General features: G+C 39.9%; 1 protein-coding gene across 3 annotated transcripts; it reads left to right on the forward strand.

Moving 5' to 3' along the window:
• Positions 1-30,748: 30,748 nt before the first annotated feature.
• ERMARD (ER membrane associated RNA degradation) lies at positions 30,749-121,682 on the forward strand. Of its 3 annotated transcripts, XM_075203464.1 has the most exons (18): positions 30,749-30,793; positions 32,777-32,945; positions 38,207-38,346; positions 43,429-43,530; positions 45,001-45,090; positions 49,908-50,005; positions 50,990-51,126; positions 55,098-55,212; positions 64,395-64,497; positions 64,903-64,932; positions 71,540-71,608; positions 81,343-81,510; positions 81,993-82,076; positions 90,432-90,505; positions 118,057-118,185; positions 119,595-119,813; positions 120,709-120,822; positions 121,508-121,682. In XM_075203464.1, the coding sequence occupies exons 2-18, from the start codon at positions 32,777-32,779 to the stop codon at positions 121,650-121,652; spliced, it is 1,986 nt and encodes a 661-aa protein (XP_075059565.1). In that variant the 5' UTR covers positions 30,749-30,793; the 3' UTR covers positions 121,653-121,682. The 3 variants fall into 3 exon arrangements, with proteins under 3 accessions (XP_075059565.1, XP_075059566.1, XP_075059567.1); XM_075203465.1 differs by lacking the exon at positions 121,508-121,682 and having other exon boundaries at positions 119,595-119,809; positions 120,709-120,797; XM_075203466.1 differs by lacking the exons at positions 30,749-30,793; positions 32,777-32,945 and adding an exon at positions 40,579-41,248 and having other exon boundaries at positions 38,315-38,346.
• The last annotated feature ends 214 nt before the right edge of the window (positions 121,683-121,896 follow it).

The following is a 121,896-nucleotide window of genomic DNA, read 5'->3' on the forward strand; positions in this document are numbered from 1 at the left end:
AAAACTACTGTTACGGGTCAAAGCCGAGCTGCAAGATAACAGTAAGGCATTAGAGGATAATGTTTGCTCTGAATCACAAATGACACCAATCCCTGTGGAGAGTCCATCCAACAGTGGGATGTCTAATCGTGAGCATTCTGTTAGTGTACCCATAAAGAGGGACCCTTTCAGCAGTTCTGCTGATGTGTGCCTGAACAGCCTGAGTGTAGCCGGTGATACACAAATTGAGGATGCCACTTTGGAAATAGAAGAGGATGAGGGGGAGATTTGTGGAGGTGACGAAGGCGCTAATGAGGGTGTTGATGAGGTTGTTTGTGTCAAACAGCAGTTCTGGCACGTGACAAGAAAAAGGCCATTGTCATGCCAGGCCATAAAACAAAAAAATCCACTACTTATGTGTGGAATTATTTCTACCCCGAACCAGACAACAACTGTATAGCCATTTGTAGTGTATGTCAAGCCACAGTCAGTCGAGGGAGGGACCTTAATCATCTTGGAACCTCGTCTATGTTACGCCATTTGACGAGAGTTCATGGCAAAGTGTTGGGAAAAGCTGAAAGTTCTTCCAAAAAAATTACAAGCACTCCATTATCAGCTAGGACCCTCCGCACCGACATCCCAACGGCTACAAAATACACCCACCACACCATCCTCATCAATATCCTCAGTAGCGCTCGGAGTTAGCCCTGCATCCCAATTATTAAGGCTGGATGACTCCTGCACTATTATTGATTTCTCTGAAGAAAGCGTTAGTCCCACTGCTGTTGCTGCTGCTGGGGGTAAATAGTCAGCCCAGACACAGGAAGGCCAAGAAAAAGAGCAGTCCTACATTTCAACAATTAACTGTGAAACAATCATTTGCTAGGGGAAGCAAATATGACAGCAGTCACCCAGTCGCCAAGCGAATCACAGACGCCATGGCTGCCATGTTAGTGTTAAATCTGCGTCCAATCTCCACAATAAACGCAGCTGGTTTTTCACAGTTAATTGAGGTTTTGTATCCGCGTTACAGAATTCTATCGCGACACCATTTTTCCTGTAAAGCTATTCCACAACTATACCAAAAAGTGTGTACAAATGTAGAGATTGCGCTGAAAAATGCCATTCTGCCCACTGTCCACTTAACCACAGATAAGTGGAAGTGGTCAAACCAAAGACTATATGACTGTGACAGCCCACTGGGTTGGTCATTCACCTTCACCAGCAGGAACAGCAGCAGCATGTACACCACTACGTAACATTTGTCACAGGCAGGCCACTCTTTGTATCATCGGCTTCACTAACAGGCATACAGCTGACAATTTGTTACGCAAACTGAGAGATGTGATTGATACATGGCTTATACTACTTGGACTCTCCCCAGGATATGTCATTTCTGATAACGCCAACAATATAGCGAGCATTACAGCTGGGTGATTTCCAGCACATTCCCTGTTTTGCTCACACTATCAACTTGGTGGTGCAGAGCTTCCTACGAAGTAACCGTGAGGTGCAGGAGATGCTTTCGGTGGCCCGTAAGATTTCAGCCCATTTCAGGCATTCGGCCACAGCATGTAGGAGATTGCAGCAGCTCCAAGAGCAGTTTAACTTGCCCTGCCACCAACTTAAGCAGGAGGTGGTAACTAGGTGGAATTCCACCCTGTACATGCTGCAGAGGATGGAGGAACAACGCAAAGCCATCTAAGCGTATTGCACAAGCCATGACATTGGGAAAGGAGGGGGCATGTATTTCAGTCTTGCACAGTGGGGCATCCTTTCAGTGCTGTGCAAGGTGCTGAAACCATTTGAAGTTTTGACGTGTGAAGTGAGTGCAGATTCTGCTAGTTTGAGTCAAGTTATTCCTTTAATTAGACTATTGGAAAAGCAGCTTGAGAAACTGAGGGAGGAGATGAAAGCAAGCAATTCCGCAAAGTATGTTGGCCTTGTCGATTAAGTACTTAATTCGCTTCACAATGATCCTTGAGTTATTAAGATCTTGAGCTCGGATCACTACGTTTTGGCCACTGTGCTTGATGCAAGGTTCAAGACCTACATTGAGTCTTTGCTTCAAAATGAACGAGATGTGAACTTTTGCAAGGAGCTATTGCTTAGCAAGCTGTCCACTGAACTGGGCCTTGGCTTGCCGACATGTCCTCCTTCAGTTTCTCAAGTAGCTGCTGCTCGTAAAAAATTGAATTTTCCCCCAAAAAAAGCAGGGAGGACGCAGAGGGCAGACCAGAACAGTTTAACATCTGGGCTGGTTTGAAGGATTTTTCTAAAAAATGTGTGACCTTGCCCATAACTCCATCCAATATGAGTATTAACATGCAAAGGATGGTGGAGGATTACTTTCAAGAGGTAGTTGATATGGAAATGTCAGACAGTCCTTACTGGGAAGAAAAGCAGGCCATTTGGAAACCCATGTACAAACTTGCTTTGCAATACTTAAGCTGCCCTGCCTCCAGTGTGTACTCTGAACGAGTGTTCAGCACAGCAGGGATCTTGGTCAGTGATCGCCTTAGAAGGTTACTTCCCAAAAATGTGGAGAAAATGATGTTTATAAAAATGAACTACATCTTCCACGAGGAAGGCCTTCACCATCCAAGACATCCAAGCACTGACTGTTCTCTAATGGCGGATTCAAGCGGCGATGAATTGATAGTCTGTGATGATGACGTACACACTGATGAGGGTGAGGATGAAGCTGAAGATGATGACGATAACATCTTTTAAAAACTTTCTATGTAAGTGTAGGGTGCAATCTACCCCCAAAGAGGAAAGGGGCTTGTGGCATTTCCATATCGCGTACCGTCTTGAAAGGCTGCTGTTTGGGCAATTTTTCCTTAAGGGTAGGGTGTCATAGACTGTGACCACAAACTGGCTTTGTCCATTTCTCTTAATATTGTACAGTCTATAATGGCTGAATTTTTTTGTATTTTATACACGTGGAGGGGGGCCTAGAGTGCGAAACCAAACTGCCTTTGTCCATTTCTATACATATTTAATTATAAGTTTAGGGTGTAATATACATCCAAAGACGATGGCTGCATTGCCAATATTCATAGATGGAGAGGAAGACAATCTGGTTTGTGTGTAGAATTAATGAAGGCCTACCAGGAATTAAACTGTTTTTTGGATAATTTATTAGTTTACAATTACATTACTTATCCTAGAAACAAATGGAGCACTAAATTTGGTTATTTTAGGGCCAAAAATATTGATTTTTAATGAAAATAGCAAAACAAAACCAAAACCAGAACACGCAAGGGTGGTTTTGCAAAACCAAAACACAAAGGTAATCCAGATCCAAAAATAAAACCAAAACACGGGGGTCAGTGAGCATCTCTAATATAAACCGTAATAAAGAATAGATACAAAACAGATACTATTTAGTGAACTTTCCTTTCTGTTATTAAAGCAAAGTTTGTAGAAGCAACAATTCCACCCAACATTCTTATTGCCAATAAAACAGTTAAGAATACATAAATGCACTGGGATGACTGTGTTTTTCGGGGAGACCTCTAAATCAGTTTTGCGGGGTCAAATCATTGCATATTAACTAAGCAGAAAAGAGATTATCAAGCTAAATATGATCTTCATAGAGCTGTAAAGGTTGCATTTGAGGCGTATACTTATCCATTGGTTTCCTCTTTTAATTTTTGTATGAAAGCGAGACAGCTCCTTGAAGATTTATTGGCCTCTACTGTTAAGTCTAGGTTAGATTATTCTAAAATTAGATACTATAGGTGGGGGAATAAGGCTGGTAAAGTTCTAGTGAATATAATTAAGGAAAAACTGAATAAGAACTAAAAGATATCCAACATGTAAAAATTAGGTGTAGTTCATCTTTACCAATTAACTATAGCTGCTGCTCCCAATAGGCAATCTACTGGAATTGCCCCTTATAAAAATAGAAAATAATATAGAGTTGTAAGCGCTGGTGTTAAGGCAATTCTTGTCCTTGAAACCAACTACCTTCAGATATCATATGTGTTCTTTACTGATCGATCAGGAGTCCAGGAATCATGACATACACGATTGAGGTCAAAGTAAACTGAGCTGCTGCCTCTTTAATCACAGAGCTTTTTATAGTCAAACTCAAAGCAAGAAAATTCTGTTGATTATTGCATAAAGCACTTATAATATAACATGTCCATATATTGAATTGTTTATCACTTCTGTAAGGAAACATCTGCCAGTTGTGGTTGGAACAGTAGAACATCTTATGGGTGTAACAGTTTGTGATATGTCTGATCTCGCATCTTGACTGCAGGTGTAGATGTTATCACCTTACAGGCTGGTTCCTGTCACAAAGATCTTACCACCTTCTTGTCACAAAAAATCTCACTTGCACAAAACTGTATTTTTCCATTTAATATATCTGTGCATACTTATAAGAAATCATATATCTGAATACATATATTTCAACACACATTATTTTATAAGGAATCATATTACACATTATTCCTTTACATTTGCCCTCCTGTTTGAAATATGTTCTTCCTATTCTACAGTTACAGTATTGTATAAAACTAGGTAGTGGTCAAGCTTAATGATTTCAAAAAATGTCATCAAGTTCCTTATTAATTGTTGAATCAGGATCCTTGAGGCTGGCATAACTTCTTCATTCTGCAAAGTTTCGCATTAGCACATGCTCAGGTAAACATTATGTGTATAGAAGCTTCCAAAGCACTATATTTGATAATATCTTAATGCTTAATTTCTGATTATATCTTAAGGCCCTAAGTAATTGGATAACCTTAGTAATATTTTCCTTACTTCAGATGACCCTAGACCCCACAGTCCCAATTCTTAATCGTATGAATTAGGGCTAAAACTCCCTTCCTAACAGGAATCAAGCGAAAAGACTAGGGCAACGTTGTTGGTGACTACTTTTCACAGTGACACAAGGCTTGTCCTCTGGTCAGAGCAAAGGTAATAACCATTCAGCATTCCGGTTACCATACCCTAATCAGGACCTTCTATAACTCTATTATCAAGGAGGGTCTCTCCATATGTTTCGTAACCGTGGTCATCCTCTATTCTCCTTCCATCTCGGAATAGTCCCCATTTCTCGTAAATGTTATCCACTATCTTCCTCATCCTCGCTGGAGTGACCTTCCCTTACCTGCCGTTTACTTCTATCAATTCTCGAGGTCTCTTCTTCCTTATTATCTGATATTTTAGTTCCCTGGCATATGTTTCTGGCTAGATTCTGTAAGACCCATATTATTATTCTTATCAGCAAGTAGCCAATAGCACTATTACTTTCCATATCAACGTTAATAATCCAGATATCCATCCTCCCAACCCACTGAACCAATTGACAGGATTTAACCATGATATCCAGTTCCCTCACTACCAGGGTTCCTCTTTGTGGTTACTAGCGAAATATTCCTTCAATCTTTTTACCTCATTCAGATGGTCCTCTATAGATGTTTCTATATCATAAGTCTGATAAGCATAATTACAGCATGCTTCCTTTGTTATCATACATATCCCTCCTTCTTTTGCAGTGAGGTAGTCTAAGACCAATCTGTGAGCCTGTACTTCTTTGGTAATCATTTGCATCTCTTTCACCATTAGCCTGAACGTCTCATCATATAAATCTGATATGTTATCATGCAAACTAGCAAGATCTATTATATATGAGAAAGCCTTCTTTATGCAACATCTATTTACCCAGGGGAGGTTAATTAGTTTAGTGTTGGATTTTGGGGCCAATGCTGGGTTTCTTATATTGCTATAACCTGTGAGTTGCTGCTCATTGAACCATTTTATGGCACATGCCTGCTTTTGTAGCCTAATAGTACAAATGTTGTTTTTTGTTGTTGTTAATTTTTTCCTTTGGTTAATTGACTAATTAGCACAGATGTAGTGTATTCCTAAATCCGCCTAACTATATCTTAGCATGTACTCTATGGGGAGACATATGTAGGGTCAGACGTGTGTTTTCTGCACTAAGTGAGTTTTCTCACAAAGTATATGAAATGTGCAGTTAAACAACACAGTTGGGCAAACATTGGACAACATCGGAAGACATCCAGGACTGGGCTACATATGCTGCGGCCTAACTCTGCACTACTTTTCTAACTACACTGACCATTGCAAATAGGTATTTATTTAAATTCTCTCAACTTTGTGGCTTTTTACTCCTGATTCACAATGTTTAACAAATTGCTTTTCTTACTCTCCCTTCATGGCATTATCTTTAGGATTATATCTTGTTTCACCCTTCCTCCAACACAAATGTTTGCCCACATTGCCTTCATTACTCTACTCTCCTCTAGTTAAAACCCATGAACTTTTCTCCTATTTATTATCTATAACTGGTACAGCCTTCTCCTGTCGCCAAAAAAAAAGGCCACACATTTTACAATCCTCTTACCTATCTTTCTCTCTGCTTCTATAAGCTGGTGATATATCACCTAATCCAGGTTCCACACACTCCTCACACACATATATATCACAACACTACCACAATACAGCAAACCTTTCATAGGTTTAAAAGAGAACAGCAACACTTTCAGTGAAAGCTGAGCAGCTTCAAAGGCCCCTGTGGTGAGCCAGCTAATGACATAGCAGAGTATTTTGACACCAAGAGAAACACTAAGGAGCTGTTCACAGCTTGTGGCCTTACACAAGAATGATGGCATGCTGAATCTTATATAGACAAATATAATTTGGTTTCCAAAATGCAATTTATAATCAATAACAGTAGGGATCAACCACTTATTCCTCAATAGCATGATGAAGGGCAACCCATTCTGTCACACAGAGGAGTTGAGGAAATGAGTATAAGCTCAACAAATACGCTGGACATAGGCCTGTTTGGTATCAATAAGTTGCCAAATTCATAGTGGATCTATTAATAATAACATTGGGTCTGTGTGACACTCCACAGGAAAGTTGGATCACATAGTAAAATTGGGTAGTAAATCGGGCAACATGCAAATGGTGATTGTAAACAGTGTTACAGACCACAACCCCTGGAGTTATGGTAAGGTGTAAAGGTGTCTTTAAAAAGCTGAGACAAGTTACAAGAAATTGTCAGTCTTTTGGGAAATCAATTATCATTGATAAGCTGCACGTCTTCAAGCCAGTTTCCCTTGGCACAAAATATACCACTTATCTGTAAATTATACTCTTAATTTAATCTCTTTTTGTAAAACTGTTTTGCATGTGCATGTATGTCAATTGTTTATTAATAGTTTTTATAACCTGTAAGCATTGTATTTTTGTATATTAAATCAAAAAATGTAATAGTGATTTCCTTATTGCTCTAAACAAATTCACTGCATGTTTAGAAGAGAGAGATTGCTTGGCCGGGTTAACTGTTTAGAAATCTGTGTGTGAAGTGTTAACTGTTTAGCTACCAGAGCACATAGTTTGCGCAATTGGATAATTATGTCATAGCTTTGCTACAGGTCTTATACGTAGCTGGTGGAAGTTGCGGAGAGGTGTGAAGCTTATGTCTGTATTGGGAAAGGGTCCAGCTAAATCTGTAGCCTAAGACAGTGGTTCCCAAACTGTGTGCCTAGGCTCCCTGGGGAGCCTCTGCGATCTCACAAGGGTGCCTTGGCCAGGGCCAGTGGTAAGCAATGTGGGGGACTACTTGGAAATTATTTTGGCTTAGGGGTGCCTTGAAAACATTATGGAGGCCCTAAGGGTGCCTTGAACTGAAAAAGTTTGGAATCCACTGGCCTAAGAGATAGGTGAGAGTGAGAATTAGGCTAAAATCGTGTGTTCCCTTACAGTAAGCTTCCAAGTCACGAATGCGGTTTGTGACAGATAGAGGGGGTCAGGAGAGATTTCCTGACAAATTAAAGGTTATATATTGTTTCTAGTACACAGTATTGTTTGAAGGATGGGGCGTGCTTCCCTATGAAGAATGTATGTGAGTTTTGCTGCCAACGGGAGTGGAATGGGGGGGGGAGTGGTCCCAATCCCCAATTAACAGCTAACAAAAAAGTTTCCAGGCGCAAGAAAAGGTGATGTATGTTGTAATTCTGGTAATAATATAACCAACATATATATAATTATATTATATATAACCAATATATATGTAATATAATAATCAACCTAATGATAACAGAATCTAAGTTGTTAATTGTATAACTCCATTGTATTAAACAGTGAAAATGCAAGTACATAAAAATAAATCAGTTCACTAGCAAAGACATAAAGTAGAAAAACATAAAATAAAATGAAGGTAATTCTCTCAGTTCATGTGGTGTACCTTAGTTTTACACCATAGGCAGATAATGCCTTTGATTAATCAGTGTTAGTCCTGCTGCAGATAGATAACAAAAACAGGTCCTGTGTATATCGAGCGTTCTCTTAAGATAAGTGTCACTCACCGGACAGTTAGTGCCTCTGGTCTGGTACGTGGCTCTCTCTCATTCCTGCCGGCGCCTGTCCTAAGCCGCGGCCGTCCGCCATCTTGACTGGATTGCGCATGTGCAGGACTCTTGAAGTTAAAACCTTGCTTTTAATCCTATTGGTGAATCAATCACCACTCACTATTTAAGGCACCTGTGTCCTTAATATCGTTGCCTGTTCTTGGTTCTCATTCCCTTTAGACTCCTAGGTGTTTCCTGTGTTCTGCTCGTGTGATCGGTTTTGCTGTGGACAAGTCCTCTCTGCTCATCCATGGTAAACTTGCCGTCTACAGACTACCTCTACTCCGCTGCATGCCTACACCTGTACAAACCTTATTTGCTCTTCTGTGGTAAACGTACCCACTATAGACTGCTTGCCATTCCGCTGCATACCTCCACCTGGACAAGCCTGCTCTGCTCATCAGTGGTAACGTACCCGCCACAGACTATTTGCTATTCAGCTGCTTGCCTGCATTTGGACAAGTCTCCCTTGCTCATCAGTGGTATACTTGCCGCTACAGACTACCCGCTATTCCGCCACCTACCTGCACCTGGACAAGTCTTCCCATCACCGCAGTGGTACAACTTGCTATCCGCAGACCACTGACGCTCCCGCTACCAACCTGCACCTGGACAAGTCTTCCCATCACCGCAGTGGTACAACTTGCTATCCGCAGACCACTGACGCTCCCGCTACCTACCTGTACCTGGACAAGTCTTCCCATCACCGCAGTGGTACAACTTTCTATCCGCAGACCACTTACGCTCCCACCTGCACCTGGACAACTCTTACCATCACAGCAGTGGTACAACTTGCTATCCGCAGACCACTGACTCTCCCCGCTACCCACCTGCACTGGCACGAGTCTTCACTGCACATCAGTTGTTATACCTACCTCCGCATTATAGTTGCAAGTCGCTGACTCTCCTGCTGCATAGCTGCAAGTCGCTGACTCTCCTGCTGCATAGCTGCAAGTTGCTGACTCTCCATTGACATTCCTTATCCTAAGTTGTTGTACTGTTCCAACCATTCACCATACTGCCCAGAGGATCGCTGTGATAAACTCCGCCCCTCTAGTAAGCATAATCACACCTGGTGAATCCTGGGTAGAAACTCCTAGTGCCCGTGACAATAAGTAATGTACTTGTCGACAGTGCAGTAACTAGACATTTTAGTGCCCTGGGCGAGACAGGGCACCGGCGCTCCCCATCTAAGTGGGAGTGGCAATCATCGAGTGGGCGTGGTCAGACTACTGTTGGGGCATGGCTAGCGCTTTACAAGTTCTAGACCGCACTGAAACCCCCTCCCTCCTCATTTTTCATGTTTTGGCTTTGTAAGAATCCTTATGTAATGAGCTTCCATAGAATCAAAGTATTTTAAATTCAGCTATCACATGCTGGCTATATAAAAAATTAATTGGTTATTGAAATAAAACTCACTGAAACAAATCGAAACAGTTGAATTGGTACCATCTGTATCACACTGCCCCTTCATCACACTGTGCCCTCCATCACAGTTTCCCCTTTATCATATTGTGCCATGGAGCCATCTTTACCACACTGTGCCCCCCTCTCTTATCACCATCACACTAAATAAATATATATATATATATATATATATATATATATATATATATATATATATATATATACACACACACATATACACACACACATACAATATAAAGAGCATCCTAGTGTCCACCAAACCATACAGAGTGCATTCCTATGACCGCCATACAATACAGAGAGCATTCTTGTGACTGCAATACAGATACCATCCTAGTAACCCCATATAATACAAAGAGCATTTTTGTGACTGCTTCACAATACCACCCCCTAATCATGAATGAACCCCTCTTCAAAATTGTTATCTCCAGGATCATCAAGAAACCCCTATCAACATTCACTCCCTCATCCAGTTTAATCATAAATCCCCACATCATAAATTAATTTCATTCATATTCATTAAACCCCATCATTATCTTCTTCAGTCTCATCAAAAGACTATATATGTGTGTGCCCAGAGTGTCTGTCCCTGTATGTGTGTCCAGTGTATAAACAAGAGCATGTATGCCCAGTATCTGTACTTGTGTGTGCGTGCTCAGTATGTGTAACTGTAGTCTCTGAAAAATTACTTACCATAAGATGTCCAGGGACAGCACAGCATGGCCTCAGTGCAGAGGAAGTATCTGGTTCCTGGAATGTTGGGGGCCCTGTTTTTTTTAAAAAAATTGGTGCATGAAATTTATAAAACTAATAATTAGCCCCAGCATTAAAATAATAGTATGCCTATTTAATAAATAAACATATTTCCCTCCCTCCAAACAGCCCCAGCAATAAATTAAATAGCATTTACATTTAATAAATATAACTATTTCCCACAACCATCTCCAGAATTAAATAATTTATATTCACATTTAATAAGTAGCTCTCCTCACCAAACTTAGCCCCACAGTTAATTAATAGCCCCAAACCACCCCAGCGTTAAATTAAAGGTCCCGTCACCTCACCTTAAATTAATAGACCCCACTATTAAATTAAAAAGCCCCAGCAATAAATTAAATTAACCCACTAGCACCCCACAAATAAAATAGTACCCATTAAATAATTAGCCCCCACCTAAACGTCACCATTAAATTAATAGTCTACCTCCCACCCATGTACTAAGACACCCAACCTCCCTACCCTCATATCACACATTATATTAATACATCCCCCCTTCCCTCACACATTATGGCAGCATACCCCCCTTCTCTCATAAAGCATAGCAGCATGCAGCACACTCCCCCCTCCATAATAACAGCACCCCCCCTCCATAATAGCAGCACACATTCCCCCTCCATAATAGCAGCATACATTCCCCCTTTCATAATAGCAGCATACATTCCCCCTTCTCCTCCATAATAGCAGCATACATTCCCACCTCCCCTCCATAATAGCAGCATACACTCCCCCCCTCCATAATAGCAGCATACATTCCCCCCTCCCCTCCATAATAGTAATATAGATTCCCTCATCCCCTCCATAATAGAAGCATACCTTCCCCCCTCCCCTCCATAATAGCAGCATCCATCCCCCTCCCCTCCATAATAGCAGCACACATCCCCCCTACCCTCCATAATAGCAGCACACATCCCCCTCCCTTTTGAATCTTACTTTTTTCTTCTTTCTTTCTGTCCAGCCATCGCTGCCTGGTTATTCTTTGCTTCTCTGCACCTCTGCAGGAGGATTTATAATCAAATGTAATAGATTTAATAGTTTAATATAATAATGGTAAAACCGCTTTTCGATATCTAAGGTTCAGGATATAGGAAACATATCATCATCATCATCACCATTTATTTATATAGCGCCACTAATTCCGCAGCGCTGTACAGAGAACTCACTCACATCAGTCCCTGCCCCATTGGGACTTACAGTCTAAATTCCATAACACACATAGACAGACACACAGACTAGGGTCAATTTGATAGCAGCCAATTAACCTACCAGTATGTTTTTGCAGTGTGGGAGGAAACCGGAGCACCTGGAGGAAACCCACGCAAACACGGGGAGAACATACAAACTCCTCACAGATAAGGCCATGGTTGGGAATTGAATTCATGACCCCAGTGCTGTAAGGCAGGAGTGCTAACCACTTAGCCACCGTGCTGCCCCAACATATCATGTTTAGTGTAATTTTAATCCGCTTTTTACCACCAGACATCCGCTACCATCAGCTAAGCGATCGCATCTTGTGTATGCAAGTTATGGATTATAGAGGAATAATGATCAGAACGATATTTTGTGTGTAATGCAAATAGACCAGTTTAAACTAGCTTTTTGGCGGGAAGAAACGTATGCTGCAGTTGGAGAGTTGACCCCCACCCTTGGAGGGCATTGTTTGAACCGACCTATGACCTGTATTACACTAAATTGTCCTGAATCCTGAACCTATGGAAACACGCCAATACATCACTACTGTTTTTTTTATGTATCACAAACTATATATAAACCACGCTCTGAGTCCACTATACAGTTTACTTGACCACAGACTTCAGGATTGAATGACTGTATGCTGGATCCAGAGCGCTTGCGTATGTATCGGCTGTACTTTATTTATTGAATTGTTAATTGTTGCATCTTGCAATTAAATCACTTTGTGCGTTGGAACCACACCAAATCTCAGCAAAACTCGCAAGATCCGACAATGTCATGATGACATTTTGCCTCTTTTTCAATTCCGAGGGCACACAAAAGTACCGAGCCGTATCGGCGAAGTTCGGGTGTTCTTGGGTAACCGAGCCTGAGCACTTCTACAAAAGACAGAAGCGCCAAACATAGTGTGAGTCAATAAACATATATATATATATATATATATATATATATATATATATATACACGTGTGTGTGTGTGTACTTTTATTACTGTACCCATTATGGCCATTATCAGACATGGAAGCAAATATACATGTATGGCATATATGTATATAACAAGTTAACCTGTGCATGATACTCATGCATTCTAGTCAAATCAAGCTACTTAAGGTGTTAAAAAGGTTCTTGTCATGCATTTGGGGCTAGGCCAGGCCTCCTCAGGGAAAGAGCGTTACTTCCCGACGTAAGCACCCTTTTTTAACGTGTGTTTGTCCACATGTCACCACCTCCTCATTCTTCTCCATCACCTCATCCTTCATCTTCATCGCCACATCCTTAATCTCCATCGTCTTACTGTTCTAAAACCTCTCGATACACAACGTTTCTGCTAAATACCTTATCGCTGTGCTCAATCAGTCTTCCTTGAAGGGCAGTATCCATAACCTGCACTTTCCCATCACTGCTTCTCCATACTCGTGAAAATGCGACATACAATTGTCCATGACCAAAGACAGGCTCTGGTAAATAAATACCCACAATGTCAAGTGTTTGACCCTGTGACTTGTTAATGGTCATAGCAAATGCCGCCTTCAAAGGTAACTGCCGCCGTCTTAGCTTAAACAGCAGTCCTGTTTCGGATGGACATAAGTCAATCGGAGGTATCATCACCTTCTCTCCTTCAGCAGAGCCAGTCAAAACTTCTGCTTGTATCACATTCGTTTTCACTGCTGTCACTACTAATCGAGTGCCATTGCACAGTCCTCTCTTAACATTCAGATTTCTCAATAGCATAATAATGCTTCCAACTTTCAATCTTAATCTGTTCCTTGGCATTCCGGAAGGAGTCAAGGTATTCAAAAACTCAACTGGGAAATTTTCTTTCTCAGTGTCATCGTCTGCTTGTACTGCATCATCACTCAAATAAATCATAAATTCACCTTCCATTATTTCCATCACCTTTTCATTAAGAGTTTGAGCCCTCAACTCGTAAATTTAGCCTTTACTACCCCTCCCACAGGGGGAAGGGGGGATGATGGAAGTTAACTGACTTCACTATTCTAATTTTTTTGTCAAATAATGTCAGTATACCAAATTTCAGGTCAATTGGATGAGCCCTTTCTGAGAAAAGTTTTTCCCACACACACACACACACACACACACACACACTAACACACGCCGCTAGACTTATATATATTAGATACTCTATGTGCATTTCATTTTCTTGTGATAATGAGAGACTAGAAATACATTTAGTACACCTGTGTCCACCCTGTGTCTGTACATGTAAACTGGTTTTGCATCTGTACTAGATGACATAGGATAGAATGGAGACTCTAACCATCTGTACCATATATTCTCAAATTCCTTCAGAGCCTGTCTGCTAGTATAAACAAATCTCTCGTGCCTTATGGTGGTATTGACCAGTGCCTTCCAATTTTTAACCGTGGGACTCATCGGGGCCAACCACAGCCTCGCTATACAGACCTTAGCCAACATCAATAACTGTGAAATCTACATTTTTGTCAGTTTATTAACTTTCCCCTTCAATCGGAGCCCAAAGAGACAAGTGGCCGGTGAACTAAGAGACACTTCAATTCCAGTAACCTGAATACATCTCCTGATCCTTCGCCAGAAGATTTGTATACATGAACACTCCCATAGAAGGTGCCAAAAGTTAGCATTGATCGAATTGCATTTCGGACAGTTAGGGGTAGCATCCGGGCGAAATTTTGCCAATCTAATAGGAGTAAAGTAGGCCCTGTGTAAGATAAACACCTGTATTTGTTGAAATTTTAATGATGAAGTATAACCTTTAGTACTGTCTGTAACCATTTCCCACTCCTTGTCTGATAAAGGGCCAATATCTATTTCCCACTGATTCCTCAAACCATCCAAATCATCTGCAGTGGATTCATACAGAAGACATGAATACATTCGAGAGATCAGACCTCTATAACCCAAGGCCTGTAATTGTTTCCTCAGTGGATCCACCCCAAACACCAAAGTCTCCCCTTTAAATTGTGTGTTTAGGGCATGTCGTAACTGAAGGTAAGAATAAAACATTGTTCTGGGTACAGAGAATTCCCCAACCAACTGTTCGAAGGATTTAAGTACATTTGTATCATAAAGCTGACCTACCGACACCACACCCAACCGAGACCACTCCCTGGCCCTATTCACTGTATTCAACTTCTCAAATTTCTTTGCCCCCCAGATAGGAGTATATGGATCAATGTCAGTTTGTTTCATTATTTTATTACAGATTGTCCAAATCTTAACTGCCTGAATCAGGAGCGGAGGAGCCTGCATACCAAGCCACCTGTCAGCAGTGACTGTAAGGAAGTGTGATTAGAATTAAATTGGTGTACCAACACCCAATGTAGCTCATGGTAATCGGGGTCCAAAACCCATGCCTTAAGGTGTACCAATTGAGAGGCAAAATAATATAATTTCAAGTTAGGAAGTGCAAATCCACCAGAAGATCTGGATCTATACAGCGAGCTGAGCTTGACCTTAGCCCTTCCCCCTCCCCAAACCAATGAAATCAAATAGCTATCAATGCATCGGAAAATGGAGGGTGGAATATATACAGGTGACTGCTGGAGTATATATAAAAACTTTGGCTGCACCATCATCTTAATTAAATTTATCCTACCAGAGACAGAAAGTGGGAGCTTCTTCCATACATGAGTTTTTTCTTTAATGTATTTGATCTGGGGCCGCAAATTAAGTTCTACATATTCAGCGGGGGTATTAGAGATCCATATTCCCAAGTATTTGAATTTCGATGCCCATTTTAACTGTAAGCCTTCTGGCATTGTCACGGGACACTCCCATCCCAGAGGGAACACGCTAGATTTATCCCAATTAATTTTTAGGCCGGAAAAAAACCCAAATCCATCAACCACCCGCAGCAAATGTTTTAGGGAAGTGTTGTGATCTGAAAGGAACAACAGCATATCATCTGCATATAATGCCACCATATCCTCTCTGTGCTCTGATCTAAGTCCCACAATTTCTCTATCATGCCGGATCTTACAGGCCAGCGGCTCTATTGCTAATGCAAACAGGGCCGGAGACAACGGGCATCCCTGTCTAGTACCCCGCTCTAATTGAAATTGTTGAGAAAGATGCCCATTGACACAGACCCGTGCCACTGGATGTGAATACAAAAGTTTAACCCATTTTATAAATTCCGGGCCCACTCCAAATCGGGACAATACCTCCCACAGGTATGGTCACTCCACCGAGTCAAACGCCTTGGCTGCGTCCAAGGACACCACAACTTCGCTCTCAGAAGAGGGTGACCGCACCTGCAGGAGAGTATACAGCCTTCTAAGATTGATAGACGTGGATTTGCCCGGCATAAATCCCGTCTGATCCGGATGAAATAATTCCAGCACCACTCTACTTAACCTCAAAGCCAGTAATTTTGCTAGAATCTTAACATCATTTGACAAAAGTGAAATCGGGCGGTAGGACTCAGGGTACAACAAATCTTTCCCTGACTTAGGCAGCACCACCACTATTGCCACTGCCATTGAAGGGGAAAGAGCGCCAATCTCACCCAGCTCGCTGAATGTATCCAACAACCTAGACACAAAAAAGGGCCGGTGTTTTTTATATAAATGTTATATATGTTATAAATGATATATATGTTGTTTTATATATATATTTCAGTTCATCTTTTAATTTCCCAATTAATAGGTCCGTCTTTTCTACTTTTACTATCGCTTCCTCCATTTTATTTTTCTGTATTGCTGCAAAGAAAACTTCATCACGGATTTTTCTTTCTGTACATAGATGTCAAAGTTTTACTAATCACAATAATCGTTATTGTTATCGTTAATTACTAACATCGTTTACTAACTAGTTTTACGAAGTTTTAATAACCACTTTAAATACTCACTTTTTTAATGTTCATTCAGATTTTCTTCAACTTTCTTTGCTCCTTCAATCACATATGTAATTGCAGGTCTGTTCAAGGAATTTTGGCTGAAATTTTCGTATTAAATGAATGGATACTACAATTTATTTACCTAATTTCATCGATATAATAGAAAGGTAAGTACTTTATAGCATGAGAGTTTGTTTTGATTGTTTTTTGAGTGTATGTAAACATTACAAGACATGTTATATTTTTATTGTAGGAAAAAATGTAAGATTGCATCCGACAAAACTGTAGACCTCATGAAGGACTTCATTGAGGCCTACAGGTCCCATCTTTGCTTGTGGCAAACAAAGTCAAAGGAGTACTCCAAAAAGCAGAAGAGGAGTGTCATGTGCAAGCTAATTTCTAGGCATATAAATCTGCAAATATGTGTTTGCGAATTAATTCCTAGAACTAGTGTGACATGGCTCAAAGAAACTCTTTAAATCAATGTGTTTGATTATGTTAAACTCCCCAGGTACTGTTAGATAAGAGCCCAGATCCATTGTAGCGCCTTGTATCATTTATGGCAGGTCGCAAAAGGGAAAGCCTTTCGAAAATATCTCTATCAGGACAGTAAAATCTAACACACCTCTTGGAAGCCTCAGACATGCCGACTGCAGAAACAGGATTATATGTGAATGACAAATTGAAGCTGAATAGGGTCACAGGAAAATATCATATAATTTTCTCCAATATCATACTTACCAGGGGCATGTGTGGTATGCAGATAAAGGGGAACTTATGACATTTTGTGTGGAGGTAAAATCCTGTTTGAATGCCGTACTGGTAAAAAGTTAGGACAGGGTAACAAAAACCTGACTTTTAAGGTGTTTCTCCAACAGAGTGATAAAACCCTAATTTGCATTAACACAGACCTTTCAGTTCGGACATCACAGGATGAAGGTCCTGTAGCTTGGTTTTAAAACTGCACTGTGACTCTAAGTTTTTGTTCACTTTTGGAAGTCAATCTGATATGGAAGAGTGTCCCATTTTTCTGCTTTTCCCCGCACAAGAAATTTGATTATACGTGAGTTATCATTCACGCAAGTTTGGTGACAACGCTACATAATTGAAAAACGGGGAGAACATTGTGGTCTATGTTAACTCTGATTAAAGTAAATTGTGCTAGATTAGTTCTAAGAGAGAACCTAAGGCTTCCTAAATAAGAGTGTCTGCTCTCCATAAAAATTTTTTTGGTGGTGGCATAATTGGTAAGACAAAGCTAGTGTGTGCCATAGATAGGGAAGGATTTAATCATTTTAAACAGACCAGGTGGCTGTTTTTGATTAACCCTTTGTCACACACACATCACGCAGGCTCAGGTGAGTGCTGTTCGTGACAAGGAGGTTGGCTTTGGATGACATGGTGAGAGTGAGCCTTCCCCATTATCCATAGGCAACTTTAGAGTGGTTCAAATAGAAGATACAAATCATGAGGACTGTCTTTAAAAAGGAACTTAATAGGTTGGAGGCCTCAAAAAGAACAGAGGCAGGGGCTGAAGATGTGTATGTGCCCAAGTTGTGGTACTTTGACCTCCTGCGTTTCACATGTGAACAGGAAATAGCCAGACCATCAACTAGCAATATGTCCCAGACGGAGAGTAGTTCCTCAACTGACGTTCCTGGAAACAGAAGACATACCGGCAAGTGACATATATAAATAAATAAAATTAATAAATATAAATAGTGATGAGGATGATGACAGTAAGTAACCATATTACATCTTTAATGCGTAAAATATTTATTTACATTTACCTGACAATTAGTTTGTCAATATAACATACATCGCAAATGTACATACATTACAAAATGTCATTCTGCCAGGACACAGTGCCTTTACCATTAAAATATTCCAAATAAGCCTCCCTGTTTAACTTTGCCATGTGGCTGGGATTTTTTTTATCTGGGAAGACTTCAGTGGTGTCAACCCTACCACTTCCTCAAGTTATACAGTATTCTCTATAGTACTAGGTGTGTTGCACACACTGTGGCTTTTCAGCCTAATAAATGTGTGTAGGATACAACAAGCCATCACCACCTTGTCTTTTTTGCCTAGGTGCAGATCTATGGCGGAATGGAAAATCCTAAATCTGTTGCTCAACATACCAAAAGTATTTTCTACAACTCACCTTGCTTTTGACAATCGAAAATTAAAAATCCTCCTTTCTGGTGTGAGACTTTTTAGGGAATAAGGTTTTAATATATTATTGTGCAGAGCAAAAGCTTCATCAGCTACAGAAAACAAAACTGAGTCCTAGTTTTGTTTCAGTGCAAATTAAGTGTATTCTGTTTAAGTTTGTTATAGAAGGGAGTCTGCTCCAATGCCCCACCATCTGACACTTTTCCATTTCTACCAATGTTCATAAATAGAAATTCATATTTGTCATTCACTATGACCATCAGGAAAATGCTAAAGAATCCCTTGTAGTTGTAGAAATAGGATCCACTTTTGGAGGGTGGCATAATTCTAACATGTATAATAATAATAATAATAATATAATAATAACCCATCTACAGCCCAAACACAATTTGAGAAATATCACAGTGTTTCAAATTCTTCAGCAATAATTTGTCATTCCTCAACCATTGCTGGGAACTGCAAGGTAAAGATTGTTTTAATGTAATACCAATACATGCATTGATTATCATACTAACTATTTGAAATTCTGTTTTTATTACAGAGCCAGCTGGCTTATCTGAAGCAGGATTCTGTAGTGTGGCAGAGGAAGTTGGGACAACACCGCCTGACACACAGCTGCAAATCAGAGACCTATCCACACAGGACACTGTTAAAGCCATTGAGCAACAAAGGGAACAAATTAGCAGGAAGGGGAAGAAAAGGGCATGTGACAAGGAACAAAGTTATGTGTGTTAGGAACAGCAGGTAACTGTTGTTTTCTTTTTGGCTGCTGCAGTGTTGTATTCAGCTTGGGTGTCAGCACCTGAACTCCTGTCACCTGCAGCTGTATCTGACACCTGCCCCGATTGGCTACTACTGGTTTAAATACCTGTCAGCTTCACTCTGCCTTTGTTGTTATACTGTTCACATGCTTGCTTCTCCGTGCTCCTGGTTCTGTGAATAGTCTGCCTGTTTTTCCTGATTGATTCCCATTGTGATCTCTGCCTGGATACCGACCTTGCTTGTTTGTTCGTGGCCCTGACCTCTGCCTGGATTCCGATTCTGCCTTTTCACCTGAGAGATCTCCTCCCTGCCGCAGGATCGTTGAGTTATCACTATTTGAGAATAAGTCCTGGGGACAACTGAGTACCGGCGAACATATCTGGTTCTATGGGAAAGGGGGTTGCTATAGGTGAAGCTCTCGTCAACAACAGGTTCTGATAACTCAACTCTTAGGGTGATTCGTGACAATGTGCTGACTAGAAAAATGATAGAATCTACAACCCAGTTATTGTCAAAGGAACCAGACAAATGTGAACTGCTGGGAGCAACACTCCTGCAATAAAATGAAAAGGCTGCCAATGGAAATGAGACTGGAGGTAGACCGTTTGGTCAGTGATGTGCTTTATAGGGCGCTGAGGGAGACTCTCAAAAGACACTACATTGTCACAATCTCTCCCCCCACCTACACACACACACACACACACACACAGGAGCAAGTTAATTTCTGGCCGGCACAAACACATACTTCTCATTCACTTCCACCCCACAGACAACATACCATCATGGAAACCCCTCCTGCATATAGGACTTCAATATCAATGAGAAGCACAAGTATGCTTCAATACACAGGAAGTCCTTCCTCATTGGAAAACATTGAACATTTCCAATTTGAACAGTAGTGACAACTTTAATGAGTTTTTTTTATTTGTTACAGTTTAATTTTCAATTTTTATAGGTTTTATGTTTGCCCTCAATTCATGAAAATATTCGTATTGCTTTGCCATCTTCAACCCATCTCACATACCCCTCCTGCCTTTAGGCCCAAAGCTTCCACTGTATGATGCCATACACTGAAAGCACATGTTTGTTTTCAATTCATGTAAATATTAATTTCACTTTGCCATCTTTTCAGCCAAACGTGGGAAAATGTGTCCCATACCCCGCCAGCCTGTAGGGCACCCTGCATCACTTCCATTGTATGCTGGCATACAGTGGAAGTGATTACTGCTTGTAAAATGTATATATTCTGTCTGTGTTGTTTTTAATATGTTCAGTTTCTATTTTAATAAAGAAAAGTTTCTTTAAAATCAGACTATTTCTTTTACCATATTAAAGAGACTGATAAACTTTTGCACAGAGTTACCATTAACTAATTATTTATGAACGAAAACTGCTCAGTAATATTTCTTAGTCTCCTGTAATGGAATTATACATAATTTTTTTATAATTAGAGCAGAGGTGCTGCCACAAGAGAAATAATAGACATATAAGCATCAAAGAAAGAAGTTATGTTATAATAGGGGCACTCATAATCTAATGTCAGTTTATATTAAAATCATAATTCTTTGTTAATCCTTCTTAAAATGGTATATACATTGTTCCCATCCACATATATCTCTATAGTTGGTGAAATATATTAAAATGATAGATAATAGAAGTAGTTGATAATAGACAAAAAGTTACATATTTGTTTAAAATCTTGTAGTTATACAACAGAGGACTTGTTAGCTTTAATGAAATGTATGGTTCTTAATTATTTATCAGTTGTTCCTTCAATATTTAATTTGTTATTCATTTAACACACCATTAAATACAAAAATATCTCTCAGATATGTTAAATTAATTATTTAAATCACATTATACTTATGGCTGTTATATATCTGGTCATTTTCTTATCATATACTCAATCCTCATGTATTGAAATCAGATCTTGTATTCACACAATATGCTTCTATTATCCTTCAGAGACAGGTCTCAACCTGGTACTTGGATTGTGCTTATTCCCCTGGATAACACTTTCTGTATTGGCTGTCAACTACTTACTCAGATGCAGCTTTTCTTGATTGTTAGATTAATACATAGTGATTTGTACTCTTAAATGTATTTTGTAACATACAGCAGTTAATCTCATTTTTCCTCTACAGAGTTGGTAATCCCACTATTTAGTAACCACTAGTCTTTAAATCAATGATATAGGGCCTGATTCATTAAGAAAAGTGAAGCAAAAAAAAGGAGAAACTTTGCACCTTGGCAAAACCATGTTGCATTGTAGGGGGAGGTTCATTTAAAAGTGCTGGCAGATTTATAGTTGGGATAGAGCATATCCTAGATTAATTTTACATTTCAGTGTAAGCATAATGCTATCAAGTATTTGTGTGCTACATGAAAAAACTAGTAGCTAGTGTTTAACTTATGTGCAAAATTATTTGAATCCCTTGCATTGTATCATGGTTTTTCCAGGAGAAAACTTACTCCTTTGTTTGCCTTACTTTCCTTAATGAATCAGACCCATTATCTTTCTATTATAAGATAACTTATTTCTTTATTTGATGTTTATATTTCTTTCACCAACCTTCATATATTGTCTTTGCAGTACATATACGATAACCTCTCCAGTATCAGGTATGATCAAACCTAGACCTTGCAGTGAAATTGCAGTGCTGCACTTGAGATCAGCCAGTGTCCTTCCTGTGGCCAAAAATTGTAGGGTAGCAACCGGTCACTGCTCTGCAGATATGGGTCTCCTTAAGTGAGTGGCCTCCTTCTGGATGAGTGGGGTGACAAGCTGGAGCATCTCCTGGAATGTGGGAACAGTCATCCGTAGGAAATTCCTGAAGTTGTCCCGTACGTAGTATGGGCATATGTGAAAAGGAGTTTCTCCTCTGGAAGCACTCCTTGGTCCAAATACGATTCTTTCTTTTTCTTTCCCTCTGGTTCTGTTTCTAGTGTTCTTGCCATAGTGAGAAGCAAAAAAAACACGAGCTTTTTGTTTATTGTAGCCATTATATTAAAATTAGGGATGTGCACCGGCGACTTTTGAGGTCTCGTGTTTTGTGTTTTGGATCCGGATTTTCGTTATTTTTGAGGTTCGGATTTGTCTCGCAAAACACTTGACGAAAGGTCTCGGTTCGGATTTAAGGTATTGGATTCGGATTTTTTTTGAAAAAAACATAAAAAGTTTAAAAATCAAGTTTTTGGGCTTATTTTCACTCCTAGGCTATTATTAACCTCAATAACATTCAATAACAAGCATTTCCACTAATTTACAGTGTATTCTGAACACCTCACAATATAGTTATTTGTCCAAAACGTTGCAAAAAGGTATCTTTCTGGACTGCGTAGAGGAGTGGGTCACCACAATATCTTAAAAACCCTGAACTTTTATGATTCGCACCAATAATTGTACCTGGACTGCGTAGAGGAGTGGGTCACCACAATATATTAAAAACCCTGAACTTTTATGAATCGCACCAATAAATGTACCTGGACTGCGTAGAGGAGTGGGTCACCACAATATATTAAAAACCCAGAACTTTTATGAATCGCACCAATAAATGTACCTGGACTGCGTAGAGGAGTGGGTCACCACAATATATATAATAAGAAAACCATCAACTTGTTTGATTCGCACCAATAAATGTACCTGGACTGCGTAGAGGAGTGGGTCACCACAATATATTAAAAACCCTGAACTTTTATGAATCGCACCAATAAATGTACCTGGACTGCGTAGAGGAGTGGGTCACCACAATATATATAATAAGAAAACCATCAACTTGTTTGATTCGCACCAATAAATGTACCTGGACTGCGTAGAGGAGTGGGTCACCACAATATATTAAAAACCCTGAACTTTTATGAATCGCACCAATAAATGTACCTGGACTGCGTAGAGGAGTGGGTCACCACAATATATTAAAAACCCTGAACTTTTATGAATCGCACCAATAAATGTACCTGGACTGCGTAGAGGAGTGGGTCACCACAATATCTTAAAAACCCTGAACTTTTATGAATCGCACCAATAAATGTACCTGGACTGCGTAGAGGAGTGGGTCACCACAATATCTTAAAAACCCTGAACTTTTATGAATCGCACCAATAAATGTACCTGGACTGCGTAGAGGAGTGGGTCACCACAATATATATAATAAGAAAACCATCAACTTGTTTGATTCGCACCAATAAATGTACCTGGACTGCGTAGAGGAGTGGGCACTGGGCACCACAATAAAATATATAAAAAACCTTCAACAGGTCTGCATTACACTACACATACGGCTGCTCCTCCATCCTCTCCATCATATACATGTTGGAGTTTTAGCGTGTGACAACCTCTTGTTTTTGATAATGTCAGTGCATTTTGAATATTTTTCAATTTGCCCCACACCACTGAATGTACTTTATCTATGATACGCATCTATCTATCTTGACTGCGTAGTGTGGTGGCCCCGGTACACAATTTGGTACCGAGGCCACAATATAATTAAAAAACCCTCCACGTGTCAGAATTCCACCAAACAAGTATCTGGACTGCGTAGTGGGGTGGCCCCGGTACCCAACTTGATACCGGGGCCACAATAAAATAAATACACCCTCCACGTGTCAGAATTCCACCAAACAAGTATCTGGACTGCGTAGTGGGGTGGCCCCGGTACCCAACTTGATACCGGGGCCACAATAAAATAAATACACCCTCCACGTGTCAGAATTCCACCAAACAAGTATCTGGACTGCGTAGTGGGGTGGTCTCGGTACCCAACTTGATACCGGGGCCACAATACCTCCTCCAAACATGCTACAGACAATTCGTCATTGAGATCCCATTAAGTATGTTAAAGACAGACAGGGTCCAAGTGTTATTAGTTGACTTTGTAAAGAAAAAAACTGTCCCTGTTGCACATAGTCGTGCAATGAAGACTTACTTTTTCATTTAAAGGCACGATCTTTCAAGTGTAGTGTTTGTAAGTCTAAGTCATATTATACTTTTGGTAAAATTGGTTTTTTTTGTTCCTCTTTATGTTAATTAATTAGTAATAGAATTAAAGTAGGAAATAGAATTAAATAGAATTAAAGTAGGAAATAGAGTGGTATAGAGTTGTAGTGTGGTATAGATAGAGTGGTCCACACAATATAATAATAAAACCCTCAACTGGTCTGAATTCCACCAAACAAGTATCTTGACTGCGTAGTGTGGTGGCCCCGGTACACAATTTGGTACCGAGGCCACAATATAATTTAAAAACCCTCCACGTGTCGGAATTCCACCAAACAAGTATCTGGACTGCATAGTGGGGTGGCCCCGGTACCCAATTTGATACCGGGGCCACAATACCTCCTCAAAACATGCTCCAGACAATTCGTCATTGACAGACCCCAGACAGACAGGGTCGTAGTGTTATTGTTTGACTTTGTAAACCCAAAAAAATGTCCCTGTTGCACTTGCACATAGTCGTGCAATGAAGACTGACTTTTTCATTTAAAGGCACGATCTTTCAAGTGTAGTGTTTGTAAGTCTAAGTCATATTATACTTTTGGTAAAATTGGTTTTTTTTGTTCCTCTTTATGGTAATTAATTAGTAATAGAATTAAAGTAGGAAATAGAATTAAATAGAATTAAAGTAGGAAATAGAGTGGTATAGAGTTGTAGTGTGGTATAGATAGAGTGGTCCACACAATATAATAATAAAACCCTCAACTGGTCTGAATTCCACCAAACAAGTATCTTGACTGCGTAGTGTGGTGGCCCCGGTACACAATTTGGTACCGAGGCCACAATATAATTTAAAAACCCTCCACGTGTCGGAATTCCACCAAACAAGTATCTGGACTGCATAGTGGGGTGGCCCCGGTACCCAATTTGATACCGGGGCCACATTACCTCCTCCAATTTCCAAGTGTAGTGTTTATAACATCTTAACACTACACTAATTCTAGCACGTCAAAACCTCTTGTTTTAAATAATGACAGGGCATTTAACTTTTGATTTAATTTATTGAATTTGTTGGCATTTTCTTTTACTTTTTGAACATGGCAAACGACTGTTGAATGGTCACATAATGCCAAAAAAAAAGGTGCAAGATGGAATTGTCCTTGGGCCCTCCCACCCACCCTTATGTTGTTGAAATAGGACATGCACACTTTAACAAACCAATCATTTCAGCGACAGGGCCTACCAAACAACTGTGGCTGAAATGATTGGTTTGTTTGGGCCCCCACACCAATAAAACAATTCATCTCTCCCTGTACAAACTAAACAGGCTCTACTGAGGAAAGATGTCGTCCTTATCCTCAACCTCTGATTCCTCTCCCCCTACAGTGTGTACTTCCTCCTCCTCACACATTATCAATTCGTCCCCGCTGGACTCCACAACCACAGTCCCTCTGTACTGTCTGGAGGGCAGTGCTGTACTTCATTGAGGAATTGATTATTCATTTTTATAAACATCATTTTTTCAACGTTGTGAGGAAGCAACCTCCTTCGCCGCTCACTGACCAGGTTCCCCGCTGCACTAAAAACTCTTTCCGAGTACACACTGGAGGGGGGACAACTCAGTTAAAAAATAGAGCCAGTTTGTACAGGGGCTTCCAAACTGCCTTTTGGAGTTCTACCACGTCACTACCTCTAGTTAATTTAGATTGCAAGGCTTGTAAATATAAATACTTTGAAGATAAAAAAAAGCAGGCTGCACAGACTGTGGAGCTAGAAAGTGAAATTAAATGGACCACGTTACTTTGGTGGCTATCTATGCCCCCCCCCCCGCCCTACACTTGTAGTTGAATATAAATAAAGCAGCCTGCATAGACTGTAGAACTAGCAATTCAAATATACAAAGAAATGGACAAAGGCAGTTTGGTATCTGTCTGCATCAGATCCCCTCTCCACTAGGAGTAAAACAGAAAACTTTTCAGCCGTTATATAATCTAGAATAGAAATAGAAATTGAGAAATGCAATTTGGTATCTGTCTGCATCATAATCATCAACATCCTCCTCAGCGCCAGCTACATCAATATCCTCCTCCCAGTGCACAACATTCACACCTTCATTAGCCAAATCTGTAACTGGACTGTGGGTGATCCTTCCAGCATATGCAGAGGGCGTGCTGCAAATGCTGGATGGAGTCACCTCTTCCCGTACAGTGATGGGAAGGTCAGGGTTCACAACCAACAACACCCTTGGACTCGCCTTGGGGATTTGTGATGTCATCTGTTTAGAAGGCAGAGTTCTTTGCTGTTTTGTTGTTGTTGCTGACAGCATAACTCTCTTAAATTTTTTGTAGGGGGGGGGAGGAGGGCTTTGATCCTTGGGTGAAGTTGGACCACTAGTCATGAACACGGGACAGGGCCTAAGCCGTTCCTTGCCACTACTTGTCGTAATTGGCATATTGCCAACTTTACGTTTCTCCTCAGATGATTTTAAGTTTCTTTTTTTGCTGTTTTTTGAGAACTTGGGCTTTTTGGATTTTACATGCCCTGTACTAGGAGATTGGGCATCGTGCTTGCCAGACGACGTTGATGGCATTTCATCGTCTATGTCATGACTAGTGGCAGCAGCTTCAGCATTAGGAGGAAGTGGGTCTTGATCTTTCCCTACTTTATCCTCCAAATTTTTGCTCTCCATTATATGTAGCACAAGATACTGCAGAATGTGTGAACTTGGTAATATTGCAGTACCAATGGACTTATAATGCTGGATTGGTTTTGCAAATTTGGTTATAATTATTATATATATTTTTTTTTTTTAATTTTTTATTATTTTTTACTTTTTTTTTATTTTTTAAAAACTTGGGAATAATGGGGAAATAACTATGCCCTTAGAAGCACAGAGCACAGGACACAGCACCACTGGACTGAACAGGACACGGCACAGGACCCAGCAGCACTACGGAACTCAGCAGGACAGAGCACAGGACACAGCACCACTGGACTGATACTGCAGAATGTGTAAACTTTGTAATATTGCAGTACCACTGGACTTTTACTGCTGAATGTGTGAACTTGGTAATATTGCAGTACCAATGGGCTTATACTGCAGGATTGGTTGTGAAAATTTTGTGGTAATTAAAAAATATTAAAGTAGTTTTTGGTATTTTTTAAAAAAACTTTTTTTTATTTTTTTAAACACAGGGGAATATTGGGGAAATAACTATGCCCTTAGAAGCACAGAGCACAGGACACAGCACCACTGGACTGAACAGGACACAGCACAGGACCCAGCAGCACCACTGACCTCAGAAGGACAGAGCACAGCACACAGCACCACTGGACTGATACTGCAGAACACAGCACAGCACAGCACAGCACAGCACAGCACAGCACTAAACAGCACTAAACAGCACAGCACAGCACAGCACTAAACAGCACAGAACTAAACAGCACAGAACTAAACAGCACAGAGGACCACCTAACACACCCTCCCTCTACCCTGATCAATGCCCGAGTGAAGATGGCGGCGACTAGCGGGGAATTTATAGGATCCGAGTATCGCGAGATCCGACAACGGGATTATGAGTCAGAGCCTCAGTTTCACTTTTGAATTTGGCGCCAATACCCGGATCTGTCTCGGATCCGACTCGGATCCGCAACGTTCGGGTGGGCTCGGATTTCAGAAATCCGAGCGCGCTCATCCCTAATTAAAATAAATCGTAATAAGTGTACAATTGCAAACAGAATTAACGAACTATACACTATACATAAAGCTGTACAACAGAATGAATGACGATGATGTATTTACTTTTCCTGATTCTTTGCTTTTGGGTGTGATGTGTGCTGAGGTTCAGCCCTTTATTTAAATTCATTTAGCATATTGCTGCTGGGATGACATATATATGTACAGTGTGTACAAAGTCACAATCTTTTGAGATGATGGTTATGACAGACGAAAATAACATTGGTTCAGACAGTAAATCATGTAAAAATCGTGTCAAACGTCTATAGTGTGTACACATGGATCGGCATGCTGATCAGGACCTCAGTCGTTGGTAGAACCACTAACTATATCGCATGGGGAGAAATTTCCTGTAGTGTTTACCCAGCTTAATAAGCGTACATACTCTGCTATTTGTAACCAAAAAATACCTGCTCTTATTTTGAAAGTGTGATAATAGGCACCTTCTACCATTCCCACTTATTGTCTAAATAAAACAACCCTATTTAACAGGTGTTAAAGCCAATGACATGTTAACCTGAAATATGAAATTTAACTAGACCATCAACAAATAAACACTAGGTACTGTATAAGTTAACTTGAGCCTTATTAAGTAAACGGAGCTGGAGATATCAGAAGGTATATACCTACATATAGTCCCAGTTTGCAGAGTCTGACAGGGATGGGGATTTGTGGGCATGGGCTCTGGTAATTGTAGGTTTGGTTGGATGGATCAGAAATGTGGTTAGACATGTTAGAGGGATAGTTGGGTGGATTGGGGATCTTGTAAAAATGTTCCCAAATGTTTTATCTTCATTAAGGTACATTAATGAATTGCAAGACATTTGGACAAGCACTGTTTATTTCCACAAGTGTGCTGAATGCATACTAAGCAGAGCTCACTCAATCCACCCAAACTGCGTACCCCTGATGCAGATGGCAAGATTTTGTGCCTGTATATCTGTGCATATTTCTACAAAACTGGGGACGTCACGTCCCAAGAATACCGCCTGTGCTACCAGTTTACACTTCTGCACAATTGGAAATTATCTTCACTATTGGGAGGTATGGAGGGGAGACCTAGTGCTGTACAGGGGTCTTATAGAGACACAGGTAAACATTTATAAAACCAATGAAGCTTTCAAACCACAAAATGTATCCCATTAAAAGTACAGGAAAATATCAAATCTCGTCCAAACAGGGAACTCTCCCTCCAATATGCCTTCTCTGCTGCTTAATCTCATTAAAAAAATCTCATAGAGCAAAACAAAATATAATTTTTGCTTGTGGCTGCAAATGTATGTAAACTCATGTACATAATCTGTACTCAGCAAGGAAAGCCCTTGATCTGACTAACTCCTCCTATCTATTACAGCATGCAAACTTTTGCACCCTCAAAGTTTTTCCTATTTTGGATTGTAAGTGCTTACTCTTGTAAAGGGTGTATTCGCTCAAAAGAAGCCATGTGATATAACAAAACCGCACTTTCAAAAATGAGCCTTAGTGTATGTAAGTAAACCTTTTGCAGACCTACACCCAGGGCTGTCTTTTCCAATGGGCATGATGGGCGGGGGCCCCACGGGCAAGGGAGCCCCATAAGCAGGGCTCTTAATTAGAATAAATAGTCCTGCAAAAAAAAAATCCTGAAAAAAACCCAAAACTTACCTTTTGCGGTCAGGTGGCGATCCGGCTCCCTCCCTCTGCGCGAGAAGCAACAGAGAAGAAAGCGACAGCGAGGATTCAAAGAAGCAGAAGACAAAGAATAAGAAAAAAGAACAGAAGAAGGGGGTGGAATCGAAGAACAGGGCGATTGAAAGGTTAGTGAAAGGGGGGATTTGATTTTTTAGTTGCTGTACTTCAAAAGTCACTGAGCGAGTACATTTCAAAAAAAGTGATTTTATATATATATATATATATATATATATATATACATATATATATATATATATATATATATGAAGGGTAGGGATGTGCATGTGTTTTAAGACAGCATAAAAAAGGTGCAGGAGAGCATATTTAAAACAACTGTTGACAGTTTAAAATAATAATAGTAAAAACTTCTAAAACTGCACAGCAGCAATTCTTTGCAATAGAATTAAAACAGATGCTTTACTGCAACATTATATTTTGTAACACTGTAAACACCAGTCTTTAAATATACTGGCCACAAAATATTTTTAATTCAGTCTTACAAAAAGAAGATATTCATATGTTCATACCAAGTTTAGTGTATGTTTGAACATACCTATGCCAACTTTGTACCCAGCCTGCTGACACACCTTCCACGTGAAATTTGTTTTCAATATTGTAATAAACAAAATCATACTCATGAATAAACAGATAATTAAAAAACATGCAAATATAAATGTATCTTTATTTCTTTGAACAAATATATTTCCAATGCAGATTACCATCTTTTTTAAGACCGTACAACACCTAAAATGATCGTATTGTGAAACCGTCACAGTGTTATGACGATACACAAATGTACTACTGGCTTGGATTGAGAAGCTTACGTTATGTCTGAGCATGTGCAGGAAATGGGAGGAACTGCAGAAACATACCCAGGAAGTCTACAGAGATGAGCTTGAGGTGTGTTTGGAAATGTCAACATTTACGTTTCTTTCCTACATTTGGCTCTTTTTCACTAGGATCGCGACAAATGTAGTTGAGTTTGAAATACAGTTAGTAAACGATATTTACTAGTAAGGAGATGTCTTTCTGGTTGTAAAGAGCTGCACAGTGAAATTGCCTCTGACATAATACACTCAAGTTTCGAAAAGTTATGCATCTCCCTTCATGTGATATAAATTACTGTACCTTTACAATTTTACTGTAACTAGGAGTCAAGCGAATGACATACCTTTGGGCTCCCATATATTGGAGTATTTATATAATGTAAATGGATGAATTCTGATGTGTTTCAATAGTAATATGTTTATGTTTTTGTCAAGCTGACATAGAGTACTACTGAATATAGTTACATGGTAGATCCTTCTTTCTGTTCTGTTCTCTCTGCTGTACTACTAATCATTTTATTAAAATAGAAGAGGCACTTTGCAGTTGCTGTATTAAGCCACTTTTGTTACAACATATTTTAGACACTTTACCCTTTGCAGGGGCTGGCTGGGCAGGGGGGATATGATCCTCTGGCGGTCCCATAGTGGACTACCTTGGAGAGGGTCACAGGGCTTCATGCATTTATTTTCCTTTAAAATGTTCTTAAAGGCTGCTGAGCTCCTCAGACTAAAGTTTTCCATTCCTCACCAGCTACTTTGTCATATGCAAGTAAGTGTACAGCACATTGTGTAATTAAAAATAATTAATCAAAGGTCAAAACTGCCCTAAACAGAGCCTATTGCCATAAAACAGGCTAAATTTCAACAGAAAATATAAATAACTGGAAACAAAATAATATTGCAGTAAGTGACCATAGTTGATATTTAGGTCTCTTTTGGGGGCACATTTATCATTCATCGGCAGAAATGAGAAATAGTTATCAATCCTTATCGCATGGATAAGGATTGATCTATTTCTCAAATTTATTAAAAATGGAACACAGAAACAGCAGTTCCGAAAAACTGCTGTTTCAGTGATAAAAAAAAATCACACTTACCCCTCTCCTCGGGACGCGCTGTCTCTAGGATCTCCTCCACGTCATCTTCGTTCCTCTTCTTCTTTCTATTGCGCATGTGCAGTTTCACAAAGATCCCGGTCTGTCTGCAATTCTGCGAGCGGTGAGTGACAGGGAGGGATCATGTGATCCCTCCACACATGCACTGTCCAGCTCTGCTCTTCGGAGCAGAGCTGACAGCATTGGGTTTTTTCATTTCTGATAATGTACGCCAGCTTCAGCTGGCGTACATTATCAAGACAAGTTTCCGAAAAAAATGTTTTTTCGGAACTTGTTAGATTGCAGCTGGGAGCAGTCACCATACTGTTGAATGGTGACTGCTCCCAAAAACTAAGAGGAGTGCAAAGCAGCAGATATCCATGATATCTGCTGCGATGCACCCTTAATAAATTTGCGGAGGACACGGAGGCACCTTAATTACCCGGTAAAAGCACTATCGTGCTTTCTTAAATATGCCTCTTGGACAGTTATCTGAATGCAGGTGGATTATTTTAGATCATGAAGCCTGTGGGAAGAAAGTAGGGATACTTCTGTGTCTCGTCGGTTTGTTGAAATGCAGCATTCCATTTCTCAAGATAGATGATTTTAGATAAAACTTACCTAAGGGTGGTGATAGAAAGAGACCAGTACTTTAGTGGTTTACTAAATAAAATGCTGTGAAAATATATGAACTGATCTAATTTCATCAGAAGTGATGAAAGTGTATGCGTCTTCCAATTTATTCTTCAATGTGACTGTTTTAAATGTTTTTTTCCCCTGGCTTCAGTATTGTGCAGTTGCAAAATAGGGTATTGTATAGCTAAAGTGGGATGAGAAAAGAAACTTGGATACCAGCACACTGAAGCCACAAAGCTTTGTTATTCTGTCTTTAATTTCGGCTTTATATTTAATGAGGCGAATTTTCCCTAATATGTGACTAATATTGTTGTTTATTTGATTAGATGTCGGGATCTATTCCTCTTACCACATGTCTATCTCCAACAGTGTATAATATGGTGTGTCAGCTTGGATTTGAGGTCCAAGGCAGTGTTGATATATTAAACATCTTAGACAGAGACAATCAAGTGTGCTGGGGCACAATCTGTGGGAAAGTATCACATCTATCCACAGGTATGTTGGAATAATTGAAAAAAAAAAAAATCTTCATTATAATACTCTTTTAATAAGTATTTAAAGAAAGTAATCATATAACAATGCTACTATTACCAGATTTAGATTATCAAATAATAAATATTATAATAAATATTATATACATTGTATTACTTTATATTAATACATAGCTGTATATTCTTCATACGCTTCATTTATCATTCATGCAATGGTTGGATCATGAAACTATTTGGGCCTAAATCATAAATAATCGTTCTACCTAGGTTGGCTCATAAGACTGGGACAACTAAATATTAATGTCCATACATATGACTCATAGGGATATATTTCTAACTAGAATCAGATTCTAGTTATCATTTATTTAGTACATTCTACAAAATAACAGCTAGAATCTGGTTGCTATAGGCAACATCTCCACTTATTCAAACCCGCAGTTTAGTAAATATATCCCATAGAGTTAAAATGAAAACTACTTACATACACTGATCAGTCACAACATTAAAACCCACTGACATGTGAAGTGAATAACATTGATATCTCGTTACATTGGCACCTTTCAAGTGGTGGGATATATTAGGCAGCAAGTGAACAGTCAGTTGTTGACGTTAATGTGTTGTGAGCAGAAAAATGGGCAAGTGTAAGAATCTCAGCTACTTTGACAAGGGCCAAATTGTGATGGCTTGACAACTGGGTCAGAGTATCTCCAAAACGGCAGGTCTTGTGGGGTATGCAGTGATTAGTATTTTCCAAAAGCAGTCCAACGAAGGATATTTTTTGCAATGTGGCAAGGCGCCTCATTCTGCTGAAAGAGGCCACTGACTGTTAGGAACCCCTCCAGCCGATACAGCACAACCCGGAGTCTGCTCCGCCAGTCAGGTGTTCACTGGAGTCCCTAATGGTGGGGAGAGACTTGGCCGCAGACTGACAGAGGGTCGTGAAGTGTGTACCGGCTGGGGAGAACCCAGGTAAGCGAAGTGAAGTCCAGGCAAGGGTCAAGGGCCGACAGCAGATCCAATAAACAGGCCGAGGTCAAGGGTCACGAGCAAACAGGAAGGTCGGTAAACACGCCAGAGGTCGGGGTCACAAGAAACACAGGCAGGGTCCAAATCCAGGCAAGGGGTCATACACAGGCAATCCAACAGAATATCCAAAGGACAGGAGCAAGGAGCAGAGCAGGTCAGCAGACTGGTAACAGAAGCTATAACCGGCAGTGAGGCTGCAGACCTCACTGCCTTAAATACTGGTAGCCACCAATCAGAGCCTAGTTCTGCAAATTCCCACAGGAGGCACCAATCAAAGGGTCAAGCCCCCTTGGTTAATTAGCCCACAGGCTGTCATTTGCGCGCATGTGCCCGGCTTGCAGCACTGCCGGGACGCAGCGATACACTGGAGGCGTTCGGCCGTTGCCTTGGCAACAGCCGGGCAGGAAGTGGAAATGATGTCCGGGACGCCCGGGGGGGCCAGAAGCGAGCCGCGGCGGCTGTGAGTACCGCCGCGGCTTGTGACACTGACATCAGGGAATTTTATTGCCATGAAGGGGTGTACTTGGTCTGCAACAATGTTTAGGTAGGTGACGCATGTTAAAGCATCACACTGCCTCTGCCAGGTTGCCTTTTTCCTGTAGTGCATTCTGGTGCCATCTCTTCCCCAGGTAAATGATGCCCAGCACCACGCCGTTCACATGATGTAAAAGAAAACGTGATTCAACGGACCTGGCCACTTTCTTCCATTGCTCCGTGGTCCAGTTTTGGTGCTCATGTGCCCATTGTAGGCGATTTTAGCGGTGGACTGGAGCCAGCATGGGCACTCTGACCAGTCTGCGGCTATGCAGCCCCATACCCAGCAAGCTGCGATGCACTGCATCTTCTGACACATTTCGTCATAGCCAGCATTAACTTTGGATTACTTTTGATAGGTGCTAACCACTGCATGCCGAGAACATCCCACAAGACTTGCCGTTTTGGAAATGCTCTGACCCAGTCATCTAGCGATCACAATTTGGCCCTTGTCAAAGTTGCTCAGATCCTTTCCGCTTGCTTACGACTGTTTGCTTGCTGCCTAATATAGGTGCCATTGTAATGAGATAATTAATGTTATTCACTTCACTTGTCAGTGGGTTTTAAATGTTGTGGGTGATCGGTGTATACATACTTACACTCTCAGTGGCCACCAGTTTATTATGTACACCTTTTTAGAACTGGGCAGAACACATTTACCCTAACAACAGCCTGAATTATTTCTGGAATGGATTGAACAAGGTGCTGGAAACATTCCTGGTCCAGGCCGACATGATTGCATCATGCAGTTGCTGCAGATTTGTTGGCTACACATTCATACTTCAAGGTGTTCCACCACATCCCAAATGTGCTTTAGGATTGAGATCTGGTGACTGTGGAGTCCATTGGAGTACACTGAACTCATTGTCATGTTTGTGAAACCACCTTGAGATGACATACGCTTTGTGACATGACACGTTATCCTGCTTGAAGTAGCCATTAGAAGATGGGTAGAGTGTGGCCATAAAGGGATGCACATGGTCAGCAACAATAACCAGGTATGTTCTGGCATTTAAACTATGATGAATTGTTATCAAGGTGCCAAATGTGTGCCAAGAAAACTTTCCCCACACCATTACACCACCACCACCACCAACCTGCACAGTTGACAAAAGGCAGTATGGATTCATATACACAAAGTTCTGACCCTACCATCTGAATGTCGCAGCAGAAATTGAAATTAGACCAGACAATGTTTTTCCAGTTTTCAAGTGTTCAGTTTTGGTGAGCCTGTGTCCATTGTAGCATCTGTTTCCTTTTTATAGCTGACAGAAGTGGGACCTAGTGTTGTTTTCTACTGCTGTAGCCCATCCGTTCCAAGGTTAGACGTGCTGTGTGTTTAGTGAAGCTATTCCACATATCACTATTGTAACGCATGGCTATATTACTGTTCCCTTCCTGTTAGTTTGAACCACTCTGGCCATTATTCTCTGGCCTCTATCAAAAACAAGGTGGTTTTGCCAACAGCACTGCCACTCACTGGATGTTTTCCATTCTTTGGAAACTATAGCGACTATTGTACATGAAAATCCCATAAGCTCAGCAGTTTCTGAAATACTGAAACCACAATATCTGGCATCAACAATCATTTTTCCATCACTATTCAAGCATGCATTGATTACTCCCATTTTAAAAAAATACTAAATTCTGACCCTAACTCTCTCGCAAATTACTGCCCCATCTCCCAGCTCCCATGCCCCTCCAAGCTTCTCGAGAGAATTACCTACACACGCCTCACACACTTTCTTACAGCAAACAACCTTTTGGATGCTCTTCAGTCAGGCTTTCGCTCTCAACACTCCACAGAGACTGCGCTGACAAAGGTTGTCAATGATTTGATCACAGCAAAAAGTAATAACCATTACTCTCTTCTAATTCTCCTGGATCTCTCTGCTGCATTTTACACTGTTGACCATTCTCTCCTCATACAAACGTTACAATCCCTAGGTCTTTAAGGCACTGTCCTATCCTGGTTCTCATCCTACCTATCTAATCGCTCTATCACTGTTAATTTCTCTGGATCCACCTCTGCTCCGCTTCCTTTATCAGTTTGAGTACCACAAGGCTCAGTCCTAGGTCCTCTGCTATTCTCTATCTACACCACTTCTCTTGGAAAACTAATAAGCTAGTTTGGATTTCAGTATCATCTCTATGCGGATGATACACAAATCTATCTATCCTCGTCTGATCTTTCACCATCTGTGTAGTCTCGCGTTAGTGACTGTCTTTCTGCCATTTCATCTGGGATGTCTTCTCGCCAACTCAAACTCAATCTTTCAAAAACTGAATTAATAATATTCCCACCCAAAAACAAAAGCTTCCTGCCTGACATTTCTATTTCTGTTGATAACCTGACCATAAATCCCACCGCGCAAGCTCGTTGCCTAGGTGTAATCCTTGACTCACAACTGTCGTTTATTCCCCCACATCAACTCTATATCTAAATCATGTTATATACACCTAAAGAACATTTCCAGAATACGCACATATCTCACACAAGACACCGCAAAAACATTAAATGCACTCATCATCTCCAGCATTGACTATTGCAATTCCCTCCTTACTTGTCTTCCCAAGGTCAGACTCGAACCCTTACAATCTATTTTGCACGCAGTGCGCTAGATTGATTTTCCTTACAAACAGTTATTCCTCTGCTGAGCCACTCTGTCAGTCTCTACATTGGCTGCCTGTATTTCAACAAATCCAATATAAAATTCTTCTACTAACATACAAGGCCGTCAACAAAATTGCACCGACATACATTTCCTCCCTTGTCTCAAAATATCTTCCAACTCGAAACCTCCGATCTGCACAAGATCTACATCTCTCTTCCACTCTCATCACATTCTCCCATTCCCGGTTGCAGGACTTTTTCCGGGCTGCACCCACTTTGTGGAATTCCCTCCCTCGCACAGTAAGATTTTCCTCTAGTCTTCAAAGCTTCAAGCGTTCTCTGAAAACCCACCTCTTCAGACAAGCTTATGACATTCCTCAACCACCATCTTAATCTCCCTAGATTACCCTATTACCACCCGTTACACAGCTTATACAAGACAACAACCCTCTGACCAACATTGCCACACACACAGCCCAGTCAATACTTTTATCTTTGCATTCTAGCTGGTCCATTGTGCAATATGATGTAGCACATGCCCTTGTGTTTCAAAACTCCCATTGTCCTATAGATTGTAAGCTTGCGAGCAGGGTTCTCTTACCTCTCTATCTGTATGTACTACCCAGTATTATCTTATTAATGTTTGTTCCCAATAGTAAAGCGCTACGGAATTTGCTGGTGCTATATAAATAAATGATGATGAGGATCATTGCACATTCAAAGTCTCTTAGATTACATTTATTCTCCATTCTGGTGTTAGATATTTGCATTAATGAGCTGGTGTATCTAATAGTGTGTGTGTGTGTGTGTGTGTGTATATATATATATATATATATATATATATATATATATATATATATATATAAACATAACACTTGAATAATTAAATATTTGATTCGCCTATGCAAAATATATTTACTTGACCATACTAAACAACTAAAATTGCATTTTAATTAAACAAGTACCCATCCAGTTACACAACTTGTGATTCCCTATATTTGGACCAACCATAATCAAACCTTGCCTCTACTCTATGAACTCTGCTAACCTGTAGTTGTTGATGTATAACACTGGAAATTTGTATGTTCCAGATCAGGGATTGAATTATGCTGAAAGTGTCAGACAGCTAGGACCTCTGTGTGATGCAGTTCATACATATCTTATGTCCTTGCCGAATGAGAAATATATAGAAGCATTTCAAGATCATTTCCAGTGGACTAACAATTGTGAGGTAAGTGGATTTTTTTACACATTCACTTACAGACAGTGCTTGAACTCCTGTGCCTTGCAAGTTTTGTCAAAGGGTGAGGGGGGGGGTGCCTAAGTGTGGCAAATGTGATAATGACCATTTAATAACGTATTCATGCCTATTACTGTCAGCAGACTCCTGGCGGAGGTAGTTTTGTTTCAACCCAAGAAATATTCTTCCTATTCTGCTTTAAATCCACGGAACCTATATTAAATCATAAGTTTATGCTTATTTTCAAGAAAGGCTGCAAAGAAAGAAAGTTTCTTTTAAAATGTTGGTGGTCATGGCAGGCTTTCTCCACTCCCATTATAAAGATAACCTGCTCCACTTGGGAAGGTAAATATGTGGATAGTATTTTAGCTTGCTCCACTTATTCATGTCTGGTCAAAAAGGTAAGAGAAGCTAGTGTTAGAGCCTTATCCTAGGTGGTTAGTCAGAAAAATCAAAGATAACTGTGACCCCCACTGGTGTGCTTATGAAAATTGATATGATTCTGTGAGAATCTACAATAGATGATCAATTTATAAGTATATTTAGAATTTGCTGGATTTAAGCAGTGATGCAGGGTCTAACTGATGGCCACACATTTGCAGCAGCACCGTAACAGTACACTGTTTAATCTGTTTAAAGATTTAGTGCCTGACTAATCTTCAGACACAACTTGCATTTAAAAATTGAGCACTGAACTTGAGCATATTTCCGAATGTATTACAAGCGAATTTCAATCTACGTTTCTATTTAAATCTTTTTATAAGAATGCTCTGCTTAAATGTTACTTGCTGCATGTAGACAGAAGACAGAGTGCAGAATACGCACATGCATATGTGCAATGTAAAGTCCCATCAGAACGCATTAAAAAAATAATTTTTATAAAACAAATGAATAACTCCTAATGATTATTAATAAAAATATTTGGACAGTAAATACATAAATGAGGATCTTCTTACTGCATACATACAATGCATTTTTATAGTCCATTATCCTTGCATACACATGTTCTAGGCTATGTAGAGGCGGCATAGTTTTAGTTTTAAATACAAAGGCTATGTCGTGACAGTAATCATTATAAGTCAGCACTGGAGCTGGTGCATATGATACAGCTTAAAGCACATACTTTAGAGCAACCCAGGACTTGAATCAACCGCATGTGCATTGTCCCTCCCTCTGCACGCCCTTACTGTATGTTGCCTACGTCCATGGGCAGGATATGCTTACACATATAATCACTTAGCTATACTTTCCTATTAAAGGTCTTCCACTCTTTAGTGATAAACTTGATCCTATGATTCTGGAGATCACTGGTGTTAAATTCCACCCTATGCCACAAATTGAAGGGCAAGATCTTTCCCATCATCTTTATATTAGAAGTAGGAGCTATAAGCCTGGAAGGCAATATACTAGGTGAGATAGCTCCGGACTGTGAATCGACAGTAGGACTCTCGACACCAAAATGACTGTCCACAGGGTCCTTATGTCGACGTGTTTAAAATGTTAACATTGTCACTGTCGACTGTAGTAATGTCGACACTCAAAGGGCAATGCCGCTGAACAGCTGGTGGGTCCGGCACAAAATAGTTAGTTTTGAAAGAAAAAAAACATACAAACATGAACCCTAGTATCGCAATAGAGCCGCCAGGCCTGCTGGCCCAATATAGCACATAAGCAAACAAAAAACGACGTGCTACAAGCACCAGCTTACCCATGGCTGCCAGGCATGCTGGCACTTGGGGAAGCACAAATCCATGCCTGTGCTGAGCAGCTTGGGGCAGGGGTACCGCTTGCTGCGTGTTCTCTTGCTATAGTGCCACCAGCCCCGGTGGCTAGTGCTGGTTCTAGTAAAATCAAGGGGACTTCATGCTTTTTGTCCTCCCAGTTTGCACTAGGTTTAGTCTGTTTGGGGGGCCTACACTGTATTGCTGCTGAGTCCACTGGCAGTACTAGGGTTAATGTGTCTAGTGGGAAGGGGGTTTGGGGCTCATTTTTGTGTGGTGTTTTCTTTTTTTCTTCTTTTTTTTCCCCCATTTTTTTTAATAATAAATATTTTGTGCTGGATGTTGGCATTATCCTTTAAATGTTTATATTGTGACTATCAACATTACTACCTTTGTCAGTCACAATGCCACATTTTAAATATGTCTGCAGAGTCAATCTGTCGACAGTCTGACTGTCGACATTTTGATGACAACAGATTTACCATTGCCATATCGCACCCAGATCCATCCACAAGGACCTCTACCAAGTTGTTGGTTACCGCTGCAGCAGAATCGGGGAAGCAACTCTCTGGCAATATCTGGATGACATTCCTGAAATAGGGAGGTCACAACACATTGTTCGAGTCAGAAACTTCCAGATAATATATTTTATTTTATGGAACAGAGTTTGATCATAAATATGGAGAAGAGTCATTTGGTGCCACCTCTGCAGCTAATGTTCCTGTCCACTGCACAGGACAGAGTGCCTTTACCTGAAGAAAGGCTTGCCAAGATCCGGAGTTTAGCATGGTCCAGAAGTTTGTTTCTCATTAATTGGCGACCACCCAGAACACCAAAGTAGCTTGGTTCTTTTCTCACCACAAAGTTCCAGTAGCAGAAGGAACAGACACCCTGTAAATTCTATGGAGCTTTCAACTAGGTTATGTGTTCCCTCATTTCCCTCTTGTTTCTAATACTATAAGGGAGATGAAGAAAGAAAAAGCAGATGTCATAGCAATGCTCCCACCATGGTCATGATGTCCATCGATCGCAGTAGCCTGGGGGGTGCTGCTAGGGAAACATTGGCCTCTCAAAGCTAGATCATCTGTGCCAGCGTTCAGTCTGTCCAATCAGGAGGATCTCTCTTTGATGGCATGGAGATTGAAATGGATCTATGATTAATGATTTTGCAGGTGAGGAAAAATAACTTCTAGAGTCTACTTAAAAATATGTGGATCCTATTAACAGCGGTCCGTTTTTCCATTGTTCTCACCATCAGCCCGATGCTCACTATGCTGAGCCGAGGTAATCCTATTTTATGGGCATTATTGAACGGAGTCTAAATTACCAGCCACGGATTTCTGGACTGCAGTAAAATCTACATATAATATGATTGCATCTAATGCAGTTTTCTTGAAGCTCCCTCTTGTGGACACATTGTAGAACTCAAGTGATCTTTTCTGAGTGTTGCGAAAAGACACAGATTAACAGCCCATGTTTTAATTGTGAGTAACCTATTATATTGGAGTTAGTACAAGACTGTCATCTGGACTCTGTGCAACAAAACCCTAATGGGATATTAAACATTTGGGCTATATTTATTGACTATATAGATATCTATTATCGTATATTATTACAGGCAGTGGATTCAGAAAGAAAGTATTTCTATTGCATTATTTTATGGATGTAATTTTTTGATCAATATTGATGTGATATCAAAGTCACATTATTAATTATTAATAAAATGTTTACTTTTTAGCATCGTGTTGATCTGACTAGTCTATTGCTATTTATTTTAGCAAAGATGTAGGCCTGAACAATATTATTCTGAACAAACCAAGTTAACTCTTTCAAAGATTAAACAAAAGTTGCCATATCTTCTATAATGACTCTAATTCAGAAAAACAACATACAAAGTATGTATAAGATGATATATGTTACTGGTCAAACGAAACAAAATATATCTACATTTTCCCTTTGTTGGTGAGATTGTGAGCAAGGAGAAGATTTTATGATATTTAGTGGACTTTCCCTAACATCTCTATTTTCTGGAGGCAGATTCAGACTGTACTTGATGATATCTTACAAATAAATTTTACATTGTTTCCTTGGCCAGCCCTTTTTGTTAGATAAGCTAGTACTTCATGTTTTACATGCTGCAAAGTGCGTCATCATAACTATATTCTAGATGCAATCTTTTTGCTATCTCCCATCCAAGTAGTTAAAAACAAAATTTAGTTCATAGCTTCTGTGGACAGTATTACTTATCAAATACGTGATAAAGGAGATAAATATGGAAACCTTGGCTCTCATATAATGTAAGCGCTAAGGCTACTCCTCAACTGCTTTTGCAACAACATGGAAGTCTATTCAGAGATTGTGACTCTTCACTCCTTTCCCCTCCCAGTACTTTCCTTGAATTCTCTTTTAAAGGGAACAAAAGATGACAAGATGCAGTCATTTTGTTGTATTGAAATGTAATGTTTTCTCTGGATGATAAAAATATTTACCTATACATTATGTTTTAAACATATTGGGCTTGATTCATTAAGGAAAGTAAATAAAAAAATTAGTAACTTTGAACCTTGGCAAAACCATGTTGCAATTCAAGGGGTGCAAATGAGTTTATTTTGCACATCAAGAAAATACTGGGTGGTTTTTTTTCATGTAGGACGTAAATACTTGATAGTTTTATTTTTACACTGAAATTAAAAGTTGATCTAGAACATGCCGTATAAATCTGTCCCCACATTTTACATATGGTGTCAGTGGTTTGAATTTCAAGAGTCCGGGAAACTATGATCGTTGATGAGTCCAATCTCCACCCCCTTAGCTGACCGTGCTCAATCCTGACTACATTCTTAATTGGGTAGCTCTTCCCCCCCCCCCCCCCCTCTTTTTATCTTTCTTCTTTCCTTTCTTTACTGGCGTAGCCCAAGCGGTCTCGCCGGATTTCCTCCCCTCTTCTTTTTCTGGGTCAACCCCCTGCCATTCCTTATGTTTTGTTTTTTATCTGCTTTGGTTAAAAATTTATCTCTGATATAATTTGTAGAAATATGTATGCATTCAAGTGGTTTGTTATGAAAATGTATCCAACTGTTAACCAAATCATATAACTCAATAGAGAAATATTACACTAAATTCCTTTTTTGCTTTACTTTCCTTAAAGAATCAGGCCCATTATTTTAAAAATAAAAAGTTACAAAAAAGCAACAAGGAGCTATGAAAAAGGAAATGCTGATTTATTTTCCAATATCTTTTTTTTTTTTTGTAATCTATTATTTTTTTGGGGTGTTATAAGAAATCTTCAGATTTGCTTTCTGCTGTTTGTGTTACTTATGCAAATGTTATATAATGTGTACATATTCCTCAGTTGTTTCTTAATGCACTGGCTGTACTGAAGAGTTTGGATGGAACAAAAATATCACTACACTTGATGAAGATGACAGCTTGTTTGGAGTTCTCTTTAGGGGATGTGAGTGTCTTATGTTTTCTAATTAATGAAAGTTTATTTTTAGTGATTTGATAGAATTACGTTTTGTGAACTCATAGGATGTGAATAAATTGATTCATATTAAGCTGATCTAGATTGGTGGGAAAGGGTTACATAAAATGAGTAAGCATTATGCTATTTCTCTGCAATACTATGCAATACTGCTTACTCTTTAGTATTCTTTCCTCGGCTTCATATCCTTCCCATGCACATTTTCATTATATTGAGATGTTAGGTGCAGTTTTTACAGAATCCGATGTAGTTCTTTTCTGAAGAGTTTCTTGGTGCTTTAATGGTGATTTTAATAAGGATCAGTGATCCATATGTCAAGCAAAAGGTGTATATGGATTGTGCTGGTGCTCGACCATAAATTGCCCAAAAAAAAAAAGTAGTAGTATTCCTGGGGGTAAATAGTATTAAGGAGCAAATTTTGCAAATCACCGATATTCCGCGTTTTTGAGAGCTAAATTTAAAACAGCATTGTGTTTAAAAGCAAATCCACCCTAGTCTTTCCCGTGTGATAAGCACATACTGTTTGATAATGGAATCAATAATCCTTATTCCAATCTGCATTTGTTTCCTATTCACCATTCAGAGGACAGAGAATAGCTGTGATAGTGCATGGGCTATAACTACCTTTGTGTATTTAGCCTTACAATATAGCCATAAAACCATGTGGCTCCTGTTACCAAAAGCATACATTATTTGCATATTTTAAGACCTAAGCAGTGTTCTCCTTATGTGTTTGTTTATGATGCGTTGTCATTAGGCTCCATTTTAAATGCAGTGTTATAGTGTATGTGAGCACTATGTAAAGTACAATGGGCATATGCAAATATAAGGCAATACATATTACCCTTCTTTTTTTAAGTGTGATTTGCCAAAGGCAAAACTCACCGACATCTTAAAAAAAAAAAAAAAAAAAAGGTCGATAAGCGCTCCTTAGGGGAATAAGGAGATAGGGTCTGGATGCTGCCACCGTGCCAATTAGGGACAAAGTCTGCAATTCCCTAGAGAAAGATAGAAATACAAATAACCAGTTTGGGACTAGGAGCATAAGGGATGAGAATGGACACATAGGGAATACAGAATCACCTTAGGAAGTAGACACGAACGCCTAAAGTAAAATGGTCACTGTATGAAATGATAATAACAACATAGACAAAGTTCTTCTTTAACATTATCATTTCATACAGTGATCATTTTACTTTAAGAGTTTGTGTCTACTTCCTAAGGTGATTCTGTATTCCCTATGTGTCCATTCTCATCTCTTAGGTGCCTAGTTCCAAACTGGTTATTTGTATCACCGACATATAATCATCTAATTCATGCAACCTATTTTTTATTGTATTGCTTTACTTTAACAGCATAAGAATTTTTGTGCATAATTATCATTCCTGATTTGCTGTAAACTATTCTTATTGCTCATCTTGTATGTGAATTTCATTTTAGGTGTATTTAACAATTGGTAAAAACTGTCCCTTCTTACTGAGAGACCTGCTTGCATCGGAAGAGCTAGAAAAAATCTTTAATAAACCTGTGGTGAGTTATTAATTACATCTAATACAAGCAATGTTCACAGTACATTATGTGTACTGTCCTAAGTACAGAGAGAGGTTACAAGTGAAGAACATTACATTTGTGGACGTATGAATTACCATGATTGTTACATAATAAAGGCAAAAATCTGGTTGATTTGAATTTCGTCAAATTCTGTATGTAATGACGTATGAGAGAGTTTGCATAAATCCATAATGTGAATAGAAAATTCTTTTATAAAATTATTTTTATATATTGCTAAATCTACAACCATAATCCCATGTCTGAGGCATGATTTTTTTCAAATTCAATTCTACGAACAAAAGATGTATTCTCGGTTTTCTTTGTAATCTGTCCAATGCAGGCTCTGTTCCTATGGATATAGGTCATTTTGCCACCACTGTATGCAAGTATGTGCATGAGGCCTATGTGAACTTGCATTAATGTGATTTATTTATTAGTTTTTTTCGTAACTTATCCTTGGGTTTGGTTATCTTTCAGCAGTGGTAGTAAAGCACGGGGGAAGACCCCGTGCATTACTTGTGTCTTGGTACAAGTAAGTATAGGGTGTTTATTGTATAATTAACTCGTTCTGATATTATGATATCAGATGTTTAAATAGATGGGTCTAAATGATAAGGATTCTTTAAGTCACTGGGGAGTTATGTCATACAATAAAACAATATACCAACGCTCACCCCGATGAAGAAAAGCTGCCAGATGGGGAAATGGGGAGGCGATCCTAAATCCTCTCCAAATAATACAAATAAACAAACAAAAATCCCAGACGGTAAATGAAGATAAAAAATAACAATAGCCAATATGTAAATATGTGTATATATTGTAATAAAAACATGCAATATTCAGTTAAAACTAAACACATATATAAAATAAATAGTCTGCAGACACCAACACAAATATTATAAATGCAAAAAAGTCTAGACCAAAAATAGATGGATATGACCATAGAAAAGAGAAAAATAAATATAAAAATTAAATAAAAATGTATGAAATGAAAAAAAATAAATATATATATATATATATATATATATATATATATATATATATATATATATATATATATATATATATATATACATATATATACACACACACACACACACACAAGTTAACCCGTGCATGATACTCGTGCATTCTAGTCAAATCAAGCTACTTAAGGTCTTAAAAGGTTCTTGTCATGCATTTGGGCCTAGCCCAGGCTTCCTCAGGGGAAGAGCGTTACTTCCTGACGCAAGCGCCCTTTTTAATGTGTGTTCATGAGGAAAAATTACCTCACGAAAAAGAGTTTGAGCCCTGAACTCATAAATTTAGCCTTTACTACCCCTCCCACGGGGGGAAGGGGGGATGATGGAAGTTAACTGACTTCACTATTCTAATTTTTTTGTCAAATAATGTCAGTATACCAAATTTCAGATCAATTGGATGAGCCCTTTCTGAGAAAATAGTTTTTTCTTTTATATATTAGATAATGCTAAGAATTTAGTAGGTCAGTGTATAACTCCGCCCAGCAGGTGGCGCTGCAGCTTGTTGTTTTTTTTTCACACACAGACACACGCCACTAGGCTTTTATATTATAGATAGGCCGGTGAAGCAGTGTTGTACACATAAATATGTGCACTAATGTCCTCTAAATAGAGAAAGTGGCATATTCTACCCTCTTTAAGGGTTCCAGATGACTGGAAGAAATAACCTGCCACACAAATTCCGCTATATATGAATAGCGCCCACACAGTCAGTCAAGTGAATAGAAATCCATAGACAACTCCCGCTATATCAAATAGCGCTTGGAGAAATCACCTTCTAAAACATGTTTGTTTAACTGAGGAGTTATGTGACTGTAAATGAATTGGGCCACATATGAATTACTTTTTTACAGGGTATTGTACTCTTAGATGTCCATAAATTACAGTAGTGGATGTATCATTCCTTATAATACACAAGCTTTACTAATGAATACTGAAATGATGACCTCAGAACTCGCCATTTATAGGATGTTGTTTACAGGAATTTATACATTATTATTAGTAAACTTTATAAATATATCACACATAGATACACTATATGGACAAAAGTATTTGGCCACACCTGTTAATTATTTAATTGAGGCGTTTCAATCAGACCCATTTACTGAGGTGTATAAAATCAAGCACCTAGCCATGCAGTCCCCTTTTGCAAACATTTGTGTTACAAAATGGGTCATTCTGAAGAGCTCAGTGACTTCAAGCGTGGTACTGTGATAGGATGCTACCTTTGCAATAAGACAGTTTGTGAAATTTCATCTCTGTTGGATATTTCACGGTCAACTGTAAGTGATATTAGAAAGTGGAAATGTTTAGGAACAACAGCAACTCAGCCCTGAAGGGGAAGACCACATAAAATCAGAGATGGGTCAACGATTGCTAATGCACATACTGCATTAAAGTCACCAACACTGATTCCATAGCTGAAGAGTTACGAACTTTCACTGGCATTAATGTAAGCATAAAAGCTGTGCGGCAGGAGCTTAATGGAATGGGTTTCAATGGACGAGCAGCTGCATGCAAGCCTCACATCACCTAGATAAATGCCAAGCGTCGGATGGAGTAGTGTAAAACACACAGACACTGGACTGTTGTGCAGTGGAAACGTGTTCTGTAGAGTGACGAATCGCGCTTCTCTGTTTGGCAGTTAGATGGGTAAGTCTTGGTTTGGAGGATGCCAGGAGAACGTTACCTGCCTGACTGCATTATGCCAACTGTGAAGTTTGGTGGAGGAGGCATAATGGTATGGGGCTGTTTTTCAGGGTTTGGGCTAGGCCTCTGATCTCCAGTGAAGGGCAATCTTAATACTTCAGCATACCAAGTAATTTTGGACAATGATATCCTTCCAACTTTGTGGCAACAGTTTGGGGAAGGCCCTTCACTATTTCAGCATGACTGTGCCCCAGTGCACAAAGCAAGGACTACAAAGAAATGGTTTGAGGAGTTCGGTGTGGAAGAACTTGACTGGCCCATACAGAGCCCTGACCTCAACCCCATTGAACACCTTTGGGATGAACTGGAATGGAGATTGCGAGCCAGGCCTTCTCGTCCAACATCAGTGCCTGACCTCATAAATGCTCTACAGAATGAATGAGCACAAATTCCCACAGAAACACACCAACATCTTGTGGAAAGCCTTCCAAGAAGAGTGGAAGCTGTTGTCGCTGCAAAAGGGGAACCAATTCTATATTAAAGTATATATATTTGAATACAATGTCATTACAGTCCCTGTTGGGGTAATGGTCAAGCGTCCGAATACTTTTATCCATATAGTTTATCATGAATGTTACCTATTGGGTAATAACACGCTTTGGAACACATTGTATGTGTGAACTTTGCATATTAAAATCTATTAAGTTCTAAAACTGTAAGACGTAGTCTGATTTGATTGAAGGAGATGTCAGACAAGGATAATTTGCCCACAGGAAGCACCCCCAGAGCTAACCGATCTAAGTGGGGTCTTATGGCTAGGACCATTGTGGTTGCCAAATTACTCACCTCCCTGACACCACACACAATTTCAAATGTAATTGGCACTCTGGGTAGGATGTGGATTTCAGCTATATTAAGTGGCTGTCACACTTATCCAATTGACTTCACTTGACAACCAGTGTGGGGCTATCTCTCAAATCCCAAGTAGACTCGTGTGGATTTGCTATTTGGGGGGGAGGGTGGGGGACGGGACATATGAGTAAATGATTCCAGCTGCCTTTTTTTTTTTTTTTTTTTAATTCATGCTATTACTTAAGTTTTTGGACTATTAGCAGTGACTGTGAATGGTATCAGGCAGTGTCTCGGTAAACAACATTATTCATTATTTCTGCAGATTATGTTCAATTATGTCATATTGTAAATATGTTCATGTGATGAAATGTCTGTGTTAAACTAATGAATGATAGAGTTGTAATGTTTAAATTATGACAATTGCAATCCTTTTGTTTCCCTATGGATCTACTATTGTGCAGTCATTGATTGTTTGACCCAAGTTCTACAGGCAGGAACAGTAAATAAGTGAGAACACTCTGAACCTGGTTTCCTAATCACCATTTTAATTATATTGTAAACACATGTAGTGGGGAAAATGATACTACTTAAAGGCCTCATGTGTGGTCCTTCGATTATGAAATGGCCCAAACATTTCCAGAGAAGTCAGCTACTATAACCTTGTACTGTTTTCCATTTTATAATCTCATACATACATACATACATACATACATACATACATACATACTTTCATTGCTTGGTAAACACCGCTCAATGTCCGATGATCATTCACTTTGAGCTCCCTTGCTTACTGTTGGCACTTTCTTCATAGGAACAATGAACTCTTATTTGCAGTGGCCGCTGAGCTACATGCATCAAGTGATGAACACAGCTCATATTGCAAACACCACGGGTACAGACAAATCACCTTTAAATTAGAGCACAAGAACAATGTACTGACATAGCTTAAACATTCTGGTCAATACTTTCTTTTATATACTGTATTGATTTTTTAATTTCTGCATAATACAGACCATTTTAGTGCCAAAACAATACTACTTATTTTGTGATTAATAATAAATATTGTAGACCCTGTAGTGGTACATTCTGGAGATTTGAAGTAAACGACTTAAGACCTGAATGATATCATCTTTAGGTGCTTATTCAACACCCGTGGTCACTTGGTATATATTACTAAATATATTCTTAGCCGGTATTACATGTCCATTGTGGTTTTACAGGATTACACAAATTCATACATTTTCCTTTTTACATTCTCTGCATTTTACTAACTAGATGGATTTGTTGAGGGTCTTCCTTGGATCTCCAGAGAGTCTTAACCTACGTAACATCTTGTGGCATGGATTTGCATCACCTCAAGAAATTCCACCCAAGTAAGTTAAAGTAGCAGAACAACATAAAGTGACTCTCTAATCATTATATACATTTTTTTTTAATACAAATTGTTTTAGAACCTGTGTAGATCTTGCCTTACTCTGCAATCCTGTCCAGGGGAAGGGCTTTGCAGATTTGTCTTGGGGTTCCACTTACCGTCGGTAATCTACTGTGTTTGACCACTCCTATTGGTGCTGTTCAGCCACTGACTAAGTGCCAACTGCGCCCATTTGTAGGAGAACAGTCACTACAACCACCAGGCTCCTGGTTTGTGTGTGTAGCTGCTACTATTGCAACGGTCTTTAAATTATACTATGTCACATATTGCTTTCAGGATGTTAGGGGAGAATGGGACTCGGACAAAGCTCTTTAAAGTCATTAAATCATTTCTGCAGTTGAAGAAGAAAGATGCCCTTGTCCTAAGTAATCCGTAAATAGAAAAATATATCTGATTTTTTTCTCTTAAATGTGAGCTAGAGATCACACAGATTGGTAATCGAAAGTTACTTAACAGGTTTTTTTGGCAAAAATTCTAAAGCTAGAAATGACTGGCGATCAACAATTATAAATATCATACATAACTCTTATGTAGCATTTCATGTAAATGTGTGCTTATCCATCCATCTAACCCTAGACCATTACATACATGTATTTTCATTGGAAAGTTGACAAAATATAGATTTTTCTTCAATTAAATGGTTGTTCAATTTTAAGCCAGGTGAGTTAGCTCTCCATCTTCCTCTCCCTCCGACCTAAGTGTCTGAATAAAAACGGAGCTTGCTAATGATTTATGGATTCTATAGGATTTAAATAATTTTAAAAAATATACAACTGGTTAGTGCTACATACTAATATCACTTTCTCAGTCGGTACCTGCGAGCTGACAAAATAAAATATTTAATAGCGAACTATCTTATATGTGTAAATCATCCATTGTATGCATGTACATATCACAGTGTGTTTATAAAACCTTATTCTTTCAGATATTGTTCCATGCTTGTGCTGTTAACAGTTGGCCTGGGACAGTTGCTGCAAACTAGGCTTAGTAACACTGGATCAACTGTAGTTCATCGACTTCATTTTGTTTTCCGTAATCTACACGAAATGCAAACGTTTCCAGGTAAGTTTTTAGAGGGGCATTGTATATGTATTTTATTAAACAAGGAAATTCCTGATACATGCAGATTTGTTTGTGGATATGAACTTTGTATTACTTTATATTACCTTTGTATTGCTATTACCTATACTCAGTGGGCGTGATAAAGAGTTGTCATGTTGCAAATATCAAAAATACTGTGCCTGGATTTTATTAGAAAGCATGATATAAAAAATTGTTATAAAGGACAAGGTAATGACAACAGACAATGTGGTAATAAAAAAGCAAGGCATTCTAATACAATAATATAGTCAAATATGAGTCGAATGCTGCAGAATGTTGTGATAATATACCCCTAAAGTAATAGTGGCCAGTAATACAAAACTTCTTATTGAACATTTGAGATGTGGTGAAAACTTTATATTTGACAGTTCTTATTACTCGGAGTCCAATTAGTTAATTATAACAGTATACAATAGAGTTAACTAATGTAGTGCTAGGTGTTCCTTTCTTTTATACTTAATGAGGTACCTTTGGACTGAGGAATGTAGTTCAACACCCTAGTCAAGCTGGTTTAGGAAAATTACCTCAAGAAAGATCCCATGTGCAATCCAAACACAAGTTCTCCTCACAGGTCCTATTCCGTTTGATTTTTGTTTTCTTTTATAATCAAATGGTCCGAATTCTCCAATAAGAATAGAGCATGCACTTTTTACTGCAGGAGCTCTGACTGATCTCAGCATGTGGCGTATGTGCTATCCTGTTATATGGCAATCCTGTCGGGTTGCTGATAGAGTAGGCAAGTCTCGTCCAAGTCTTAAACCCTCTGCTCCTCCGCAGTTTTTTCAAGTTTTCTGCCCTAGAGCGTACCATAAGGCATTCTATTTTCCATCTGCTACTTTTATTTTCTGTAAATAAAGAGGTATCCTCAGTGGTCTTTCAAGATGGTGATCACTGCAGTAGGGCAGCCAAAATTGGACAAAACGTGTTATCTGGGGCTCAGGTATCGGGTGTGTTTTCAGGGTACTTAAGCTGGAGGGTGCAGGAAAAGCAAGGTCCTGCACATGAAATAGGAGGCACCAAATTTTAGCTTAGTGCAGGCAGCTTACCATTAAGCAGCAACATGTATCCCCAGCAAATTATTGAACCATCACCTTTTGCCATTTCAACCTGCCTCAGCAGTTTGTCACAGCTTACCACCTGCAACTGGCCATTTGTACTGCTTCAGTATAGGACACAGCAGCACTGGCCACCTGGGATAGACTCCTGCTTTCCACAAACCACCACTGTCTCAGATATGTTTTGTTTTTGTTTTTTTTGGGCTTTTTTTACTTTTAATTTCTGCTCGCTTTGTCCCTGGTAATTTAGAAAAGTGGGTAGCAATTTACGGCACAGATCTATTTTTTCCCTATCTCCCTGTAGAGTGCTGGATGATACTAAAGTTTCCACTTTTTTTTTTACCTGTATCCCTCAGCAAATATGTACTACAGGTCAACAGTTAATCTGTTCAAAATGCCAGACCAAACTTCCAGCCAGAAAATTCAGGCATCCCTCTTTAAATCTTGTGCTGCTCTGCAGTCTCAGACAGCACCTTCCCGTGGTGAAACTAAGAAGTTCATGGTGGAACCTGTTTGGTTCTGATACTTCAAAAGGTCTATAGCAACAAAGTTTTCCGTTAAACCATATAAGCCAAAACTTTGATTCATTACATTGTGGACTTGTCAAGAGTGGTTGAGGACCTCCAGACATTTTTTAAATCACGAGTACAATTCCTCCCCTTCTAAATGAGTTATTGTTTGGGTGGGAGCCTAGGGATGACAATAATGAGGTTGAATCTAAATTTCTTCCAGGTACTGAGTCAGTCAACTGTCTTATCAGTGCAGTCCTTTAATTTGTGAACAGACAGGTCCCCAATGATCAAACCAGCCTCTGTTTTCCCGTTTTAGAAATCCAATGTACCAGGTGGCTATTTTTAGTGTGGACCGGCTCTTTAATTAGCTGGTGGACTCAAAAAAAATATTTTTATCTTATACTCCTATTTTGAGGGTGACCTGGCTAACTCGCAGCCATCTAAGACAGTGATGGGCAACTGGCGGCCCTCTGATCATTCACCTTCGGTCCTCAGCTTCTTCCTGCTTTATTGTCAGATTTGTTTGTTATATGTTGTTTAAATGCCTGCTGATATGTTATTACAGATAGCTGTCTAAGAAGGTTACTCCCTTGAAATGGTTTGCTCAGGACTCAGGAGTTCTTTTTATCACACTTCCCATTTGATCTCTTCAGCGGTGTTAGCCATGTTCCTGGCGGTAGATATGCAGACACTTCTGTCTACAGGGTAAATGTCGACAGATCCATGCTGTCTACATGGTTAAAATGTAGACATTGTGATTGTTAACAGTGGTAATGACTGCATCAAACAAGCAATGCTGGCGGCACAAAACAGTTTAAAAAAAATAAAAATTAAAACTGTAATAAAGCTTACAATTAAGAAAATGGGGGGGGACAAAAAGAGTGGGGTGCCCCCTGATTTTCCTACAACCAGCACTAGGCTGTGCCAGCCGGGACTGTTGGCACTATAGCACGGGAACCCCTGTGCCATAATGACAAACCAACCCCAGGCTGATCAGCATGGAACTAATTTCCCTAGGGAGTTGGGGTCTGAAAAAAAAAGCGCACCCCCCCTCCTTGGCTGCCATTAACAGTCTGGGCATAGGATGCTTGTAGTGCTACAGGCACCAGCATACCCATGGCTGCCAGGGCATGCTGGTACTTGATGAACCACAATTGCCAGCATGCCCTTACACCCAGGGCCTGTAGTGCACCAATCAAAAATTTGAATAAACCACACTCCTCGTTTTTCCATAAAAATTTAATGAAAAGTAAAAAACTCAAATAATACTTTCCCACATCATTTTTATTTTTCAACCCTTTGCGTGCCAGCGGCTGGACTTGTTTAATGCAGACATTGTGACTGTCGACATTACTACTGTTGAGAATCACAATGTCTTCATTTTAACCATGTAGACAGCATGGATGTGTTGACATTTTGGTGTCAACAGAATAAGTGTCTGCATATATACCTCCAGGAATTCATACCCAACCCCACTTCAGTTAGTTCAGGGAAGGTTAAGGTACTTTCTCAGTCATTCTTACAATGGTTATGGATTTGATTTGGTTACTCTGTGAACTTACTTGGTGGTCAGGGTTCCAATGCCCTCTGGGCTTATGGTACACACCACTAGGACATTTAGCCACTTTTGTGCTTCAGTGGACAAGGTTTGCAGAATGGCCCTCTAGTCGTCGCCACATATGTTTTCCAAGTTCTGCAAGGTGGATGTTACCACCTATGTGGAGTATGTCCTCCAGGAGACTGCTACTTTGTGGCTTTTTCCCCCTTCATGTTGAGAGTAGCTTTGAGACTTCTGGGGTCTGGGGGACACGGACTGGGGGACACAATCGAAAAAATGGGAAATTTGTACCATTAGATTCTTTTCTCTGATGCTGGGGGAGACTGACAATCCACTCAGGAGCAGCTGCTCCTCTCATTTTGCTTGTTTTTGGTTTTGTCTCCAAGCATGCATAGTGGTTAATGGGGGTATGAGTGTTTTGGAAAGTGAGGGCCAAATTTGGGCATTTGTAGTAGGCATACTATTCTGGCTGGCAGGCCAACCGGTCACTATTTCTACTTATCTGTCTGAGCTGAAGTATAGGTGATGTGTATCACAATTCTCCTATACTAATATGAGGCCATTTAGTGTAGCCAGAAGATACAGAAACACAAAGGTTGCAGTTATTTTCTGACTTCATCTACTAGTGTGCCCGATGATCTAATACATTTCAGTATGATTATTATTGGCAGTGCACTTCCTTCAGGGCCACACACACTGTAAACTTGAAGCATTTGTAAACGGCTTTAAATATATTTTTATAGTTTTATGTTATGTTTTGCCTGCTATTCTGCCACTGTTACTGTGTGTTGGTTTGTTTTTCTATAGATGTTGATGAGGAAGTTCTGTCCTTGGCTGAAAAGTTAATTCAAAAATCCCAATTTGTGTTGCCTCACATGGCAGCCTTCTGGATTGAAGCAATTACAGCATTTAGACAAGGCAGGTAAAAGCAACCACTTTGTTGACTGATTGGTTGTCTATATTATGCTAATACATTTTCATTTTAAATAGTTATTTACATAATCTGAGAATAATTGTAACTTTGTTGCTGATATCCCATCATAGTAATGACTACCTCCATTCTTAGTGTTTTCACTTGTTGCTAAGAGCAACAACAAACATGGGCAGAAGGAATGGAATCTGAACTATTTCTATAAACTTATTGTTGGTGTCCCTGTCTCCAGAATAATGCTAATAAAATGCAGTAGAAACAATTTTGGAGTTTTGTCTCAAAATGTATCCGAAAAGATTTCTATAGTTTAATCCTCTTCAATAAATAAATCAAATATTATGTGTTCATGGTGCATTAGTTTCAGCAGGAATAATGTTTGTGAAGATACAAGGGTCTTTAGATCACTCAGACCGATACCAGGTGCAGGTTCAGCATTATTTTATTAGTACTGAAGCTGTTCTTTAACACAGCACTGCAAAATAGCAGTTGTCCAAATATATAATGCACAATAGCTAAGTGAGCAACAATGTCCTGCAGATGGCAGTTCAGTGTCTATGAATATTGTATGACAAGGTCATTGGTAGCATCTCTTAATATTACTGCGGCCTTTCTGCCGATAACAGCCCCATGTCTATTTACCTGGGATGCCATCTCACACAAAGCACTGTAGCCTAATGGCATTCTGTACTAATGAAACATAGATTCCTGCTTACTAACCCTAACAAACGAGTCCTTCAAACTGTGCTGGGAAGCTTCTTACTTGCAGCAGATGTTCTTCACTCCAGCTCGTTTCTCTACAGCTTATTTAATTTATAACATTAACTTCTTCCTTTTAAGCCTACATCACCTCCGCCTGCAAATACATGACAACACTTCAATAGATACACAATATAACATATGTTCTAGAGTTAATAATAATAGTATTTTTAAATAACATTCACATATCACAGGGATAAGCAAGGTTATTTGGTTTAGACTTTGTCTTAGTCAATAGAATCAGAGACTGCTCACATAAACCTAATTAACATATAACTAGATGTTCAAAGACTTGCTTACCATGGAGTTAGCTGTGGACATAGCCTATTACCCATTAATCTATTGCAATATCCTTTGTCTATTCACAGGCATCTGATTACTGGCATCTGGCCTTCAAAGCTTAATCTTACCTGTGACATTTCTCCTCTGTCTACACAGTGATACATTTACAAAAGATATCAACATAAATTACATTCTTAATACAATGGCTGGATACACACTACAGAACATGTCTCCCGATGCGATATAGTTAATGATTTTACCAACGACTGAAAGTCCCGATCATCATGCCGATTCGTGTGCACACACTATACACGTTTTACAACATGTACCTTCAGATCTGTGTTTTTCATCTGTCATAACCTTTGGCTGAAGATCATGGCTCTCTAAACTCTATGGAGATCTGCCTACACTGCTGGTTGTGAGTTCATACACACTGCAGAATTTGAACAATATCATTCCATCGGTGACCGAGATTTTTAGTCTGTTTATAAAATCAAATAAAACGATACAATGTGCTTTGAAACGATAATCGTTCCATCATTGGTGCGTACATACTAATGCTATACCTGTAGTGTGTACCCAGCCTTACTCATAGACAGACGATGCTTCTAGACTTTATCTACTTGCAGATGCTGGCCAAGTATTAAATACATATTGTCAAGTACATAACTGTATTAATGATAATATATACTTAAGAAATGTATCACAACAATGGCATACTGTATATTCACACTATATAGCAACATTCACGATACATCTTTAAAACACATGTACGGTTTTAATCCACATAGAACAGCTGGATAATGTGGGTGCTAGTAGTGGTAAAAGTCCTATGCTTAGAGGCATTGCTTTTATCAAAGTTCAATAGCAGTCGTTGAGTAAGACCAGCTATAAAAGTTCATTAGCCAGACTCTTGGTTTCCTCACAGTGTTTTTCTTTCTTTATCTATTCAAGTGAATGTTAAACTGCTGTTGACAGATAACCCAAAATCACCTTGTGCTCAGGCATTTGAAGGGGTTCTACAAATACAGTAATGTACGCAGTATATACTGTATATAGACAGTTCAAAAAATTCAAGTGTATGGTGGCAATCAAAGGGAGAAAAGATTAAAAATAAAAGTAAAAGGCTCAATATAAGAGAGGCAGGGTATTGAAATTTAATTTACTGCACCAAGATTCCACAAAACCGTGGCTGTGGTGACCAGGGGCTAGATTTACTAAGCTGCGGGTTTGAAAAAGTGGGGATGTTGCCTATAGCAACCAATCAGATTCTAGCTGTCATTTTGTAGAAAGCACTATATAAATGAAAACTAGAATCTGATTGGTTGCTATAGGCAACATCCCCACTTTTTCAAACCCGCAGCTTAGTAAATCTAGCCCCAAATGTCCAAAACGCTGCAGTTTTCATATATTGTGCTATATCTTCAGAGCCCAGTGTCAGGGGAATTTAATAGTTTAATCATCACTCAGTCTAACATCAATCTGATGATATGATCAATACTATAGATATTTATCGATGTATTGAATAAACATGGTGATATTTTTCACCATTATCTTGTTTTGACGATTTTCACAGTTCATATTATCTGTTTTTATTGTGGGTTTTTTTCATATTGTTTGACCTTTTCATCAAATAAATATTGATTGCATGTATGTGTTTATTTTCTTATGAGGAATTGGAGTATGCCCCTAATACAGTCGTCCTTTATGGGCTCTTTATCCTTATCCATTATAGTACTTTAATAAGGACTTAGAAGCAATCCATATTTGTGGTTTATTATTTATTATATATATTTTAATCTAGTGTTGTGGTTTTTTTTTAATGTTTTTATTTTGAATCTTTTGGACAGTTCTTAATAAACGTATAGTTGATAATTTAATCAGTAATTCATAGATAATTGAAAAAGGGATAATAAGAGTGGGAGACATGCATAGCTAGAACCTTCTATTATGAGGTTAAAAGGGAGTGTTCTTACTACTCTCTACAGGGCCCAGAGAATGTTCTTCTTTATACAGAATTTTGCCAGTAGTTTAGTACATCCTATTATAACTTTTTTTTTCTTTCAGACACTGTTCATCTCATTCTGACTTTTCCATCAGTACTTAGATATTTAGATTAACTTAAAGTGTTTGCAGCTGATCTATCACAAGATTCTATGATATTTCTTTGCATTGCTGCACAGTGCCTTGAGCAGCTGGGTATAATTATATACTGGCATACCCTTCTAAAAATACTCTCTAGTTGCCTATTTCTTGTTAACCCGTCGTTATTGTGGTGGAAAGTTGTTATGACCCGGCTATATTTTGTGCCTGATTTTGATATTCTAATGATTTTAGAAGATTATTAGTATGTTTGGAATAATGAACTATTGCATGAGTTATTTTGATTTAAAAAGTTATAGATAAATCAACAAAATTGACAACTTGTGTGTTATTGCTAATATCTTAACAAAAAATAAACTTTTCATCTAAAATTAAACATTTTTCGTTGACTAAAGTATAAGAAAATTAAAACAATACAAAAACAAAATGGATCTTACAACTAATCAGTTTTACCCAGCCTATCATTACAATCGATGCAGTATGATATCTGCTGTTCTGGGCATATACCGTATATACTCGAGTATAAGTCGAGCCGAATATAAGCCGAGGCACCTAATTTTACTACATAAAACTGGGAAAACTTATTGACTCGAGTATAAGCCTAGGGTGGAAAAGAGCGCAAAATTAAAAACCTAAATGAAAATGATAGGTTCAATCTATGAAATCATTTCTAGCTAGATGACAAGGAACATTCATAAATGATTATGAGAGAGAGAGAGAGAGAGAGAGAGAGAGAGAGAGAGAGAGAGAGAGAGAGAGAGAGAGAGAGAGAGAGAGAGAGAGAGAGAGAGAGAGAGAGAGAGAGAGAGAGAGAGAGAGACTTTCAATGCATACTGTGCATATGATGCGTTTTTATAGAATATCTTAGCAGCATACAGTTGTTCTATGATAGCAATATCTAGTGTCTCCAAACCTATGTCCGCTTCCACCTGTAGTCAGGAATAACGGCATAGCCGCATCTTTTGGACACTGCCTTCTCCATTCATCTGTCTTGATCTCAGCAGCGGCAGCTCACTATACTGATGTTCCCCACGGCTGACAGACAGGCAGAGAATCCTGTCCGGCCGCTCTGATTGTTTTAACACAATCAGCGCAGCCGAACTGCATTATCTGCTTACCTGTCAGCCGCCGGGAGGGAACATCAGTATAGTGAGCTGCCGCTGCTGAGATCAAGACAGATGAATGGAGAAGGCAGTGTCCAAAAGATGCCGCTATGCCGTTATTCCTGACTACAGGTGGAAGCGGACATAGGGTGAGATTTTTTGTTACCTACCCGGCAGTGGAACGCATATGCGTTCCAACAACAGGAAGTTCGGCATTTGGAACGCAAGTTTGCGTTCCAAATGCCGAACTTCCTGTTGTTGGAACGCATATGCAGAAGTTGACAGCCATGGACCGGACACCAGGTAAGTTCACCCGTGTATAAGCCGAGTGCCCTTTTTCAGCATACAAAAGTATGCTGAAAAACTCGGCTTATACACGAGTATATACGGTAAGTTTGTAACACGCTTGGCATGTATGAGTGGTCTTACCAGAGCCGGATTTAGACCTCATGGGGCCCTAGGCAAGATATTGGTTTGGGCCCCCCTGAAACAATCCATAGCACTATATTCTTTTAGTATAGCATATACTCCTATAGTTAAGTAGAAGGTTAAGCTATGTGCTGCCGCACATCACACTGCTCCTCCTGCATCACCATACCCCTCATTATTGTCCCTCTCATCACACTGTGCCCTCTGTGCCCAGCACCTTTGCCCCCTCTCTGCCCAGCACCTTCACACATGCCCCCCTCTCTGGCCAGCACCTTCACACATGCCCCCCTCTCTGCCAAACACCTTCACACATGCCCCCTCTCTGGCCAGCACCTTCACAAATTTTGCAATTTTTTTTTCTTTCTTGTCCCCCCCCCCAATCTGGGCCCCCTGAGAACCGCTAGGCCCTAGGCAGGCGTCTAGGTTGCCTAGTGGTAAATCCGGCCCTGGGTCTTACGATCTTTTTTGGCGGGACACACCTTTTTTCGAACTCCTGGAGCTTGTGCTGGTGGCTCCTCTGAAGTTTCTACAGTGAAATCTAATTTTTTTGCGCATTTCTCTTGGTAAATGAAATGCATCTTTGCGAATGCTCAAGTGTTCATTTAGAAGAACAAGACCCAAGGTTTGATGAATTTATGTTGTTTTTGCGACACACTATTATTATTATTACACTGATATATTGTGATCGCGTTAATTCCAGCCATATTTAGCATGGCATAATAAATAGTCGGGACATATTCTCGAATTGCGGCTTACATCATATGTCGTACAAAGCTTGTCTGCAACATCCACTCAGAAGAATAAATAAAACCTCACATACTAAAGTGGCACAAAATTGTTACACACGACAGTTTGCGCCTGTCTAGTTCTCTGTGCTGATGCTGGCAGAGTGGTAGCAGGAATCGGGTAGGTAATGGTCTTAACTTTAACTACTGAGAGCTTTGGCTCCGTCTCATAACTAAGTAAAAAGATACAGATAATTTAAAACCCCCCCGGTCATTATGATCCAACCTCAATGACGCTGATTTGTAGTAATTTTGCTCACCTTGTCTTCGAGCCATTATAAGACTTTTTCCTCCACTACACTGAAATACCTCCACTGCTACCGAACAGGTTGATAGCTGTTCAGGGAGCAGAATAATTAATTTGAACAAAAACAAAGAAGATGTTAGAAATGTTTTTTGTTTTTTTTTACAAAACTGTCACTACCTCAGTACAATTACTGCATTACAATATGCTTATATTATGAATAACGTAAATTTATGACCCCATCTGGTGTCATTTAAGAATTTGTACACGACTTAAAATGCATACGTACATGATTAATACAATGCAGGCAGTGTTGAGCACAGTTTTGACACCAGGGGGTGTCCAGCAAGTTAGACCGCAGTTTTCACGGTCTGACACCCCCCATCTAGTCATAATAGTAATGAATGGGGACTTCAGAATTATACAATCAACCACCATTTCCATTCATTACTATGGGTGCTCTAATGACTAAATTCAGGTTTAGTAATACGTGTCATTATCCTTGGGCTAATGGTGAATTATTAACATTATTACTTTAATTTATTTATAGAGCCCCAGCATATTTTGTAGCTCTTTACAATTGGGCACAAACACAGCAAACACAATAAAACAATACTTGATATTAATAAACAGTCTATAGGGAAATAGGAGTTTGATACATGAGGTTAAGTAGCCAGATTGCATTGAGAAGAAGTGCTTAGTGGGGCTATGTGAGGAGTTTTGAATATAGAAGGAGCATAAATGTAAGTGTGTGTAAACTGTATAGTGTGGTGGTAATTGGATAGAAGAGACTATGAAGGTTAAGAAGTTGTTTCAGGAAATTGGTAAGCTTGCCCAGGGCTGCCAAGAGGAACTCAGGGCCCCGCTACAACAAATTCATGGGGCCCCCCTTATGGTCGAGCATGCTAATTTTTTTTAAAAGTTTTAGGAAGTGTGGTCATGCATTTGGGGCGCTTGGCAAATGCGCCATTGGGGCATGACTAATACATCAAAATCACTAGGCTCTGAATTCGCTGGAGTGTCACATATGTCCAAGCACTCCTGACTTTCAGGACATCTAGCATCACAGTGTAGTATAGAAAGAATGCAGTGTTTACACAAAGAGTTCAGTCTTGGCTTGCACCTTACATTGGGCAGAACATTTACCAAAAATTGGCACTGTCCCTACTAGAATTACAACATTTCACATACTGTCCTGCTCTCTCCTACCTGTTCTTCTCACTTTCACCACCTGTGGCTGCAGGTTTCTTTAGTTGCGGCTTGTCTGGATCCTGGAATGCTGGGGGCCCTATTTGGAAAAAATGGCTACATTTAGATAATTCAAAACAACCCTGGCGTTAAATCAATACCACCCACGATTAATAATTAGGCCTTCCTCCAGCTGCAACATTACAATAATGTGCCCCTTCATCATCGCCATGCATTATGATCACACTGCGCCCTCCATACTGATTTTGCCCCCTTCACCTGGCTCACCTTCATCACACTATACTATGCTGCTCCCCCCCCCTTTTTAACCCCACTGTGCTATGCTGCTCCCCCCCCTTTTTAACCCCAATGTGCCATGCTGCCCCCCGGTTTTTAACCCCACTGTGCCATGCTGCCCCCCCGGTTTTTAACCCCACTGTGCCATGCTGCCCCCCTGTTTTTTAACCCCACTGTGACATGCTGCCCCCTGTTTTTAAACCCCACTGTGACATGCTGCCCCCCTGTTTTTTAACACCACTGTGACATGCTCCCCGATGTTTTTTAACCCCACTGTGCCATGCTCCCCCCTGTTTTTTAACCCCACTGTGACATGCTGCCCCCTGTTTTTAAACCCCACTGTGACATGCTGCCCCCCTGTTTTTTAACACCACTGTGACATGCTCCCCGGGGTTTTTTAACCCCACTGTGCCATGCTCCCCCTGTGTTTTAACCCCACTGTGCCGTGCTGCTCTGTTTTTTAACCCCACCATGCCATGCCCCCCTTTTTAACCCCTCTGTGCCATCCCCAACCCCCCCATTTTTTAACCCCACTGTGCCATGCCCTCCCCCATTTTCCTCCCTTTACTTACCTTTTCCTTTTCTTCTCTCTTCTTCCTTGGTCCTCCCTGCTCCTCTTTGCTCCATTCAGACTGAATGCCGGGCGTGAAATGATGACGTCACGCCCGGCATTCATTCTGAATGGAGCAGAGAGGAGGGACGCCGGCGCTGCGATAACGTAATTATGTTTATTTTTTAACTACCCTGCTCCCCCCACCAACGACCGCCGCAAAAAAAAATGAAAAAAGCAAAAAAATTTAGTTTAAAGGAAAAAAAAAAATTGTTGGCAGCGAGGGCCGGGCCCCCTGCCATGCTCAAGCCCGGGTAATTAGTACCAGCTCCCCCTTCCCTCTCGGCGTCCCTGAGCTTGCCTAAATAAATGAGTTTTCAAGGACCGTTTGGAGACAAGGGGAGAATCTTGTTTTGCGAGGGAGGACATTCCACAGAGTGGGTGCAGCATGAAACTAGTCCTTTAATTGGGAATGGAGGCAGGTAATGAGTGTAAATGAGAGCCTCAAATGTTGGGTACAGCTGAGAGGTGACAGTCTGGTTAGGGGAATACCAGTAACGAGAGAATTGCAGAAGTCAAAGTGAGAAATGATGAGTGTATGTTTTATGCTGTGTCTTTTATGATATATGTGTGATTTCTGGAAATATTTCTTAGATATATGCAGGGCAGGCTGGGCTGTGTGGCAGGCCCTGTGCCGGTCCCATAATGGGCTTCCTTGGGCTGGGTCACTGGGCCACCTACGTTTTTTTCCTTTAAAATAGGCTGCTGAGTCGGCTGAAGTTTGCCAGCCCTCCCCTGGATATATGTAACAGAATTTGAATACAAACTGGATGTGGGAAACAAAGGACAGTTGTGAGTCAAGGATGACACCTAAGCAGTGAGCTTTAGTTGTAGGCTTTATTTTCGTCTTGTCCACAGATATGGATGTCAAATAGGCAGCTTCTGTTGACTGGTTGGAATATTAGCTCAGTTTTTGAAAAATTGAGTTTGATATGGCGTGTGTACATCAAGCATGAAATTACAGAGAGACTTTCTGTACATGGGCCAAGGCAGATGGTGAGAGATTAAAGATATTATATTTGGCTGTCATCTGCATGGTGATGATACTGAAATCCAAATGAGTTTATTAGTTTTCCAAGGGAACTGGTTGAGAATAGTAGAGGACCTAGCGCCCAGCTTTTTGATACTTCATATAATAGAGAAAGCAGAGAATGGGTGGATCCAGACAAAACAAACACTAAAAGTACCTTTTGATAATTAGGCTGAGCACAAGTATGTGATAGTGTTTTGAAGAGCAAGCAAGTGTTTATATGAGAAGAAAGTTGTCAACAGTGTCAAACACAGCAGAGAGATGTAATGGCCTTTATATTTAGCGGTGATCAAATCATTGACCACCTTAATCAGGAGATTGATACAGCTAATGTTTTTCCACACAGATACGCAGACTGTGCTATTTTGTTACTTTCACAACTTGAAACTAGTCTGCGACTGATCTTTACGTCCGTTAATGAATGCCCAGATAGGATGCTCACAGCAGAGGTGAGTATGTTTTGAATTTCAAACATTTAATTCTCTATTTAATATAAAGCCATGTGTGGTTTTTCAATTTTATATAGTTGCCAACTGTGTTCCTATCAGTGAAACTGGATTTCAACATTTGAACTAATAGTCAGTTTTTCAATGTCTTACTGCTTCAACATAGAGGTTGAAGCAGAGGTTTAATTGCTTGAGGCCCATTTTAAAGCTGTGGTGGGCCACAATTACCACACAGGCTACCTAAACTTGTCCTTTGTGTATATAATTATTATTATTATTATTATAAACAATATTTTAAGTAACTGCATTGATTAGTCATTCTAAAGTAAGGTCCTTTATGTTACACATAGTGAAATGACAAACCTTGATATATGTTATAATTTTACATTTTTAATTTTTCTTTTCAAGTCTACCAATCTATACACAACCTTTGATGAGGTAAGCTGTATTTTTTTTAATCTAGTTTGTAATGTTTTAGCTTTGAATGTACGGTATGTGATAATTTGTAATTATTTATTTTAATGGAATTGCACATTGTTGAATTGCACATTGTTAAATAACACTAGAAAAATAATATTTGCTTAATTGTGTCCCAAAGACAAATTTCAAGCTTACATTCTTTTTTTTTTTTTTTACTTCATTATAATATAATAATAACAGTTAAAGAAAAAAATGAATTGCCTAAACAGGCACACAGAGACCAACGGGTAGATTTACTAAAGCTTTATTAAATCTGCCCTTAAGAGTTACTCATTGTTATGGTGCATTATCTTTAATGTTTTGTTCTAGTGCCATTTTGCACCACAGAAATTACCCATTGCTGAATATTTTCATAAGTGATTCTAAGAGAAAAATTTATCAAGCTGCGGGTTTGAAAAAGTGGAGATGTTGCCTATAGCAATCAATCAGTTTCTAGCTGTCATTTTGTAGAATGTACTAAATAGATGACAACTAGAATCTGATTGGGTGCTATAGGCAACATCTCCACGTTTTCAAATCCGCAGCTTGATAAAGTTACCCCTAAGAGTTTTACCGTGGTAATATGACAAAGAAAGTCATGGGGTTTTTTTACCTTTTTTTTTTTTTCTTTCTCTTTTTTTTTTTTTTTTTAATACATGTAACATATTTTTATTCAATGTATTTTAGAACATAATAGTAAATAATGTCAAGGTTGACACTCCAGTACGCCATACCTTTTTTCTAAGAATACACATTCACATTTAAATTTAAATGTAAACATTTAAGGTTTAATTTAACATTTAACTACTTTATTGAAAAATATCCCTGTGTGCAAAAAAGCACATACTTTTCCCTCCATCATTTGAGCTAAATATAAAGTATTGTGTATACTTCTGAATACATAATTTAAACATTCTTTATTTAAGATTTATTTGCAGTTATGTCTCATAAGCAAATTGTTCTATTTGAGTCCTCCATGACATGCAGGACACAATTCTCTATGAACTGGCCAACAGATTTGTGTAAGCTTGTACTATAAACACTTAAATACAAACCAAAAATGTTAAGATGGAGCACCCTTATTTTGCATGATAGTGATTTTTGATTCACCAACTACAAATAATGTGAGGTACCATTTTCACAAACATAATATGTAGAAATTAAGTGTGTTAGAGGTCCAAGACTGGTCAAGTTGAGGCACTCTGGAGCCGCATTTGTGTAAACACACCTTTAGTGTACTCTGCCTTCTTTTCCATGCCCTCTCCTTCCCCGTCCCAACTCTCCAGGTGGAGGAGAGTTCAATATATGAATTTATATGATGTAGGGGATAATAATTTGAAGACGATATCAATTCAGAACTTTCACATTTTTTAGCAGAGTCTTCAACATCAAATAAGGAAACATTAGTATAACATTGGCATATTAGTAGAATTACATTCATTGTATCTGTATTCCAATTTAGTAGTTCTTTTAAAATCTCCAAAGGAAAGTCATATTTACCTAACAAAATTTCCCTGTTATTTTATTAATAGCAATGTTGCACTATATTCACAAAAACTGCTGCTAGACATATAAATTAAATAAAGTGTTTGCTGTAAAATGTACCTGACCATTTCACCACTGATGCCTGCAGGAAATATGGAGTGGCAATTCTAATAAACAACAAAATCCCGATTACTCCAATGAAATCTCTATCCAATCCTCAATGGTGCTTTTTAATAATGATTGTCACACTCTGTTCCAAAACTGTCACACTAGTCCGTATTTTTGCTCCAAACCAACGGCAGGGCCCCTTTTTTACCATGGTCTTTGGGTGCATTGAGCAAGTTGCGCAAGGTCACATCATTATAGGTGGTGACTTCAATACAGTTTTAGACCCAAAGCTAAATAAGACAGTTACTCCCTCGGGCAAATTAGAATCTACCCCATCCAGAGACTCGCAAATACTTATAGGTCTCCTCAAACAGCTTAACCTGTATGTCTCCTGATGCTTAAAACATTTTACAACATGAGATTATAGTCCCTTCTCAGCTCCCCATCAAGTTTACTCATGTATACATAGTATATTTATTGCATATTCGCTAATGCACATGGTCACAAAGGCCCTGCTCCTGGACAGACCATACATTAGTATACATTCTTTTAGACATGAGCAAATTTTCCCCCCTCCATCCAGTGCTGTAGATGTAGGTTAGATGATTCACTTTATTTGAATAACTCTACCTTTCTAGAGATTAAAAACTCAATTATTGACTAATTTGATATGAACTCAGTAGTTGTGCCAGTAGTCATATGGGAGGCCCACAAGGCCACGATAAGAAGTAGATTAATTAGCACAACATCAGCAGCAAAGAAACTAGCAGCACAGGACATATCATTTTTAGAGGGATAAATTTCCGCTTTTCAATCGCAAAATAAAGAAATCCTCTTTCTCAGATTGAATCCCTTCACGGTTAACGCTCTCTTTTTTCACATAAAACTGCTATTATTTTTTTTTTAAATGACAGTGTCATTGTTTAATATAAGGCTTGTTCTATGTTGGTGACTGAACCAAGGCAAAAGAGGGCACTCTGTCTGATAGACACCGTTAAAAAGAGAGCTAATGGTCCCGTAACATATAACCCTGCTGAAATGGACTTTTTATAACAAGATACTAATGGGGACTTCCTTGATTAAACAACCAACTTGGCCAACATACTGGTGATTACAAAGCCAGGAGGAGATCTTGCACAGGGTCCAGAATATAGACCCATACCATTACTTAATGTTGATCTTAAAATATATGCCAAAATATTAGCCGATAGATTAAATCCGCTTCTTTCTTTGCTGATCCATCCAAATCAATTCAGTTTTATCAGGGATAATACCAGGCAAACTATTGGTCTTGTCCATTCTATTTATGAGCTGAAGTTCCCTTCCTTGGTCTTGATGCAAGACACTGAAAAATCATTTAACCGCATTTCTTGGCCATTAATGATTAGGGTGCTGTGGCATTCTCTGGAATCTGGAAAGTTCCTTGATGGGATATCGGTTTTATACCATTTCCCCACTGACTTTCTCAGCAAATAAAGTTACTTCTTCCCCTTTGGAATCGTCAATGGTATGAGACAAGAATGACACTGTCATTTTTGATTTGTGATTTCTGCTCTATTCATGGATCCTTTTGCCCCAAGAATATGTTCCACTCAATAAAGTAGGTATAATGGTGGGTGGCACGGAAACAAAATTGCCCTTTATACGGCAGATGTCCTCAAAACAGTGGCAGATTTAAACATATCAGTTCCTCGTCTTTTCAAAGAAATTGAACAATATGGAGAATATTAAAGGTATAGAATTAACCCCCAGAAAATGGATGTTCTAGACGTCTATATCTGTGATGTGATGAGTCTCCTTGGTGCAGTGTAATCCTTCTAAGATCAAGTATCTCACATTAGCAAACAATATCACCAACTCTTCCAGGTTTATTTTATGAAGTAAGGCAAGCTACACACTGAAAAATTTTCTGACCAACGTGTTATCTCAAACGATTGTATCTACGACTCAAGGTCCCGGTCAGTCTGGTGATTCATGCATACACACTGACACAATTTACCTTTTAGATCTGTGCTCTTCATCTGGTCCTCTAGTCTTCGGAGAATGACAGCAAAATATTCATTCATTCATTCTTGTCACACTGATTAAAACCGCCTTGTTATAGCTATCCACATGTCCTAACGAATTTTGTTAGCTTCTGTGACTCTGAAGCGAAACATTTTGTCTCAGAATGAACAAATTAATTATTCCTTCTATAGTACTCTCTACAGTTATTCACCGGAACATTCTTTGCTAGCATCAACTGAAAAGAGCCAGACTCTGTAAACTCTATGGAGATTGTGAGCATGAGTGCATACACACTACACGATCGGTCAGTGATTGGTCGGAAAATATTAAACCGTACAACCAACCAAGTGAAATTGACACTTTGTAACGACTTTCGACTATCGTATTGCTAAACACACTAACCCGACTTCCGAGTGAATGGTCGTATGTCGGCTGATTTGCCTGATTATTGGACGAAAACGCTCCAGTGTGTACCTACCCTTACTCCATGTCAGTCTTGGTATCACATTAATTTTGATAGCACTATTATTTTTGTAACCTGACCCATCTGTATCCCCCAATTTTTACAACATTATACTGCGCCATTGAGAATTTCTAGTTTCATGACAGAGCATCTCACTAAAAGTAGCTTGTGGAACAGCCCAAAGACCACAGCAATGGACACTGGCAGAGTCTGAAAGAGGTCTCTCCCTCCTCTGGCTCCCACGGCCTTGCCCAAGAGCTTTGTTGTTCCACCCCGTAATATGTCACTCCCTGGCTAATTGTGATTGTACCAATAATCTCTGAGCAATAGCTTCATCATACCTCTTATTACACAACTCTTCAATAAAGTCGTCTCTACATTTGTTTGAGCCCTGGTGGCATCAGGCATGTGTTGACATTCAGGCTAAATTTAATTAGGCATTTCTATAGTGAAATCAAGGGTCGCATATCTAGCAGACCCCTTACCACTTAATGCTTAGCCTTTGGTAGCAGGTACCTACTCTCAAAGTACTAAAATTGACCCCTAAAGACTTGCAAGAGAGGCAGATTTCGGAGAGAGAGACTGGATGACAAGGTCTGGACTGAAATTAAAGAGAATGCAGCCTCTAGCTCCTTTTCCATTAGAATAAAAGGGAATGTATACAAGCTATTTTATTGTTGGTACTACCAAGACAACTTAAGCTCAACCAAGATATCCCAGACAGGTGTTGGAGAGGTTGCCCTACATAGGGATGATTCCTCCACAGATGTACCACTGCCCAAAGCTTTTTACATTCTGGCAACAGATCAAAAATGTAATATTCACTATACTACAAGTAGATGTTACCTGATTTCCCAGGTATTTCCTCTTACCTGTTGGAGTTCCACCCATCACCCATCATCAGATTAAATTGATAAGACATATGATCTTGGCCACCATCTGCCATCTTGTGGCTGATTGGAAACAACACACAGCCCCCTCAAGACATGCTGTTTTAAATAGGATTTGGCATACCCACTGAATGTCTATTACTAGTATAATACACAATTCCTTCAAAACATTTAATGAATGGGTCAATCCATATGGAGTGGTCCAGCCCTGGTTGCTTGAGCTTATTTTAGAAAAAAAATATTTTGTGTGTGTGATGACCCCTGTAAGTTAGTAGTTACAAACCACTATATCTTTATTTTTATTTACCTTCACATGAAGATGGTGGACATTTTTGTATCATGACATAACATTTTTCGTGGTTGCTAACATTTGGGGTAAATGCAATATATCAGCTCAGAAAAGTCATAGAAAGCTGGGATAAAAAACATTATTTTCAGCACATTTTAAACTACATTTTTGTCATTATAGCTATTTCCCTGCTTCTCTTCCTTATGACTAAAATTTAAGGCCAAATTTAATTGGCAGATTTAAAAAAAAAAAAAAGTTAATTTTTTTTAAATTTATTTCAGTGGAAAGGAATAAAATTTCATAGTTGTAATTTTTTTAGGTAATGGCTATATACCCAAAGATTTGACAAACAAATTTTGAGTTATCTTGTCTACTTTTTTTTACTTTGAAATTGCTTGTTTTTCACTAAAATTGACCTCTAATATCTCTGGTGGGGGACATGATAGCAATTTCAAATTCACTGCATGCATACGGAGTACTCTGAGGAGTAACTATAAAAAAAAAATGGAGTTTGATATTCCATGGGGAACAAAGTTACACTAAAACAAATGTGTTAAACATGCGTTATAATAAGTTTACTTTTTTGAATCTTATAAGGGATCGAGTTAAATAAAGCAGCATCTAAATAACATAATTTTACACACTCCTTAAGGAAATCTATTACTTTGCTTACTTTGTTAAGCTCAATGTTTTTTAAGCAGTTAAGATTTCTGCACACAGTTTCTCGGAAATAACATGCGAGCGGCCTGTTGCTGTTGTGGGTTCACAGTTACGTTAGATGGCATTAAAGTTCAAAAACATACTAGTAGGTTGATTGGCTGCTATCAAAATTGACCTAAGTCTGTTTCTGTGTGTGTTAGGGAATTTATACTGTAAGCTCCAATGGGGCAGGGACTGATGTGAGTGAGTTCTCTGTACACCGCTGCGGAATTAGTGGCGCTATATAAATAAATGATGATGATGATGAAGTTCAGAAACAAAAGTGCTTGATATTAACTAATTTGAATGAACTATTTGTTGCTTTCAAAAAGGCTCATCCTGAGTGTAAAATCGCCAGATCTAAGTTCAATCATATTTCATAGTAGAAAACAGTGTCCACAGCTTGAAACCACAAATACTTAGTCCATGCATTGGCAAGCCAAAGCCTTCCCTCTTTTTATATATTAACATATTACATAATTATGTGATATTTGTACAATATTTTATATTTTTTATATAATATTTATTTACCATTTCTGTCTGTATATTTTACAGACATGTACAGTTCACAAGTATAGTTTACCAAGCTTATGTCTATTATGTTTCTGATTTGTGCTTAAACGGGACCATTGCTTTGTTCCTTAGATATTGTCAAAGCATTTAAACAATGCTTCTGATAACAAAGTGCCAGACACCCTGGGGGAACCAGCTATGGTAAGTGTTTATTTTTGACAGCCAGAAAAAGAAATGTGCCCTGAAAGGGAATGTCGGGTTTGGGGGGTATATGAGGCATAGCTGACTAAACAAAATGACTTCCAGGCCTGGATAGTGTCACAGTAGTGTTTTTTCAGCTGAGGTTTTCCACAGTGGAAACCGCTGAGCTTATTTTGCTAACCGACATATGAGAGAGATTTTACTCCGCAGTGATCTTCTGCTTCTGAAAATATGTAGTTTGGCTTAAAAATATAAAAAGTAGCTACAAATAGTGTCACACTTAACTGTAACAAATAGCTTCTTAACTGTATACTTATGTTTTATGCATTTATCAAATACCATTGATTTTAATAGCTCTGCTTTTTCCAGTAGTCTTTTAGTCATTGGGCTACATCACTGTCAACATTTATTGACTGCAGACTGCAGATCACTAGAGAAAAAACTGTGATGTGACATCCTTCAGTAAGAGTAAATGGGAGTCTATAGGAAGATATTTTCAGCTGTGCTGTTTAGTGATCTTTTTGCAGTTGAAAAATCACTAGTGATACTACTTTTGTGTGTCCTCAACTGGTCATGTTTGAGGATTTGTCTTTATTGGACTATTCACAAAATAAAACAAATACTATTACCTATGTATATGTATAGAAATCCGCAAGCAATGACCTTTTTGAATATCATGAGGGCTATACTTATGAAACAGATAAACAGGATTTATGTTAATAAGCGTCATTGCTTCAGATGCCCTTTTTGATGCCCTTTTTGTCTACAATTCTTTGTTCAAATCTGTCAATAAATCTTAAATACAATTTGAAAAATCACCTTGTGTGGTACTCGACGTTGCGTGTGGCATTTGTTCTCTACAGAAGTGCTAGCTATTCTCTGGTATCTGTCATTTTGCGACTCTAAAGGACATATATGCAGAAATTGTCTGAATTTCTGCATGACTGTGACAATAAATGTGTTTAGATCTTCTTACATCTAAGTCCTAAAAGATAAAGAGAACCAACTAAATGAAACCACATCAAATAACACACTTTTTCATTAATTTAGTGACCCAAATGATCCAACATTAAATGTATTTGTCTGAGAAATGATGTGAACATCTAGGATTCTCAGTTCAGCTAAGGGGATAATTAGTCAGTAGTGACAATCGGTTGTGAGTTTGGGTGGTCCTGCCCTATTTTAAAAACATAAACGTGAATCTTTAATACCAAAGACTGATCCTCCCCACACAGGTTTGTGAACACATACCAAGGCCCTATCAAAGGAGATTTCTGAAGACATCGGAGAAAGAGTTGTTTATGTTCATCAGGCTGGAAAAGGTTGCAAAATGATTTTAAAAGACTTTGAATCCACTGTCAGGCAGATAGCATATAAATGGAGAAATTTCAAAACCATTGTTACTCTCCTCAGTAGTGATCGTCAAGCAAAAATCACTCCAATAGCAAGGAGATCACAAGGAACCCCCGGGTAATGTCAAATGATCTGCAGGACTCTCTCTACTGTCAGTGTCCATGAGTCCACCATCAGGCAAACACTAAATAAATAGTTTGCGTGGAAGGATAGCAAGGGAAAAGCCACTACTCTTCAAGAAGAACATTGCTGCCTCTTTAAAGTTTGCTAAAGACTATCTGAAAGAGCCAGAAGATAAATGGAAAACAGTAATGTGGGTCGATAGATAACCGTTAGTTAATATTTGGATTAAACGTTTATTATATAAAGTTTGTCGAATTTGAATGACTTCAACTGTAAACCCAAATCTGTAAAGTCTCACATAAATGATCGCACGTGACCATGTCAAGCGCTTTTTCTCCGTCCAACAATGGTAATACATTTGCATCTCCGGCTGATCCTAGGCGTTGAAGTACAAACAAAACTTTACGTGACGGAGTTTCACCCCCAATACAAAACCTGTTCTATGTGTGATCTCTATGTCCCATCAACTGGGAATAACTAGTTTGTCTCACTGCTATGATTTTTGTTCAGATCTTACAATCTACATCAAGTAATGAGATTGGCCTGTAGGATGCTGGTAGTTCTGGGTTTTTCCCAGGTTTTTTCAATATTTTTATGATTACAGAGTTAAAGTGTATTGGGAACATTTATCTTGAATCATTATAGAACTCCTGTAAGTATTCACCTGTAAGGATCTTGTAGAATTCTACAGTAAACCGTTCTGGGCCTGGCGCCTTGAGAGGTTTCAATGTCTTGAATGTTTTTGTTACTCCCTGTGCATATGGGTGCTAAAAGAAATTCTATTTGGTCAGCTGATATTTGGGGTAAACCAATAGAGTTCCAAAAATGTTCTTTGTTATTTAGACTTATTAGACCTTGGTCATATAGATTAGTGCAGCACTCTTTCAACATGTCACCACTTTATTACATGAAATTCCCTTGTTTATTCCCGAGAGCAGTTATACTATAGTTCATTCTTTCTCCTTATAAGACTGGAAAGTAGCCTTCCTGATTTATTACTATAACACCCCGTTTCTCACCGTCCCCAAGCAACTGTGTGTTTTTTGTTTTTTTTAAATGTGTGTGACTGACAGCGTAGAATATCCTATCACTATGAATATTTATTAGCGCAGTAACCCGCTGCCCCCTACTTCAATACCACAGGCACACGATAAAAGCAATGGCCATACTACATGGTGGATTTTGAATGCCTCGCCGGCACATTTATTGTTTAGTGCAGACCTTCAAAACTGGGTTTTGTGTCAAGTTTGTCTTTTATTAGAAAAATAAACGCTATATGGAGAATATCTACTATAATCTATTGCTAAGAGTTACTCTAACCAGCAGACTAGCATAAAATAAGTTTCACTATCAACACGTCACAATTTAAACCTCAGTGAAGTATTTTTATAATCTTTCTCTCCCATGTAAGAAGTATTTACTTTATATATTAGCTTAATACTTTGATTACAGCAGCAGCAATACACAGGTTTTGGCTAATCTAAACTTCTCCAATTTACATTTCAACATCAGATATATGCATAAACATTTTAACATTTGTTGTAAGCATAAAAAATGTCAACATATGAACATTAGGTTATGCAAAATTAAACTATGGAGGGCCCTCCACTTAATTATAAAGTCCCACCAGCTTACTGTTAATTCAACTGTAAATCCAATAGTAAAGTTCAGTTTGCGCAATATGACATCACTCAAATTAGCTGTTTGTAGCGGAGTAAAATCAGGCACTTTAACAATACTCTCCTCGCTCAATTTAGCAATATCTACCCAAAATACTTTCGTCTTAACCGTGGTGCATTATTTGCTCTCTCTGAGGTGAAATTGTCCTCACATAAACTCCATCTGGTTCTTTCCAATACTATAATGCTATTACCGGTAGCTATAAAAATCACTGACTGACAGTTGATACATCCATTAGTTATGGCACAGCACAGGTTCCAGATAGGAATATAGGGTAAACTGGGTCCTCTTTAATTAACACAGTCCTTTCCCCTAATTCTACCTATCCCTACTTTTAGCCCTCGTCGCAAACAAAGTCCAGAAAAAGGGCTTACTATCTTCGGGTCTCCCCACCTGTTCCCTCACTAACTCCTACAGTAATATATACTGCGTATTAAACTCCGTCCCATACAATAATTAGGAAATACAGGTAACTTATCACTTCCAGGCTCTGTCACCAGGTTCAAGATGCCCTTTCTCCTCAAGAATATTCTGCTTCTGTTCTCCACAAGCACACTGGATCCACGAACTGGCATTAAGCTGTCATCGCTCCCTGTCTGAACTTCAGCCACGCTGTCTTTCGCAGGGGATGTTGCTTCCACCTCTGCCAAATGTTGTACCCGATTTTATGTCCTGACTCTCTCAGCTGGAGTTGTCTTGCATAATTTATATTCCTATCAACGCACTGTCTCAATGCCACAGCCCTGTCCTGGCTCTCTACACAGTTATTTTCTGTCTGTTAGAGGCCATTCCCCTTACTCTTAACTGCCCTCTCCATGTCTGATGTAATTCCTCTTTCTTCCAACTGCTTCTCCCCTCGGTCTGCTGGGAAATATCCTGTTTCTTTAGCAGTCCTTGGCACTAGTGCACATGTGCGGGCCATAAACTTTGCCTGCGCTACATTACCAACTCTATGAAAATAATTTACTCTTATTTGGGTATCTATTTCACATGTGGAGTACAATATTATTGAAGTGTGCTTTTGTTTGCTGATATATCATTTTATTTTGTGCTGTCGGATTATCCTTCAAAATTTTTTAAATGCATCTGTTAAATCTTTCTGCGCTTCCAGATAAGATTTTGTTTGCTGCTTCCTAAAACAGAAGGGTAGTATCCCTATGTTCCTGATTTGAATATGCATGTGATGGCATAGCTGCATCTAACGTGACATTTTGTGGAATTTGCTAAATCTGTAAGGAACCTCCACTATTTATGGAATTCCTTAGAGTCCATGTCTCCAATTACCACCCAAATTTGAGTATGATCGGGTAGACTTATTGTTTTCGATACCAGTTCTACTGGTTTTATTTATTAATGACTTAAAAATTAATAGATAGTCAAGTCTTGAAAGCGATTTCATCGGTTTTGGACAGACATTTATATTGTAGTGAAGTTGGATTTCTTGTTCTCCAGATATTAACTAATTGCAAATGATCATTGATGTGTGACCTCCGACTGCAGGATAAACTGAGTTTCACCACTGGGTCTATCTTATGCTGCAATTATTTGTCATGTCTCACACTTAGACTTGGGCCCCTCTAATGCACTCTGTAAACTGCAGATTTCTTCATGGTCCACTTTTGTATTTCTGTGTATTTGATGTGCCAGGTATACTTTAGGTGACAATGGGCCCGATTCATTAAAGAAAGTTAAGCAAAAGTAAGCAAGTAAGGCAAAACCATGTTGCATTGGAGGAGGTGAAATTTAAAATGTGATAGCAGATTTATATTTGGGGTAGGGGATGTCCTAGATCACCTTAAATTTCCATGTACAAATAAGCTACAAAGTATTTATGTGCCACATAAAAAACAGCCAGTATCTTCCTTATGTGCAAAATAATAAACTCATTTGCACCCCTTGCATTGCAACATGGTTTTGTCCAGAAAACTTACTCAATTTTTTCTTAAACTTTCCTTAATAAAACAGGCCCAATGTCACCAACTGTAGTGTTTCTTTGGCAGATGGTAGGTTTATGATATCCGGTGGGTTCTGGATGAATTTTTTTCATATTTTTTAGGTCACTGGCAGATGTGTGGTAGTTTATCGGTCTGTAGTGCCAGATGGCAGCAAAAATTTGGCTAGCAACCTTCTCAATGCATCGGTGAGCAATATTCAGCTGAATTAGGATAGTTTGGGACAGGGAAACCTCTGATTAAGTTGGATGTTATGTTCTATGAGACAGGAGCTCAAGAAGAAAGTGTCCTGCGGGGATGGCTGCCAAGCATGGCCCCCTTATTGAGTTCTTTAATTTAAATCTAGTTTTTAGGACTGAGATGAAGATCTGAACACATTTAAAGTCACATTTATGCAGAAATTCAGAAAATTCTAAAAAGTTGACAAGCTTTCCAGCAATGCTGTATAAGTGATGACATTCATTCAAACCCCTATGTTACAATGGGAAAGGTTTTTTACAAAATTATTGTGACAAAATTATAGAGACAAAAATAGTGACTCTAAAGTGAACATTTATAAGATGAATTATATAGATTTAATTGAGCTTTTCTTATAAATTATTATTTTCATTGTTATGTACGGATACAAAGGAAACTAAAGAGTAGTTTTACTGTGCCTTTAAATAAAGCAGCTTTAATTTTTGGTGTTAGTGGTCATGAAACTCTGTAATAGCTCCATTGCACTTAATCATCCAGGTACCTGTCCTGGAGAAGGGTGGCATCTGTGTCCCAAAAAGAATTATGTAGGGTACATGAAAATAGGATACAGATTCTAACACCGCACTAAGAAAAGTCATGTGTCCTTTCGATTGTTTAATTAGACTATGACTGCTATATCCAGTTTCTTTTTATGAAGGGAGGTGTACCCACACATATATTGGAATTCAAAAAAGGCAAAAAGAAAATGTGTATATATCAGGCACTCAATGACTTAATGTATTTTCTATAATAATTAAAATATTCATTACGCTTTAATGATATACATTAAAAATAGAGAGCAATCATATCGCCTATTATAATACTAAACTAGCAAAATATTTAAAAAGAAAAATTGAAAATACTATTGGATAACTGTTAAGATGAATGGCTAACTGCTGATTGGTTGCTAGATCTCCATTGTTCTGCAGTAGTGTTACACACAGCAGATCTGCTCTGCTTGGCTACCCAGCCACCTCACTGCTCAATTGAATATGGATATTAGTAATTTTTATTCATGTTACCACCTTAAAATAAAGTTGTTTATTAGCTGTGTGTGTTTTGATTATTATTGTACATCGTCACAAAGTACAATCAAACGAGTTTCCATCGGTTCTGACATCCAAACTAAGATTAGTTCATATATATCTCCATATTTCATGCTTCATGTATAGGAGTTTCTTATTGATCAAAAGTTACTATAGACCATCGAATTTATAGTAATTATGATGAAAAATTGCTGCTGGGTTATAGAACGGTTATAGAACATATAACAGAAAAGAAACATACTAAATTCATCTGTGATAAACAAGATTGTATTCAAAATAAAGTATTTAAATGGGATAAATTAAAATCAAAAAAATCCACATCAATATACAGTACATCAGAAGTGGAATCTTCTTAGAGTGAATCCACAGATCGATCACCTAGGAATAGAGGGGAACAATCTCTGATGATTTATTTTTTAGGGAACACTATCAAAAACCACGATGATGGTGGAAGAATAAGTACAGACCGATACGGAGGGGAGGGCAGAAACGTAAGAAAAGAGAAAACAGATATAAGGCAAGATGCTCTACCATACTCATGGAGGAACAACAGGAAACTATGTTACTAGAAGACTCACTAAGAGTTATTAACTTAACAGAGAGAATACTCAACCACCTACATATTCAGTTATTAAGTATAGGCCTGTCATTCTCCCCAACAAAGTCCCTGGATAGGTTCGAATGGGAGAAGAACCTAAGATTGTTCTCTAGGAAATTACTCCTTAAAAAATTCTTCAGCAGCCACAATGATAATCAAATGGTCACTACGGATGCTAATAAGGATTATATAAGTGAAAATTGATTTGATACACAAGAAGAATTACAAGCTCTTAACACATTAGAAGAACTAGACTCCAATACACAGGAGTCAGACATTACTGCTCAGACATATCCACAAATTATACAATTTCAGAAAAGATCAACTTTTACACCTGACATGTCAATATGCCCTCAAGATCTAGTATCCAAAGAATTGGACAATCTGGGATGAGAAGAAAGGAAGGCATTACAAGAAATCCAGGGGTGGAATGGCACAATTGTAAAACCCTCAGATAAGGGAGGTAATATTGTAGTCTGGCCACTTTCACTATGCCTGAAGGAGATTTATCGACAGTTATATAACACGGAATGCTATAAATGTTTAATTTTGAACCCCACATCTAATTTCTTATTACAGTATAGTGAACTGATAGAAATTACCCCCGCATAGCTGGTATTATCAAAGACTGACTACGACTTTCTTAAAGTTACAAATCCTAAGATACCAACCATTTATGTTACCCAAAATGCATAAAAAGGAATTAAATCCACCTGGGAGTCCGATCGTTTCCGGGATGGGTAGCCTGACGGAAAACACGTGTAGATATGTCGATTCTCATCTTCGTCAATATGTAATAACCCTGAATTCTCATGTCAGAGACACGCCAGAGCTTCTGGCGAAAATTAACAATATCACAATCAGACCAACAACGAAATTAGCATGCTATGATGTTGAATCATTATATACTAATATCTCGCATGAACAAGGTATAGGAGCAGTCTGCTACTTCTTGAACATGACACGCAAAACGGATATGAGTGATTTCCTAATAAAATTGCTTAAATTTGTTTTAAAAAAAATTATTTTGTTTTTTGAAATTAGAGGAATGGCGATGGGCATATCATGTGCTCCTACATATGCCAACCTCTTCCTGGGATGGTGGGAGAGAGAGGTAGTATTTCAGGAAAGAAATTAAAAATGTATTCGCTATATTAATGTATGGCTGAGGTATATAGACGACAAGGCAATGAATTTACGGAGATTCTAAACATTAACCATGTAAATTTGAAATTAACAGCAGAAATCCATGAAAATAAAATCATCAGAATGAAAGTTGTCCTTGTCGGGGGGGAAAAGAGGAGGCAGGTTAGAGAGTGGAGGCAGGAGGTGAGATAAACAAGGAAGGACAGAGGAAATATGAGAATTGTCTGTAAGCTGAGAGACGGCAGCAGAGAACAGGGGGAGTCAGAGAGATAGGCAAGAGGATAATGATATAAAGTGAGTTAAAGTAGCCTAATATGAAAGTGAGGAGAGATGTGGCATAAAAGCAAGGCAAGCAGTGCAATATGAGACAGAGTGGTATGAACGGAAAGCAAAGTGACATGAAAAGCAAAATGACAGAGAGTTAAGGAATGCAATTGATGTAGTAAACTGCAACTAGAGTAGAATAAAAATGCAAATAGAGTAGAAAAAAAAGAGTGAGAAATTGAAATAAAAATAAGGCATAGAAGGCAAAGCCTACAATAAAAGCAGTGAACAATAGATACAGTACAGAAACAAACAGTGACTAAGGTGCAGACAAGAGAATAATAAAATACCCGGGAGATGAGACAAAGTCTCTGGGAGAAAGTCTGTGCAGTGCCAGGAGACTTCAAAGGAGGAGTGGAGAGTACCTGGGAGGATGCTGGGTGATCAGGAGAGATGAGTGCTGGAGAGGACCGGATGGCATGGGTGGGGAGGGATCCGGGACGAGTGAAGGGGGAGTAAGGGTCCAGGAACCAGGGGACATCAGAGGATTGGGAGCAGCAGCATAGAGAAGGACATCTGTGGGTGTCAGGAGAGGAGCATCACTGGAGGGCAGCAATGTGGAGAATAACAGCAGCGTTGAGAGGCGCAAGCAGTGAGGAGAGGTACGGCACCCGCGACTGGGAATTCAACCAGAAGTGGGCCGCGGTCATCAGGAGGACCTGACAAAAATAGCTGGAACCAGGAAAATCACTGGGTAAAGGAGGTGAAGTCGTTAGAAGTAGGTGGTGGCAGAGAGGAGAGAAGCGGCATCCGAGTGTAACGGGGGTAACAGCCCGGAAGAGGGTCTGTTTTAAAGTTTACACTTTAAAACAGTTTGCCACCTAGATGCACTTCTAAAATCCGAAGAGTAGTTGCAGTACCTTAATGTGTGCTCGGCGGACCATACATGCATGCATGCATGCATACATACATACATACATACATACATACATACATACATAACTGTGTGTTGTTTCTTATCAACATTGGGATGACTATCTGGACATACTGGTACAAAACCAAAGTATTTTTTGCGTTGTGCAGTAAGTAAGCTTTGTAAATGAGGCCCTCTGTTCTTCAATCCATAGTTAAAATTATCTATCAATTTTTCCAGCATAATTCAATTATTGATACCAATATTCTTCAGTTGCATAGTCTAGAAACTATGTGATACTATACAGTTCCAAAATTTGCATGAGAGGTGATTTATATAAATCATACACAAATCAAGCAGGTATGAGTGCTTTGTTGACAGCAATCTGTAATGCTTGTAACATCATTTTGACTTTCTTACAGGAGTTTATCTGGGACTTTTTAAACCACCAGGAGGGTCCACGAGTGAGAGACCACCTTAGTCATGGAGAAATACAGCTGAGTGACTTTCCTAAACAAATTGCCAATGAGCTATTGGGGTTTTCAGTTGTACTCCTTTACAAGCTGCTTGAAAAAGATTCCTTTGACAAGGTAAGAAAATGTAATTAGTGTTGTAGAGCCTTCCCAAGATTGTATGTACACATGTAGACACTATCTGGATTTGGGAAAAGGGAGGATGATGTTAATCACATTCCAAAGACTTTTCTCAGATATAAAAGGTAGTATTTGTAATCTGACAAGATGTGACTTAGGTGTCACTTTCTTTTGCTCTTAAACACCTCTTCAATTTCTATGAATACAACTTTGATATGAGTGTATCCTGATAATCAGATAGTCCAGCAGTAAATATTTGCAAGACTTTTCAAGGACTTTTTTAAAGCATAGCTCTTGTCCATAGAGATTCTATTTGTTCATTTTATACAATATATTACAGGTTAGGTAATTTTCTTTGGTAACTAAATGTTATCCCACCAGTGATAAATAGGTATAAAAAACAAAAATGTACAAGTCTTTGTGTTGATATGTAAAATTGCCAGTACATTGATATTAAACCTGTGTTTATAATTGTACAGGAAATTAAAGTGCTATATCCACTAATTGATACAGCTGGATCGTATCACTCAAGGTTTCATCCAATTGCACTTCTTCAAAAACAGGTGTGTGAATACTTAATCTCTGCTGTGGGTGTGTGAATATTTTTATAGCTGCAGAAATAATGTGCATTAGATTTCACTGTTTAATATATTTTTGTAAAGAATGTAGAAGCACAATCTGTAGGCATATTTCTGATGTGCTAGGTTACTTAGACGGGGACTTTAAATCAGCTAAGACATTAGCTACACATATAATATACAGTATAATATATTATATGTGTTATATGTGTGTCTGCAGTTTAGGTTTTCTTACTCCAAAGCTATTTCATATTAATTTATTGGATTATTTTCTCTTTTCTCTTTTTTTTTTCTTCTAAATCTTTTTATTGAATATTTTTCTCAGATTCTCAGATGATATATTTGTTATATCTTCCAATGTTTTCGGAAATAATTAAGATATTCATGACATTTTGGCATTAAAGATCAACATCAAATAGTAATAACATCTGAAAAATTGCGTTATTTAAGATTCATGAAAACATTTTAGATAATCATGTATATCTGCATATATGGATGTAATTGAACGATACGAGCTACTATCAGAAAATAAAAACAATTGAAGTGAAATGAAATAGAATAAAATGAAATAGAATGAGGGGGGAGGAAAGGAGGGGGGAGGGGTGGGGGGTAGTTGTTCCTTTAGTAAGATATATGGCAGAGGGTATTAGTCAGACCTTTCTCCAATTGAAGAAAATTTGCGTCTTTGGAATTTTTAGGAGGTTCCAGTTATCCTTTTAAGTATTTATTCATTCTCTCCCTAACTTAATTGCCTAAGTAAATACCAGGTAGTCTATTAAAACAATTTAAAGATGTTCTGCTGGACGGGTGGTTCAAACGATTTGATATACATGGCCCATTTTTTCTGGAACCTCAGACCACCTTTTTCTATATCTGGGAGAGTGGCTCTCCTATCGAAGTATATAATATCTAAAATCTCCATCTTGAGCATTCTCAGAGTCAGGGATACCGGTGATACCCAATGTCGTAAGATCAGCTTTTTTGCTACTGTTACAATTACAATCATGGCCGCCAGAGTATCAGAGGATGGTAAGAGATCCTTCCAGTTGGTGAAATCGGCCAACAAAAGGGGTTCTGCGGCCAATGTAACCTGTGTCTTAAAAACGTGATTAATATAGTTTACCAACTTATACCAAAATCTCCTGACCTTCCTGCAGCTCCAAAAGTTATGCAACCAATCTGCCCTTTGAGATTTGCACTTCGGGCAAAAATCAGACTCCCCCTCGACCATAAAGTGGCGCCTTGTTTGTCGGATATATATTCTGTGAACTACTTTTTAAATGTATTTCCTGGAGGCGAATAGTGGACAGCGACTTTCAAATACGTTCAAAGTGGCAAGTTAAAGTGACTGGGTCACTTATGCTGGGAATATCCCTTCGCCATGCATCCACTGTTCGTTTACAGGGGGTTGTGAGGTGTGTAAATATTAAATTTGCATATACATACCTAATTTTGAACTTAACATTTTTTAAGAAAGTAAGTAGATTTTCCAAACCATCTGGACTCCCTGTAGGTTTTCTCTGAACTAGTATTGAATTTGCATAATGCCTAAGCTGCAGATACATAAAAAATTGAGATTTTGGTATTCTTATTTTTTCCCTTAGTTGACTGAACGTATAAATATTGCATTTTCCAGGTTTTTATCAGTGTAACAGCTATGCTGAAAAAGCCAATCAATAATGTATCGAAATAAGGCTACACTTGTAAATGAATTTGTATCTGGTAGGTTAATTCCTCCCTGCGCTTTTCCTAGAATCAACTTGCTTCTTGCTATACGCGGTTTCTTAGAATGCCAGATGAATTTGCAGAATAACTTTGTACACGTATGCGTGTCAGACTTATTTAAACTTATTGGAAGCATTTGTATTGGGTATGATAGTTTTGGGAAGACCACACGTTTAATAACTGCATTGCATCCCAAAAGGGAAAGTGGGAGATCATGCCACTTTGTTAGAAGCGCTATCATTTTTTTAATTACAGGTGGATAGTTGACCTCATAAAATTTATGAAGCCGAATTATTCATTATAGACTGTACACCCGATATTGGAAGTATTTTGAACTTATCAAAATTAATTTTATATCCTGCGAAGGAACTAAATTCCTGGATTATGCTTAAAATGGCAGGGATTGATTTTTCTGGATTGGACACCATTAGCAGCATATCATCTGCAAAAAGAGCTAACTTAGCTTCCTGGTTGCCTAATTTTATACCCTTGTATTCCTTATTTTTCCTTAGAGCAATTGCGAGAGGTTCCAAAGCCAGAGCAAATAATAATGGGGATAATGGACATCCCTGTCTAGTTCCTCTTTCCACCTTAAACGAGGCAGAGAGAAAGCCATTAGCTAACACTTGTGTGTTAGGGTCATGATATAAAGATTTTAAAGTGTTAATATATTGGGCGGGAAATCTAAATTTGTGAAGGGTTTGGAAGAGGTGGTCCCACGTCACAAGGTCAAATGCCTTTTCGGCATCTAAAGAAAGCAGTAAGGTTGGGTCCTCTCTCTCCAATCCCTCCAAAGCATGGAGACTCAGCAGAATCTTTCTGACATTGGTTACTGAGTGTCGCCCCCATATAAAGCCTGTTTGGTCATTGTGGATTAAACTTGGTAGCAGGATTTTGAGTCGCTCTGCCAGTATTTTCGTGAATATTTTGTAATCTACGTCTAATAATGATATGGGTCTATATGATCCTAGTGACTTTAAGTCGCGTCCCAGGTTGGGGAGTACCTTAACGATGGCGCTATTAAAGTACATTGGAATTTTATGCTCTGAGAGTATTAAGTTAAAGCAGTCTGTCATTAAAATCACAATCCTATCTTGTAAAATTTTGTAGAATTCCCCGCTAAACCCATCTGGGCCTGGAGATTTAAAAGATTTCAGTTGTTTGATTGCACTTAAAACTTCTTCAGAAGAAATAGGCTGAATTAGAGTCTCTGATTGTGCCTCGGTCATTTGAGGTAAAGATATTTTTCCCCAAAACGCATCTTGCGCCTTAGTATTATTAGTAGGGTCTTGAGAGTAAATTTTAGAATAAAAGGAACTCAAGATCTGTATAATTTCTGGCCCTTGGTATTTGATGGTTCCATCTTGTGACTGCAATGATGAGATATTACTATTGGGTCTAGTTCCGTTTAGTAAATTTGAGAGGATTTTACTAGATTTATTGCCAAATTTATAAAAGTTGAATTTACTAGCCATTTCTTGGCGAGTACATTGTTGTTGTATTGATCAAAGTGTACTTGTTTTTGTTTATACTTATTTTTATTTTCTAGCGTAGGTTTTCCTTTATATGCTTCGAAGGCTTCTGTCAGTTCATGCTGAGCCTCATAGTATGTTTTTTGCTGGTCTTTGTTATATTTTGCTACATACAAGATAATTTCCCTCTTTAGGACTACCTTTGCTGTTTGCCAGAATAGCAATGGATCATCAGTATGCTGCTGATTATTATGTATATATTCATCCCATGCTAATTTTACCATAACTTGAAATTTTTTAGAGTTAGAGAGTTTAACTGGGAATCTCCCCTGCTTGTGTTTTTACTAATGATACCTGTCTGTCTATTTGTATCCAGTTCATGGCATGATCAGAGGGGCCTACTGGTTCAATACCAGTTGCTAATGTTTTATTAGCCAACAAAAGTGAGGCCAGAAAATAATCTATAGGGGAAAGGGTATTATGGGCTGCCGATAAGCATGTGAATTCTGAGTCAGTTGGGTGTCTAACTCTCCAGATATCTAACAAACCCAATTGATCTGAGATATATTTTATGCCAACTTGACTATCAGATCTCTTTTGTTTTGATGGGGCTGACCTATCCAGGTATCTGGAGGCCACCATATTAAAATCTCCACCAACTATAAGGGATGAGTCCGAGTACTTATAAAGCTTGTTAATCAATTTTAGAATGGTTTGGTTTGTGTATTTGGGGCATAAACGTTGCATATTACAAACTTAGTACCTTCAATATTGGCATTCAATACAACATATCTCCCGTCTTTGTCAAATATTTTATGATCTTTAGGTTTTTCTTAATCAAAATTGCAACCCCTCTTGATTTTCTGTTGTATGAGGCATATACCAAGATCTTATAACCTAACATTGTCAGCTTATCATGTTCTACATCATTCAAATGTGTCTCTTGGAGTAAAGCTATATCTGCTTTAGACTTATTTAAATAGGTCAATAGTTTTTTCCATTTAATAGGCGAGTTGATACCTCACAATAATCCTTGTAATCTTTGAAGGCACTCGAGGGAGGGGGGGGGAGTTGCAAATAAAAAGGAGTAACAAAAAAAACCCAGCATTCAGCATTAACATCTAAAAAATGAACTATAGACGGAGTGAACTATCACTCCGTCTATGGGAATAGCTACCCATACAACTATAATAATATCTTGTAATGAGATCAAATCTATGTTATGATATCTACACAACTTGTATTGGAAGATAATATAATATAGAATAGAGAGTGTGTTGGGCGATAACCCCAGTATCTGTGTGAGATCTTGATTCGATAAGCACTAACACAGTAATAGTAAAGCTATGCCGTTAACTACAGTACCTGTGTAAAAACTAAATTCAATGAGTATAAACATTTCAACTACACAGCAATATCATTATCTATAATTCAGCATCACTGGCTAAGACATTTTCCGGCCGGATTTCAACTATCAGTATCTTATTGGCCTAAACATAACATAGAAGAACCAACAGAACATCAGAACCCTTATACGGTATAGCAGAAAAAGACCAGAAAAGCATATTTACACGTTTTGAAGGCCAATAAACGAATTGTCTCTATAATAGTGTCCGGCTGGTGAATAACAGCGATAGTTCTGAATCTTAATCAAGCTCATTGATCTGGTGATTTGGCTTCCGCATCCAATTCTCTCAGAAAAGCTTGTGCATCTTCTGCAGTTGTAAAGTCTTTTTACTCTTGACCATCGAAGATCCTCAGGCGTGCCGGGTATAGAAGAGCAAATTTTTTCCCCTTCTTTACTAGTGTAGAGCATAATGTGGAGAATTCCTTCCGTGCTCTAGTGACTTCTGCTGAGTAATCTTGAAAAAGTAGCAGGCGATTACCTTCCCAGCTCATCGGTCTTACTGACTTTGAGGCTGACCAAAGAGCATTTTTATGTGTATAGTTGAGACATTTAAAGATAACTGTGCTGGGTCGATCCTTCATATTTTCTCTTGGCGGTCCCAATCTATGCACACGTTCAATTTCTATATTGGTGAATTCCTCATTCATCCCCAGAATCCGGGGTAGCTCTTTTGAAGCGAATGCCAGTAGAGCCGGGCCTTTAACTGTTTCAGGAAAGCCCACAAGCAATAGGTTATTTCTCCTAGATCTATTCTCCAGGTCATCCAGCTTGTTCAGCATTTGTTTTTGCCTTTTATATAGGGAAGCCGTGAGAGTCTTCTGTTCTTTAATTTCATGCATGTTTTCCCCAATTCGCATCTCATTCATCTGGACCTGCTTTGCGGTTTGTGATGCTTGGTCTTTAAGCTCTTGTATAGCTGCTGTGAGGGTACTCATCTGTTGTTGCATTAATGGTTCCATAGTCTCTCTGATGGCTCGTACAACGGATTCATAAGAAAGAGCTGGTGTACTTGTTGCTTTATGGCTAGATTGTAATGGAGATGGAGGGATGGCCGTTGCGTTAGATGAGTTATCGTTGGCATCTTTTTCATTCACCTTGCTGCCCTGACCAGTATTCCTCACTCTTCCTCTTTTACGTTCAGATTCAGTATGTTGCGGCTTGCCACTTGTGGCTGAGTTAACATATCTATCCATTGTTAGCGGCGAATGTCGTAGGCCAATGCTTTAAGCTGGGGATCTTGGTGTGACCCTAAACAATATCTGACAGAGTGGGTATTGGTCCCTCCAATTTACATATTAACTTTACATCTCAGGAACTAGCTTTGTAACAATCGGGGAATTGTTATGTAATTCCTATAAAATTTTTGTAGAAGGGTTAGGGAGTCAGGACCAGCTATTTGCCAGCGTTATTAACTTTTAGATATTTTCTGTTCATTGAACACAAGACTGTACTGCAATAATTTCTTCTGCCACTAGGTGGAGCCCAACCTCTATTAATCTATCTGCTATTGAATAGAATATGAGCTGAATAACAAAGTTTTCAATGTACGAGCAAACAGCAAACGATGCACACCAAATCTCGAGTATGCCACTTTTGCTCCCTCCCTTATTTTGTTTTCTTTTCACTTATGTGAACCTTGCTATTTCTCTCCTTTCCCCTTTTTCCTTTTTCTCCACTTTCTCCTTTTCTTCTATAGTGAGCCTTTTCTCCACAGGTGCCTTTCGCGCCAAATACCCTTCTGGATATTAACTTTAGCCCTCAGGCAGCAGGGATCCCGCTGAAGGTAAGCGCCTTTCCGATGATCCTGATTCCGGCTGTATTTGTACAGTTGCGGCAGCGCTGAGGGAAGGCAGACTTGTTTTATTAGCGTTAGCAGCGCTTCTATATTTACACACGTGGGGGTATTGCCGACTTGGATTCTTGCAGGCCCCTCAATGGCGCCCTAGTGTGCTCCGGGGGAGAGAGCTGACCGCGAGGAGGCTGAGACTTCCAGTTTCAGATCCTCGAATGATGTGGACTCATTAGTGGGTGTTGGAGATCCCCAGTCCTTGCTCAGACCTCTCAGTTTGGGTCTCTTTGATGATCGCTGAATGGAGCCTCCATCAGACACGTCCGTCCATGTTGGCTCGTTAGCCACGCCCCCTTTTCTCTCTTTTTAATTCATTTTATAATTAGTTTTTGTGCTGAGAGCTTTATGTGTATTTTTACAGTTGTGGAAGCAGCCACACTACTTGACTGGTCACATGAGTTGCAATATTACCTATAGACACCATGGAAAAGTGCTCCCATTGACCAAATTGTCATAAAAGTCGACCTGTTGCTTAAAAGCAGTGGAGGCCATTTAGTTTTGCTGAGCAAAACTTTTGAAATTATATGAAAGGGTGGTCAGCACCAGATCAGAGCTGATGGAGATCAGGTCTTGTCCTATAGTTACAGTGTAAAAATAAGAAATTAGGCATTGTGGCAACCCAAAAAATGTGATAGCCTGTGCTGGTTCCACTATGACAGCTAGAAAGTATTGAATTTCCAGAATTTGCCTTTAAGGTTACAGTTAATATTAAAAGTGAGTGATCGGAAATGCCCCTAGGTAAGTATTCTAACTCCTTGATTAGAGGGGTCAATCTATGAAAAATTAAGGCAAGGTCAATCCATGACAGGAAAATTGCCTGGTTTGGGGAAATCTAAGCCTCTACCAACCCAAGTTCTGCTATCAGCCTGGCAAATGTTGATGACCCAGTGCCGTCAGCCAGTGTTAGATTTCAGACACAGTCAACCCTCCCAGGCAGAACACCCCAAGTGCCAGTTTAAAATCTTCATGTTAGAAGTAACAGTTAACTAGGCTAACCAGTAATTCTAATGACACAATTATAGCAAATTATTGCCCTGTCCTGCGTGGTGCTTCAGGCTCTATTGGGAGTTGCACGGGCTAGCACCCTGAGTTCTTGGAGAGTAGTAAAATTAAGGATTGTAGAAAAGGTGCACAGGAGACCCCAAGAACATGTTCTAGTAGCAGACAGTTCAAGCACAATAAAATCCTTTAATGCTGGGAATAAATGTATTGCAGCTTTCTGAGACCTAGAATCTGTGCCCCCATATTGAGTAAAGCTGGGTACACTCTACAGAAAATTTCACCCGATGATATATTAGTAACGATTTTGCCAACGACTGAAGAAAAAAAAAAGTCCCGATCAGCATGCTAGTTCATGTGTACACCCTACATGTTTTAAAAGATTTACCTTCAGATATATGCTCTTCATCTGTCATAACCATCTGCTGAAAAGATCATGACACTGCAAATGCTACGGAAATCCTGATCATGTGTATGCACACTACAGAATTAGAAGGACATCGTTCCATCGTTGAATGAGATTTTAAGTCCGGTTTTAAAATCAAATGAACCGATACGATGTGCTTTGGAACGATAATCGTCCATTTCAGTGTACACACACACACTAATGCAATATCAGGCCAAACATTTGTCTACCGTGTGATTGGCACGATAAAGGGCTGAAAAGCCTGTAGTGTGTACCCAGGCTATGTAGGAAGTCCAGAACTAATTTAAACCTAACCCTAGATATATAATTTAACAGTTAGGAGTATCGACTGATAAGCAAATGTTTATATACTACACGGACAAAAACTTGAAAGGAACACAGCCTGATTATGCCCATTATTGTTGAATACAAATGCAGACAAACACTGAGGTGAAGTTTATTTTTATTTTTTTACTTATAGGTGTTACAGTGCAGTGAAAGTCTTCAGAAATGGCAACTGCTTCCATTTCCTTCTCTTGATCATGAAACAAAAGGGTATGTATGTATATATATTAGAGATGTTCACCGATCCCCATGTTTTGGTTTTGGATCTGGATTACCTTTGTGTTTTGGTTTTGTTTTTGTTTTGCAATTTGTTAAAAAATTAAATTTTTTTGGGCTAAAATAACATAATTTAGTGCTCCACCTGTTTCTTGGATAATTGAGGTAATTCTACAGCTAATAAGGACCTGGTAAGAGCTTCTGAAGAAACAGCCTTTTAAGTAGCGGGCATATTTGCTTGATGAAAGGAATACCAGAAATTCCATACCTTTTTGAAATTTATAATTTTGTTGTGGAGAAGGCTGGTGATGTATTCCATGGAAGCCATGTACCACACACGAGAGACTACACTTTGGAGGCTGGGTGGATGAAGGGACTTCCATTCCTTCGCTATCTGTAGGCGAGTAGCGGCACAAATGTGTTGAACAAGTCTATCTGCCTGTTTGGTTAGGCCTTCGACCCAGGAGCATAACAACATAACCATTGGGTCAGGTGAAACCTCAACCTCTAGGATTCTTGTCATTAAGTCAGCCACCTGGGACCACAAATTTGAAACTCTAGGGCATGTCCACCAGATGTGGTAGAATGAGCCCACCTCCCCACACCCTCTCCAGCATGAGTCAGAGGTGCCCGGATATATTATGTGGAGCTTTGAAGGCACTAGATACCATCTTGTATAAACTTTAAATGTGTTTTCTCGTATTGAGGTATTAATGGAGATTCTCACCCGTAGCCGGGACCATCCCTTCTGATCCAGAGCTCTACCAGTGTCCCGAAGCCATGCCACCTCAAATGATTCCGCAGTGTCAGTTTTTGGTTCCAGGAAATTATGATATATCAGAGATATTAGTCCTGAATTTCCTGGCCTATACACACAGCTCCTCTCAAAAGGAGTGAGGGAACGTAGCTTGGAAGATCTACAGAGTGATTGAATAAAGCTTCGAATTTGAGTGTAAGCAAAATGTAAGGACGAAGGAAGGCCCTTTTTTTTCTCTTAGATCCGGGAAAGTGCGGGGAGCAAAATCGGCCATAATGTGAGTAAACTGAGTGATACCAGCCTATTGCCAGGGGCGCGAGAATGACCGCATATTTCCTGCTGGAAAATCCGGGTGATGCCACAGTGGAGTAAGAGGAGAAGGAAATGAGGTGAGCTCCCACTTTCTATGGAGCTTGTCCCATAGGTTGAGTGTGAACTGTATGGAGGGGTGCGAGTACACTGAGGCAGGCCTTTGAGCACTAGGAAGCCAGGGGAGCGAATTCAGATTGTGATCTGGTGTATGTGTGTTCTCTAGATCGACCCATTTCTTGATCCCCGGAGCAGACTGCAAGGAAATGATATGACTGAGGTTAACTGCATGATAGTAGCGCTCAAAGAGTGGAAGTCCATATCCCCCTTATTAGCTAGGCAGGACCTTTTGAGTCTTGATTTTTTCCCTTGCCAGATAAATGTACCGCATGAAGATTGCAGATTCGTTAGAAAGGTACCTGGGATTGGGATTGGTAAGGTCTGGAAAAGATATAAGACTCTAGGCAGAACGTTCATTTTTATCACACTAATCCTACCAAACCAGGAGACAAAAAGCGAGTCCCATCTGGCCAGGTCTCATTTTTTTGAGTCAAATAAGGGGGTGCAGTTGGCGTGGAATAGCTGTTTGTATTCCTTCGTGATCTGAACCCCTAAATATCGTAGCGCCTTTAGGCACCATTGAAAATCGAACGAAGATTCGAGAATATTTTTGGTGACGATAGGGACTTGGAGTGAAAGGGCTTCCGATTTAGAATTATTTATTTTATAGTTTGATAAGGATGCATATTCTTTAAGTTCTTTAAGAAGATTTGGGAGTGAAATGAGGGGGTTTGCGAGTGTTAATAGTACGTCATCAGCGAATAGGGAGATTTTGAAATGACGAGAACCAATTTGAATCCCTGATATGTCCGGGTTTCTTCTAATGGCGGCAGCTAAAGGTTCTATGCATAAAGCGTATAAGAGGGGGGACAAGGGACACCCCTGTCTAGTGCCATTACCTAGTGAAAAAGCCTGGGATAGGAGCCCATTGGTCAATACCAATGAGGTGGGGCGGTGATATAGGGCCTGGATGGCCGAAAGAAAGGCCCCGTTTAGACCAAAATGACTTAACGTGCTGAACATGAAAGGCCACGAGAGTCTGTCAAAGGCCTTTTCGGCGTCTAATGCCAAAACCACTGACGGGATCTAATTCTGGTTAATATGGGCGATGATGTCTATAGTACGCCTAGTGTTGTCTAAAGCCTGCCTGGTGGGGACAAAACCTACTTGGTCTGGGAAGACCAGTGTTGGTAAATAGGCATTTAAACGATTTGCCAGAATTTTGGCAAAAAGTTTAACGTCAGAGTTGATTAGTGAAATGGGACGGTAGCTGGGGCAACAGGTGGGGTCCTTGTTAGGTTTAGGTATCACCACTATAGTGGAGCGCGTGGATTCCGTATGGAATTTACCCCCCGTCATAAGGGAATTAAACAGATGCGTCAAATGAGGGACTAGTTCTTTGGAGAATGTTTTATAATAAAGCATCATAAAGCCATCAGGGCCGGGGGCTTTGGAGTTCTTCTGTGACTTTAGTGCAAGGATTACTTCTTCGAGATAGCCTAGTTAAGAGTAGAAGCCTGGCGGGAGGATAAGGAAGGAAGAGAACAATTATCTAAGTAGGTATTGATGGCTTAAGGGGAGGCTTTAAATGAGGTTTGGTCCTTATGAAGGTTATACAGATTTTCATAATATTTGTGGAATGTTTCATTTATGGTCCTAGGATCGTAAGATAGGTCCCCTTTTTTGTTTCTGATAGAATTAATTATTTGGGAGCCCCGTTTGGCTCTCAGTCTCCTGGCCAAAAGAGAATCGGCCTTGTTGCCTTTTTCAAAAAATGTTTGATTAAGCCATTTAAGCTGGCGTTCTGTTCTCTCTGCGAGAATTGACTGAATTTCGCCCCTAGTCTTTTGGATTTCTTTCAAAACTGAATGGGAGTTAGACTCCTTATGTGTTGTTTCTAAATTTTTAAGTTGAAGAGTAAGTTTATCAAGCGTTGCGTTACGTTCTTTTTTCCTACGGGAGGCAAACTGAATGATGTCCCCCCGGATGACTGCCTTGTGGGCTTCCCATATAGTGGAGATCTGAATCTCTGAGTCTGAATTGATCTCAAAGTATTTTGTGATCGAATCAGATATGAGATCTTTAAACCCGGGGAGTTTAAGAAGAGTCTCGTTCAATTTCCAGGAGGTTCTGCCCCGAGGATTCTGAAAAAGGTCAACCGTTAACGATAATATAGAGTGGTCGGACCACGTATTGGGAACTATATCAGCCCTAGTTATATGTTGGAAGATGTTTGAACAGCCCATAAACATGTCAATCCGGGAGTAATGTTTGGTGGGGAAAGGAGTAGAATGTGTAGTCCCTTGAAGAGGGATATAACGCTCGCCAGATATCAAATTGGCCGGCCTCATTCACTTGTTTCTGCAGATGTTTTGTGTGTGAAGATGGAGGGGAGGTGTGCCTAGAAGTGGATCTGTCTAGGAGGGGGGCATAACAGTGTTAAAGTCACCCCCGAGTAAAAGCAAACCCTTACGGAAATGGTGTAGTTCCGAGAAAAAGTGTGTGAAAAAAGCTGTCTGACCTGTATTTGACGCGTAAACGTTGGCAAAGGTTATATCTAGATGACCAATTTATCCCGACAGGAAAAGAAACCGGCCTTCAGGGTCGTCCTTAACTGCTGACACGACAAACGAAACTGAACTGCAGAGAAGAATGGCAACACCATTCCTCTTTGATGAATGAGAGGAATAGTAGGCATCAGGATATCTTCTTGAGGACAGGGAAGGATGGCCACCCGCTTTGAAATGAGTCTCCTGCAAAAAAATTATATCACCATTAAGTTTTCGTAACGTATGGAATAGCATAGAGCGCTTTTGAGGTGTGTTTAACCCTTTAACATTGAGGGAGAGTGTTGTAAGAGTCATGATCGGTATTCTTAGGAGAAACACAAAGAATTAAGATGTTATCCCTCGAACTGGAGTACCAGGGGGGAGGGGTTGGGGGGAGGGGAGCAGGGAGTGGGAAGGGAAGGGAAAGAAGAGTAAAGGAAGGAGGAGTTATGAAAGAAGAAAGGCAAGGGTGTAGGTTCAGACCTCAATAGCAGAGGAGAGACCTACTAGGACAGTTCCTAAAAAAGCTATATTAACTTAAAAAACAAGGCAAAGTTTGCCTATTTAATTATCAAAACCAAGGCACAGAGTACGGGAGTGCGTGTAAAATATAAACTAACAGAAAAACTGCTAAGAAAATCCCAAGGTATGTGGGTGCGTGGCTAGGAGGACAGGACACGTCCACCGTCCGTACATAAATAACATAATAAGGTTAAACCGAAGCTAAACTTGTAACCAGAGATAACAATATCTACGGTAATTATGAGAGCAACATGAAAATATTGACATTTTTTAGAAGAATAAAAGAAGATACAAACAGAGCAAGTTAAGGCACAATATTACTTCACGTCTCCTCTAACAGAGACATAGATTTACAAATCAAGGAGGTTGTTGCGAGGAGCTCTGGGCATCGCCACCCACGATCCTGTCAAGACGGAAGAGATGGAGCTTGCGGAGGAGTAAGTCTTTTCCTTCGTTCGGTGTTCGGATTGACTCTTGGCGGCCCTCGACTTCAATAATCAAACGAAAAGGTAAACCCCAGCGGTATTTGTATCCATTTTCTCTAAGGATGCTGGTAACCTCCCTGAGGTCGCGTCTCTTGGCTATCGTTGAAGGGGCAAGATCTTGAAAAACTTGGATACGGGACCCTCCGTAAAGAGTATATGAAGAATTCCGAACCGCTTTGGTAATAAGTTCCTTGGTCTTAAAGGATAGTAGTCTCAATATCACATCACGAGGGGGTTCGGTATCTTTCAGGCGTGGTCTCAAGGCCCTATGAACCCGTTCGATCTGCATTGGGTGATTGGATAAGGCAGAGTCCAGAGAAGAGAAGAACCTACTCACATAGTCCTCCAGATCCGTAGGTTCCACAGATTCGGGGATGTTGCGTAATCTGAGGTTATTGCGATGTTCCCTGTTCTCAACATCTTCCAGCTTGTCCCTCATGAAATCGTTGTCCTTTAGCAGGAAGTCTATATCTTTTGAGGCTACATTTTGGAATGTAAGTGACGACTCCATCTTGTTTTCCAGAACCGAGGTTCTTTTGGAGATTGCGACCATTTCTGTTTTGAGATCGCCTATAGCCTTCTGAAGATCAACGGAAAAGGCGTTAGTGCGCTCCACGATTAAATTTCGTAATTCAGCAAAGTCCGCCTTGGTTGAGGGAGAAGCAGTGGTAGGAGGGTCTCGGTCGCTCTGGGACTCCGAGGGTGAGTTAGGAGAAGATGAAGTATGTGCTTTGTCCTGACGGGAGAAGTGCTGAGTTATCTTAACTGGTGCGCCTTTGCGGCCTTTACCCGTAGATTTATTCATGTTAAGTGCAGAATCTCTGGGAAACCGTTTGCTAATGTTGAGTATGAGGCAGACGGGCGGGGAACAAACCCATGTGGGTTAAGTGGACATAGTAAGTTGTGGGACAGTTAAGTAGAGGGGTAGTATCTACCCTTGTGTCCCGCTGTTAGTTTTCTCCCAGGATGGTCTGGTGACTCTAATATGACTCCAGGAGAACCTACTAACAAATTTTACTGTGAGGCTGGAGTGCGATGGTCTTCTATGTGGTGACTTGCAGTATACAGCGGTTGAGAGGGATCAAAGACTCCTTTATGGTGTTCCACACCTGGCTTAGAAACCCAACAAGAGGTGGGTACGGCTGAGACCACCAGTGTTTGGGGGACTCCTACTACAGCAGTTCAGGAAGCATGTAGGGAAACTAAACAAAGGGGGGGTCAGAAACACCAAGCACTCACCCGGATACAGCATAGGGCAAGCGGGCCCCTAGGACAGAGGAGGCCAGTGGGCTTGTAGCACAGAAAAAACGACAGGCTGTTGGAGCAGGCAAGCGGGTCACCACAAGGGGGAGTACGTCCGTCGCTTCTCATTCCTCTCTGGGTTCCTCCTCCTTCCCAGCAGGCACCTCTTCCTGTTAAGTTCCGGAAGTGAAGGGGGCAATGGTGGCAGCGACTTCCGGATCAGCGTGGCCGGGACTCCGAGTGGGGATTCGTCGCCAGGCGCTTCACAGTACGCGAGCCGGGAAGCCCTCAGGAGCAGCACTCCAGACCGACAGCTTCGTCTGAGCCGGGCTGAAGCCGCGGGGCGGCCGGGGGCAGCGCCGGACAGGCGGTAATTCTCCGGGTTGGCAGGACGGCGCGCCGGCAAAGCGGCGGAGCAGACATTGAGCGGGTGGTGGAGAATACCCCCTGGGCTGCAGGAGAGAGCCTCCGAAGCGGGAGCCCGTCCGGGCAGCAGGGTCCAACGAAGGCAGCGGGGATCACCGCATGGCAGCCGACAAGGCCGGAGCAGGTAAGAGTATTACCTCCGGGCGAGGAGGGTTTTCTAATAGCTCACCGGGGAGACAAAAACGGGTCTTAGAGGGTAAATTTGGACCGTTATTGGGAGATGTCTTAGGAGCTCCACAAAAACGTGTCCTCTCGCTTTGACGTCCAAGCCACGCCCCCGACCCTACACATAGTTAAATTGAAAAAAAAATCAGCCTGCAAAGACTGGACGTCAATCGAAATGGGCAAAGCAGATTTTCTGTTTGGGGCTAGATTATTTCCATACATTGAAATTGAAATAGAAAAAGAAGCAACCTGCAAAGACTGTACAATAAAATAAAAAAATAAAACATAAAAGCAGCTTTTATGTTTGGGTGTATATTATTCCCAAACCTTATAAGTGCAAATAATGAAAAATACTATTTAATCCCTGCTAGGCCCTCCTTAATTCTACAGTTACACACACCAATCCAGGGTGTCAGGTAACATTATAAAAAGACCTATTGACATTCATAGCAAAAGAGGCAGTTGGGTGTCTGTATTTTACACCCTACATTTATAGTTAGAGAAAGAAGCAGCCTGCAAAGACTGTACCATAAATAGAAATGCCCAAAGCATATTTTCTGTTTGGGTCTAGAGTACACCCTACACTTATAGTGAAATTGACAAAACAGCAGCCTGCAAAGACTGTATGTAAAATAGAAATGCCTCAGTATGGAAAGGGACTGTCTGACATTTCCATATCAATTAGCTCTTGAAAATAATCCTCCACCATCCTTTGCATGTTAATAGTAGGATTGGTTGGAGTTATGGGCAAGGTCACACATTTTTTGGTAAAATCTTTCAAACCAGCCCAGATGTCAAACTGTTGTGGTCTGCCACCTGCTTCATCCCTGCTTTTGTTTGGAAAGTGCAATTTGGTGCCAGAACCTCACGTGCCAGAACTGCTGCCACTGGTGCCACACTGCTGGCACTGGGGCAGGACTTGCACAAACAACCTGATCCTCATTAGCACCCTCGTCGACTACACAAATCTCCCCCTCATCCTCTTCCAATTCCAAAGTATCACCGGCTACACTCAGGCTGTTCAGGCACACATCAGCAGAAATATTTCCTCCTCTTCCTGGCAGGCATTATAAATGGGTTAAATCCTTGCTTAGCTGTACAGACACAGGCAAAGAAAACACCTCACTAGGTATATAACCTGGCTTCTTCAGCTGAACAAGACAGATGTTAATGTAGAGAGTTTTGTTATATTTTTTGCTAAGATACTTACCTTGTATTCCATGGGATGGGTCCCAGAAGGTCTCTGTGTCGCTTCGATGTTGGATTGCTAGCCGAGAGGGGGGTGGCTCCCTGTTTGCTATATGCTCACTCAGCGGTTGTAAGGGAGCTGGTCAGCTACGCACCTCTAGGTTACCAGGCATACAAACAGCAGAATGGAGTTGCCGAGTTGGTTGTTTCTATTGATGTTGTAAACCACTTTCTGCAACAAGTGATTATACATAATGGGCCTGGAGCCCATCCCAGGGAAGCTGAATGGCACCACCGCAAGGTAAGCTCATAGTTGTTTTGATTAGTTAATATTTACCTTTCCAGTTACCTGCAGAGCCTGCAGAAGAGGAAGATACTAGAATCACCCCCAACAGTATTTTGTGTGATATAGAGCAAATCTGTGCATGGATTGTATACCACAGGCCAGAAACAGATATAGATCAGTATCCTGAACAATTTTAAAGTACTTATAAATTGAATAATGAAAACCTTTGCAGCTGAAAATGAACTCTATTCTTACCATGGAATAAAGAAAGCTAGGTTGCGAATATGTTTGCAGCCTAATGATCTAACAGGCCCCTATAATTAGCAGATGAATCATTAATTGAATATATGAATAATCTGTAAGTAATGAAGTGGAGTTAATAGAGGATTCAAGGTCTTTTAATAGCAGGAGCTATCTTGAACATACGTCTAAATTTATGGGCACACAAAATGTACTAACCCTGCAGGATACTTTCTTTGAGAATAGTCAATGGAAACTCATGGTTGTCTTGATGTATTAAGTCATTAAAGACCTGATATGTGAATAAAGGAAACAGTAGGACAAGCATCAGTCTACTCCCATACCCCACCTCCTGCTAGAGGCCAGTCTAGTTTAAGTGCCCGGCGAAGCGGGCTGTGCACGGGGCTGCTTAGCAGCCAGTTTTACTTTTTTTTTTCTTATTTTGTTATTTTACTGACAGCCGGCGGCTCGCTGAGTCGCGTAGTCGGCTGTCAGTCAGACTCCTGGCTGCATGTTTATTCATTCTCCTCTCCCGCGGCTGCGGCCGACGAGGAGAGTGTGAGGCAGCGATGGGGGAGGTCTGTGGAGCGCACAGCACGGACGGCTGTGCGCTGGCTGCGGGGGGGGGGGGGGGAGTGGAGGTGCCGTGTAAGTCCTCCTTGCTGCCTGCTCCCCTTTACCGATTATCTATCCCTCCATTGGAGCCAGACACAGTCGGTGGTTGCTGGGGTCTGTCCTCCAAGTACAGAGAGCATGCTGTCTGCACATACTGCGTATGGAGGGTTGGCAGCAGGTAAGTAAACTCTCTCTCAGCATAGTGCTGTGAGAGAGACATTAGAAATCGCAGTAGGTTCCCTGAGCTGGCTGTTTTTTTTCCTAAAAGCAGTCTGTTTAATTGATAGAGATAAGAGTTCTATTTTTAGCTCAGGGAACAGGGTCAGGCAAGGGTCACTGTCTCAGTGAGCCCTGCTAGGCTGTGGATTGGTTGAGTTGTTTGTCTGTCTTAGATGTTAGCCAGTCCAGAGCTGGGCCCTGAGGGGGGGGGGTGTGTTTTACTCCTCAGCACTTCCCCCGTGGTAGTCCTTCACTCCTCGTGTGTGGATACCTGAATAGGCAGCCATTTCTAAAGCTCCTGCTTCTCCCTTTTTCTATCCTGTATACTGTAAGGTAAAGGGTTGGGGGTGGTGTGTTTTGCCTTTTGTATTTTTACACACTAAGGAGCTTTTGGCTGTATTGCAGGCTCTCTTTCTCTTGTAGTTTGTGTGCTGCTTGTTATCTGTATTGTGTGCATTTTACTGTACTGTTTTGTCCCATCTTTGAACATGTCTGAGAGGGAAAAATCTACACGTGGCAGGGCTGGTGCTTCTATATTAAGTTTCACCTGTGCTGTATGTCATGTAAAGTTACCGTCTGGGCAGTCAGGAACACAGGCTCTGTGTGTGTCCTGTCGGCCCACGGAGACTACTCCTGGTGAAACAGTGGATGTCTGTTCAAACACGGAGGAGCCTGCTTGGGCTCGGTCTCTATTTAATACAGTGGAACTGCTTGCTCAGAAGGTACAGTCTCAGGCTGCTCAATCTTCTGATTCTGCTTCCTTAGTTCAGGCTTTGCCTGATGCTGCTCCAGTGCAGTCTGGAGAACCAGCCTGGGTGTGGGGTCTTGCATCCTCAGTACAAGGTCTGGTAGCGGTCTCTTCCTCCTTGGAGAGGATGATGCAGTTGGTCACTCCGCCTTCCTCAAGTAAACGGAGGCGGGTGGCCGCCTCTTTTCTGGAACATGAATCTGATTCTGATTGTAGTTCCCAGGAAGAGGGTGAGTTACCGCTGGGTTCTGACATAGATGCTGCTTCTTTGGTGGAGGTCCCAGCAGATCATCAGAGTGTGGAAGAGTTAATTCAGGCAGTGCGTCAGGTACTTGATATTCCTGAGGACCAAGTGCCTGAAGTTTCTGCATCCTCTCTTTTTGAAAGACGCAATAAGAGGTAGGTGGTTTTTCCAGCCTCTCCCCACTTGGAGCAGTTGCTGTTGAAATCTTGGTCTTCTCCAGACAGGAAGTTTCAGGTGACTAAGCGACTGCAGTCATGTTATCCATTTCCCCCTGAGGTTCTCGCTAAATGGGAGACACTTCCTCAGGTGGATGCAGCTGTGGCGAGGTTGGCAAAGGTAACTACTATTCCTCTGCCTTACCAGGCCACTCTTAAGAATGGTGCAGACCGGAAGGTTGAGACCATTCTTAAGTCCATTTTTTTAGCAGCGGGTGCTTCTTTGAGGCCTGCTTTAGCATCAGCTTGGGTTAACAAAGCTGTTGATCGCTGGTCGGAACAATTGTCTGAGGGTTTGTTGGCTGGCAGGCCATCCTCTGAATTGATTCTTTTAGTGGAACAGATTCAGAGGGCAACGGATTATTTAGGTGAAGCTGCTATGGAAGCAGGGACGATGGCAGCACGCATTTCTGCTTCGGCAGTGGCAGCGAAAAAAAGGCTCTGGAGTCCATTCCCTTTTCAGGAGGTGTTCTGTTTGGCCCTCAGCTGGATTCCTTTATCAGTCAGGCATCAGGAGGTAAGAGCACTTTCCTCCCGGTTAGTGTTCCCAAGCAGAGGATGTCTAGATTTCGGGCCTTTTGTTCCTCAGGTAGGTCAGACATCCAACCCTAGAGGTGCTTTGCATCGGGGACGTCAGGCCTGGTCGGCGCGTCGTCCAGCTGCTAGGCCAGCAGACAAACAGTCTGCATGACGGGGATTTTGCTCCTCCATTGTCGTCGGTGGTGGGAGCCCGTCTTCTGCTGCAGTTCAGGGATCGGTGGTGTCATTCCACCACCGATGTCTGGATTCGGGGAGTGGTGAGTCAGGGTTACAGGATCGATCTGCTCGGTCTCCCTCCCAGACAGTTTTTCACCACGGGGCTTCCATCGTGTCCAATCAAACGGTTGGCTTTAACAGAGGCGATTCAATCCCTTCTGTCGGCCGGAGTGGTTATTCCGGTTCCTCATTCTCAAAAAGGTTTGGGGTTTTATTCCAATCTTTTTCTTGTGACAAAACCCGACGGCTCCTTCAGACTGATTCTCAATCTAAAGGCTTTGAACACTCAGATAAGAGTGCCCAGCTTCAAGATGGAATCTTTACGCTCGGTAATTCTCGGCATGGATCAGGGAGAATTTATGGTGGCTCTAGACATCAAGGATGCATATCTCCATGTGCCCATTTGGAGGGGTCATCAGTCCCTGCTGAGGTTTGTGGTTCAGTCAGAGCACTTCCAGTTTCAGGCTCTTCCATTCGGTCTCGCCACAGCTCCACGAATCTTTACCAAGATCATGACGGTGATGGCTGCTTTGCTAAGAGCCAAGGGGATTACAATCATACCCTACCTGGACGATCTGCTTCTAAAGGCAGACTCTTCGCAGAAGCTTCTGTTACACATTCAGGTAGCAATCCAAACCCTGGAGTTGCACGGTTGGATTATCAACTTCAAGAAATCCAAGTTGATCCCATCACAGCAGATGGTGTTTCTGGGTCTTCTATTCGATACCCGTCGGAGAGGGGTATTTCTTCCTCAGGACAAGGTTTTAGCCTTACAGGGGATGGTGAAATCCCTGTTGATGGCAAGGAGACCCTCCATTCATTTTGCGATGAGGCTTCTGGGCAAGATGGTATCATCATTCGAAGCGATCCAGTTTGCTCAGTTTCAATGGAACAAATCTCATCGAAATCTGGTGAGTCAGGTGCTTCGCCTATCTCCACAGACGCGCCAGTCGCTGATCTGGTGGCTACACAGGCAGAACCTCTCCAGGGGCCGCTTGTTCTCCATTTGGGATTGGATTCTAATTACAACAGACGCCAGCCTTCGGGGTTGGGGGGCTGTATGTCTTTAGGCTCAGTTTCAGGGGCTTTGGACTCAGAAGGAGTCCAAGCTTCCAATAAATGTCTTGAAACTGCGCGCAGTGTTTCACGCTCTAAAAGGTGCGCAACATTTGCTGCAGGGAAAGCCAATAAAGATCCAATCAGACAATGTCACAACAGTGGCATATCTAAATCATCAGGGCGGAACCAGGAGTCCTCTGGCCAAGAGGGAGACTCACAGGATATTTCTGTGGGCAGAAGCTCACTTTTCGGCAATCATGGCCGTGTTCATTCCCGGAATAGAAAATTGGGAAGCAGACTTTCTAAGTCGGCAGACTCTACACCCAGGGGAATGGTCTCTCCATCCGGAGGTGTTTCAACAGTTGGTGATGAAATGGGGTCAACCGGATGTCGACATGATGGCATCTCGGTTGAATCACAAAGTTCCCCACTACTGTTCCCGTGCAAGAGATCCCGGGGCAGTCGCGGTAGACGCTAGGTCGGTGCCTTGGAAGTACCGCTTAGTGTACCTTTTTCCTCCGATAGCCATGCTTCCTCGAGTACTGCAAAAGGTGAAGAGAGAGGGTGTTCCAGTGCTTCTGGTAGCGCCGGATTGGCCGCGCAGAGCTTGGTACACTGACGTGCTCTTCATGGCAGGAGGTCGGTCGTGGTGGTTGCCAATTCGCCCAGATCTTCTAACTCAGGATCCCTTTTGTCATCAGGGTTTGCGTCGTCTGGCTTTAACGGCGTGGCTGTTGAAGCCAGGATCTTAAGAGCTAAGGGTTTTTTGAGACGGGTGGTTCAGACCATGCTTCGTGCTCGAAAGCCGGCTTCAGCCAAAATATATCATCGTGTTTGGAGGACATATATTGGTTGGTGCGAAAAGAAGGGGTATCCTACATCTTCTTTTCGTTTGGCCAGGTTACTGAGGTTCCTGCAGGACGGCTTGGATGCAGGTTTGCGTCTTAGTTCTCTTAAGGGTAAGGTGTCAACTCTTTCAACTTTCTTTCAGAGAAAACTTGCTGTTATACCTGATGTGCAGACTTTCATTCAGGATGTTCTTCATGTTCAACTTCCTTATATTCCTCCGGTTCCACCATGGGATTTGAATTTGGTGTTGAGGGCTTTACAGCATCCTCCATTTGAGCCTTTGAATTCAGTAGATTTCAAATTTCTTACTTTGAAAACGTTTTTTCTTTTAGCCATTTCAACGGCACGCAGAGTTTCAGAGCTTGCGGCTTTGTCTTGTAAGTCTCCTCTGCTAGTTTTTCATGAGGATAGGGCAGTTCTTCGAACTAAGCCATCCTTCCTTCCAAAGGTTGTCTCTAAGTTTCATCTGAATCAGGATATTGTCATTCCGGCTCTAACTGATTCCTCGTCTTCTAATAACGATGATTCTATTCGTTATCTTGATGTGGTTCGTGCCTTGAGAATTTATGTTAAAAGATCGCAGAAGTTTCGTAAAACTGAGGATCTTTTTATTCTTTACGATGCTCACAAAAGAGGCTGGCCAGCTTCTAAGGTGACCATTGCTAGGTGGATTACGGCTGTTATCCGCCAGGCTTACAACGGGGCTGGGGAGCCTGTCCCTGATAATCTGCGGGCGCATTCTACAAGATCTGTAAGTGCTTCCTGGGCGGCACGCCATGGTGCCTCCAGTGAACAGTTGTGTAAAGCGGCCACGTGGTCTTCTGTACACACTTTCACAAAGTTTTACAGATTTAATGTGTTTGCCTCTAGGGATGCAAGTTTCGGGAGAAAGGTGCTTCGGGCCGTTTCTTCTGAGCGTTCCCTCCCGTGAGACAGCTTTGGGATGTCCCCAAGGTCCCGGTGTCCCCCAAGGGATGTGAGAGAAAATGGGATTTTTATACTTACGTAAAATCCGTTTCACTTAATCCGTTGGGGGACACCGGGCGCCCACCCTTAACACTCTGGTTTCTCCTTCTGTTTGACATGTTGTTTGATTGTTAAGAGAATGTTATGTGTTAAGTTTATTCTCTTCTCTTTGGTTCTCTCTATCTCCCTTTCTGCGGGCTTGGTTAAACATAGACTGGCCTCTAGCAGGAGGTGGGGTATAGAGGGGGTGAAGCTAGAGTTTAGTTAACTAAAAGTTAAAGTGCCAGCATTCGCCTGCTCTACCCTATACCCCAAGGTCCCGGTGTTCCCCAACGGATTAAGAGAAACAGATTTTACATAACTATAAAAATCCCATTATTTGTATCCTTTTGAAAATGATGAAGCTTCTAAGGGGTTGCATTACCTAGAATAGACTGTTATTACAATTAGAGATGGTCACTGACCCCCGTGTTTTGGTTTTGGATTCGGTTTTGGATCTGGATTACCGTCGTGTTTTGGTTTTGGTTTTGCAAAACCGCCATTGCGTGTTTTGGTTTTGTTTTGTTATAAAAATTACATTTATTGGTGCTAAAATAACATAATTTAGCTATTATTTTGTAGCTACATTATTATTAACCTCAGTAACACTAATTTCCAGTCATTTTTTATTCAATTTTGAACACCTATGTCACAATATGATTTTCATACACTTGAAAAGAAAAATTGCTGCAGTTCTTGCCAGTGATAACAAAAAGGCCATTGTCATGCCTGGGCATAAGACCAAAAATCCACCTCTTAAGTGTGGAATTATTTTTACACGAATCCTGGCAAGAGTTGTCTATCCATTTGTAGCATTTTGAAAGCCACACTCAGTAGAGGTAGGGACCTTAACCATCTGGGATCCTCATCCATGTTTCGTCATTTTTCAGCGAGTTATTGGAAAACTGTTGGGAAAATCAGAAACTTCGGTTAAAAAAAAAATAACAACAAGCATTCCAGCATAATCTACCTCCCTTCTCTCATCTACATCCCAGCACCTGCAATCTCCCCCCCCCCTTCCCAACAATTGGCAGTTAAACAATCAAGAAGCAAGAATGAAACCTGTCACCCAGTCGCAAAGCGGATCACAGATGCCCTGGGTACTATGCTAGTGTTAGATCTGCGTCCAATGTTCACTATTAATACAGTTGGTTTAAGACATTTAATTGAGGTGTTATGTCCCTGTTAGCAAATGTCATCACTATACCATTTTACTAGAAAATCTTATTCTCTCCTGTACCGGAAAGTTCCTAAAAATGTCATTATTGGGTGACAAAATGGTATTCTACCCACTGTACACTTAACCACAGATATGTGTACAAGTGTAACTGGGCAAACAAAAGATTATATGACTGTGAAAACCCACTGGGTTGGTCTTTCGCCTTCCCCAGCATGGACAGCAGCAGCATGTACCCAGGTACATCACATTTTTGAGATGTAGGCTACTCTGTGTATCAGCAGCTTCACTAAGAGGCATACAGCTGACAAACTGTTCCAAAAACTAAGGGATGTCATTGAAAGATGGCTAATCCTGCTTGGAGTCTCCTGAGGATATGTCATTTCTGATTACGACCCCAATATTGGTCCAGCATTACAGCGGGGTTGAATTCCATCACATTTCCTGTTTTGCACACACTATCAACTTGGTGTTACAGAACTTTTGAAAAATGACATGCAGGAGATGCTGTTTGTGTCCATAAACATTTAGGATCAATTTCTGGTTTCTGCAACAGCATGTAGGAAAATGCAGCAGCTGCAAGAAGACTAGCATTTGAGGGGAATATACTTTAGTCCAGCGAAGTAGTTACCTGTGAAGAAAGTGCAGACACGGTTAGCTTGAGTCAAGTGATTGCCTTAATAATAGATTTTGAAAAGGTGCTACATAAAATTATAGTGTGCAATAAAACAAAGTAAATGTGCTAACTATATTTTAATTGTAGATTAAATACTTAATTTTCTTTGCAAGGATTCCAGACTTATCAACATCTTGTTGGGACGTCTTCTCCTTCAGTTTCTCTGGCAACTGCTTGTTGTAAAAGAAATTGCTTTCCCAAGACACCCAGTGGTGATGCAGATGAGTCCGCTCAACATTTTGATATTTACTGTGCTGTAAAAGAATTGCCCAAAAATCGTGACAGCTCTGCCCTAAAATCAACCAGTCATTCCCTTTGGAAGGCCATTAGCAGCAATTACATCATACTACACAGACTTCTATGATATTGGAATGAATTAGTATTGTTGGAGGAAGATTATCACTAAACCTTGCCACCTCTCCAGTTTCGCAGTGAGCTATGGTACAATAAAATGTAACTGCAGATTTAGACCAAGACTGTCAGCCCTATTATTTCTATTTCAGCAATTACAATTAGCAATGGAGCAATGGAGCTCTTCTCTTTGGGTGTTACCTATATAACGCAGCACAATTTGCCTGCAAATTCTACAGACAAGCCTGCTTGTCTTCCTCTCCATCAATGACTCTTAGCAATTGAGCACTCGTCTTTGGGTGTATATTAGACCCAAACATTATTAGTGAAAATCATGAAAAATACAGTTTAATCCCTGATAGGCCCTCCACCATCCTTTGCATGACAGATATGACTTTTGACAGCCAGAAATATTAATGCACAATTAGGGAGGACACCCCAAAAGCACTGAGGAGTGCTAAAAATTATTTAGTAGATACTGCTGACAGATATGACTTTTGACAGCCAGAAATATTAATGCACAATTAGGGAGGACACCCCAAAAGCACTGAGGAGTGCTAAAAATTATTTAGTATATACTGCTGACAGATATGACTTTTGACAGCCAGAACTATTAATGCACAATTAGGGAGGACACCCCAAAAGCACTGAGGAGTGCTAAAAATTAGTTGGTAGATACTGCTGACAGATATGACTTTTGACAGCCAGAAATATTAATGCACAATTAGGGAGGACACCCCAAAAGCACTGAGGAGTGCTAAAAATTAGTTGGTAGATACTGCTGACAGATATGACTTTTGACGGCCAGAAATATTAATGCACAATTAGGGAGAACACCCCAAAAGCACTGAGGAGTGCTAAAAATTAGTTGGTAGATACTGCTGACAGATATGACTTTTGACAGCCAGAAATATTTATGCACAATTATGGGGGACACCCCAAAAGCGCTGGGGAGTGCCAAATATTAAGAAAAAATAATAAACCTCTATCCTCCTCTCTTCACTAGCGATTTTGGTTAGAGCAATTGCAAGAACAATATTGTATTCTCTGTCCCTGCTCTAATCAGCCCGTGACTACACCCTGCTTTCTCCCTCTGTCAAATGGCGATGGATTGCTGTGGAGGCGTGTATTTATAAAGTTGAAGTATCGCGAGAACCGAGATCCGATGACGTTCGGCCTCGATTTGGATTCGGAACAGGCGGGAGAGTACCGAGCTGCTCAGCTCGGTACTCGGATACCCAAAGTTTGGGTGGGTTCGGTTCTCGGAGAACCGGACCCGCCCATCTCTAATTACAATAGACTACCATACCATTGGCGTATGGGGGACCTTCAAGGGATCCGAAAGGAATATTGAGAAATATTTCAAGAAATTACACATTTCTGCAGGAACAACAATTAAAGTGGGAAGGACTATGGCCTCATTTTGTAGGGCACTGAGAATCTGGGTGTATACCTTTTTCAGATATCCAAAAGAAAATTAGTAGACTATCTTCTTAAAAAATAGATATCATTACAAAAGGAATTGATTTTTTTTTTATGCGATGCCTATTTACTTGCCATCACGTTTTCAGCCAGAACTATAACCAACACAGTCTATGAACAGATTAACTACTCTTGCCTATTAAGGTTCATTACTCTATTGAGACAATTTAATTGAATGATCCAGAAGATCTGTTTTTCATCTTCCTCCAGTCAGGACTTTTGGGAAACCTGAAAATACTGTTCTCACAAACCATATACAAGAGAGTTTGGGGGCAACATATAGACACAGACTTGCATTCCTTTAGGGGCAAAGAATCTTCAATTTAAAAAATAGACAATGACTCTGAAACAGCTAAACTTGCAGTTACGGTAAGGGGCAGGATTTCAAGATACCTGGAAACTTGGACATTCACAACTCAAGATCGGTGAGTGTTGGATGTTCTCACAAAAGGTTACAGAATAGAGATTTGAAAGGTTCCCAGGGGAAACTGAAAACTTGCAATCAAAGTACCTATCCTCCCCACTGCAACTATAGACTTTGCACAGTAAATAATCTACTGACACTCTTGAAGGAAAAAGTAATCTTGCTGTCCATACCAACCAAAAAGGCACTGGATTTTATTCTAAACATTTTCTGGTGAAAAAAACATTCTGCATAATTCTGGATCTAAGAAGATTCAACCGACCTGTATAAACAATGCACTTCTGTATAGAGTGAGTAAATTCATTCCTCAAGGCTATAGAGAAAGGGGATTATTTAACATATTTAGATCTGCAGGATGTACCTATATGCAGTCAAGTCCATAAATATTGGGACAGCGACACAATTCTCATATTTTGGGCTCTATACACCACCACAATGGATTTGAAATTAAACTAACAAGATGTGCTTTAACTGCAGACTTTCAGCTTTAATGGGGGTATTTACATACATCCAAATCAGGTGAACGGTGTAGGAATTACATAGGTTTCTATATGTGCCTCCCACTTTTTAAGGGACCAAAAGTAATGGGACAATCGACTCAAAAGCTATTTCATTGACATGTGTGGGCTATTCCCTCGTTATTTCATCATCAATCAGGTAAAAGGTCTGGAGTTGATTCTAGGTGTGACATTTGCATTTGGAATCTGTTGCTGTTGACTCTCAATATGAGATCCAAAGAGCGGTCACTATCAGTGAAGCAAGCCATCATTAGGCTGAAAAATCAAAACAAACCAATCAGAGGATTAGCAAAAACATTAGGTGTGGCCAAATCAACTGTTTGGAACATTCTTAAAAAGAAAGAACGCACCGGAGAGCTCAGCAGCCCCAGAAGACCACGGAAAACAATTGGGGTGGATGACAGAAGAATTTGTTCCCTGGTGAAGACAAACCCCTTCACAACAGTTTGCCAAATCAAGAGCACTCTCCAGGAGGTATGTGTATATGTGTAAAAGTCAACAATCAAGAGAAGAATTCACAAGAGTGAATATAGAGGGTTCACCCCAAGATGTAAACCATTTGTGGGTCACAAAAACAGGAACACCAGATTAGAGTTTGGCAAAAAATATCTAAAAAAGCCATTACAGTTCTGGAACAACATCCTATGGACAGATGAGACAAAGATAAACTTGTACCAGAGTGATGGGAAGAGAAGAGTATGGAGAAGGAAAGGAACTGCTCATGATCCAAAACCTACCACCTTATCAGTGAAGCATGGTGGTGGTAGCGTCATGGCGTGGGCATGTATGGCTGCCAATGGAACTGGTTCCCTTGTATTTATTGATGATGTGACTGCTGACAGGATGAATTCTGAAGTGTTTTGGGCAATATTATCTGCTCATATTCAGTCAAATGCTTCAGAACTCATTGGACGGCGCTTCACAGTGCAAATAGACAATGACCCGAAGCATACTGCAAAAGCAACCAAAGAGTTTTTTAAGGCTAAACAAGTGGAGTTTTATGCAATGGCCAAGTCAATCACCTGACCTGAATCCGATTGAGCATGCATTTCACTTGATAAAGACAATACTGAAGGGAAAATGCCCCAAGAACAAGCAGGAACTGAAGACTTTTGCAGTAGAGGCCTTGCAGAGCATCACCAGGGATGAAACCCAGCGTCTGGTGATGTCTATGCGCTCTAGACTTCAGGCTGTAACTGACTGCAAAGGATTTGCAACAAAGTATTAAAAAGTGAAAGTTTTATGTAGGATTGTTTAGTTTGTCCCATTACTTTTGGTCCCTTAAAAAGTGGGAGGCACATATAGAAACCGTTGTAATTTCTACACCGTTCACCTGATTTGGATGTAAATACCCTCAAATTAAAGCTGAAAGTCTGCAGTTAAAGCACATCTTGTTAGTTTCATTTCAAATCCATTGTGGTGGTGTATAGAGCCCAAAATATGAGAATTGTGTCAATGTTCCAATATTTATGGACTTGACTGTATTTCTATAGCAGAACAGCATGATTCATTCCTAAGATTCTGCATACTAGGTTACCATTTTTCTACGCCTATCTTTCAGCCTCTCCACATCTCCATAGGTATTCTTCAAAATGCTGGTAGTTTTAATGGCGGCATTAAGAAAGCAGGGATTAGCTTTTTAACCATATCTAGATGACTTCTTGGTGATATGTAAATCAAGATGCTTCACGCACAATAAAAGTAATCAATTCTCTTTAAGATCATAGTTGGATCATAAATATAACTAATAGCCAACTGGAGCCCACACAACAGTTCATGAGTGTATACAGATTCATCAAAGGTGGCAGTATCTGGAGAAAGGTTACCCAAGATACATCAGTCATACAGAGTACAATTCAGAAGGCAGTCATCTGTAAGAGATTGTCTCAAGCTGCCAGAAATGTTTTCTTTTATGATGGGAATTATTCCGTGGGCAAGAACGCACATGCAAGATCTTGAAATAAAATTATTGACAAAATGAAATTTAGAAGATTTAGAACAGAAGATCAAAACGACCAAAGGGTTAAGGAAATCACTCAACTGGTTACCAAATCCAACATTAAGAAACCAAGGAGTGACTCTCACAGACCCAGAGTAGGTAATATTGACTACAGATTCTAGCTGTACAAGCTGGAGTGCACATATTCACATACAAATCGTTCAAGGTTTGTGGCAACAAGTGGAAAATAATCCCTATATAAACATCCTAGATTTGAGAGCCGTTAAACTTTTTAAGATGTAGACATCTGAAAGTAATATCAGACAACCAGACAGTGGTGGCCTTTATAAACAAGGAAGCCTGAGAAGCAGAGCCATGATGTCAGAAGTGTCGATGATATGGGAGAGAACAACATAATGTCATTCTCTGCACTCTATGCATCAGAGAAAAACAATGTAATAGCAGATTACGGAGCCACTGTCGGATACCTCCTGGAGAATAGATATTGCACAAAGGTGTGTTTCACATGCAGGCAAAGATATTTGGCTACCCACAGATAGATCTGGAGGCACTATATCAAAATACCAAGCTAAAGTGGCTCTTTTTCTATCATAAGGACACCAAAAGGTATATATGCCCTATTAAGACCTTGGGGTATGTGGTATGTGTTCCCTCCTTTTCCCATTGTGATGATAGCAGGCTTAGTGTTTTACCCTGTACCACATAGCTGGCATACCCAGTACAATTCAGAGGTTCAGAATCACCCAGGCAAATATCTGAAATAAAAGAATTAGGTTTATTCAACAAAATGGTAACCGCAAACAGAGGTAATAACAAATAAATAATAACCAGCAACAAATCACACTACAGTCTGTCACATACAACATACAGGGTATAATGAAAACACTGCACCAGTATCCTAGTCACTCTCAGGTGCTGCTGTCCACCCATGCTTCTCCAGGGACGCAGCTTCTCTCTCCTTTGAGGCTACTAGCAAGGTAGTGGTCCCAAGACACTTTGCTTTTGGCAGACACACAGCTATCTTTGACCCGGATAGAAATCAGGACAAAGGCAGTACTCCAGGGATTGATTGTCCCTTCCCTGTCAACTGGTAGAGACCGAAATGTCAATGCCAGTCTAATTTCAGTTATCACTGGGTAGTGAAAGCAATTTGTTGGGAATCCGCACTTCCCTAAGTATGGTAAAGATCTGTATGCTGCCAATGCAATAACAATTGATGTAACATAGGGTCCCATGCGCAATGTGGAGGTGAAATGGTGGTCACAGATGTGTGTTGCAGAATATGTCAATGTTAGGTAGCAATAGAAAGCGACTGGACAAGATTGTAATTTTAATGCGTATATTGATTGTTTGAACAAAAGAAAAACATTATGAAAAAAACAGTGCACTGGATACACAAGAATCGTGGAGAAAATACCTTAAAAAGTCCATATCTGTGCATAGATTGCACCAATCAATATCAATACTCTGCTCTAACAAGTTGTAGGCAAATAAAAAAAAAAAGTACTTTAGTACATATAGTGTTGCTGCAGCCAAAATATATGGCAATAAACCTTGATAGGAGTGGTAGTTATATAAAGTAAGTCTGGAAGCCCTGTCCAAAGATGCCGTCCCTCCGCTTGGCTGCTTCTGGATCTTGCACAGATGTGCCCATGGTGTCTGTATGCCTGTATCTCATGCTAGGTCCTTCGTGCATGTGCAGAGGCGCTTCTGTGTCTCATCTCAGTACAGTGTAGTATTGAAAGTGATGTTAGGAGCTCATGAGCTTCAGTTTGAGTGATAAAATGCAATTCATATGCGTTTCGCCCTTGCAGGCTTCGTCAGGGAATGTCAGGTAAGAATTGTCAATTATTTTTAAGGTATTTTCTCCACTATTGTGTATCCAGTGTGCTGCTTTTTTTTTTCATAGTGTTTTTCTTTTGTTCAAACATTCAATACACACATTAAGATTATGATCTTGTCCAGTTGCTTTCTGTTGCTACCTAACATATACATATTAGGCATCACACATCTGTGACCACCATTTCACCTCCACAGAATGGAACCATTCAGTATGGTTGTCCACTGATATGGTTTTTCATCCAGCAAGTTGGATCCATGGACTTGTGCTTTTTTTACCTTATTATTGCCAACCCATTACCCTAAACTAGTATGAACCGGGATTCATCAGTCCTCCAGTGTTTGTTTTTCTCAGCCCACTACAACATCCCTGTGACAGGATGGACCGCCTATGCCACCTTGTCTTATGCTTCTGGGAACCGACCAAGCTTACTTTGCCACCTTTTTCCTTTTGTTATCCAAAATACACCCCCTAACCGCAGTAGGAGGGGCTTAAAAATGCTGCCACACTGGATTCCTTACCGGCATCATTAACTGGGTTCCTTCTGTGTAACTGACTTCGCGAGTGTACCCTGTTACTGTTGTACCTGGCCTGGTACTCCTGACCTCTTCCTATAGATCAGGGTTGCTGTGAATGGATCTCCCCCTGGCCTATCACACTGGCCACAGCTGCTCAGTAGCGGGCAGAGCGGTGGTACTGGATGCTGGGTCCAAACCTCAGAAACAGCCGGGAACGGATTAGGTTTTGGGTCTAATCTGTAGGTCACAGGGATAGAGAAGTTTCCAAGCAGGTCTTTGAAGCAAGTGATGTTTATTTTCTCACCCTGGTTGAAGATATCGGGGAGCAGGTCAGATGAAGCAAGAAGAACAATTTCCAATACAAGACAAGGCTTTTTATACAGCTTTGAATACAGCCTCACAGGGTAAGCCAGCCCCCTGAGGTCTGAGCTATTTTTAGAATCAGGATGCAATTTGTTTACCCAAACATGGATTTACATGCAATGCAAAGCTAACAATATTTACTCTTATCTGTGATATCCTAAAACTTACTGTGATTTCCTGCATCATGTTTTAGATACAGGAAATCTAGTAACAAGTCTTAATTAAACCTTCCTGTGCCTTCAGGTGCTGGACCCTCACACATCAAAAGGTCTAATTAACATGGGTCCTTTCTACAGACAGCTGCAGAATACACATTCCCAAAGAAAGTCACAAAACATCAAGCAAGTATTTTCCCTACTCCAAGATACACAAAATACTTCCTCAACAAAGGTTTATTGTATCAGATATATAATGCATTTCCTCTAGCAAAGTTAAAACGAACAAATTTCTTCCCCTGGTCTCAGAAATAAAGATATCTCCTTTACTAACATACACACAATATCAAAAATAAGTACATTTGCAATTATATATATTATATATCAGGCTCACACTCAGCCAACATCTCCTCATCTGTTATTTCTGCATAGGGGAAGGTGTAGGAGTAGTTTTCCCAGGGCTACATGGTAGTGGCCCCTGACATGACAATTCCTTTATCCTCTCCCATTAATTCTGTTACAGTCTGTAATCCTGATTTCTGCTGAGATCATATGTTGAGCAACTTTATGTTTCTCTTCTGTCACACTTGGGTACAGCTGTACATCATTCACACTGGAGAGCACACATGTGGTATCCTGCGTTACTTCATTAGATAAAATATTTTCAGACACGACAGGGGTGGATAACTGGCCTTTTCTGCAATTCTATTCTAACTCAGACACAGTCTCAGGTGCCAATATCACTGACAAATTATCAGAAGATGCTACTACATGGTACTTGCAAGTCACCAAATGGGAGGATTTCTCCTAATCCTTTCTCAGTAGTGAGAAGTACAACATCCTCAAAAAGCAGTTCTTCTCCTGCCTCCCCCAAGATAGTAGCTTGAGCAGCTGTGTATAATCCACTGGGAGGGACCTCCCCTGATTAACAGACTGCGCAGCCCTTTTTTTAGAGAGTTACAAAAGATATTTTAATTGACATTTTTCAGTATTCATTCGATAACACTCATCCTACATTTCAATCTCAGTAAGTCCTTGTTGCCATACCTCGTCCTCTGCTTCTTCAAAACTCTGTTGCAGACATTGCATTTGTTTCCAGAGAGGTATGTGGGGACCTAAAGTGAGCATCCATTTCCTCTAGACACTAAAGGCATTAATGGGATTCTCCTGATCTTTTAAAAGATGTTTGAAGATATCCGTGTGCGTGCAGTTCAGGTACGGTACACCCCGAATCTGGCATTCCACTATCAACTCCTCCATACTCATTGTCTCTAGTGGATCTCTAGAATCTGCTAATGGGGCAGATTCTATTTGTACATTTGCAGGGGATTCATCAGGCATGTCCCTGTGCTGTAACAGTCCATTTCTGTTTTTGCTTTCCTCTATCTTGGTTGTGAATAAAATTTCACACTGGTACTGTTGATTATTGTTGTCACTGGATTTTCCGGTGGCCAAATTTTGCATAGTACAAATAACTTTATTTGCAAACTCATCCCATTCTGGTTCATCTCCAAAATTTCAGGAACTTGCTTCCTCTTTCAACATTAGGAACACATCCAACAGGTTCTCCAATTTCTCCTCTAGGCTGGCTCCTTTCCACATAATAATCTTTGGGTTCTCCTCGTCCCAATAATCCAAAATGTGCTGCATTGTGGTGGGGTAGTACAACACGTCCATATCCCCATTTTGCAGACTCTGCCACAGTCCTTCATCCCAGAAATCCCTTTCCCTGGATGCACTGAACTGTTTCATACCTTATTTTGGAGGACCTTTTTTTAACACTGAGCGGCGATCTGCTCTCTGCTTCCCAGAGCTCACACCCATTTTACTTCCAGGGATCACCTCACTGTAATTTCCTCTCGAGACATGGTTCCATTTGCTATTCTCCACTGGCGGGGTGCACCTCCCCTTATCAAATCGGCACTTAGGCATTATCTTCCCTGGCCTAAAGCAAACGACACTTTTTGTGACCTTAAAGCCTTTAGGAGTAAGTTCAGGATAATGTGGCAACTGGTTTCTAGTGCTAACTTCTTTGCAGAGTCTTGGAATGTATCACGATACAGTTCCCCTGCAGCTCTACCCTGAGTGACCCCACTGCTTGCCACCAAAAATGTGAAGATACCGGGGTTTCTGGCTCAATTCTACCCACTTCACTCTGGCTGGCCACCCACGGCTGCCTTCTTAGGCCAGGGAAGCCTACTCAGTACCTTCTAAGGTTCTTATTAGTCACTCAGGCAAATGCGGTTAGAAAAATACAACTGTACCTTTATTGTAACAAAAACTCACTAGAATATTATGTACACACAGTAAATAAATGCCAGGCAGGTTCACCACATCATCTCTCCCTTACCCCACTAGCCTAAGGACTTGACAACCCATGGATCTGCCGATGTATTTCACTGATAGAACCACCAGCCACCCTGCAGCTTCCATCCATCAATTCCCAGAATGAACATCACTTTCCCCCTGGAGTGGCTCCTTATATCTCAGGTCAAATTTCCACAATGTTTTCCCCTCCCTGGGCAAACCTCTGGCTCTCTCACTCTTTAAACATTGGTGGGTCCTGGATCAGGGGGTTGGAGAGGGGAGTGGAGATGAGCTGTACTTCCAAAGAAACTCCCCTGCCAGATTGTAGACCAAACGTCTGGAGTAGTCTTGCAAGAACAATAAATACTAATTAGCCTTTCCCCTCACCCCTACCTACAACCCCCTGGCTTCACTTTTAAGGACAATGACTAACAACCTCACTGCCACATAAACAATATAAATATTTACAATGAGCTGTATTGTCCTCTTATCCACATGTAATTAGACACTGCGGTTGTACTTTGTTGAGCTGCGGAACAAAAGCACGGGCTATTAAAAGTATATGCTATAATCCACATTATGTGAGAAACGAGGGACAGGCTGGTTAGGGTGATATTAATACCTTGTTTCACCACAGTGTGTTACAGTCAAAGGAATGTTCTACTTACAGAACTCAGAGGGAATGCTGAGTGACATGCTCTATGCTTTTCTACTTTAATAGCTGTATAAAATGAATACAATTCGATCCACTCTAGAAATTTTTTTAAAAAAAATTAGAAGACATAACATAGACAGGTAGAAATATTGACAAATATGTAGTATATTTAAACTTGTAATGAAAGTAGTTCACTTTGTAGTTCACATTGCAATTTAAGATTTTTATCTGTATACTACAAACTTTGTAATTGCTTTCCTTTCATTGATTATATGCTTCACACTGTACTATACAAATTAAAGGAGTTGAATAATCCAATTATTATGGGCCTGATTCAGAGTAGATCACAAGTGCAACTTGCGACTGAAAAAGTTACACACAAGTGTATTCATATGTATGTCATATTCAGAGTTGAAGATGCATCCAGGTCTGACAACAGTCACACCCCTCAGACACCTTACCTCCAACTTGCAAAAATGTGGAAAAAAAACCTTTTCATTTTATGTGTTGCGAACAACAATTGCTATGAAGCATTATTTAAATTTGAATAAGCTTGCTAACAAAGCAAGAACAACTTCCCACCATATGTGCTTGTTTGGAAATGTATGTTACAATTTATTAAAAACAAATGCCTGCAAGTTGCTCCAACCTAGCCTGTCTTTGTCTTGGAACGATTGCTGGTTACTTGATGACTGAATTTACGGTTGTGTTCTTGGAATTATTCCAAAACTTTCATAGCCTTGTAGCATCTTGCTGATCAATCCCATTCACAAATGTAGTGTAGTGGTCACATATCTTCTATTCAGTTTTTCCTGTACCCATATCAAAGATCAAATTTTGTCACAATAATATGGCAAACAAAATCTCTGCAGAATGGAACCATTCAGTAGGATTGTCCACCGATTATGGTTTTTGTGCAGCAAAGTTAGCCTATGCGTTCATGCCAGCTTATCTGTTGCAAATTTACGTGCTGCATTCATAGTTTTATCTTGCCTACTTGGTTTAAGCAATATTGTTTGATGAACATATTTAATGTTGCTAATTGAGCAGTCAATGAAAGCGAAGGTCAGGATTACTTAAAGTGACCACACAGAGGAGATCATTCATTAACCATCTAAGTGCCACTGTTATTCATCCAAGCATATACAGAAATGATATGAATGTTTCTGATGTGGTTTAGGCTTGGAGACAAGGGGAATCCTGGTAAATCATTCAGTTCTGAGATGGCACAGATTCTCTCTCTTCTTCAACTACACAAAAAGATCTGCATTAGCACTAAGGACTTGGACAGCTGGCTTCAAACAGACAGGTATATTTTCTTTGTTAACCTTAGGATTGTAATATCAACTTTCATGTTTTCACCTTGAAATATTGGGAGGTTTCTTCATGTATTTTCACTGTACAATATATGTGTTGGTCATCAAGTAGTTGTTGGGTATTCAGTTGGAAACTATGCTTCTTGGTATATAGAATTTTAAGCACATTGTTAAATTGTTGCTAGCACCAGAGAAAGTATGTACTAGGCGTAGTTTTATGTCACTGCATGCTTTGTCATATTCTCAGTCTTTTCTGGATATTACCAAACAGATAATGCCGCCATACATGACTCCATGATGTCACACACATATTCTTTGCAAGTAGGCCATTCCCCAAGCTATTGTATTTTGAAAAGATTATCATACCTTGACAGGAGAGCTTTTGATAGGAAATAAAGGGATTATGGGGAATGAAAGAGAAATAGTGCTGTGTCAACTGTAATGTAAACTCTGCAAGAGGCATCATAGGAACTAAGAAGTCCAATAACTAGAATATTGTTATACATTCATCCATCAATATTTACATTTCACAATATAGGGGGAAAAATAAAAAATATAGGCCTAGAATTTGGTAAAACAAAAACGGAGAAAATTGTTACTGCCCATGAGCTGACTTAATTTTTCTCTTCGGAAAACCAATGCATTATATTTGGATGCAGTACGTACACTTTAAGGGTTATTTACAAACCTTTTTTTTTATATATACACAAGTGTGCCTACTTGTTGTTGTGCATTTCAAGGTGCACTTCTTCCTTTGGAAACACCCCTGAAAAATCATTATGCACCTACATTTGCGGGTTGGTGTATAAACCTGAAAATGCACATATTGGAAACCAGTATAAATGTAATTTCAAAGTCCAATCTTCTTCTACTTTAGGACTAACAACTTCATTAATTAAACTTTTCCTTTTTTTTTTTTTTTTTTTTTTTTTTTTTTTTTTTTAAATACTGCTTGGTTTGTGGCTCATTTATGCCTTTTCAACTGTAGTGAAATTGTGGTAACCCTTGCAATGTAGTACAACTGCGTATGTGATTATTGAAGTGCTGGAATAGCATCCAGGACCATTGCATATAGGTTTATTCGAGCCTTCACAGTATGCAAATAGGCACTTATGGTGTGCAGAGATTAATTAAAACAATGAGAAATCCCTGATCTTGGAAAAATACATTTTCCTTCCCTGATCTCTCATATTATTACCTCATTCAGCCTTTGTGTGAATCACATTTTATGATTTATTTTTTCAGCATTTTGTTTATTACAATAAAGACAAAATATTATGTTGTACATGTATTTGATAATAAATGTATTAGAGTACAAACTCGGCAATAGAAAGTTACCTATCAGTTACCCATGAGCAAAATGCCCAGCGCTAAATAAAATGAACATTAATTTATTATACAGGTGGTTCGTCTCTATGAAAGAGATGTGCAACAAAAGAATTTCAAACCTGTATTGTCATCGATGGGTCTTGGAAACAGTCAGCATTCTGCGCAAAGTCAGCACGCAGTGTCTTCTAGTATCCTGTAATATTCTTTCCACCTCAAAGCTGAGATACGAACAGTGGCTGAACAAGACCCTACGCTCACGTCAAAGGCAGAATTATCTCCGGTTGATGTGTAGGTTTGTACATTCATTTAATGGACTAGATTGAGCCTTTTTTTCAGGTTCTAAATAACTAAAACTTAACATAATAAGACTACCTAGACTATAATTTTAAAGTTTTCAAATATGATTCAAGAACACTTAAAATGTTATATTGTAAGTAAAGGGTAATGTTTATAAAGATATTTAAAACTATTTTGTCCTTATTAATTGTGTTTTTCATTTGACTTCAGGAGTCCTCATATGCCTTGGAAAAGCCTCTTAATAAAGCACAATGGGCCTGATTCATTACGGAACATAAGTCACATGCCTTATTTAGCGTGAAATTGCTCTGTGCATGCTCAGAAACTAACTTAACGTTACACTTCTGACTGCTACGATTTAAAGGGCGGCGTGGAGGGGAGGGGCGTCTGCATGTAGGCATTGTGCAGTAGGGGCGTCTCAAGGTCAAGCGCACACAAATTTGTCCAATTCTGGGCATCTTTCAGGTACGTTAGATTTAGCAATATAACTTGCACCAGCTACATGACAGGTGTAAGTGCTGATTGATAGTGATGAATGACACACATGCATGCCAGAACCTGTATTTGCAATTAACAGCAACTGTAAAAATGCATTTTATGTACAGTAGTACATAGTACAATTAATGATTATGCTATTAAGAGGCGTTACTGTATTTCATTTTCTTTTTCTGTACATTCTGACTATATGGCACTTGAGGTATGCAGACAGGATGTACTTATACCTGTATTCAAATGGAAACGTTTATTCAGATCCGCTTGTACTTGAATTTCGTTCACTTTCCGTTCCTTGATGAATCATTCCCCAATCAAGTCCTTGCTGTTTAATCTTGATTTCTATTATATTATGTAAAATATCTGGTAACTCTCTCCCCCCCCCCTGTTTTTCTTAGCATGAAGTCTCTCTCTTCCGTTGTACGCCTCATTCTAACTCTAATAGCAGTGATTTTGCACAACATACACAGTATATCCGAGAAGACTAATTTGGAATACCAGAAATACTTGAAGTAAGGCACTAAATCATTATTTAAATATGTGAAGCATGTCAGTTGTTTCAGTTTTTGTAATACAACATAAACCCACTATATGGCCTTTATAATGCCCACTTTTGTTTTCAGGTTAGTATAGTCTGAACACAAAAGCATTACTTGCCATATTTATTTTTTTTCTCCCTTCTAGGAGATCCCGGAGAAAAGTAAAAGTGTATATGAGGGGGGTGTGGCGCTGCAAATTTTGTCATTTTAGCCTCGCCCACCATGACACAATACTGCTATTGCTTCAATTCTCCATGTGGGGGTAGGGCCAAAATTGCGCATTTGTGACTAATCTTGTCATCGGGCCACTGTCCACTTCACTAAGGAGTGAACAGCATGTGGGAGAATGGCCTGCTCTCCTGGGAGCCCGGGAGACCTACGCAGAATTCGAACATTATGGGAGAGTGGGCAAGTATGCACAAACGTGCATTAAAATGTATTAATTATATTATGACACTACTGACCTATGTTCTTAGCTAGAGGTGTCTTTATACTCGAAGCACTGTACATATAATGGGCTTTGAGATCTGAATTTTTATATAGCCATATTTTTCAGCTTTCACTGTTTAAATTCTAAACTACATCCTAAATTGTAGCATAATTTTGAGGTGTAACTTCTGTTTACCTTGTAATGCAGTTTATGTTCTATCTCTCACAGGTATTTGAAATTCCTTCTTCAGTATTCAGAAAATATGTCAACATGCACTAGTGTAGAAAAAAACAGATGGGATGAAGCTATTCAGCTGAGCAGTCAAATCATTCTAAATATAAGAATGTTTATTGAGAAATTTAAATCTGAATAAAGAATAAACATCACTATGTCATCATATAAAGATTGTTTTTAGTGTTTACTATAATGAATAATAATACTATTACAGGGAATGCCTCTTAAACTTTTTCAGAGTGAACCCATAAAAATATTATGATTATCAAAAACTGGAAAATGTAACTACTTGGTGAGGATGGCGTGGCAAAAATAAAAAGAAAAGTATAGGTTGAGAATGATATTTAAATAACCAAAAGCAAAGAAAAAAGGAAATAACATTT

The sequence above is a fragment of the Mixophyes fleayi genome, chromosome 3, assembly GCF_038048845.1.
Source record: "Mixophyes fleayi isolate aMixFle1 chromosome 3, aMixFle1.hap1, whole genome shotgun sequence".
NCBI lineage: Eukaryota > Metazoa > Chordata > Amphibia > Anura > Limnodynastidae > Mixophyes > Mixophyes fleayi.

Excerpts from the sequence above, each read along its gene's own strand:
- ERMARD (XM_075203464.1), top strand. The coding sequence starts at position 32,777 with ATGTCGGGATCTATTCCTCTTACCACATGTCTATCTCCAACAGTGTAT. Across the intron at positions 81,511-81,992 it reads AAAAAGATTCCTTTGACAAG|GAAATTAAAGTGCTATATCC; the intron begins GTAAGAAAATGT and ends ATAATTGTACAG. Across the intron at positions 120,823-121,507 it reads GAATACCAGAAATACTTGAA|GTATTTGAAATTCCTTCTTC; the intron begins GTAAGGCACTAA and ends TATCTCTCACAG.